The following is a 144,179-nucleotide window of genomic DNA, read 5'->3' on the forward strand; positions in this document are numbered from 1 at the left end:
CACAGACAGGAATGCGGAGGAACCTGATAAGTCACCTGATGAGACAACAAGGTGGCACCTAGCCCACATGGAAAGGACTCCAGTAAGGCCTTATGATATGCTCTGCAAGACCGGGTGGTAAACCAGATAGCATCCTTGATTCACTGGTACATATTCCACTCCATCTCAATGGAACATAGCTGCATCCCTCCCGGGACACAGTATCCCAACCGCATACATCTGCAATAATCACTGGCACACACAGTGACTGACAGTGCATGGATACACACAGCACTCTAGTGAGGTATTGCCTAACGGCAAGCACCTGTTAGTACAACAGCACCAGTACATCCCTACTTATAGAGGACAGCCATTTAAGGGACCGGCCTGCATTTGCAGGCTTGGGCGACTGATGACCGCACCCACAATTATTCTGAATGGGCCATATGGACTCCGACTTATTGGTCTGTCTACTACTTCAGACACAGAACAGACATTGCTGGAGTTGAAAGAAATGTGTCACGTCCTGATGAAGGGTACGAAAGTCTAGAACCACATTCATGGTTCATGATACGGCTGAAACACACTGTGTAGACTTTTCTTTGAAACAACAACGACACTGCAAATAAAGGGCAGGTAAAGCAAACACAAGGAGTTAAAACAACCTTGCAAAATACCTGGGTTTGTTCACTGAGTACATATTAAGTTTGGATCTATGTGGGATATAGATCTCAAACTTTGAACAACTGGGTCTTTGTTTTGTGTTTATAAAATAAACAAGATATCAATGTTTCTCATTGTAATATGTTTGATTGTTTAAAATGTGGTATTTGAAATTGTTTATTTAAGATATGTCTTTTTTAAAATGTACATAAATACATATATATATTTTGTGAACAAGCCACTAGGTTGTGGCGAAGCGCGTCCGGCTGTCGTCTGGCAAACGATTTGACTGGGACATTCTGATTTTTTTAAACAGCTATGAAAATAAATGTTAAATTACATACAACCCGCGCAGTTTCTTTGTTGATTTTTGCCCGTGACAAGGTATTTGGAGACCTTGTGTTTGGAACTGAGAAGTGCTGCTTGACGGGACAGCATTTCAGTATGCTGTTTACAATTGAAATATATTTTGTTTAATAAAAATACTTGGCCCTCTTCCTGCTCCCACCTGTGAGGCTAAAAACCTCAGGGTCATCTTCGACTCCACACTTTCCTTCTCTCCTCATATCTCTGGCATCTCTAAGAAGTCACACTACCAGCTGCACCTCCCCTGAGGTATTCTTCCTTTCCTCTGCTTCCCCCAGAAGCTCACTGTCTCCAGAGCTCTGGTTCTCTCTAGGCTGGACTACTGCAACAGCCTCTTTCTAAATCTGCCTGCCTCTACTCTCTGCCCTCTGCAACTCATCCAAAACAGGACTGCGAGACTTGGCCTTGGCCTCAAGCCCAGGGATCGTATCTCTCCAGGACTGAAATCTCTGCTCTGGCTCTCAGTGGCGGCGATGATTAAGTACAAAACCCTCTGCATTGTCCACAAGGCCTTCTGGGGCCTAAATACCTTCAACTCTCGCTTCCTAAATATCTTCCTTCTTGAGCTCTTCGCTCATCCACCTCCAACTCCCTCAGGGTCAGTCGCTTGTCCAAGCAGCAAGTTGGTGGTAGATCTCTTTCTTCTGCTGGGGCCTCCCTCTGGAACAGCCTGCCTGCCTCTCTGAAACTTGAGGAGAACCTTCCTCTTTGCTTCTGCTTTTTCCCCTCCTCTCCCCTGCTGATCTCCTGGCTGATTATGAAACTGCACTGGTTACCTGATCTCTGACCCAGGTCCCCTCCCCACCGGATGCACACCTGCACTGCCCCCCTGGCAACTCTTGCACTCTGGGACTGTTTCTGTATCCCTACAGCCCCTTCACGCACTTGACACCTGATGTCTGTGTTTACCCCTGCACTTGCCACCAGCTGGCCACAAATTTATTTATTATTTATTGTCTTTATTTATTTTACTGTTATCCATGTACTGCACTGTCCCCTCCCCTTTCCCCCTGCATTTTCCCCATACCCCCCTCCCCTGCACTTGCGCTATCTGAATGTCACCGACCTAGTAGGATCACTGTCTCTGTCTTCCCTCTGTTTCCCCTTCCTTACCTCGTCGCGCCTTGAAACACTTGTGTATAGGCGTGTTATAAATGCCATATCAAATCAAATCATGTCATTGATTAGAAATGGTTTAGGACTAATTGTGATTGACATAAAGGCGTTAGTCACTTTTGTCTTGGATTTTTTGTTTTTCATTTATTGTTGGGCATTAATTATGTTTGGCCTAAAGATATTGAATTACGCACAGCATAGTAAATTCTGGCTACATCCTGCATGTAATAGTATAATATTACTGCCTACTCTTGTTGTTAAATTCTAGCGATGCTGATTTCCTACTAGGTTTGCACTCTATAAATAGACACACCAATAGATTTGTATTTATTCTGGACACCTGAACCAGGAAGGTAAGGATGAGAAAGCAAGAGGGCACGAGAAGAGCATGGTATGTTCCCAGCTTAGTCCATGAGCCCCATCCCACAAACCTGTATGACTAGAATGACCCGGGAAGGTGAAGTGCTTGGAAGATGATGTCAAGGACGCTCTAGCTAAGCCTGGGGGCCACATTTCAGACACATGTGCCATGAGGCAATGATAGAGAAGGCAATGGGTTTGACAGGATAGTCAGGAGACATCCAAACACCCGGCCAAAGCAGGACAAGGGATTGGGGAAGGTAGAAGGAGCATAAAGAGCTGTCAAAGTCTATTAACATTATATAATAGCCTGACTCGTTCGTCGACACGACTGAGAATACAAGTGTAAAGTCTGGTGGACCGAAGCAACAGAACAGTAAAGTCGGAACTTTGAGAAAGGGCCCCACTGAGTCCCAGCTTCGAGATGTTTGGCCAGGAGGTTTGAGCCTATAAAAAAACATCAAGGTATGCAGGACCTTCAATAGCAAGCCATAGAACTTAGCCATGTCAGCCAAGTCTCAGTTGCAGGGAATGCATGGTTCAGTGGATTGGCTAGTATTCCAGGGGCAGGGATTCTGGTTCCCAGTGATCGCAGTGCTGCTGATCGGCCAGTGATGCAGAGGCTTGGGACAAACAGGTGGGGCACTTATCCATCACCCTTTGCCAGTTTCCCAGCCTCCGGCCCAACCAATAAGAATTGAAGCCAGGTCTAGTCATGTGGGCTGGGTCCTCTAATGGCAATGCCTCTGCTAGAACATGGCTTGCTGGACAAGTGGGATGCTGGAAACACCGGGAACCAGGCAGATGAAATGGGATGAGCCTCAGGTGTTGCTAGTGACTGGTCTACTGAGTGACTGGCAGCGCTCCAGATCCTTTACAATTTTGATTACAATTCCCAGTTTCGGAGGATGCTTGGACTGGTCACGTAAGCCACATCCACCAATCATGTTACACTTTCAGATTCTAAGGGTGATGGGATTTGGGTGGGCTACTGCAGAGGATGATGGGAACACTGGAGCTCAGGGAGATTAAGTGGTTTGGGCCTGAGATGTTCCTGCCACTATGCTCGGCGAGTTAGAGTCATATAAAAGCCAATCTACTGGCTTTACCAGTGCTTGTTCTTTGGTTCTGGATGCACAGACATCAGACCTCTTGCCCTTAAGTCATTGGGAGCAGTAAAAGCATTCCGCACAGATCGAAATTACATTGGTACATCGGCAACGTCACCATTGCCATCTGTCCAGGTTCTGCCTAGTGGCTTCTCTATAAAGCCTAGATGAATTGCTTTTTAATTGTCCAACAAAAGCAGCTGCGCGATCCCTTCCTTTTGTTGGCTTGTGCAGTTGAAAACAGGTCTTTATCCTGGGTCCCAGGAGTTCTCAATGTGCCTCTGCTATAGAAATGCTGTAGACTGTTCTGGGACAGCGCTAGGGTGTGCTTTTGGAGTGCTATAGAAGTGCTGTAGACTGTTCAGGGGCAGCGCTAGGGCGCGCTTTTGGAGTGCTATAGAAGTGCTGTAGACTGTTCTGGGACAGCGCTGGGGTGCGCTTTTGGAGTGCTATAGAAGTGCTGTAGACTGTTCTGGGACAGCGGTAGGCCACGCTTTTGGAGTGCTATAGAAGTGCTGTAGACTGTTCTGGGACAGTGGTAGGGTACGCTTTGAAGCTGTCGACGGAAAACAAAAGAAAATGGAGGAGGCGGCCCGATAACCCTTGCAGGGCCCTTCTCTGCCGCTCCTCCCCCTCTCCCCGGGTGAGGGGAGGACTCGGGTGCAAAATGGTGCCAAAACCACCAGAAGCCCGCGAAGGGCGAACAATGGAAGGGGGTGTGGTAAACCCTTTATAAGGAGTGGGCGTCCTACGGCAGGTAGCATCCAGTAACCTGCAGTAGGACGCCTGTCCCGCCCACCGGAGACGATAAGGCTTTCATTTTTCATTTGTTTATTGTGGCTTTTCGTTTAGACTGCCCAGATAAGAGGACGAGCCGGCATGAGGGCCTGCTGCTACTTGCCGTGCCAAGTCAGCAAACAGCGCAGTCAGAGCGGCTAAGGAGGGAATGGAGCCCAGGACCGGGAGCTTGCTGTGTCGCCGAGGCTGGGGGTCTGACGTGCGGGGCAGGAGCCAAGGACCGGGAGCTTGCCCTGCAGAGGAGCTGGAGCTCAAGTCCAGGAGTGCAGTAGAAGAAGCTACAGCTGAGGATGACCGGGGGCGGTTCGGGACGTTCTGCCTGGAGGAGGAACCGTCGCGGTGAGCCGGAAGAATTGGAGGCGTGGTGGAGAGCAAAAGAGGACTCGCCAGTGGGGAAGGAGCTGAGCGGCGTCGGAAGAAGCGGGAGGAGGAAGGTAAGGAGCTGCAAGGGGCTGAAACAGCCACGGCCCTTATCCAACAGATGACCCGGGCCGGCAGAGGGTGAAAGGATGTTGCATGAACGGGCCACTTGACCCAGGCTGCCCGGGTGAAAAACGTTGTTGTGCAGCTTGCAGCGCACTCAGGCCCACCGAAAAGGCAATCACAGCAGCCGCTGCAGTAACTACCCTCTTGCTACAGTGGGCCCGCTCCCAAGTTGGAGGTGCTGGGCCCCTACGAACCAGCCGCCAGTGGAGAGACACCCCCAAGTTCAGGCAGACGTTAGGCGCCTGGGCGGCCTGGGCGAAAGAGGCAAGTTTTTATGAACAATAAGCACCGAGGAGGTGCAAGAAATCAGCGCTTGCAGTAGACACAAGAAAGGTGCTGAGCTCATGGCACAACACCTGAGGAGGCCAAGCAGCTGGGAAGCACTGGCAGGAGCTGCTAAACTTTTGTTCATCAAGGACAGCAACCTAGCAACAGGCAACAAAAGAATGGAGCTGGAGGCCTTTCTGGAGATGGCAAGATTGGCATCAGCAACCCATGGGCCCGACTGGATGACCACAATGGTGGCCCAAACAGGACAGGAAATGCCTGGGCCCAGCCAGATGAATGGCTCACCACTCATGTTCCAGGACAGTGCCAGTGAAGGGGCACTGCTGGAAGTAGAGGTTCAGGAGGAAGAAGAGGAGGAACATGATGAGGAAGAGGTCCAGGCAAAGAAGAGAAAAAAAGACTATGACTGAAAAGGGCAGGGCGAACAAGCAGCAGTCCAACGCCAGCAAGAAACCTAGAGGGAAAGGGAGAGCGCAGGAGGATGCAGCCTTACCGACTCCAATACCCGCTGAGGCTCCAGGGAACCCTGGTGGCACACCCAGCACTCCTGTAACCAGACCGGTGGAAGTAGCTGTGGAGGGACCCTCATCCTTTGAGATGGTCTAAGGTATAATAATAATAATAATAATAATAATAATAATAATAATAATAATAATAATAATAATAATAATAATAATAATAATAATAATATGTTCATGGAGTGAATGCAAGCATGGGGGAAAAGTGGCCAAGTTCCAAATGTATGCACTAATGACAGTATGTTGAAAAATGTGGTAATTGAAAATGGTGCGCTATATCAGCAAGGGATGACCCAGGGCTCAGGGGGGCCTGGGAGTGGAATGTATCATGCCTTTTCTCCAGGGGGAGGGTTTGGTCTGGTATCTTAAGGGGGTGTGATTCCGCCAGGTGGGTTTCTGTCGGTCGGTTTGCCCAGTACAGGTCCACTGAGGGGGTTGGTCAGCTGTCCCAAGTATCCACGCCAGCTGGAACGCAGCACGGGCAAGGGTGGTGGGGGCAGGGGCCCGGGGCTCTCAATATCAGTGGGGAGAGCCAGGCACAGCCTTCGTCAGCGGTCCCAACCAAATTGGGGGCGGGGGGAGCTTGGGGGCAGGTAACCAAGCATGGAAGACCCATGCCAGGGTTTGCACCAGTGCAAGCAGCAGTCAACTCATTGGTGTGGCACATTCCATGGGCCACCAAGGAGAGGCTATGGAGGAAAGAATGTGTGGACATCTTTGACTTGTTGGGGATTGTGCCTTTAGGGGAAGGTTTGAAAGACTTGTCAGAGAGAGAAAAGGAAAAAAGGGAAAGGGAGAGGGCTAAGGTGGAACACACTATGCACAATTGGCTCAACGCATTTAGAATTTACATGTCTGTGATGCTAGAAAAATACCCGCATGATGCTTTATCAATGGTGGCTTATGAGCAATATATCCATGACCTGTATCTGAAGTATGGGGATGAAGGGTATCTGGATTATGATCGGGGTTTCAGGCTAACAATGCAAGTGTGGCCCGCTATGTCCTGGGATGAGGTGGATGTCTGGGGGTACATTGATAAAATGGTGCCCGCCAGGGAGTCCGGAGACAAACAGCAAGGGGAGAAGTCTCAGGTTTGGAGAGGCAGAGGGGGTTATTCGCAGTGGGGTAAGGGGTCCTTTCGCGGGCCCTCCTCCTGGGCCAATCGGGCAGCAAGCTACCAGGGGGAGCGAGCAGATTGCTGGAGGTTTGCAGAAGGGGATTGCCCCTTTGGTAAAACATGTTGATTCAGGCACCCAAGGGGCGGGAGCTCTGGGGCTCGCAGCTCCGCCTCAGGCGAAGCAAAACATAAAAGCAACAGCAAGCCTAAAGAGAAGTCAAAGGGAGAGTGAGAAAGTACCAGAGATAAGCACATTTTACAGACCTGTGAGAGACAAGTGTATGATTAAAACGAATTTACTCACACCAGTTAACCTGCTTGCCATGATTCCTTTTCTTAATATATATCACAACAAGGTTGATGCAAAGTTGTTGTGGCAAGGGTTCGGGTGGGGTTTCAAGATCCCTGGGGCAGGAGACGGGGGGGTTTAAGGAGGCAACCAACTTATGGTCAGCACTGGCTAGGCCAGAGGAGGTGGAACGCAAAGTGGAGAAGGAAATCAAGCTAAGTAGAGTGGCGGGCCCTTTCTCTTACCCTCCCATGGACAATTTGGAGGTGTTACCACTAGGGCTGGTGCCCAAAAAAGAGGAAGGACAGTACCCCTTGATCCACCACCTCTCCTTTCCGGAAGGGCAATCTGTGAATGATGGCATACCAGAGTAGTTGTGTAGGGTGCAGTATGCCTCCCTGGATGACGCAATACAGATGGTGAAAATGGCAGGGAGGGGTGCCCTAATGGGAAAGTCAGACGTCGAGTCAGCATTCAGGCTCTTGCCAATCCACAGAGAAAGCCATCACTTGCTGGGGTTCAAGGTGGACAAAAAGTATTTTTACGACAAATGTCTGCCAATGGGCTGTGCCATTTCATGCTTGTACTTTGAAGCATTCAGTACCTTCCTGGAATTCACTTTGAAGGAAAAGGTGAAGGAAGGAGGGATCTTGCATTATCTTGACGATTTTTTGTTCATTGGTAAAGAAGGGAATGGCAAGTACAGGGCGCTCTTGGCTGCATTCCAGTGCTTGAATGGGAACATGGGGGTCCCAGCAGGGAAGGCGGTAGGTCCGCCCACTACATTGACATTTCTGGGGGTTGAAATTGACTCAGTCAAAGGCGAATGCAGGCTCCCGAAGGACAAGGTGCAAAAATTAAAGGCGATCATAAAGGGGCTGATGGGGAAGAACAACGCAACCTTGAGGGAGCTGCAGTCGCTGGCGGGTAACCTTAATTTCGCTGGGAGAGTAATACCCACGGGGAAAGTGTTTGCCATAGGTATAGAGCTAAAGACAGTGGGGCTGCAGCATGCTTCCCAACATGTCCAGTTGGGATCCGAGGTAAAAGAGGACCTCCAGATGTGGGAACATTTTTTAGAGAGGTCAAATGGGATTTCAATTTGGAGGGATGACTGGGCCAGCAGTGAGAGGCTCAAACTAGTCACTGATTCATCAGGGTCTCACGGTTTCAGGGCAATCCTGGGGGTCAGGTGGTGCGGTAAGGCATGGCATGCAGATTGGCTACTGAAGGGAATCACGAAGGACATCACGCTGTTGGAGCTATTTCCCATTGTAGTAGCATTTAAACTTTGGGGGAAATACCTGGAGAACAAAAAGGTGTTGTTGTGGTCAGACAATTTGGCAGTGGTTCAGATTATTAATCTGGGGTCATCAGACAATGTAAGGGTATTGAAGTTGCTCAGTGAACTCACTAAATGCCTGTTGGCTTTAAACATCGAGGTCAGGGCTCGTCACATTCCTGGCGTCAAAAACACGGCCGCTGATTCTCTGTCTCGTTTAGAGTGGGAGAAGTTCTGAGGCAACTGCCCAGAAGCAAGGAAGGTGATGTCCCGTTCAAGGAGCACTGGTGGGGGATGATTGGGGTGATCTGAGCTCTCTGATAGACACAGTGCTGGCGACCCGCCAGAGCAAAGAAGTACAGGGCTTGTTGGGAATGGTTCACAGCATTTCAAAGGGACATGCTGTCAGAAGGGCAGAGAGAGTTTCCAGTGCGGGCCTTTGTGGGCTGGTGCTGGAGGATGGGGAAAACAAGAGCCTGGATGACATATCACTTGGCAGCAATAGCCCATTATGCCAAACTGCGGGCGGAAAGCGACCTCACCAAGGAACATTACATCACATTGGCCATGAGAGGTTGGGCCAAGCAAACTGTGCTGAAGCCTGATGATAGGCGGACAATCGACGTAGTGAAACTACATGGTTTAATTAAATGTCTGAATACAGTATTCAGCGGTATTGCGGAGAGAGAGTGCTATTTACAGTGGCCTTCACAATAGCAATCTTTGGGGCCCTCAGGGTGAGCGAGTTAGTGCCCGAAGACAAAGGGGGCAAGGGGGCTGGTTTCTTGCCATTAAGGGATGTTCAGGCAAATAGCACCCAGGTGATCATATACGTACGGAAGTCAAAAATCGATCAGAAGGGGAAAGGAGTGGCATAGACACTACAGGCCATCCAGGTGAGGTTAGTTTGCCCAGTGGCGGCCTTGGCCAGCTTCCTCCAGCAACGGCCACCGTTGGATCCAGGGGCCCCTTTGCTGTTGCAGAGGGATGGGTCCGCCTTAAGCCGCTTCCAGTTCAAAAAAGTGATGGAACTGGCGTTGACAGAGATGGGGTTAACAGAAGGGCATTTCGGGACTCATTCCTCCAGGATCAATCATGCACATCCGCAGCGGCTGGGGCATTAGGGGCTGAAGAGATCAAGAAGATAGGAAGGTGGTCTTCAGGATGTTTTAAAAGGTACATCAGGCCAGAAAAAATGTAAAGTAACATGCCATCGTTCATCTCCTTTCATTACCAGCTTTGCAGAGGAGGAAGAGGCGCTCCGTTTGGGTAGTGGGGCACTCATTTATTTCAAGGGCCAGGGCTAGCTGGACACCGCAGCAGGAGGAGCTGACGGCCGTCGAGTACCGGATCTAGTGGCATGGGGTACCAGGGATGAAATGGGCACAGATGCGGGGGCTTATACGGAAGTTGCTGGGTAAGCAGCAGAGGCCAGATGTGCTGGTCATCCACTTGGGGGGGAATGATTTGACAACCTTGGGGAGGGGGTCTTGTTGAGGGTTATGATGCTGTCTTTGCAGGAGATTTCAGCACAGCTGGGCGAGACGGAGATTGTGTGGCCAGAGATAATTCCCAGACCGGAATGGAGGGGGGCCGAGAACCACACGGCAGTTGAAAGATCAAGGAAGAAGTTGAATCGCACCATGTCTAGATTCTGCAGGGGCAGAGGCTTCCAACATATCAGACATGGCCTGATCAACTTGAAATCCCCTGAATACTTTCTAAAAGATGGTGTTCTTCTGTCAGCTATGGGAATGGAGCTCTTCTATTGGAATGTATGTACAAAGCTCTTGGAGCTATAAAAGGAAGCAGGAGAGAGGGGGAGCCACGGTGGAAGGTAACCCACCAGGTGGCTTGGCAGTGTTTGGGTGACCAAGCACAAAAGACAGACTCTGAATGGGCCACGAGGAAGCTGGAAGGGTCTTCGCTCTTCTCAGACCAGTGTCTCTTGGGAGCCTAACGGCAGGGGCCTCTGGTGGTAACAACAAGGGCTCAGCTTCCCCCAAAAGAAAACGGCACTCTCACCGCCCACGGACACCTGCAAGGGCTGGGTAGGCTCAGGCACAAAGGGTTAGGAGAGTTGGGCCTACTATGGACTTGGTGCAAAGGAATAGGGTTAAGCAGGTGTATTGGACACGGAGCAAGTGCCACACTTACAGACTGAATTTCGCTAAATGTGTGCAGTGATTCTTTTGTTGTGAAAATAAAACTGTGGCCAAGTTTGCCATTTCTAAAAAACAACTGTCTTATTCCAGCTAATTTTCTGAGAAGGGAAAATAAGGGGAAACGGAAGAATGAGCAAAATATGGCTTATTGACTATGGGTACAAATGGACAAATGCAGGGGTTATGAAGCTGTCGACGGAAAACAAAAGAAAATGGCACTTGCAGAGTCCTTCTCTACCACTCCTCCCCGTCTCCCTGGGTGAGGGGAGGTTCTCGGGCGCAAAACGGCACCAAAACCACCAGAAGCCCACGAAGGGCGAACAATGTAAGGGGGCGTGGTAAGCCCTTTATAAGGAGCGGGCGTCCTAGGGCAGGTAGCATCCAGCACCCTGCAGTAGGACACCCGCCCCACCCGCCAGAGAAGATAAGGCTTTCGTTTTCCACCCACCCACCCAACAAAGAAGCATAAGGAGGACAACACCTGGTCGTTGCTGTCGCAGGATGGTCAGGCGGGAATATGGCAGTGTTTGGGCGACCAAGCACAAAAGACACACTCCGAATGAGCGACGAGGAAGCCGGAAGGGTCTTCGCTCTTCTCAGACTAGCGCCTCTTGGGAGCCAAACAGGAGGGGTGTCTGGTGGTAACAAGGGCTCAGCTTCCCCCAAAAGAAAATGGCGCTCTCCCCGCCCACGGACACCTGCAAGGGCAGGGGAGGCTCATGCACAAGTTTGCCATTTCTAAAAAACAACTGTCTCATTCCAGCTAATCTTCTGAGAAGGGAAAATAAGGGGAAACGGAAGAATTAGCAAAATATGGCTTAATGGCTATGGGTACAAATGGCCAAATGCAGGGGTTTTTGGAGTGCTATAGAAGTGCTGTTGACTGTTCTGGGACAGCGCTATGACGCGCTTTTGGAGCTTTGAGAAGTGCTGTAGCAGTGGTATGCAGTGGCATGCAGTGATGTGAGTGTTCCAGGGAGATTTTGCGTAGTGGAGTGTGGGGCGTGTGGTGGACTGTAGGCAGTGCACAGAGCAATGTAAGAGATGCAGGCCTTTCTATCGCACGTTCTCTTCTAACACGTGCACGCAGTCTCAAGGCAGGGAGGTGCAGGCAATTCTGGAGGGGCTGCAAGATGGCACGCCCCTAGTCCTCACGGTGAAGTGGATAAGAGCCTTTTAGAGAGCGCCAGACGCTGAAATATTCAGAGTCCACATCAAGGGCCTTTTCTGCTGTCTGAGCAGATTAATCAGTGAAAGGGTGGCGGGGCTTGGGGGGAGTGGAGGGGGCCGAGGTAAAGCGGGAAAGCTGTGCTCACACTAACTCGAACAGCGGCCAGAACGTTGCTTGCAAGCAGGTGGCAGGCCGTGGTGGACTCGGAACCAAAAGAGGCCCCATGTTACACTTTTTCCGTAAGCCCAACCCCTTCTCTATGATAACATTTGGAAATAAAATAGGTTATCACACAAAAGAGGCCGAGGGTGCAGAGACCTACTGGGAAATCTCTAGAGTTGCCAATTGGCCAGTACACTCACCCTTTCGAAAAAAAGAAAACTGTAACGGTAGAGGAGGAATTGCTCCAGCAAAAATCATCTTGCCAGAGTGAGGCCCAAATCAACGCTCCCAAGTTGATGAAGCTCTACGTACCGAAATTCCACAAACCTCTGTAAAGCTGTGCATTTGAAATGTGTGTGATATGCAACATTTTCAAACCGCTTCTGAAAGTTGTCCTTTGCCCACCATGACAGCCAAAACTCAAGAGATAAAATGGTCCAAAGCTGTATATATATATGTGTCGTGCTTTGCACACATTTTACTGTAAGGGTGACTAGTCTGACAGATGAAATATGCACCATACCAAGTGTGCGTTGCATGCTCAGAAGGAATACACCTTTGAATTACTACTACAGACATGTTTGATACATTTGTGGCCATTCTTACGTTCTCAAAATGCACTTTGCTTTCATGCAAAATAGCCAGCCAGCATCCTATATTCAGGACACCCACATTATTCAACAGCCCGCTAGGGGCGGGGGGCTGAGGAGGTAGCCCCCCAGTGCATGTTGTCCATTGCCAGCCCTTTGTGACAGGGTCTGCTGCTCTTGTTGTCATTGCAGGACGCTTTCTTTTCACTCCAGGATGCTCACGCTGTTGATACCGGTGGCACGGCTTCCCTGTTTGCCACTGGCAGATGCCGCCACTTTGCCAGTGCAAGGTACCGCTGCTCTGTTTGTCCCCAGCTGCCCGCGGTGTCTCTGGCACTGCCGGCTGATTCTGCTCTGTTAGGCTGGCGTGACTGCTCTGCTAGATGCCGCATGCCGTTGATGCTCTGTCATGGAGGATGCTGCTGCTCTGTGAATCACTGCTGCATGATGTTGATGCTCTGTGTGCATGTCACTGCAGAGCGCTTCCGCTCTGTTAGCTATTGCATGGCACTGCTGCTCTTTCACTGCAGTGTGCATGCCTTCGCAGGACACTTCTCATCTACTTGTCACTGCCGGGTGACGTTTCTGCTCGGCTAGACATGGCGTGCCATGATTGCTCTCTTTCGTACATATGGTGACTCTTCTCCCCTGGTCGTTGCACAGCAACATTATGGTTGCTGGCACTCCGCAGAGTTCTGCTCTGCCAGCAATTGCATGACATTGCTGAATCATAGAGGCATGCTTCGCCATTTTTAATTATTGCATGAGACTGGTGCATGGCTTGTCATTGCATACTTCTGTCCTGTTAGTCAATTTTCACAGTGTCCCAGTAAATCACATGATCTTTGCAGTTTCTAGATTGCCCCCAGAAAAATGGCATGTCAGTTCCCCACTGCATCAAGACCATTGTTGCACCATGTTCACATTGCCACAGGAAAATTACCATCCGATGTTCACATGGCTTCCAGAAAACTGTCCTGTTAGATTCTGCAATGGCATACCAGTTTTGCCCTGCTTAGGGACATTGTCATGCCATTTTCTAGATTACTCCCCAAAATAACCATGCCAGTTTCACATTCCCTCCAGAAAATCGTCATGGTACTTACTTGCCATTAACCATTCAATGTTCTCACAGTCCCATTTAAGAACACGCTCATGCCGTACCACTGCCCCAGTAAAGTAGCATGCCAGTACACATTGTCCTAAATAAAAGGACAATGTCAGTACACATTGAATCCAGAAAACTTTCATGGAAATGTAGGCAGTGCCATGACAGTTTAACATAGCCTGTGCTAAGTGAATAGTCATGAAACACCACTGTCTTAAGGCAAATGTCATGCTATATGTACATTTCCTCCGGAGAACTGTCATATCATTATAAATAGTGCAAGGTAGGTTTTCAGAGGGTAACCCCATTATCATGTTTGTTTCCATTTATCCCCACATAATTTCACATTAGGTGCAAAAAATGGCCATGCTTGTTTCAACTTGCCCCTAAAAATCAGTCAAAATAATTTCACCAGGGCCATGCTATTTTCAGCTTTCTCTAGTTAGACACGCGGTAATGCTGCCTCACTGCCTTAAGAACATTACACTACTGTTACAATTTTAGTTTGCTTCCAGAAAACGCTCAAGACAGTTTGAACAGCGCAATAAAGGTTTTGGGTGCATAAAGAAAATGTACATACCACTTTTGAGATTGTCCCCAGAAAATTACCAAACCGGCTTTAAATTCCCTCAGAAAATGACCACATCATGAAATAGCACAACATGGCATGCCATATAATGGCATAACATATGACATGACATATATTGACATGATATGGCTTTGCATTACGAGACATATAATGCCATATGACAAATCATGATATAGTATGAATGACAGAATCATGCCATGATATAATATGAAATATTGTGACAGGACATATCCTAACATAAGATCTGACATATTATGGCATGGCATGTTATGGCAGACCATATCATAAAACAACATATCATACCATTGCAATATGGCATTTAAAGACTTATCATGCCAGGACATATGACATTCTATGACATATCATGCCATGATATATCCTAACATTTCATGACATATCACAACATGATCTATCAGGCAATACATGCCACGTGACATACCATGGCATGGCATATAAAGACATGAGATATTATAAATAACATGCCATTATGTATGTCATCTGCCATGTGCAATCTGGCATTATGCCATTGTTTTCAGAGGTTTGTATCTGGTGGAACTTTTATGACAGGTCTGAATTGATGGCTTTAGAGTTATCAAAATGATCAACTGCTGGTATTTGCATTGTTGCGACCCAGGAATTTACACTAGGGCTAGGGCTGGTGCTAAGACCACATTTGTGCTGGTGTTACTTCCAGTCCTAACACCTGTGAAAAGGACATTGCACCGGGTCTAAGATCAGTCATAGTTGGCCAGTGTGCTAGGGCTAGAATGAGCAGTGCAAGTGCAATGAATCAATGTATGCTACCTTAGCGCTGACACCACAACATGAATCATGCTTCCAGTGTTGCAGATCCTGAGTTTGGAGCAGTGTGGAACCCAGACATCTTTACATAAGATCTTGTTGTATCCTCATATTTTAACTGCAGTAAAAATATATTTTATTTTTTAAAATACTTGTATTATTAAACCCATCAAACATCTATCACATGTGCATATATTCCATCCATTTCTCTAATTGAAAACAACTCTATGATCTAAATAAAACTGATGAGATGCTTACATTAAATTCAAACCGAAGTTCATTTTCTACACATAACATATGGCTTCACCCTTTAATACAATGCTACTGTATAAACACATCATCACTTAATGAATTGTTATCATATTAAATACACAGAATTTGATTGAAACCCCAACATTTCCTAATTCTAGATCATACAGTTAATTCCTGAATATCCACTTTAAACATGCTGATTCACAAATGCGCAATCATTTAAATATACAGTGTTTCTGATTTAACCCTACTATCTGTAAGCTTCTTCAGGGCTGGTATTGTTTTGCTCAATAGCGATACAACACAAAATCACAAAACATAGGGGACAGAATTAAGAATATGATTTGGTCTAAATTAACATTTAATTTTCTATAATTATTACAAATCATGAATTATTATTTCACTACATTTTGTGTTTACTTGACCTAGTTGTGCATGCTTGTGTGTCTCATGATGAGATTAGATCTAACCTAATCATCAATTGATTGTTTACTCTTTACATATCACTTTTGTACAAGCTTTTTCTTCCTCGTTTAATTATAAAACTAAAATGATATATGTTGTTTTGCATACTTGAATTTGTCCACACGTATTTCATTGTATATATGATATTTGACAGTTATGACGTTTTCATTTATTAGTTGTATTGCTGAAAATAAAAGAGAAAACAATATTTTATTCTGATATACTGGGAAATGCTCTACATTTCTTTACTTGTACGTCCACTGAAAAAAACAAGGCTACAGAGTTCAGGATTTCAGTCAGGCCTGGGTATCTTGAGATCAGTTTTAAAGGCCTGTAGGCTTTCATATGGTATGCTAACCACGTGTCTTTAGAGTTCTGTAGTGAACGCTGCAGTGTTTTCTTTTTCATTACATAGAAACCGCAGTTATTTTGAATTGATGAACATAGAAATAAGACTTGCACTTGTTTCATTTTCTGGTGCAAATATCGGCAGCCATCTTACAATGTTACCTTTGTGTAGTTAATATGTATATTAACTAATAACTGGATTTGAAATGAGCTGTTGATTGTAGTACATTATAATATTTGTTACGAATCAATATGAAATAAACTTTAAGCAATTGTTTAATGATCAAATTGGCAACATAATATATTTCATTGATTTCCCATTTTGCTAGTGGTAATCTTCATGTTATACTCGAACATAATTTGAAAGTTAGCATATTTGCTCATCTGAAAGTGCCTTTAGGCTTTCTTTTCCTTACTTATCTCATTATATTCTTTGAACATTATTCATGATCTCATTACAATTTACTTTTGGAATAAATAGATGCCAAATTAGTATCCTATTTCCATTTTGTTCATAATTCCTTAACAGTGTATTTATTCCCTTCAACCTCATTTTTATTTCACAAAAAAGGTATTTTATTTTATTGGTATTGTTGAGCAATTTCCTTAATATTGAATCTGATCACCAGTATTATAATGTGCACATTTCTTAGATATAATTTAATTCATTGGGGATCATTACAATACCGGCGGGAGCCATGCCGGTATAACAGGCACGACTGCCGCTGATATCATTTTTTTTCCGGCACCCGTAAATAGGTAATTACCAGGTAATTACGGCCCGCTGTACCCGGTAATTGGCCATTTGCGGGCACCAGAAAAAAAATGCTCCCCATTCCCATTGAGCTCGATAGGGCTCAATGGGAATGGGGAGGCCGGATGCACCGGCAGCATACAGAATGGTACCTGTGCATCCAACATGCTCTGCTCGCGGGTGCCAGTACGCCTGCCAGGTCAGACCTGGCGGGCGGGAATGCACCCGCAAGCAAAACTCGTAGTTTGCCGGTTCGGTAACAACAGTACCGGCAAGCTTACCGGTACCATTGTTACCAGACCTGCAACCTTATAATGAGGCCCATTGTCTTTGTGTAAGGCAGAGTAGAGTTTAACTGAAAGAAAGAAGTAGCTTCCTTTTGTCTCAGTCGTTGTTCTGTTTCTCGCTCTTTCTTTCCATTTTTGTTACTTTCTTTCTGTTTCTTTCATTCATTCAATAATACTCTCTTTAATCCCATAAATCAAATATTATGGATGTTTCCTGTAGCTTGTTCTCCAGTCCAATGTACAGGGAACGGATACCTTGAATTTTCAATTGAACTGCCCTTATCTGTTCATAAATACACATTCTTAAGTGTCTAATAGTGCTCCCGATGTATAGTTACATATAAATGCATCTGATTAGATACACCACATATGTACTATTAAAGTTTATCAATTGACTAAACTCCATCCTTTTGCCTAGTTGATCCATAATGAATGTTTGTTTGTCTAAAGCATAGGCAAATATTTCACATTTTAAATCATCCACATTTATAAAAACACTTTGGGATGTTACATAGCCATATAATATTTGGCATCATCATTTAGTCTAGATGACTTACACTTAATTGATGTACTGTACATGCTCTAATGTGTACTAAGGGGTTGTCGTATATGTAAGGTTTAAATTCAATATCCAATTTTAGCAGGTCCCAATGTTTTTGAAACATATTGTATTTCGTGATAAATCATACCTTTTCATTTATGGTATGGGGCTTCCTTTTGGGTATTAGTAGGTTACTTCTATCACATGAATGCACGTGTTTTGAAGTCTTCATTAGCTCTGATTATTGGTTTCCTCTTTTCATGAATTTGTTTTATAAGCATTTGCATTCTTTCTCAAACTCATAATTTGAATTACAATTCCTTCTTGCTCTTATATATTCTCCAAGTTGGATGTTTCCTATAGTTTTATTTTTGTGGCAACTTGTTGCTAACAACAATTCATTGGATTGATCTTGTTTATGAAATGTTTTGGTCTATATCTTCCCTTATTTAATGTACATCCATAATCCAAAAAGACTATCACTAATTTGCTAGATTTATTCTGAATTGAATTCCATATTTTTTATCATTTGGAAAGGTGTTATATATGTTTCTTACGTTTGGCCTACTACTAGATTTGCTAACAAGGGGACACATTTAGACCATGTAGCTACTCCCATGATTTGCTTATATAATTGACAGTTGAACAAAAAACATTTTCTTTCAATATCGTTGTGAGTACTTTTTATCATCAATTTCTTATTGTAATAACGTGCCGATTTTGTACAATAATTTATTCTATTTCTTCTATTACGATTTCATGTTTAATAAAAAATATATCATTCCACTATATTTAGGGGCCGATTCATGGAACAAACGTGCGCCGAAAATCCATGCGCAAGCAGGCGCAAGGGAGCACAAGCGTGAGAAACGCAGCGCACGCGCACACGTGTGATTCAAGGAAGAAGCTGCACGTGTTTCCCGCTGTCCGTGCGCCCAATCCAGCCATGGCGCACGCAGGCATAAACGGCGTGCGCTATGCGCACAGCAAAAGCGCACATAGCGCGGCGCACAAAACCAAAATGGGCGGAACAGTGGGCGTAACACGCGGAATGGGGAACAACGCGTGAAAAAGAAGGCGTAACTGGGGAAGTACTGCAGGGAACTACACGGAACGCCCACACACACGCGAACAACCCGTATTCATGGATCCGAATACGGGAAACCCACGCACGGCAAAAGACGCGCACAGGCGTCAACGCGTCCGCCACACGAAGGCAGGCGGAAGCGTCCCCGCGCACAGCATAAAAGTGCGCGCAAACAACAAACGCGTATATACAGCTACGATGAATGTCCCATTTGTCGCAGCACTGATCGTGGGACACCGCAGGAGGAGGAGAATAGCCAGGGCACGCATTTTCGCACCACAGACAAGCCTTTTTGGGATGCCTGACGACCAGGTCTATGGCAGGTATAGGTTTCCACCCCATATCATCCTAGACCTGGTCAGGGAGTGGGAAGATGACCTTACATCTCTCACCCTTTGGTCCCAAGCATTGAGCCCCTTGGAGAAGCTGCTCAATGTCCTGCATTTTTTGGCCACTGGGTCATTTCAGCGGACCACTGCCATAGTGGGGGGGGGGTCTCACAGGCCACGCAGTCATGCTGCCTACACCAGGTACTGGCAATCATGACAGCGCGCCCCTCAGTCTGCAGGCACATATACATGCCCAGAACACCCGCAGAAAGGCAGGCCGTTGTCCTGGATTTTTTCAGGGTGGCACACTTCCCCAAAGTGCTCGGTGCCATAGATTGCACCCATGTGGCCCTACGTCCACCTAGGGCCACTGAGCACATCTACCGAAACCGCAAGCACTGGCATTCCATCAATGTACAGGTGGTATGCGATGCAAAGGGAATCATCACCTCTGTCTATGCAAACTACCCTGGCTCCACCCATGACAGTTTCATATACAGAATGTCCGCCCTGAGCCGGGCCCTGGAAGCTGGGCAGCATGGCGACACATGGCTCCTAGGTCAGTACAAATGCCCTTGCACATGCATGCAAGTCACACACAAACAAATATCCAAACCCTAATAATCTCAACTATTATCACCTCCCCAGGGGACAGTGCCTACCCTCTGAGCAACCACATGATGACGCCAATCCGGAACCCCACCACACCACCCCAGGTAAGATACAACGCTGCCCATATTGCAACCAGGGCCATATTGGAGTGCACATTCGGAGTGCTCAAGTCATCTTTCCACTCCCTTGACCGCTCTGGTGGGCAACTACTCTATGCACCACCAGTAGTGTGCAGGATCATTGTGGCAGCATGTGTCCTGCACAATGTTGCAACACGGCAGGGCGTCCCGGTGGACATGGTGGTGCCCCCACATCCCCAACCACAGGCACAGGCGCTGCCCATGGAAGGGGACAGGGCACGTGGCGAGGAAGCCCGGACCCAGCTTGTGACCACATTTTTCACCTAAACTCCCACCCCTGCGGAGTGCACACAGGCCTGGCACATACCAGGTGACAATCGATGATGACAAAGAGACAGTCAACTGTCACAACCCTACCACCCTGAGATAGTTGCCATGGAAGTGCCACATCGTCTGCATCCCTAGCTACTTAAACACAAGCTATCCTGTGTGACCAAAAGGCACACATATGACATATGACATGATATGGCCTATACAGAAGTATTTCAAGGTGCGATGAGGCAGGGAGGGGGGAACAAGGGAAGACAGACAACGGTACTACTAGGCCAGGTGTCATTGAGATTGTGCAAGTGCAGTGGTAGGGGGAAGGGAAAAGTGCAAGGGGAAGGGGGGGAGTGCAGTACAGGGGAAGTAGACCAAAAAACAAATACATAGGTCGGCTGGTGGCAACTGCAAAGGTAAGTGCAGACAAGTGCTGGGAAGGGTGGGCTGTAGGGATAGAGAGACAGTACCGTAGTGCAGGGGTTGCCAGGGAGGCAGTGCAAGTGGAGAGTGGCTGGGCCAGGGACCGAGATCGGTGAGAGTGGCTCAGTTGCAGCTCCAGTGCAGTTCCAGTGAAGAATTCTGCAAGGGAGAGGCAGAGAGAAAGCAGAAGAAAAGAGGAAGGTCTTGAGGTGCTTCCAGAACTGGAGATGGTTCCCCTCAAGTTCAAGTGAGGCAGGAAGGCTGTTCCAGAGGGAGGGCCCTGCCACGGAGAGAGATCTACCCCCAGCTAGTTGCTCTGAGAAGCGGATGACCCTGACATGCAAGGTGTGCATCACACACACCTGCAAAACAGGCCATGGCCATCACTGTCATGTCACTCAAACCCTCCCAAACCACAACATGACATGGCAAGCAATACCCATACACCAACACAGTAACAATAAGGTACACATTGCCATGTCCTAAATGTACAGTGGCATCAGGAATCAGATGAAATGACTGACCAACAAAATCTCCCACCCAAAATAAGTCATTTCCAAATGCATTACAAGAGTCGTAAACGTAACATCACAATGAATGCCTGTCTACGTGCACATTGTGCATTGCAAAATCAACACTGCAGCTCATGTGTGCAGTGACCTACTCCTGCAACACACTGCTCAGCGCACAGCACAGTGAACAGCCATTGTGTGTGATGCACACCCTGAGCATCACATCTAAGTGACAGACCACATCAAACAGCAAATTAGGCATGTACAGGATCCATATTCGGTCACAGAACATGTGCTGCAGGGACACAGTGGGCACCAGAAGGCAAACAGTGTACACGTGGATATGCAAGGGTGGGGGTACATGTAGTGCATCAGAGTGCAAGTGTGTGGTTCTGCAAGGACATGCACTCCACATATGCATGTGCACTCAAGTGACCATTAGTGTTCTCTACACATCACATGTGAACATTCACCATGTGTACATCCCAGCATGTCAAACCACAACTATCCCCTCGCACCTGAAAGGTAAACACAACACATGAACAGGCATTGATCAGCAGAACACAATATGTACATAGGATACCACCATTACAATGTCAGAGTTCCCATCACACTGCAGGGCAAGGCAACTATCAACAACAACCCCCCCCCCTCACAAATGACCATGACCCACTGAACAACTGCACCTGGGTCATGGAGCCTTCAAACCTCAATTCAACCTTGCCACAGGATCACCTTTACCCTTCGTCACCATCTCCCACCTTGTGTGTAAAAAGGTACCTGCACCCTCATAATCAATGTCCAAAATCACAAAATCCAAGCCAGAAAAACGAACCAGAACACCCTTCAGTAGATGACTTGACGTAGCAGTACCTCACAAAGGCCAAGTACTACCACAATGATGCAACAACCAAGGTAGCACAGCAAAACAATGTCACGACATGTGTACGGATGTGTACTGTCACAGGTCCCCTGTACAGGCGCGGGAGTCTCACGAAACAGCCACCCCCACCATGTCCCGGGTGCCTGCAAGGTCAAACTCACACAGGCCCCTGAGACCCTGGTGGGGAAGGAGGTTCAGGAATATGCAGTCGGGACAGGTGTTGACACACTGGATGACTGCAATGAGTGGCAGGAGAGGGGAGGAGGAATGACACATGAAACTAGGGAATGCACGAAAATGTACTACCTGCATGAACACATACACAATCCAAACAAACTTGGACATCATTGTCATGGCCTTCTGTAGTCCAGGCTCAGGAGTGGTACGAACCAACCACCCCCTCTAGGGTTTTGGCGCCTGCAAGTTCGGGGCTTACACAGGCATCCGCAACCCCAGCGGGGAAAGAGGGTCAGGGAACGTTGCTTGGATAGGTACGGGAAGCAGGAACACCGGGTAGAGGGTACAGGGTTCACAATTGCATAGGATCACGGGTGATTAGTGAGAAAAAACATACCAAATTGAACCACAAATAGATCCATGCATTAGTACACTCCCCAGCAAGCCTATGCAGAGCAGTTCGAAAGAAAAACAACAAGATACTTAGCTCTGGTTTTGAGTGCTGGCCTCCTGCCTGCGCACTCTCAGGTCCGGTTACAGGAGCACTGCAATGCTGCAAAGAGAGCCACAGTCAACAACCTGTACGTGCCAATTACACAAAAACACAACACCAAACATGCCCCATAGCAACAAACTACTCTACAAACAGACAATCTGGTGTAGATGCTTCGTACCCATATATAACATCACCCCTGTGACGGGTCATACACAGTCAATGCAGTAAGTCAGCCGCCGGTGGGTGCGTGGCAAATGGAACACCAATGTGTCACAATTCACACAACATGCAATGTTCCCATGGTAAACAGACAGACCCATATAGCAAGCCATGACTTCAGAGCAAGTTGCGTACCACCATGACCGAAACAAAGTTGGCAGTGCATTTATCATAAAGTACATGGAAAATACATGCACTGCACCCAACTATGTCCCTTGCTGTATGTCCCTGTGAGCTGCCCCTTTCCATGTCTCGGAGGGCTACATGGTTGATACAAGTGCCTCAATGGACCTTGGTGTACCGGAGGGTATGTGCCACTGCCCCTGCATGTGTCCCAGACAACCCTACTATCAACAGCCATCAGTCCACCAACACATCTGAGCTGCATTGTGTGCTTCAACACCAATATTCGTCTAAACTCACCCTCAGTGCTGTGACTAAGCCTGCATGTGCAACTCGCCTGGTGCGAGCTTTGCTGTGTCGTGGCCCCCCTGTGCTGCTCACCTTGCCTGGAGTTCCTTGGAACATGTCAGCAGTTCTAGGATGTGGGTCTGCAATCACTGTGCCTCTGCTTGTGCACACATGTGCATGTGGGCACCAACAAACGGGTCCAGAATTCCGACGTCCAATGGCCCATGTCTGCTGGAAAAGGTGCTCTGGAGGCTCATCCCCCTGCAGAAAGGGCATGAAATACATGATTAATGCTTCAAAGTCATCTGTGTGTGTCTCATCAGGCATCTCATTACTTGACCATGTCAGAGAGTCACATCACAAATCACACCATCAGTCCGTCTTTCACATCCAAAGTGTGGAACACTATCTACAGCATGAATTGCAACAAGCACGTGTACAGGAAAGATATCCAACATACTACACAATGCATAGCAATCAATGTACACATTAATCATGACACAACCCATCTAGCAAAAGCTGAACAGTGGACAATAACACCAAAATCATCCCCACTAGGGGTGTCAACACAAGTCACACAGCACCAGACATGCCACAGATATGACAGTCCAAAGCCCTTGTGTAATATTCTGTAACACCGAACCATCCTTGCGAGCCCATGGATAAGGGAGGCAGGAGTGGCATATGTGAGTCAAGGAGCCCAAGCAGCAAACACATACACAAGACAAGCCTGAAGGGCCCAGCTGGAACAGACAGTGGATGCCTTCAAAAGCCACAAAGCACCGCACCATCACATGAAAGCACAATAGACTAGCAATTTTAAACTAAATCAACTATTAACTAATTACACTAACAATGGAAAACCTACATTACCTAATTAAACTAACTATCAAACAGAAACTTAACTAACTAAACTAAAAGAAAAATCAAAAATGGCCACATACGACCCGGGGGGAGGGGAGGCACCCAGGAGGGGGGAGGTACAGGGTGCTGCTCAACATCCACATGCAATGATGCTGAGCCAAAAAAAAAACCCTCCATGGGCTCAATGCCTGCACAGCCCGACCTATGTGGGAGATAGATGATCGTCCGAGTCTGGCTCATCCTGTAAAGGAGGACGTGGCACAGTAGCCTGGCCACGCCTAGCCACAGCTTGCCCCTCGTCCGCAGCAAGTCTGCCGGATGGGTGAGCCTGGTTCTGTGTGGCGATGTGACATAGTTCTGCATGCAGAACCTCACGTGATACACGTGCTTCCTCTTGCAAGGTAACATGTGTAACACGGAGTTCCTCCTGCAAGGCCTGGCTGGACAACCACTGCACCTCCCGGCAAGCCTGTAGCTCAGCCGAGATGGTACGCTCAAGCTGTGCAAACCTCTCCTCTGCCTGCTGCCTCTGGGACATCATAAGGACACCCAGAGTGGATCTGAGGGAAGCATACTCCTCCCTCAGGGCATCCATGTGCGCCTCTGCGTGAGCAGCAATTGCTTGACGCAGAGACGACATTTCAGCCTGGCGTGCTCTGTCTGAGGCCGCCATGCCCAGCCTGAGCGAGCGGGCCATGGACCGTGCCGCCTGCTGCTGGAGAAGCACCTGCCTAGCAGGGGGGAGCACAGATCGGGCCACACGCTCCATGCTCTCAGCGATGTTCTCCATTGCTGCCCCCTACCGTTCGGAATTGGCAGTCATGTCTTGCTCCCACTCAGTATACAGCGGTTGCGCGCGGCGACCGTGTTGCCGGGCTTGACCCCTGCGGGACCCAAGGACCGGGGGTCCTCGCTGTGTTGGCACCGCGCGGCTGCACGACTACATGCCCCCGTCGACGTGATGTCCCAGGCACATCAGTGACTGGTGTGGAGGGTGACCCTGCACCCCGATCCACCACGGGCGGAGGAACCAAGACTGTCTGATCCCTCAGTGCAGGGGTCGCAGACAGAGGAGTGTCCACATCAGAATCACTCACCCCTGACACATGGACTTGATGCTCATCCAACTCAACATGGACATCAGAGTCGTCATCAAGGCTGGACTCATAGGCAGCCAGAGACAAGATGGACTGCAGCACTTGGGGGTTTTCGTGGCCTACCACCCCACGACCCCCACTAGTGCCGGGTTGATGTGGTGTTACCAACCCTGTGTCTGGCATGACAACACCATCCGCCGCCTCCATTGCATCATCACCTGAAAAATAGAGAGAAAAAAGGTCACTACACATGTCAGAAGCACACGACACACACACACACCGAGAGCAAATGCATCCGGCAGACATGTGACACACAACATATAACCTGGCATGCATGCTGGGTCAACTTTGAATAGCTTCTGTGATCAGACCTGTTGAAAGGTGGCAGTTTCCATGGAAGTGGGTCTATGCAGTGAAGAAAATGTGTACGCCACTCACTACCTACATGTACAAGCACTACATGGTGTGTGCCACGAAATGTGAAGGCAGTGCAATGTCAAATTCAGACATCACGTGCATTGTGCATTCAATGTGTACCATATCTAGAAGCCAAGCATCCCTCCACCCCAGTACCAAAGCAGGGATGCCTAGCATGGTATCAAAAGGCTGACCATACACCTGTGTATTGACAGGCAGTGTTGACTGGCATCGACAGCTTAATGTGATTCAAATGACAACATTGCAAATGATGCTGGGACAGTAGGCAGGACACATGATGAAAACTCTGGAGGCCGTCCACGTGTGAAGAAGACACAACAAGAGTTGGACAGAGTCATTGGCCATTGAACAGGCTGAGGCCTGTGAGCCACACAGATTGTCAGAGCCTAAACATGTGTGCAACGCAGGACTGAGCCACAGTTGACATGGGAAGGCTGATGAGATGGCAGGCAATGTATGTAACCAAGGACTTATATTACAGTGATCATCCAGTCAAGGACACATAGGGGCATGCGTGCAATGCACATGGAGCATGAATGGGCACTCATGTCCCTGCGGGACATCTGACCCATGCACAGTACAAGTGAGATACCCTGCATCGAGTACTAAGGCTGTACCACACGGCATATGTCTGGCAGATTCTACTCTGGAAGTTAGCATCTACACAGGACACATGAACAAGAAACTACACATTGGCAAGATTGAAGCAGACCAGTGCAAAGGTGGAACTGGGGTGCAGAGTGGCGGAGGAGGGGCAAGGGAGCATGCCTACATGGAGTCCCGCATGCAGGCAGAGGAGACATGCATGACGGAAGCATTGCATTACTTACACATCAGAACCATGTACACGTCACATGTAGCAGCAATCATGCACAACACATCCCACAAGTGAAACAAACACGTCCTCAACAAACACGCATCAACACTCACTGGACTGCGCATCAAAGTCCAGCATCTCTCCCACTCCTTCGACCAATTCAGGTGGTATGAACTCCGCAACGAGAGCCTCATGCGGAGTGAGCTCTTCCTCCTCTGGTGCAGGCCCACCGCCAGTCACCAGAGTCAAGTTGTAACTAGAGGCACGCTTAGCCTTAGTGCTGCGCTTGATGTCATTCCAACGCTTTTTGCACTCTTGTGCGTGCACACCTCATGGCCGAATGAACTGACATGTTCCGCAACATGCTTCCAGTGGGTGTCACGTTGGGCAGCCATAGTCTGACTATTGGCACCCACTAGCATGTCACGGCTGTGGCCCCGCACCTAGTCCACGAGGAAGTCCAGTTCCTGCTTACAGAAAGGCTTCTTCCTCGACGTGCAGGAGGTCGTGGCTGTGTGTGGGGTCCCAGCCTGTGCTGCAGGTGCAACCTTCCTCCTCTTGGACTGTGGCGCAGACCCTGGCTGGCTAATGCCACCCTGACCAGTATGGCCAGTGGGTTCGGTGGATTGAGCCAAGGGAGTGGCAGGTGGAGGAATGACCAAAGGCCTGACTTGTGTCAGTGGCAGCTGGGTGCCCACTAATGGACCCTGCGCAGCAACATCAGCTGTGGCAGGGTCATTGACCGCAACAGTCCTGGTTGGCAGACTCACAACCGGGGTGCTGTTGGGTGCATCTGCCCCTGCACTTGCCAACACCCGACTGTTCGGGGCAGCAGATGACATGACTGCCCCAGGGACATGTGTCTGGGTCTGAGCAGCCCGGCCTGCCCCTATGGTTTCCCCCCTGGCCTGTTGGAGATCTACCAAGGGCTCTTCAAGTGCCAACGCAGCCTGCGCTGGCAGACCCTGAGCCTGGGTGGCGGTGTCCACAGCTGCACCTGCAGCTACCACTACCCTTGGGCCTGTGGCAGTCGATGGAACAGACTGCCGGGTCGAACGGGTGCCAGTGCCAGATGCAGGAGCTGCATCCCCCGGAACCACAGGGGGTGGTGGCATGACTGCACCGACACATGGCACAACATTTTGCTCAAGTGGCGCACCCCTGCCTCGTCCCCCTCTGTGGCCGCCCTGGACACCCTGGAGTCCCCCTACTCCCTGGTCGCCACGTCCCCGACCACGCCCGCCACGAGGAGGACGCCCAGCTGAGGCGCCCCTCACCTTTGGTGGCCTCCCAACCATGGCACTGATGTAGAAGTGCTGGCACAGATGGAGTGGTGCCAATGGGAGGTGTACACCACAATTGACCTGGGCAATTGTGGTGAAGGGGGTGGGAAGCAAGATGTTAACAGCCCCCCTGCACCTGCAAGGCTGTATGTCACCCCGGTGATGTGGTGACGGGTCACGCAACACTCAGGCACCCCAAAACTGCAGTAAAACCATGCACGCAACCCTGCAGCCTACGTGCGTGGATTCAACCTCCCGCAGTACGCGGTGGCACCCAGTAACACGAATAACGCGTACGCGTGGGACACGCAGGCTACTATGACAACGAAAATGGGTGCGATACACAGGGGCACCCGCAGTGGGAAAAAGAGCGTGTGCGACTCACCGTCTGACTAGCGCGATGCAGAAAAACACACGCAGCCAATACCCCCGCCAAAAGAAGAGATACGTCCTTGATAGCTGTGAAGTTGTGATGGCGCGCGAAACAACAGGAAGCAGCAACACACGTCGGTCTCCACGAAAGGCACGTACAGCGAACTGCTGGGCCCGCTCACCTTTAACCCGTGCTGGGGGAAACGCACGCGCATGTCACGTCACTTACGCGCATGGGCCCTTTCCTCTTATTACACGCGGACGTGCAGTTTTTCACGCGCGCTGAAATGCCCATGCACGCCTGTACGCGTCACGTCACAGGGACGCTTGCGCTTGAGGGGCCTTCTGTCCAATGAAAATGCGTATGGGTGCAGACGCGCTTACGCGCTAAGGGCCTTTCCTCGAATTACACGCTGACGTGCTGATTTTTCATGTGCCAAATCACTCCGTATCAAGCTGGCCACGCGTAAGCACACGGAAGACCACGCTCCTGCCCAGAAGGCCAAACTACTGCCCCAGAGCCCCGAGCACGCTCCCACCTGCCATCTGCTGCTGCCTGACTGCCTGCTGCCCACGTGCCCTGCCATTTGCTGCCTGCACATCAGCCAGGGGTGCTGTTGCTGTGACCACCCCTGCTGGAACCGAAGACTCCCGACTGGGATTCCATCGCTCCACAGCCCAGCCCCAGGACCCAGTTGCCCACCCACTCCTGCCTCTGGGGTTGTCATGTCGGGGCAAACACCATCTGAGACCACTGACAACCCCTGGCCAGAGAGGCAGAGGGGCACCAGCTTCAGTGCCAGGGAAGTTGGTGTCCTGGTGGAGCAAGTCCTGGGGCAGTATGATGCCCTCTTCGGAGGTTCCCGTGCCGACAAGGAAGGATGGACTCGGATCTGGACTGACATTGTGACTGCCATCAACGCGGAGGGGGTGGCAGTCCGCGACTTACAACATGTCAAGAAGCGCTGGGAGGACTTCAGGTCCAGGACCCTGAACAAGGCCCGGCGCCTCTTGAAGGCAGCGGATGCCAAGGGGCGCCGGGGCCACTTGTCGGAAGAACAGATGAGGGTCCTGGAACGCATATCCCCAGCGCTCCACGTCCAGGTCCTTGAGAGGCAGACCCGTCTGGAGTCGAGCGGTAAGTGTACATGCATCCTGATTGTGAGATGTGCGTGTGGTGATTTTTCAGTAGTGTGCAGGTTGCACATCTGTTTGTATGGGGTCGAGTATGGGTGGGGGTGTACAGGGCCGTGGGGCTAACACATGCGAGGGCTGGAATGTTTGAGACATGGATGGTGCTTGTGTGTGTAGGCTTGCATGCCAAATGCAGTTGTGTGGGCACACATGTTTGGATGAATGTGTATGTAAGTAGACATATCTGTGATGTCACGCATGTATGTTGTTTTCAGCTGAATTGATCAGCACTGTGTACATGTGCATCTGTGTGTATTTGACAAGGGTGCAACAGTGATGCAACATGGAAGCATGTGACAGCGGTATGTGGAAGCCTGATCGGCAGATGTGACATGGATGCCCATCTGAACACTGCGACACTTGGCAGAGGTGTACACATGCATGCAAGTGTGGTGGTGTGTGTACATGTGTGGTGCACTTCCTGTGTTGCATGTGATGTCTGGCTCACCTTTGCCTGCTCATGCTGTTGTATGTGTATGGATGGTGCTGGCAGTTGCGATATGGCTGTGGTATGGCTCATGTGTACGAGTTGAAATGACATGTGTGTTAGGGATTGTGATGCCATGTCTGAGGTTTGCCAATGCCACTCATGTACAACTGTCATGTGTGTATGTGTCCATTGTACAGTGCCCTGATGCCTGTGTTTTATTTCTCCCTGTCTGCAGCGTCAACTGATGAAGAGGGCGGAGAAGGTGCTGTGGAGCACAGCGGCGGGGATCCCACCGCCAGCCGGAGACGCAAGGCCCGGCTCCCCTCCCATGTTGTCATCTCGTCGGGGAGTGAGGAGTCCGGTGGCGCGTTCCAGGCCGCAGCTGCCGGGGGGAGGTCCAAGAGGCGGAGGTTGGAGTTGGACTCCTCGGCAGCAGAAGGGGCAGCTGGGACCCCACAGGGCCCAACAGGGGAAGATGGCACGGAGTCATCCAGGTTGGTGGGGGGTTTGGTGGAGGAGGAGGCCGTGCAAGCACCAGAGACGGGGTCTGGAGGTTGGGATCCCACTGGTGCTAGTGGTGCAGTGCAGGACCAGGGACAGGAGGCAGCACAGGCCGCCGCGGAGGTGCCTGTGTGCAATCCTGTCCCTGCATCATCTTGCACCAGCAGGGATGCCTACGTCCAGACCCGTTTTCAGGCAGGGGATGAGCAAACGACAACTGGCCTTCCTCTGCCTGCGGACGTGGCTATCCGGGTCCGGGTTGAGCCTGTTCTGACTGGTGTGGCGTTGCGTCAACGGGCCATGCGAGGTGACCTGCAGTCTTTTCATGAGGAGACTGCACGTCATCTCGAATGGCTCGTTGACCACGTCAGCCTGCTGGGACAGGTCACCCAGGCCGGATTCCTCCGTATGATGGGGCTTGCTACGACCCCCTCCTCAACTGAACCCCCTACGTGCCAGTAGTCCTCCGTGCCATCTTCCCACCCATCAGTCACCTGGGTGCCCTGTGGAGATGCCTCTGACGGTGCGGCCAGGCTGTTGGAGGAGGCATCCCTGCCACAGTCGGGAGTCGGACAGCCAGCAGGGGTGGCCACATCAACGACTGCACCCCAGCCGGCGGAGGATGAGCAGGCAGCAGGAGGCAGTGCACGGGCAGAGGCACAGCAGCAGCAGCAACGTGGAAGGAGCCATGAAGGCTCGGGGCCTTCAACATCGGAGGGGCAGGCATCGGCCGGAGGGCAGGAGGACCCAGGACAGAGAGTGTCTTCCGTGTGGCAGCGGTTGGGCCACGCCATAGATGCGGAGCGGCAGCGGGCAGAAGAGGCACGGCTCACAATGGTCAGGGCGGAGAACTCCATGCGGAGGGCCCTGAGGCGGGCCGAGTGCCTCGAGGCAATCCGCAGGGGTTTGGAGGTGGACACGGCGACGGCCCTGCGGACCCTCGGGGCCATGGAGGAGGACCGGGACATTGAGCAGGAGTTCGATGATGCCCTGGCCCGGGACATCCAAAAGTGAGCCGTCAAACTAGCCTGCTGCCCTTGTACATAGTTATGTAGGTAGTGTTAGGTTTCATTTTTTTTTGGATTTATTTTGGACCTTTTGGACATTGGCCACATGTTTGTATATAGTTTATTTTATTAGTTAGTGTAGTTAGATAGGTTTCCTTTCTTTTGTTGGGATAATGGACCCTGGCTTGTTTGTATGTACATAGTTCACTGTTGGATTGTATTTTTCTTTCACATTTTAACCATGGAGCAATGGCTTTCTTTTTTGTTTCCCATTGGATTTGTTTTGTGGACAGTGACTTTGGACACCATTACTTTGGATTTTGATTTTTGGTTTTGCTTTTTTTCACGGACATGCTTCTTTTCATTTTTGTACATTCCCATTTATGTTTCTTTATTTTTGATTCTATTTATGTTTCCTTTAATACATATTTTTTTTTATCATACTTCAATGTGTAGTATCATCTCATTGGTTTCATGCATATCATGATATGGGTTTTGAGATTCACTGACACCCATTGGGTGTATGTGAGGGAAATGTGTTTGTTTTGGAACTTGCAATTGGTGTTCTGTCATGTAATTGCCAATTATGAGTGGGTGGATGCAATACTCGGATGGGTGTTTTGCATTTGGAGGCTGACCATAGGGACCAGGGATCTAGATTGTGATGACATGTTAGCTGGGGAACATGAGTTGGACATGGGTGGGGGCCTGGTGGAGGGTGCCCCACAGTGCTGGGGGGTGGGGGGGGGTGGGGAACATGAGTTGGACATGGGTGGGGGCCTGGTGGAGGGTGCCCCACAGTGCTGGGGGGTGGGGGGTGGGAGACATGGGTGGGGGCCTGATGGAGGGTGCCCCACAGTGCTGGGGGTGGGAGACATGGGTGGGGCCTGGTGGAGGGTGCCCCACAGTGCTGTGGGGTGGGGGGGTGGGAGACATGGGTGGGGGCCTGATGGAGGGTGCCCCACAGTGCTGTGGGGTGGGGTGGTGGGGAACATGAGTTGGACATGGGTGGGGGCTTGCTGGCAGGTGCCCCACAGTGCTGGGGGGTGGGGGTGGTGGGGAACATGAGTTGGACATGGGTGGGGGCCTGCTGGCAGGTGCCCCACAGTGCTGGGGGGTGGGGGTGGTGGGGAACATGAGTTGGACATGGGTGGGGGCCTGCTGGCAGGTGCCCCACAGTGCTGGGGGGTGGGAGGGTGGGAGACATGGGTGGGGGCCTGCTGGCAGGTGCCCCTGCCCTGCTGGGGGGTGGGGGTGGTGGGGAACATGAGTTGGACATGGGTGGGGGCCTGCTGGCAGGTCCCCCTGCACTGCTGGGGGGTGGGGGTGGTGGGGAACATGAGTTGGACATGGGTGGGGGCCTGCTGGCAGGTGCCTCACAGTGCTGGGGGTGGGGGTGGTGGGGAACATGAGTTGGACATGGGTGGGGGCCTGCTGGCAGGTGCCCCACAGTGCTGGGGGGTGGGGGTGGTGGGGAACATGAGTTGGACATGGGTGGGGGCCTGCTGGCAGGTGCCCCACAGTGCCGGGGGGTGGGGGGGTGGGGAACATGAGTTGGACATGGATGGGGGCCTGCTGGCAGGTGCCCCAGAGTGCTGGGGGGTGGGGGTGGTGGGGAACATGAGTTGGACATGGGTGGGGGCCTGCTGCCAGGTGCCCCACAGTGCTGGGAGGTGGGGGGGTGGGGAACATGAGTTGGACATGGGTGGGGGCCTGCTGGCAGGTGCCCCACAGTGCTGGGGGGTGGGGGGGGGGTGGGGAACATGAGTTGGACATGGGTGGGGGCCTGCTGGCAGGTGCCCCACACTGCTGGGGGGTGGGGGGGTGGGGAACATGAGTTGGACACGGGTGGGGGCCTGCTGGCAGGTGCCCCACAGTGCTGGGGGGTGGGGGGGGGGTGGGAGACATGGGTGGGGGCCTGCTGGCAGGTGCCCCTGCACTGCTGGGGGGTGGGGGTGGTGGGGAACATGAGTTGGACATGGGTGGGGGCCTGCTGGCAGGTGCCCCACAGTGCTGGGGGGTGGGGGTGGTGGGGAACATGAGTTGGACATGGGTGGGGGCCTGCTGGCAGGTGCCCCACAGTGCTGGGGGGTTGGGGGGTGGGGAACATGAGTTGGACATGGGTGGGGGCCTGCTGGCAGGTGCCCCACAGTGCTGGGGGGTGGGGGGGTGGGGAACATGAGTTGGACATGGGTGGGGGCCTGGTGGCAGGTGCCCCACAGTGCTGGGGGGTGGGGGGGTGGGGAACATGAGTTGGACATGGGTGGGGGCCTGCTGGCAGGTGCCCCACAATGCTGGGGGGTGGGGGGGTGGGGAACATGAGTTGGACATGGGTGGGGGCCTGCTGGCAGGTGCCCCACAGTGCTGGGGGGTGGGGGGGTGGGGAACATGAGTTGGACATGGGTGGGGGCCTGGTGGAGGGTGCCCCACAGTGCTGGGGGGTGGGGGGGGAGACATGGGTGGGGGCCTGGTGGAGGGTGCCCCACAGTGCTGGGGGGTGGGAGGGTGGGAGACATGGGTGGGGGCCTGGTGGAGGGTGCCCCACAATGCTGGGGCGTGTGGGGGTGGGAGACATGAGTGGGGGCCTGGTGAAGGGTGCCCCACAGTGCTGTGGGGTGGGGGGGGTGGGGAACATGAGTTGGACATGGGTGGGGGCCTGGTGGAGGGTGCCCCACAGTGCTGGGGGGTGGGGGGGTGGGAGACATGGGTGGGGGCCTGCTGGCAGGTGCCCCTGCACTGCTGGGGGGTGGGGGTGGTGGGGAACATGAGTTGGACATGGGTGGGGGCCTGCTGGCAGGTGCCCCACAGTGCTGGGGGGTGGGGGGGTGGGAGACATGGGTGGGGGCCTGGTGGAGGGTGCCCCTGGAGGCTGGGGTTGCAGGGTGACATGCGTTGGTGGGCAGTAGTGCAAGTTGACATGTGGGTTTGCTGGGGGGCATGGCCATGGTGGATGGGGTGCCTGCAGGACATGTGCAGGGTAGGCCCCTGTGATGTGAGCCACCTGCAGGGGCCGTAGAGGGTGTAGAGGGAACACCTGGGAGGACCCACACGTGCAATTCACGTGTGGTGCTCCCCGCGCACCCCTGTAATACAGTAGCCTGATGGAATCGCGTGTGGAACTTCCCGCGCACCCCTGGAATACACGTACCCTGCTGATGTTGCGTGTGATACTTCCCCCGCACCCCGAAGTACACGTACCCTGATGAAATCGCGTGTGGAACTTCCCGCGCACCCCTGATATACACGTACCCTGCTGATGTCGCGTGTGAAACTTCTCGCGCACCCCTGAAATACGCGTACCCTGCTGAAATCGCATGTGGAACTTCCCGCACACCCCTGAAATACACGTACCCTGCTGGAATCGCGTGTGGAACTTCCCGCGCACCCCTGAAATACGCGTACCCTGCTGGAATCGCGTGTGGAACTTCCCGCGCACCCCTGAAATACATGTACCCTGCTGAAATCGCGTGTGGAACTTCCCGCGCACCCCTGAAATACGTGTACCCTGCTGGAATCGCGTGTGGAACTTCCCGTGCACCCCTGAAATACAAGTACCCTGCTGAAATCGCGTGTAGAACTTCCCGCGCACCCCTGAAACACGCGTACCCTGCTGGAATCGCGTGTGGAACTTCCCGCGCACCCCTGAAATACACGTACCCTGCTGATATCGCGTGTGGAACTTCCCGCGCACCCCTGAAATACACATGCCCTGCTGGAATCGCGTGTGGAACTTCCTGCGCACCCCTGAAATACGCGTACCCTGCTCGCACGGGGCCAATCGCGTGTGGAACTTCCCGCGCACCCCTGATATACACGTACCCTGCTGATGTCGCGTGTGAAACTTCCCGCGCACCCCTGAAATACGCGTACCCTGCTGAAATCGCATGTGGAACTTCCCGCGCACCCCTGAAATACACGTACCCTGCTGGAATCGCGTGTGGAACTTCCCGCGCACCCCTGAAATACGCGTACCCTGCTGGAATCGCGTGTGGAACTTCCCACGCACCCCTGAAATACACGTACCCTGCTGAAATCGCGTGTGGAACTTCCCGCGCACCCCTGAAATACGTGTACCCTGCTGGAATCGCGTGTGGAACTTCCCGCGCACCCCTGAAATACAAGTACCCTGCTGAAATCGCGTGTAGAACTTCCCGCGCACCCCTGAAACACGCGTACCCTGCTGGAATCGCGTGTGGAACTTCCCGCGGACCCCTGAAATACACGTACCCTGCTGAAATCGCGTGTGTAACTTCCCGCACACCCCTGAAATACACGTTCCCTGCTGGAATCGCATGTGGAACTTCCCGCACACCCCTGAAATACGCGTACCCTGCTCGCACGGGGCCAATCGCGTGTGGAACTTCCCGCGCACCCCTGAAATACACGTACCCTGCTGAAATCGCATGTGGAACTTCCCGCGCACCTCTGAAATACACGTACCCTGCTGGAATCGTGTGTGGAACTTCCCGCGCACCCCTGAAATACGTGTACCCCGCTCGCACGGGGCCAATCGCGTGTGGAACTTCCCGCGCACCCCTGAAATACACGTACCCTGCTGAATTTGCCTGTGGAACTTCCCGCGCACCCCTGAAATACACGTACCCTGCTGGAATCGCATGAGGTACTTCCCGCGCACCCCAGTGATACACGTAGCCCGCTTGCCGTGCTGGTACAGGGTTAGCGCAGCCCTTTGCGCTGGATTGGGGATTTTGATGGCTTTTCCCTGCGCGAGAGGCGTTCTTGGGGGCGTAACTGGCGCTGCTGCAGGGTCGCTGCGCCACTGTGCGCCACGGCTGGTTTTGGTGGCTGGAATCCATGAATACGCTGTGCGCGGAAATGGATTTTAGCGCACGCGGCTGGCGCAGGGATTCGCACGCGCACACTGTGCGCCAGCCGCGTGCGCCACTTGTGCGCTGCATTCTATGAATTACCCCCTTAATGTAACCAGAATAAAGTCATTATTCCAAAGTATGTGCAGTAATATATTGAGGATATGCATTGTATCTCTTGCGTATGATGACAAATTATGTGCCATCAGGTTTATTAAGGCATCGCAAATTCAGAGATTGTTTCGATTGTACCTTATTGTTGGCAATTTATGATACTTTTGTGCATCATTTGTAAAAAGTATATTGTGGATATAGTTGGAAATATGATTAGCAGTTGAACATGTGTTTTGTGTTTAATAAATCTCTAAACCTTTGAAGGACTGTTTTTTTTTTTAGAAACAGGGGACAGGACCATGCCCCTTACAACAACTATAATCTACAAAAAGGTCCTATCACCTCTCAGCTCCTGCCCTTAGAATTGTGAAAACTACCCGATTAACCACCAGGAGGACTGTCACACCAGGTCGGTGTCCAAATTACAACATTAAACTTGTTTTTTTAGAAAGAATATATATATTTATTTTATTTCAGCAAATTTTATAAAACTCTAAAATGCACATCAACAAAAGTGAATATGTAGTCTTTTTAAAAAATAAAAAAAGAGAATCAGGAAGGAAAACCCAAGATCTTGGATTGGGTCACCAACAAAATATTAAATATTCAACAACAATACTGAATCACATATTGCAAAACAATCCATTTTTGTGAAAAAAGGAAGAAAAAAAATGATGATAATGATGTTCAAGTATGTGAATCCAACTTAAATACCATAAATGCAAAGAGACAAAACATAAATCAATCAGAAACAAGAAAAAAAAAGCGAAAAAATACTTCAAGGCATTCATATAACACTATGCAAATCGGAAGACACCATCTAAGCTTTTAGTGCTCAATTTACACTGTGACAACATTCCCACAGTATCTTTTTCCCGACATGTTTAATTCCCAATAGCTGTAAGTCTTTTGTAGGGAAATTTTTTCAGGGGACCTCTTTCAACATTTGATTAATGTGTCAATACCCAAATTTGTTTAGTGCATATTCTGTGAAACCTGGTGCAACCCGTATTCCAGGCCTCATGGGGTTGCTTCCTGTTAGAATTTAACAGTAGCCTAAGTTGTGCTACTCTAGAAAAGTGCTAGAGCAGTCATCCCACCCTGAGTATTCAATTCTCTAAGTGAGGCTTACCGCACTGCAATCTTTAATTATTAGCAGGGGTAATTGGAGTTACTTCTTATTGATAGAAGGCTCATTTCCTAAGGGTTACAAGAAAGATAACACATTCGCAGTGTAAGGCTCGAACAAAAAACCAACTTAAAAACAGGTTGTTCCTTCTGATTTTCATAACTTTTATGTAGAAGAAAAAGTCTTAAAACAGGCTTCGGGACATGGCACGGAAATAGGCTGTCTTTAATCCAGCACTTGAAAAACAATATATATTCGGGCAATTGTATTCTGCCGCCAATACCCCCCATGCTATTTGCCCCATATGCATTTCTCTAATTTGTAAAGGCTTGTTTGGCATGCAAGAGTAGCCTTCAGAGCTAATAGATGTTATACTAGCCTCAGTGAAACTTTTACCATTCGATGTGTGAACCTCGAGAGAATGCAGGGTTCCGTTGTTTTTATCCCACCTTTTCCTAGCTCAATATTTGTTTGTTTGTTTGTTTGTTTATTTATTTGTATAGCGCTCCAGACCCAGGGGTATATGGGCACTCAAGGATATGGTTACAGGTATAGGAAAGTACATTGCAACAATTGTGCAGCAGTTATACATTTACAAAAAATACAATTGACACAGATAGCAAACAGACAGTGTGCTATGTTGTTATACATTTAGAAAATGGGTACACAAAGATACGAGGGCTGTAGAAGCTAGTATCAATAAAGCAGGGTAGTGGTGGGTGAGTGCTGGTATGTATGTGAGGTGTCCTGAAGGACCTGAGGTGGTGTTATTTATTTAGTAGCCAGGTGATGACCAGGGTTCTGAAAGGTTGAAAAGTGGGGATGGATTTGATGTCCAGTGGAAGTGTATTCCAGAGTTGGGCAGCTAGAACCGGGAAAGTGGTTCCGCCGGCTCTTTTCAGGGTATATTTAGGCACCACCAGGCATAGCGTGTTGGTGGATCTGGTGATTCTGGTAGCAGGTTTCAAGGTGAATTCTTTGGTTAGATAAGGCAGTGCAAGGTGATTTAGGGATTTGTAGGTGAGGCAAATCGTTTTAGATCCATTTTTTGTTGGATGGAGAGCCATTTACATGATTTTCTAGTAGCAGAGATATGTTCTCTCCTAGGAATATTAAGAGCAGCTTGGAGTGTGTTGTTTTGAAGGACCTGCAATTTGTTGATTATCGATTTGTTTGCACCTGCATATAAGTCGTTGCAGTAGTCCAATTTTAACTGTATAAGTGCTCTGGCTAATGTGAGGCAACTGTTAGAGGATAGCAGTGGTCTACAGGCCCTGATCAGCTTACCTGTGTAAGCAGTGGCTGAGGTGGTCATGTTGATTTGTTGCGATTTTTTGCGATAGGAATAGTGTTTCCATCAATAATGAAGCTAGTATAGCAAGTGCTGAGCTTCAAGATGGTGTTGGGGGATCCGACAAGGAGCAGTTCAGTCTTCTCATCATTCAGGCTGAGGCCATGTGTGGCCATCCATGCCTGAATGATGGAGAAGACTTTGTTGATCCGGGTGACGTCCGAGTTGTAGTTACAGGCTAGAGTTAGGAGTATCTGTGTGTCATCTGCATAGTTGGTGTAGGTGACACCCAGATGGTCCAGCTTGTCGAATAGAGGCTTTGGAAATATGTTATACAAAGTAGGCGAAACACAAGAACCTTGTGGGACACCGCAGGTGATGGGAATTGGGTTAGCCGCTGCTAGCGGTGAGAAGACATGCATAGTCCTGTTAGCAAGGAAGGATTGGATCCATGTGACCGCAGTGTGAGAGAAATGTGCTGCCGATGACAGGTGGTTGCATAGGAATGTGTTTAATAAATACCTTTGATCACAGAATCTGGAACAGTATATCATTCAGAATGTTTCATTTTTATCCAATAGTACACTGTTGGCCCCTTTATCTTATTGTTTAATGACATTCATATTTTATATTAGATTTTTAAAGCAATCCATTCTTGTTTAGAAAGGTTATAATTGATAAAGGGTTTTTTTCTGTCATGTTTTTGAGCATACTCAAATATTTATTGTTCTTCTGCTTTAAGAAATGCCTATTATATTTGATTTTGATTCAATTGTAGCGCTCTTTTGACAGAATTAACTGCATCTGAAGACAAATGATGATAGAGTTTTCTCAACCACAACCCAATATTAGTGTTCATTGCCAATAGACCAAAGAGCAGTGACTAATTGAACAAATAAGTCTTCACAGCTTAACTGAATATCGTGAGGGAAGCAGTACTTCAGATATGAAGTGGTAACCTATTGCACAGTTTTGGACCAAATATAGAAAAAGGCCTGTTGCCCCTGTGGACAAATCTGGAGGATGGAATCACCAATAGATGTTTGACCGGTGATCGTTGATGGCGCATGGGCTTATAGGTCACCAGCTTTCTGGAAATGTAACTAGGGGATACATTATTGAGGCACTTGAAGACCAAATATACAGCCTCATTACGAGTTTGGTGATATATTGGCAGTAATACCACTGAGATACCACCAAACGGTAGGACCATTATCACCACTTTGTCCGGCAGCATTACAGCTGGCGGTTTTACCACCGGCAGTATTACCACCACATTAAAAGTGGTGGTAGGCAGTGTTAGTCCCCATTATTTGGAGTCAGTAGGACTCCATAGGGATTTTGGTGGTATGGCCACCGGCAGTATTACCACAAGTGGTAATACCATTGACTTGGCAATTTATGGGCAGTAAGGCAGAGAAATTACCTCCAGCATTCTGCTAGCGGTGTTACCACTGCCTTACCTCCAAACCTGTAGTTTGGCAGTGCGGTAATGTGGAGGTAATGCAGTGGTAACCAAGTTACCACTGCATTACCACCATTCTTTACCACACCGCCAAACTCATAATGAAGTCCTAGTGTTTTAACCTCAATTCATTGTTTAACTGGGAGTCAGTGCAGAGAACAGTGCAATGGTGACATATGGGTCAATTTCAATACACTAAATATCAACCGAACTGCCACATTTTGTGCTTTTTGAAGTCAGTGGATTTGTTTGTCTGGGATCCCTGTGAGAAGACCGTTTCAGTAATCCAGTTTAGAATTGACCAATCCTATGACATTATTTTCACTCAAAAAGGGTGTGAATTTAGATTTAACACATAGTTGTACATCTTTTGTAGTACCTCAAGTAATATCTGATTCTCATATTAATTCTACAATTGTAAGTTCTACTCCATCTTCTAATGATTTTAATGATTGCATATTTTGTTTATCATTTGCGTCTGACATAAAGAATTGGTTATTTTAATACTTTTGTATAGAACATCTGTCTTTGATACACATTTATTTTTAATTTAAATTTTTCCACAGAATTTAAAAACATCTACATAAAGATCTATTGGGATAAGTCCTGCACTAGGGGACAAGGAGAGACATTTTGACAATAGTATTGTCTCATATGTATCCAATTACAGTGATCATGAATTTATTATCATTTTTCATCTCTCTGTATTCCCTGTTTCTTCTGATTTGTGCTCTTGTCCTTACACTTTTGATTTGGTCTTCTTCACATTGTGTTCCTGTTGTTATCCTTTTCTCCTCTACAGCCTAAACTTCTGAATGTTCCAAACTCTGCGTCTGAGGTTGGGTTTCTAAAAAAGAGACTTGTAATGTATTGCCTCTTATATGTCTTTTAATTTCTGCAAGATAATTTTTCTTATGTTGTATACTTGCTCCTGGTGTCTTTTCTAACCTAATTACACTCTTTGGATCAGATCAGATAGGTGTAACATTTCTTGAGCTGTTATGTGAACCATTTTTAGTAGCAGAATGATAATAACAGTTTGTTATGTGTATAGTCTATCCAATCGCTGCTTTTGTTCATCTCTAAAGAACATATGTATTTTTTTAATTTGATCTCATCCTTAATTTCTTTAGGAATGTCTTCCATTGTATTATCATTTTGTATTGTATCCAGTATATCAATTCTCTCTATTTCTTCTTTTAGTTTTGCGATTTCGTCTTCTATTTTTTATGGTTTTTCTCTGTATGTCTTATTAATAACTTCAACATATTTAATGAAGATTGTGTTAAATGTTCATCTCATAATTCACTTCTTTATCATCGTATTTATCACAGTTTGGGAAGACATGTATTCTAAGGCCATGAGATATCATATTGTTTTCCAAATATTGATTCAGTGTAACATTTTCCCAGTATTTAACCATTTCTTTTTTCAATAATTTCTCAGGTGTCCAAAATGTAGCTCTTTTGGTTTCTCTAGTACTGCTTTTAATGCTGTGTAAAATATGTACTGTACTGCCTCTTGGGCCAAATAGAGATTTAACGTAATCTTCTCTACCAACTTTATAACCAGCTTTAAACAGCTGCTGTGATTGTCAGGTATATAATAAGAGATGTATACAGATCAGTTTCATCCTTCAAGATTCTCTGTGCTTTTATTTGTACTTTTGAAATTAATAGAAATTAGTAATATATACTTTAAAACCATTATACATCCCACATGAAGATTCCCTACTTGATAGAGATAGAAATGTAGACACCTTTACACAAGCTCTTGTTGTAATCTCATATTTTATCTTCAGCAAAAGAGATAATGGTTTCTTTTACAAAATGATTGTATTATTAAACACCTTTAGTAATTTTACTGGCACTACAACCAATGCAAATCCACTGATTACTCCTTCACTAAGGTCAGTGGACTTAGTGTAACTGCCACAGTAATACGACAAGTAATGCACGTGTATAATAAAAATTAAATGTCAGAAGGAAATGCCATCAGAAGATCCACCAAGACCTGTATGCATGCAGTCTGGCTGTGTGTGACTGTTATGCCAACCCCAGACAGCCTACAGCCGATAGCAAACACTTCAATTGGACCTTTTTGTTTATTCCTGTGTCAATGTATGGTTGCAGCCTTGCTCCCTGTGGTGGCCCTAGAACACCATGGGAAAGTGTGCCCTCCTTTCTGGTACAACCAACATAATTTAAAACTTGATGGGAGAGACCACTTAAGGCTGGGCAATGATGGCTTTAGTGAACATAATGAAGACTGGGATTAAGTGTGACCTAATGAAAACAGAAAAATATGTGCATATAGTAAGCCAGAAATTGTGTGGTATTCAGGTACACTGGAAACCTGCCGTGAAGGGCCTACAGTAACCTATTAACACTATGAGTCACTGATGCCTGTCCAATAGACAGTTTGCTTGATTTAAATGTGCCTTTAGGACTAAACAAAACAATGAATAGGCACCCAACATAAAAACAATAATTCTGAGGGAGGGGGGTTCGCCTCCCAGAAAGTAGCAACAAATGGATGCCACCAATGAAGGAAACTTAATTTTGCCTTTTTGGCAAACACAAAATTGGGAATGAAATATACATCAAATATGGCTGCATAAGAAACAAAACCTGAATTTTTACACATAAATTGTGTTCAGTTTAAAGTTGTCACAGCTATGTGATTTAAAAAATATTGTTTTGAAGTTTTGCTGACGATTCCGGAAAGTGTTACTTCCAGAATATTCTTGGACAAATGTATCCATCCATTATCTGAAATGTCTCAATATTGGGTGTTTTTGCAGATGAAGCTTTTCCGAGCATTTATTATCCTCAGCAGTAGGAGAGTGCTTTCAGTGGCTTAAACTGAGTGCGGCATCGTGTTCTGTTGAAATGCAATACTAGTTGCAGAGAAAAAAGTATTATAATTGTTCGGAGGGAGGAGGAGATTATATTCTAATGCAGTAACCTGGTGTGCCATCTTTTGTGGTCATACAGAATACTTGTTTCTTGCAAAGTTGCTAATAAAGAAAACGTATAATTCACTTTAAGCAAGACAACATTTTAGAATTCATTGAAAGTAGGATAAAGTTTTCAAAAGTTTGTACAAACTAAATGAAAATAAAAAAAAATTTAAAAAAAGAAAGTAGGGGATTGCATTCAGTGGCTGTAAATCTGTGCATCCCCTTTTTATGTGTGAGAAAAGACTTGCTGGTTGTGTATAATTCATTGGCATATGGGGAGTCCATTCAGTGTCTGTAACTGAGTGAACGACCTTTTGGCTGTGAGGTGTTCCGTGCATTGAAAAAGTCTTATTTTTTAGTTTAGGACACATTCTATTGTTAATACAATTATAAGGAATACATTAAAATGTTAAAATGGTAATTTTGGCATATAAATATAACATATAGAGGATTAAAGATCATTTAATTGGCATAAAAATCATAAGCAAAGTACCATGAGCACATAAACGGACAATAACAAATATTATCAATGCATTGGTTCATACCATAGAAATAAGAGTAAGAATAAAACAATCAATCGATGAAAAGAACTAAGATAATTCCAGCAGGTTGACAAATATTTTTGCTTGAATCATTCCATTTACTGGGAAACACTTTTGACACTAAAACAATCAAGAGATTAATTATTTGGGGTACAGACACAACTGTTGAGATAGTTGGAACTAATAAATTTAAAGACCGAAGAATAATCAAGGAAAGGATAATTTATTACAAAACTAAAAAATGTGTTGTGTATGGATATGTTTTAATGGTGTCCAGTCAAAGGATCGAATAAAAAAGGTTTGAATGCAAAAGGTGAGAGTCACTAGGATCGAAAACAAAAGGTTACATTTTTTTTTAATTATATATTTTTTGGGGGTTTCCGTTTAGGTAAAAAAAGTGGGTTTTACCACAAAAACAGGGGTTGGGGGGACCCCCCCAACAAAAAAATGTAAAAAAAATAAATAAATTTTCGAACCTTTTGTTTTCGGTCCTTTTGACTGGAGCCTTTTGTCATTCGATCCTTTTGATTCAATACTTTGACCTATAACCATTTTAATTCAGCCCCCAAATCATCACATGACCAACACACACATTGACAATCCATGGTGAATCTTGAACCCCTTTTTGGTATAAAGAGAGACGTATACAAAATAAAAAGCAATGACTGAGAATTATTGAATAAAGGGGAGGACATAAATAAGTTGCTTCAAATAAATTCCACATTTGTGTTCATAAATGTGAGCACTAGAGTCGTTTTCCCATTCCCAATCTGTCTTCCCCTTAGTGAGGTTGACATTTTACTTGCAAATGACCTTATATCTTTTTTATGCTCTAGGAAGCCCACCCAAATTAAAACGTCAGACCATAATGAGGGAACCTTCGTATGTAAGTCTTGAGAGATGTTATAAATTACATTCATGATTTTATTAAAGAGCTGCAAGTACCCCAAGTCAATGTTAAAAACTAAGGATAAAAGGGAAAATAGAACAAATCTGTTATTAATAAAGGGCTGGTTAATTCCACAAACCCCCCTTTTCATGCATTCTTTGATATAACTACAATTCCATTTAAGACTCATTTTATTATTGACCAAAAAACCCTACAAGATTACACTAAATTGTTAGCTAGAACATCATTAAGGCAGTCCCACACCAGTAAATAACTTTTAATAGTATTTTGGGATATGTGTCGGTACAACTTCTTCTGTTGGCGACCAAGATGGGTTTGATTTGGCCTCTCAGCCGTGTCGCATCCTATGTGGCATTCGTTGGAGGAACCAATCCCCTACCTCCTTGGTTACTAATATGAATAGATAATCTGCCACTCAAGAATTGCGCCACACTTGTTAGTTCAATATTTTCAAAAGAACATTTCTTTTTATTCCTTATTTGCCCTTTGAATTCTTGTTGACACGTGTTTCGGCTACTCAAGAGCCTTTCTCAAAACAGAACAGGGCTTTATTAGGTACATATCTTATTCCGTTAATTCCATAAGTCCCGGGTAAATCCCTGCAGCTTTGTAACAATCCGTCTCCTCGCGTCGGCCTCGAACAGAAATGAATAAAGCCCTGTTCTGTTTTGAGAAAGGGCAAATAAGGAATAAAAAGAAATGTTCTTTTGAAAATATTGAACTAACAAGTGTGGCGCAATTCTTGAGTGGCAGATTATCTATTCAACTTTTAATAGTAGAATGCCCTTTAAAACCAGACCACCATGACATCAGCGCAACTTCAGATGGTTTAAAAGGTGATATATATGATTATTCAATATGTAACCATAAAGGGGCTACAGACACATTGTCACTTTAAAGCATTGAATCTGCTTAATATTAAAAGCTCTGAGATAATTCCTAAAATTGGGTAAATGTACTGTGGCCCTGTGCTTTGAATGTCTTAATTTGTTGACATTAATTTGAAGAGTTATTTGACAACACAAATGGTAACAACATTGAATCTATTATTTAAACACATTTGGAAGCTGTACTAAAAGCATTGATATTGGATATAAAATTATTAGGACAAACATCATTTCAATTGAGTCTAGACGACCTCACCAGAAAAGTAAAATCAAATTATTTCAATCTAAAATATGTATAGTATTGAGTTGAGCAGTGGCAAACAGATCCCATGAAAAATAAATCCCTAAAGAGTTAATATGTTTGTGTTTACAATTCTTGCCAAAAATGTCAATTTCATATTGTACACAGTTAGAACTCAGAGGCAAAATCTTAACATTTATTTAAATGATGTTTGTAACCTGATATCTGAGAATTATTAATAACATGAAGGAGTGATGACATAGGTGTAACAGTATAAGATAAACATAGCAGAACATCATCCACACAAGCAATTTAACTTGAATCACATATTAATTCCACACATTCCATAATCTGATCAGACTGATATGAGCAGAAGCTCTGATATAAGAATAAAAACACATGTAAATAAGAGGCACACCTGTCTATTACCGCTTAAGGGGTTGAGAAAGTCAGAAAGTGGAATATTATTACATTATTTTAATTTTTAAAAGTTTTATTGGTTTCAAACTAAAAACATGGTTATAGCAAAATAACCCTTTAACAGTTTAAGAACATAAAAAGAACAATGATCCGTAAATTTCAGATACAGGTGAATAGCTTCCTTATTGCAATCATGCTGTAAAACAATCAAGTCAAAAATCAAGAAAGGAATATATACAATAACAAATATCCTTCACCGGACTTTAACTCCACATCCGTGGTCATCTCATCATATGAAATTATAAATATTCCTATGTTTCCTCAGTTCCTGTGATTTCATAACCTTCAGGCCCATTCAGATTTCGAAACCAATTACTGAGTCAATACATTTGAGCAGAATATTATTAAAAGCATTTTATCAAGGCATTGACAAACTGTCAGGGCCAAATCTGTCCCAGTTGAGAAACTCCCTCATAAAAGCCCAGGAAAATCGATCAAAAGATTTCTACGCATCCAGAACCACCAAAACAAGTTGCTCCAACATGGACGAAGCAAAATAAATAACATCACAATGCAATCTAGTGTGAGAAGAATCCACCTATTTTTTTCACAAAAGCATTTGTTCTGCACCAATTGATTTAGGAATAAACCTTTCCACTCTACTTGAAAAAGTGTTTGCATAAATATTGCATTCAACATTTATTAGGGATATTGATCTGTAACTGCTCTCATCAGCGGCTTTTGATGCAATCAGCCACACAACACTAATAAAAAGACTGTTAGAATCTGGCATACAGGAATACACACTAAAGTGGCTTACCTCATTCCTAACAAACCGAACCGAAAGAACCTATCTATCACTGTGTACCCCAAACACCAAAATTATATCCTGCAGTGTCCCACATAGTTCCAGCCTCTCCCCTCTACTTTTCAATATCTACATGTGCCCACTGATGAAAATCATTCACTCCCTTGGACTCACCACCTACATCTACGCAGATGACACACAACTGATTGTGAAAACAAACCGAACAGAGGAACAAAATATAAACCTCAACATTTGCCTCACAGCCATCTACAACTGGAAGACAACGAACAACCTCAAACTGAACCTGGCAAAAATTGATATAATTCTCTCACCCACAACAGGATTCGACAGAGGGAACCCACAACTGGACTGGCCAACCAGCATGGGAACATAACCAGAGACTACTGATGTAGTAAATAATCTAGGAATACTCATGGACAATGGATTATCACTGGAACCACAGGTCAACGCAATCACCCAAAACATGTTCTTCCTCCTACTACTGCTAAGAGGATTAGTCTCCTACCTCTCCTTCCCCCACAGAACCCTTCATATCCCTAGTACTCACTAGAATTGACTACGCAAACAGCCTCTACCTAAGAATGCCAGACAGACTTACCAAGAAAATCCAAAGGGTGCAAAATACAGCAGCCAGGATCCTATTAGGACTACACATGAGAGACCAGATCACTCTGGCACTGAAAAGCCTACAGTGGTTGCCAGTAAAAAAGCGCATCAAATTCGAAGTACTCTGTATCACCCACAAAGCCTTGCACAGACAAGGAGCGGAATTCCTCCAAGACAAGATTAGCCGGTATCACCCAGTAAGGGAATTAAGATCCAGCAACAACCTACAAATAGAGGCAGAACACTACAAAAAAAGGAAATTTGGAGGAACAGCGGTTGCATGTCTAATTGCTAACAACTGGAACAACATGCCGAAAGTTATTAGAATCACAGAAGACCCCATCAACTTCAGGAAACTGCTCAAAACCTGACTATTCAGTAGACAATGACAACTAAGAAGGGACGCCAGCAACAACAACACCGGAGACAAACATCTAGAGAGGAGACAAGATGGGCCAAAAGAACCACAAATAAGAACCTGGCTAGATACCGTCAAGCTTCACCAGAGAAGGGACGCTGGCAACAACAACACCGCAGACAAACAACTAGAGAGGAGACAAGATGGGCCATAGAACCACAAACAAGAACCTGGCTAGCTACCATCAAGCGGCACCCTAAGAGCTGCACCAGAAGCCCCAACAAACAAACTGATACTACCTTACTAACCCTTTCTCCCTTCCTGCTGCTCATACATAACTGGCACCACTACACCAGATCCAGACTAATCACACTCCACATAAATAAACATAACCATTACTATGTCCACACCGAGAATGAACAACATTGATAATCCAAACCATCAACAATGCAACTACACACCAGGATACCGGATTACCATACAGCTTCGAACACCTGTGTCTCTGGATCCCTTATGGACACTCTCTAACCAGTGCACACAACCAACCCATCATAACCACACAGCACACTAACACCAACACTAAACACTACCACACACCTGAGGCACAGAATCATACCCATACCATTACAATGCATGAGACCTCTCACAAAATCGCAACATGCAAAACAACACTCACAGATGCAAGTTCCTCCTGGTTCTGAATCTATCCTCGCACCCCTTTGCCCACTAATCCCGCATCCCCCTCTCATGCAGAGCCATGCAAGTGCCTGCAGACTGTTCCTGGGTGGTAGAAGTGCGCGGTACAAATCAACATAACATAACATCTAATGGGTCATTATCTTTCTTCAGAAGGACAACAATAACAGCCTCTCCGAAGATACCTTTAAAAATCCTATTTTAACAATATCTTTATATAGTTAATGAATCCTTAAAAAAATGAAAAATCATCAACTGAATAACCATCTGGTACTAGAGTTTTACCCTTATTTAGGTCAAATAAAGCTAATAAACTGTCAAAAGCCTCAGAGGTATACAGATTCGCATAACAATCCCTGAAGCCCTCTGCCATCTTGCAATAATCAGAGAGCTGTACTGCTAGAGAATGAAGAATGGAATTCATTTTAGCTCTTTGCTTTCTCTGCTTGAGATAATTAATGTTAAATGTTAAAGGTATTTGTACCGCGCACCGTCACCAATGGAATTGGTCCCCAGGCGCTCAGGCAGATCTGCAAGCAAGATTTAATCGGGTGAAGAGGGAGTAGGAAAGTGAGCAAAGTGATGTCCTGTTGGCAGCTTCAGTTCGGTTTTCACTGTGCGCTCAGCTTGTGAATATCGGATCGATGTGAGTCCTCGTGTGCTGTTGGTGCGAGTTATTTGTTTGTTGTTGCGATGTGGTGAAGTGCATGCAGTTTGCCATGTGAGAGGGTGGTTGTGTGGATTTTTGTGTGAATTAAGTGTGCAGAAATGTGAGCTTTTGGGTTTGTGGGTTATATGTCTCTTAATCCTTATAATTCTTGTTCTATATATCCAGTTGCCCTATGGGGTAGGCATATTAGTTCTCTTTTTTTTCCTGATGGCGTGGCAAGTACCAAGCTGTGTTATTTCTGACCTTTGTGTACCAGGTTGAAGCATGTATTGTCCCCCACTCTGGTATTGGTGCTGTATTTTTACAATCACCCGCTCCCTCCCTATCTATTTCCTATTAGCCAAAAGGTGTTCCACTTTACCTTTCAACTTGTAATATTTAACTTAAATTTATGAAAGAGTAACACACGCACACTCCTCATACTAATCTCTACACCTCCCAACTCAACGCAATGTCATGCGCTTGCACCATATAAGGAAAACCTGCAGGAGCACCCATTGACCCCATCAACTCATTCTCAATTTGACCACCCATCCCTTAATGCAAACTCAAACTAGCCGCCTGAACATGGGACAAGTCCAGCTCTCCCATAGAATCTATAGAGGGGTTTTTCAGTGTCTTTAAATAACAAGGGGGGCTTTCAACATCTCTCACCAGGTCACATTTGATTGGTCTATTAAAGTATGATTCCCTTTATGTTTTGCATTTTAGTAAACACTGTTCTGATCACGGATCTGCGTGAAATGACCGAATGCAAAAGTCTACCAAAAGTCTGACTTTTTTTTCTTCCCATTTGTTCACAAATATATTTTTACCCCCCCCCCCCACATATATATCTGCGATGACATAGGGGTTGGACTTTTGGGCCTCAGACTTTTTGCCCTCGGTCATTTTGTCCTATTCCTCTGATCACAGCATTAACGTACTGGTGTAATTGCTCACAGATATCTGTGGTTAAGATTGGAGTATGTTGCTCATGTAGTTTGCTTACTTCCTGCCTAATCGTGCCTCTATGGTTCCAGGTTTGTTGTCCAATACAATTCAAATTATGTATAGATTCTTTGCATTTCTGCGAGTACTACGTGTATAACATCTTTGTAGTTCCCTATTGTGTCCGTTTGTTGTGTGTGTATATCTTTAAGTACTTTCCCATTATTGGTTACCTTATATACATTATGGGAGGGGACCAGTGTTTTAATTGTTTTATCATGCCAGTCATCAATTTATGAGTATTTGCGATATTGATACTCTGTTTACGTAGTCTAGATCAATTTTTCAATTATGGATTTCAAAATGTCGTCATGGAATTGTCAGCGTATTTGCGGACCAGTCAAAGGGGAAAGAAACGTGTTTTTCTAAATGCACACCCATGATATCATGCAAACAGGAAACACATATTTGCCTACAAGAAAGCTTGAAGTCACAGAAAACGTGGGTCGTGTCTGTTATTAAGTCAAATGGTTTAAGAGAAAAAAAATAGAGTTGTCAAGTCATTCTGATTTGTGAAAGGACTATATCATTATGGACCAAAAGGCTGACAACAAGGGTTGGAGGTTTCAGTTCGTATTAAAATAGTCGGATCAATGTTTGGATATCTTTAATATGTATGGCCTTATAGGCCTTAATCTTTAATTCTGGAAAGGGTTATAATCAGGAATGTTAGGTGTAGTCTCTTGGTCTGTGGTGAGCTCAATCAAATTGCTGACATTTCGCTGAACTGAAAATCTACACTGAAAATGTCATCTTTGGTGTGGTCTTCTACTTCCAGGCCCTTTCCCGAGAAGTCCTCGCAGGTAACAGGTGTGAACCTTCTGTTTTACACAGGTAGGACAGACCTAAGGTGTTCATCATTTCCTTTGAAACTGTATTCCGTGCAACACTGGCTCCGGTCTGAATATTACATTGGATGTCACTTCCTGGGAGTGGGCGGGATCTCCTGACATTGATGTCACAGTGCCTGCCTGCAGCTAAGGATGGATCCTCCAGGCGCCCCCACGAGCCCTCCTACCCCGGAACTGCCGCAGCATTGTCTGCCTTTGACTGAGGACGGACCTCCTGACAATGCTGTCACAGTGACTACCTGCGGCCGAGGGAAAACATCCTGCCACTGCTGCCACTGTGCCCTTACCTGTGGCCTGATCACCTGGCACTGGTATCAGTGTCACGGCCATTGTCTGAGACAACCTACTGACACTGCTGTCCCAGTGTCACAGCACTCTCCAAAGTCTGCTATACGCCTCCTGCCCCATACAGAGCTGGCAGTGGTGATCTCAGCTGTAACCCTGCGATTGTATTTTGTTTTCTTGCTCTACACGTCATCAGCTGCAACACTGAGCGCTGCAAATGTCTGGGTTCTGGCCTCGAGCCGAGGGGGTCTGAGGCTGCGGTCATGCGGGCGTCTCCTCCCTGAACTGCTGGCTGCAGGCACAGTGACGTCATTCCAGTGGGAAGGTCCCTCCCAGTGCAGCGTTCAGCAGACAGGGTGTAGAGTGCCCTGAGGCTTTGGCGGAGAAGACAGCAAGGGGTGTGTATAGAAGTTATATTTTTGAACTACAAGTATCTTAAACATAAACGAACAAATGTGTGGTGTATATATACTTTCTTTCGTCACTGATGAAAGGCAAAAAAGGAAGACTTTCATGGAATAAACACACACTGAAAACATATTGCAATTTTGTATTTGCAATTGGCCCTTTTCTACCACTCCCTAGTACTTGAGCATGTGGCACAGGGTGGAATAAGTTACAGGACCCTAAGTTTTCAACAACAGGCTTATGTTTAAATAGGCTAGTAGGCAGGGTCGGACTGGGCCATAGAATTGTCTCGGGCACCTTAGAAAAAGTGCCCCACAGTGGCAAATGGCTATGCATTTGTTTTTTGACACTGTTTGAATAGTACCCAAGGGGGAGTTTTTTGATAACGTGATGGAAATTGAGCATTTTAAAGAATGTTTATTCAGCAACACTGGTCAAAACAATTAGCCACATAGTGAAGTAACTCATCAAACTGGCCCACGTTGACCAAAACAACTGGCCCACAACAACATTTTGTGATTTTGGTTCGGCCATGGTCCTATTGCCCTATAGGCCAGTCTGACCCTGTTAGTAGGGCTGGAGTAGAGTCAGTCACCCTTGACCTCTGATGACATCACAGGAATTGATGTAATTTGGCCCCACACAACGTGAGATCACATGAAGCGATGGAATATGAACTTTCGCCCCTTGACAAAGCAGGAAGTGGCATAACATAGCATTGTTCCTAGGTACACTACGAAAAATATGGTTACAATATCACTGCAACGTGATATACATTTCACACAAGAGTGGATCACCATATGTATCGTTAATATATGTGTACAGTGTGATATTTCCAAATTACTGTGAATGCAAGCAGACGTCCATGGCCAAATGATAATGATGTGTTATTCTATAGCACTTACGCTTAAGTGCTTTATATAGAACAAATATACATATAATATCACCCAACCTGTGTTGGTACTCATTTATCAACCTCAGAAGGATGAAAGGCTGAGTTGGAGTTGCCAGTATTCAAACCTGCAACCTGCAGATCACACACACATCACAGTGAGCGCTGAACCCACTGAGCTATCTTACCGGCTTTAGCTAACTTACAGGCTATAGTAAAATGAGCAATTACATGTCTGAATGTTCTCGAAGTCAGAAAGCAAATTACACTCTGCAATGGATACCATTAAACTGGTTACTTAGATTTAACAGCAGGCTAGTTAATCTGCAGGTCTGGTGAAAAGTTGACCACATGTGAAGCCTGCGTGGAACTAATCTTCAGGCTTCAGATTTTGGCAAATAAACATCCTGAACAGCATGCCAAGTAGATGGGAAAGATAGACACATTACAACAAAGAATTAATTGTGGCGCAATTAAATCAAGGGCGACTTTGTGTGCTATGGTGAAACATTTCTACACTGTACACAAGCTTTTAGGCACAAGGATTTTGTCAAGTGACCGAGGACACTGAGATGGAATGCATTGTGATGATCATAACAGAGACAATGGCAGAAGTTTTCGGAGGTCTTTGTCTGCCGGAACAGACCTGTCAGTGACTCAACCCCTGAAGTGTGCCTGAAATAAACCTTTGATGAGTGTAGTAATTATTGTATAGAATTCCAGAAAGACACATTTGTTATTCCTATTCTTTCTTATTTAGGGTCACTGCTGAAAGTGGAACACTTGTGGAAACCCCTGCTTTTTTTTAATAAAGGCCTGAGCAAGAAAGCCAGCCACTCCAGAAACAAAGAGCCACGATTTGAAAAAGAAAAATACATTTTTTAAGGGGTAGCAAGGGCGACCAGGGGGGTAGCAAGGAAGACCTATGGGGTCGCAGGAGTGACCCCTGGCGACCCCCAAACAATGTCTTTATGCATGCTTGCCTCATTAGTCAGTGATTGTTAAACTGTGTAATATGAAAATATGGATTCAGAGCCGCACAGCACCTGAAGACTTTGAGGTGAGGATTACACACAGCATTGTGTGCTGTGTCTCTGTAGTGCACTGCTTTGCATGCATAAGAATACACGCAGCATTTGATAATTGTACTGTGGCTCTCCTTGGTCCTATTGCATCTACACTACAGCCGTTAGCAATTAATCAGCGCAAACTAAAATGGCGAATAACATATTGCCGTATACGTATGCTCCATTTCTGACTTATATACCTAATTGTTTTTGTCTATAAGAACTTGGCCTTGGATTTCTAGAAATAGCTGTTTTTCTGGGAATCCACTGCAGGCGGATTCTTTAAATGGCATCTTCCTCTTGTCTGAATGAGGAGATTGACACATATATATATATATTCAATGAAAAAACTTTGTAAGGGAACGTTAGGGTTAAGTTGCACTAATAAAATCCTATGAAATTCAATGACAAAACTTTGTTAAAGGGACATTAGGGTTAAGTTGAGCTACTAAAAACCTATGGAATTCAGTGAAAAAACATTGTTAAAGGAACGTTATGGTTACAAGTAAAACCGAAAACCCCTGAAATTCGCCAGTTATGGTAAGCTAAGCAACCATAACTCGCGCTACCACCGTGCACTGCTAAGAATAACACCCATGACATCAAAGATGACATCACAAATATGATTGATGACATCACTGATGACATCAGGGTTTTTTTGGTTTTACTTGTAACCATAATGTCCCTTTAACAACATTTTTCACTGAATTTGATAGGTTTTTAGTAGCGCAACTTAACCATAACGTCCTTTAACAAAGTTTTTTCATTGAATTTCATAGGTTTTAATTAGTGCAACTCAACCATAACGTCCCCTTAAGAAAGTTTTTCCATTGAATTTCATAGGTTTTTGTTAGTGCAGCTTAACCATAATGTCTACGAACACCTGACTTCATTGCGGACCTTCCGTACAGTGCCACATGACCATATGCTGACGCGCGGCATGATGACGTGTCCGAGAACCCGTCTGGACTTCATAATAAGATCCATGCTTAGCGGACAATTCGGAACTGCATTTTCTAATGATCTAGGAAATCAAGATTTCCCTTGCACAGCTCCAACACCTATTCCTACTCATCCATTAACAATCTAGTACACAATACATACTTTTAGCAAAACTGCTATTTATCTTAAAATGGAATCAGCTAATGTCATCCCTCCTCCCCAGGAGACACCACCACTGCTGTAATCAAGGAGCATGAGAAACACTGCCCCATACCTTAGAAATAACACACACGCAACATTTCCCCTGTCCACCTGCCCCTCCATATTAGTGTTTGATGCCTCTTCCCTCATTTACCTCCCCACCTTTCGTTCTAAGCACTCCTGCCAAAAATAAAAATGCATCCAAAAACAATAAAAGAAATGTTCCTGCCTTTCACAGTTAAAAAATAGAAGAAAAAAAAGTATAGACTCCATCTACTTTATATTTCACAGTGAAGTACATAGACTCAATAAGATTTTCCAACATTCCCTTTTGCATTTTGTGTTATGCTCATGGGAATATTGTGGCATTTATCCTCCGTTCCAGGGATAGAACAGTGGATACCAGCCTGGCAGCCCATGTTATCAGCCCAAGCAAAGCGAGGGTGGATAACAAGGTCTCTGGACCATTATCCCCCCATTCCAGCCCCTGTAATGGGGGATGAAGGCCATTAGCACCCTAGGTTCCCAAAGCTGGAACCCAGGGTGCTAAAAAAAGGATTTTTCCTCCTACACCGGGACACCTCTGTCTGGTGTAGGAATGAAAATCCTTTTCCAAGATGGCCACCATGGAAAGGGAAGGCAGGGTTCCATACAGGGCCCCTCTTCGCTTTCCATGGCAGCCTGCAGAAGGCAAAAAGAGAACTCTATGACCATATTACTACAAGCACATTTTTCTTCCTTTTCAAATCTATCCCAATTTCGAATAACTTTACCACAAAGCCAGTCCCAGGTGGACATGTCCACTTTAACTCCTTGTTTTGTCCCTCGTGGTCATGGCCAGAAGTCAGATTGGCCGGATCATGACCTTATTCCATGCCCCGGACAATCTGGCCACTGCACATGGCCACAGGCTACACCTCAATCACCAAAGGCATATTACTATTTTTTGTACCTACATTATGGGGGTAATTCATAGAATTAAGCGCACAAATGGCGCACGCGGCTGGCGCACAGTGTGCGAATCCCTGCGCCAGCCGCATGCGCTAAAATCCATTTCCGCGCACAGCGTATTCATGGATTCCAGCCACCAAAACCAGCCGTGGCGCACAGTGGCGCAGCGACCCTGCAGCAGCGCCAGTTACGCCCCCAAGAACGCCTCTCGCGCAGGGAAAAGCCATCAAAATCCCCAATCCAGCGCAAAGGGCTGCGCTAACCCTGTACCAGCACCGAAAGCGGGCTACGTGTATCACTGGGGTGCGCGGGAAGTTCCACACGCGATTGCCCCCGTGCAAGCAGGGTACGCGTATTTCAGGGGTGCGCGGGAAGTTCCACACGCGATTTCCACAGGGTAAGTGTATTTCAGGGGTGCGCGGGAAGTTCCACATGCGATTTCAGCAGGGTACGTGTATTTCAGGGGTGCGCGGGAAGTTCCACACGCGATTTCATCAGGGTATGTGTATTTCGGGGTGCGGGGGAAGTTTCACACGCGACATCAGCAGGGCACGTGTATTCCAGGGGTGCGCGGGAAGTTCCACACGCGATTTCCGCAGGGTATGTGTATTTCAGGGGTGCACGGGAAGTTCCACACGTGATTTCAGCAGGGTATGTGTATTTCAGGGGTGCGCGGGAAGTTCCACACGCGATTTCATCAGGGTACGTGTATTTCGGGGTGCGGGGGAAGTTTCACACGTGACATCAGCAGGATACATGTATTTCAGGGGTGCGCGAGAAGTTCCACACGCGATTTCAGCAGGGTACGTGTATTTCAGGGGTGCGCAGGAAGTTCCACACCGGATTTCATCATGGTACGTGTATTTCGGGGTGCGGGGGAAGTTTCACACGCGACATCAGCAGGGTACGTGTATTCCAGGGGTGCGCAGGAAGTTCCACACGCGATTCCATCAGGGTACGTGTATTACAGGGGTGAGCGGGAAGTTCCACACGCGATTTCATCAGGGTACGTGTATTTCAGGGTGCGGGGGAAGTTTCACACGCAACATCAGCAGGGTACGTGTATTCCAGGGGTGCGCGGGAAGTTCCACACGTGATTCCATCAGGGTACATGTGGGGAGCACCACAAGTGAATTGCACGTGTGGGTCCTCCCAGGTGTTCCCTCTACACCCTCCACGGCCCCTGCAGGTGGCTCACACCACAGGGGCCTACCCTGCACATGTCCTGCAGGCACCCCATCCACCATGGCCATGCCCCCCAGCCAACCCACATGTCAACTTGCACTACTGCCCACCAACGCATGTCCCCCTGCACCCCCAGCCACCAGGGGCACCCTCCACCAGGCCCCCACCCATGTCTCCCACCACCCCCACCCCCCAGCACTGTGGGGCACCTGCCAGCAGGCCCCCACCCATGTCCAACTCATGTTCCCCACCACCCCCACACCCCAGCAGTGCAGGGTCACCCTCCACCAGGCCCCCACCCATGTCTCCCACCACCCCCACCCCCCAGCAGTGCAGGGTCACCCTCCACCAGGCCCCCACCCATGTCTCCCACCACCCCCACCCCCCAGCACTGTGGGGCACCTGCCAGCAGGCCCCCACCCATGTCTCCCACCACCCCCACCCCCCAGCAGTGCAGGGTCACCCTCCACCAGGCCCCCACCCAAATCTCCCACCACCCGCACCCCCCAACACCATGGGGCACCTGCCAGCAGGCCCCCAACCATGTCCAACACATGTTCCACACCACCCCCACCCCCCAGCAGTGCAGGGTCACCCTCCACCAGGCCCCACCCATGTCTCCCACCACCCCCACCCCCCAGCAGTGCAGGTTCACCCTCCACCAGGCCCCCACCCATGTCTCCCACCACCCCCACCCCCCAGCAGTGCAGGGTCACCCTCCACCAGGCCCCACCAATGTCTCCCACCACCCCCACCCCCCAGCACTGTGGGGCACCTGCCAGCAGGCCCCCACCCATGTCTACCACCACCCCCACCCCCCAGCACTGTGGGGCACCTGCCAGCAGGCCCCCACCCATGTCCAACTCATGTTCCCCACCACCCCCACCCCCAGCAGTGCAGGGTCACACTCCACCAGGCCCCCACCCATGTCTCCCACCACCCCCACCCCCCAGCAGTGCAGGGTCACCCTCCACCAGGCCCCCACCCATGTCTCCAACCACCCCCACCCCCCAGCACTGTGGGGCACCTGCCAGCAGGCCCCCACCCATGTCTCCCACCACCCCCACCCCCCAGCAGTGCAGGGTCACCCTCCACCAGGCCCCCACCCATGTCTCCCACCACCCCCACCCCCCAGCAGTGCAGGGTCACCCTCCACCAGGCCCCCACCCATGTCTCCCACCACCCCCACCCCCAGCAGTGCAGGGTCACCCTCCACCAGGCCCCCACCCATGTCTCCCACCACCACCACCCCCCAGCAGTGCAGGGTCACCCTCCACCAGGCCCCCACCTATGTCTCCCACCACCCCCACCCCCCAGCACTGTGGGGCACCTGCCAGCAGGCCCCCACCCATGTCTCCCACCACCCCCACCCCCCAGCAGTGCAGGGTCACCCTCCACCAGGCCCCCACCCATGTCTCCCACCACCCCCGCCCCCCAGCACTGTGGGGCACCTGCCAGCAGGCCCCCACCCATGTCCAACTCATGTTCCCCACCACCCCCACCCCCCAGCACTGTGGGGCACATGCCAGCAGGTCCCCACCCATGTCCAACTCATGTTACCCACCACCACCACCCCCCAGCATTGTGGGGCACCTGCCAGCAGGCCCCCACCCATGTCTCCCACCACCCCCACCCCCCAGCAGTGCAGGGTCACCCTCCACCAGGCCCCCATCCATGTCTCCCACCCCCCCCACCCCCCAGCAGTGCAGGGTCACCCTCCACCAGGCCCCCACCCATGTCTCCCACCACCCCCACCCCCCAGCACTGTGGGGCACCTGCCAGCAGGCCCCAGCCCATGTCTCCCACCACCTCCACCCTCCAGCAGTGCAGGGTCACCCTCCACCAGGCCCCCACCCATGTCTCCCACCACCCCCACCCCCCAGCAGTGCAGGGTCACCCTCCACCAGGCCCCCACCCATGTCTCCCACCACCCCCACCCCCCAGCACTGTGGGGCACCTGCCATCAGGCCCCCACCCATGTCTCCCACCCCCCAGCACTGGGGGGCACCTGCCAGCAGGCCCCCACCCATGTCCTACTCATGTTCCCCACCACCCCCCACCCCCCAGCACTGTGGGGCACCTGCCAGCAGGCCCCCACCCATGTCCAACTCATGTTCCCCACCACCCCCACTCCCCAGCAGTGCAGGGTCACCCTCCACCAGGCCCCCACCCATGTCTCCCGCCACCCCCACACCCCAGCACTGTGGGGCACCTGCCAGCAGGCCCCCACCCATGTCTCCCACCACCCCCACCCCCCAGCAGTGCAGGGCCACCCTCTACCAGGCCCCCACCCATGTCTCCCACCACCCAACCCCCCAGCAGTGCAGGGTCACCCTCCACCACCCCCAACCCTCAGCACTGTGGGGCACCTGCCAGCAGGCCCCCACCCATGTCTCCCACCACCCCCACCCCCCAGCAGTGCAGGGTCACCCTCCACCAGGCCCCCACCCATGTTTCCCACCACCCCCACCCTCAGCAATGCAGGGTCACCCTCCACCAGGCCCCCACCCATGTCCAACTCATGTTCCCCACCACCCCCACCCCCAGCACTGTGGGGCACCTGCCAGCAGCCCCCCACCCATGTCCAACTCATTTTCCCCACCACCCCCACCCCCCAGCAGTGCAGGGTCACCCTCCACCAGGCCCCCACCCATGTCTCCCACCACCCCCACCCCCCAGCAGTGCAGGGTCACCCTCCACCAGGCCCCCACCCATGTCTCCCACCATCCCCACCCCCCAGCAGTGCAGGGTAACCCTCCACCAGGCCCCACCCATGTCTCCCACCACCCCCACCCCCCAGCACTGTGGGGCACCTGCCAGCAGCCCCCCACCCATGTCTCCCACCACCCCCACCCCCCAGCAGTGCAGGGTCACCCTCCACCAGGCCCCCACCCATGTCTCCCACCACCCCCACCCCCCAGCACTGTGGGGCACCTGCCAGCAGGCCGCACCCATGTCCAACTCATGTTCCCCCACCACCCCCACCCCCCAGCAGTGCAGGGCACCCTCCACCAGGCCCCCACCCATGTCTCCCACCACCCCCACCCCCCAGCACTGTGGGGCACCTGCCAGCAGGCCCCACCCATGTCCAACTCATGTTCCCCACCACCCCCACCCCCAGCAGTGCAGGGCACCCTCCACCAGGCCCCACCCATGTCTCCCACCACCTCCACCCCCCAGCACTGTGGGGCACCTGCCAGCAGGCCCCCACCCATGTCTCCCACCACCCCCACCCCCCAGCACTGTGGGGCACCTGCCAGCAGACCCCACCCATGTCCAACTCATGTTCCCCACCACCCCCATCCCCCAGCAGTGCAGGGCACCCTCCACCAGGCCCCCACCCATGTCTCCCACCACCCCCACCCCCCAGCAGTGCAGGGTCACCCTCCACCAGGCCCCCACCCATGCCTCCCACCACCCCCACCCCCCAGCAGTGCAGGGTCACCCTCCACCAGGCCCCCACCCATGTCTCCCACCACCCCCACCCCCCAGCACTGTGGGGCACCTGCCAGCAGGCCCCCACCCATGTCTCACACCACCCCCACCCCCCAGCAGCGCAGGGTCACCCTCCACCAGGCCCCCACCCATGTCTCCCACCACCCCACCCCCCAGCACTGTGGGGCACCTGCCAGCAGGCCCCAACCCATGTCCAACTCATGTTCCCCACCACACCCACCCCCCAGCACTGTGGGGCACTTGCCAGCAGGCCCCCACTCATGTCTCCCACCACCCCCACCCCCCAGCAGTGCAGGGTCACCCTCCACCAGGCCCCCACCCATGCCTCCCACCACCCCCACCCCCCAGCACTGTGGGGCACCTGCCAGCAGGCCCCCACCCATGTCTCCCAGCAGGCCCCCACCCATGTCCAACTCATGTTCCCCACCCCCCCACCCCCCAGCAGTGCAGGGTCACCCTCCACCAGGCCCCCACCCATGTCTCCCACCACCCCCACCCCCCAGCAGTGCAGGGTCACCCTCCACCAGGCCCCCACCCATGTCTCCCACCATCCCCACCCCCCAGCAGTGCAGGGTCACCCTCCACCAGGCCCCACCCATGTCTCCCACCACCCCCACCCCCCAGCACTGTGGGGCACCTACCAGCAGCCCCCCACCCATGTCTCCCACCACCCCGACCCCCTAGCAGTGCAGGGTCACCCTCCACCAGGCCCCCACCCATGTCTCCCACCACCCCCACCCCCCAGCACTGTGGGGCACCTGCCAGCAGGCCCCCACCCATGTCTCCCACCACCCCCACCCCCCAGCACTGTGGGGCACCTGCCAGCAGGCCCCACCCATGTCCAACTCATGTTCCCCACCACCCCACCCCCCAGCAGTGCAGGGCACCCTCCACCAGGCCCCCACCCATGTCTCCCACCACCCCCACCCCCCAGCAGTGCAGGGTCACCCTCCACCAGGCCCCCACCCATGCCTCCCACCACCCCCACCCCCCAGCAGTGCAGGGTCACCCTCCACCAGGCCCCCACCCATGTCTCCCACCACCCCCACCCCCCAGCACTGTGGGGCACCTGCCAGCAGGCCCCCACCCATGTCTCCCACCACCCCCACCCCCCAGCAGTGCAGGGTCACCCTCCACCAGGCCCCCACCCATGTCTCCCACCACCCCCACCCCCCAGCAGTGCAGGGTCACCCTCCACCAGGCCCCCACCCATGCCTCCCACCACCCCCACCCCCCAGCAGTGCAGGGTCACCCTCCACCAGGCCCCCACCCATGTCTCCCACCACCCCACCCCCCAGCACTGTGGGGCACCTGCCAGCAGGCCCCAACCCATGTCCAACTCATGTTCCCCACCACCCCCACCCCCCAGCATTGTGGGGCACTTGCCAGCAGGCCCCCACCCATGTCTCCCACCACCCCCACCCCCCAGCAGTGCAGGGTCACCCTCCACCAGGCCCCCACCCATGCCTCCCACCACCCCCACCCCCCAGCACTGTGGGGCACCTGCCAGCAGGCCCCCACCCATGTCTCCCACCACCCCCACCCCCCCAGCAGTGCAGGGTCACCCTCCACCAGGCCCCCACCCATGTCTCCCACCACCCCCAACCCCCAGCAGTGCAGGGTCACCCTCCACCAGGCCCCCACCCATGTCTCCCACCACCCCCACCCCCCAGCACTGTGGGGCACCTGCCAGCAGGCCCCCACCCATGTCTCCCACCACCCCCACCCCCCAGCACTGGGGGGATCCTGCCAGCAGGCCCCCACCCATGTCCAACTCATGTTCCCCACCAACCCCACCCCCCAGCACTGTGGGGCACCTGCCAGCAGGCCCCCACCCATGTCCAACTCATGTTCCCCACCACCCCCACCCCCCAGCACTGTGGGGCATCTGCCAGCAGGCCCCCACCCATGTCTCCCACCACCCCCAACCCCCAGCAGTGCAGGGTAACCCTCCACCAGGCCCCCACCCATGTCTCCCACCACCCCCACCCCCCAGCAGTGCAGGGTCACCCTCCACCAGGCCCCCACCCATGTCTCCCACCACCCCCACCCATGTCCAACTCATGTTCCCCACCACCCCCACTCCCAAGCAGTGCAGGGTCACCCTCCACCAGGCCCCCACCCATGTCTCCCACCACCCCCACCGCCCAGCACTGTGGGGCACCTGCCAGCAGGCCCCCACCCATGTCTCCCACCACCCCCACCCCCCAGCAGTGCAGGGTCACCCTCCACCGGGCCCCCACCCATTTTTCCCAGCACCCCCACCCCCTAGCAGTGCAGGGTCACCCTCCACCAGGCCCCCACCCATGTCTCCCACCACCCCCAACCCCCAGCACTGTGGGGCACCCGTCAGCAGGCCACCACCCATGTCTCCCACCATCCCCACCCCCCAGCAGTGCAGGGTCACCCTCCACCAGGCCCCCACCCATGTCTCCCACCACCCCCACCCCCCAGCAGTGCAGGGTCACCCTGCACCAGGCCCCCACCCATGTCCAACTCATGTTCCCCACCACCCCCACCCCCCAGCACTGTGGGGCACCTGCCAGCAGGCCCCCGCCCATGTCCAACTCATGTTCCCCACCACCCACACCCCCCAGCAGTGCAGGGCCACCCTCCACCAGGCCCCCACCCATGTCTCCCACCACCCCCACCCCCCAGCAGTGCAGGGTCACCCTCCACCACCCCCAACCCCCAGCACTGTGGGGCACCTGCCAGCAGGCCCCCACCCATGTCTCCCACCACCCCCACCCCCCAGCAGTGCAGGGTCACCCTCCACCAGGCCCCCACCCATGTCTCCCACCACCCCCACCCCCAGCAATGCAGGGTCACCCTCCACCAGGCCCCCACCCATGTCCAACTCATGTTCCCCACCACCCCCACCCCCCAGCACTGTGGGGCACCTGCCAGCAGGCCCCCACCCATGTCCAACTCATGTTCCCCACCACCCCCACCCCCCAGCAGTGCAGGGTCACCCTCCACCAGGCCCCCACCCATGTCTCCCACCACCCCCACCCCCCAGCAGTGCAGGGTCACCCTCCACCAGGCCCCCACCCATGTCTCCCACCATCCCCACCCCCCAGCAGTGCAGGGTCACCCTCCACCAGGCCCCACCCATGTCTCCCACCACCCCCCTCCCCCAGCACTGTGGGGCACCTGCCAGCAGCCCCCCACCCATGTCTCCCACCACCCCCACCCCCCAGCAGTGCAGGGTCACCCTCCACCAGGCCCCCACCCATGTCTCCCACCACCCCCACCCCCCAGCACTGTGGGGCACCTGCCAGCAGGCCCCCACCCATGTCTCCCACCACCCCCACCCCCCAGCACTGTGGGGCACCTGCCAGCAGGCCCCACCCATGTCCAACTCATGTTCCCCACCACCACCACCCCCCAGCAGTGCAGGGCACCCTCCACCAGGCCCCCACCCATGTCTCCCACCACCCCCACCCCCCAGCAGTGCAGGGTCACCCTCCACCAGGCCCCCACCCATGCCTCCCACCACCCCCACCCCCAGCAGTGCAGGGTCACCCTCCACCAGGCCCCCACCCATGTCTCCCACCACCCCCACCCCCTAGCAGTGCAGGATCACCCTCCACCAGGCCCCCACCCATGTCTCCCACCACCCCCACCCCCCAGTACTGTGTGGCACCTGCCAGCAGGCCCCCACCCATGTCTCACCACCCCCACCCCCCAGCACTGTGGGGCACCTGCCAGCAGGCCCCACCCATGTCCAACTCATGTTCCCCACCACCCCACCCCCCAGCAGTGCAGGGCACCCTCCACCAGGCCCCCACCCATGTCTCCCACCACCCCCACCCCCCAGCAGTGCAGGGTCACCCTCCACCAGGCCCCCACCCATGCCTCCCACCACCCCCACCCCCCAGCAGTGCAGGGTCACCCTCCACCAGGCCCCCCACCCATGTCTCCCACCACCCCCCACCCCCCAGCACTGTGGGGCACCTGCCAGCAGGCCCCCACCCATGTCGCCCACCACCCCCACCCCCCAGCAGTGCAGGGTCACCCTCCACCAGGCCCCCACCCATGTCTCCCACCACCCCACCCCCCAGCACTGTGGGGCACCTGCCAGCAGGCCCCAACCCATGTCCAACTCATGTTCCCCACCACCCCCACCCCCCAGCATTGTGGGGCACTTGCCAGCAGGCCCCCACCCATGTCTCCCACCACCCCCACCCCCCAGCAGTGCAGGGTCACCCTCCACCAGGCCCCCACCCATGCCTCCCACCACCCCCACCCCCCAGCACTGTGGGGCACCTGCCAGCAGGCCCCCACCCATGTCTCCCACCACCCCCACCCCCCAGCAGTGCAGGGTCACCCTCCACCAGGCCCCCACCCATGTCTCCCACCACCCCCACCCCCCAGCAGTGCAGGGTCACCCTCCACCAGGCCCCCACCCATGTCTCCCACCACCCCCACCCCCAGCACTGTGGGGCACCTGCCAGCAGGCCCCCACCCATGTCTCCCACCACCCTCACCCCCCAGCACTGGGGGGATCCTGCCAGCAGGCCCCCACCCATGTCCAACTCATGTTCCCCATCAACCCCACCCCCCAGCACTGTGGGGCACCTGCCAGCAGGCCCTCACCCATGTCCAACTCATGTTCCCCACCACCCCCACCCCCCAGCACTGTGGGGCATCTGCCAGCAGGCCCCCACCCATGTCTCCCCACCCCCACCCCCCAGCAGTGCAGGGTCACCCTCCACCAGGCCCCCACCCATGTCTCCCACCACCCCCACCCCCAGCAGTGCAGGGTAACCCTCCACCAGGCCCCCACCCATGTCTCCCACCACCCCCACCCATGTCCAACTCATGTTCCCCACCACCCCCACTCCCCAGCAGTGCAGGGTCACCCTCCACCAGGCCCCCACCCATGTCTCCCACCACCCAGCACTGTGGGGGCACCTGCCAGCAGGCCCCCACCCCATGTCTCCCACCACCCCCACCCCCCAGCAGTGCAGGGGTCACCCTCCACCTGGCCCCCACCCATGTCTCCCACCACCCCCACCCCCTAGCAGTGCAGGGTCACCCTCCACCAGGCCCCCACCCATGTCTCCCACCACCCCCAACCCCCAGCACTGTGGGGCACCCGTCAGCAGGCCCCCACCCATGTCTCCCACCACCCCCACCCCCCAGCAGTGCAGGGTCACCCTCCACCAGGCCCCCACCCATGTCTCCCACCACCCCCACCCCCCAGCAGTGCAGGGTCACCCTGCACCAGGCCCCCACCCATGTCCAACTCATGTTCCCCCACCACCCCCACCCCCCAGCACTGTGGGGCACCTGCCAGCAGGCCCCCGCCCATGTCCAACTCATGTTCCCCACCACCCCCACCCCCCAGCAGTGCAGGGTCACCCTCCACCACCCCCAACCCCCAGCACTGTGGGGCACCTGCCAGCAGGCCCCCACCCATGTCTCCCACCACCCCCACCCCCCAGCAGTGCAGGGTCACCCCTCCACCAGGCCCCCACCCATGTCTCCCACCACCCCCACCCCCAGCAATGCAGGGTCACCCTCCACCAGGCCCCCACCCATGTCCAACTCATGTTCCCCACCACCCCCACCCCCCAGCACTGTGGGGCACCTGCCAGCAGGCCCCCACCCATGTCCAACTCATGTTCCCCACCACCCCCACCCCCCAGCAGTGCAGGGTCACCCTCCACCAGGCCCCCACCCCTGTCTCCCACCACCCCACCCCCAGCAGTGCAGGGTCACCCTCCACCAGGCCCCCACCCATGTCTCCCACCATCCCCACCCCCCAGCAGTGCCGGGTCACCCTCCACCAGGCCCCACCCATGTCTCCCACCACCCCCACCCCCCAGCACTGTGGGGCACCTGCCAGCAGCCCCCAACCCATGTCTCCCACCACCCCCACCCCCCAGCAGTGCAGGGTCACCCTCCACCAGGCCCCCACCCATGTCTCCCACCACCCCCACGCCCCAGCACTGTGGGGCACCTGCCAGCAGGCCCCCACCCATGTCTCCCACCACCCCCACCCCCCAGCACTGTGGGGCACCTGCCAGCAGGCCCCACCCATGTCCAACTCATGTTCCCCACCACCCCCACCCCCCAGCAGTGCAGGGCACCCTCCACCAGGCCCCACCCATGTCTCCCACCACCCCCACCCCCCAGCAGTGCAGGGTCACCCTCCACCAGGCCCCCACCCATGCCTCCCACCACCCCCACCCCCAGCAGTGCAGGGTCACCCTCCACCAGGCCCCCACCCATGTCTCCCACCACCCCACCCCCCAGCACTGTGGGGCACCTGCCAGCAGGCCCCAACCCATGTCCAACTCATTTTCCCCACCACCCCCACCCCCCAGCATTGTGGGGCACTTGCCAGCAGGCCCCCACCCATGTCCCCCACCACCCCCACCCCCCAGCAGTGCAGGGTCACCCTCCACCAGGCCCCCACCCATGCCTCCCACCACCCCCCACCCCCCAGCACTGTGGGGCACCTGCCAGCAGGCCCCCACCCATGTCTCCCACCACCCCCACCCCCAGCAGTGCAGGGTCACCCTCCACCAGGCCCCCACCCATGTCTCCCACCACCCCCACCCCCCAGCAGTGCAGGGTCACCCTCCACCAGGCCCCCACCCATGTCTCCCACCACCCCCACCCCCCAGCACTGTGGGGCACCTGCCAGCAGGCCCCCACCCATGTCTCCCACCACCCCCACCCCCCAGCACTGTGGGGCACCTGCCAGCAGGCCCTCACCCATGTCCAACTCATGTTCCCCACCACCCCCACTCCCCAGCAGTGCAGGGTCACCCTTCACCAGGCCCCCACCCATGTCTCCCACCACCCCCACACCCCAGCACTGTGGGGCACCTGCCAGCAGGCCCCCACCCATGTCTCCCACCACCCCACCCACCAGCCGTGCAGGGCCACCCTCCACCAGGCCCCCACCCATGTCTCCCACCACCCCCACCCCCCAGCAGTGCAGGGGCACCCTCCACCACCCCCAACCCCAGCACTGTGGGGCACCTGCCAGCAGGCCCCCACCCATGTCTCCCACCACCCCCACCCCCCAGCAGTGCAGGGTCACCCTCCACCAGGCCCCCACCCATGTCTCCCACCACCCCCACCCCCAGCAATGCAGGGTCACCCTCCACCAGGCCCCCACCCATGTCCAACTCATGTTCCCCACCACCCCCACCCCCCAGCACTGTGGGGCACCTGCCAGCAGGCCCCCACCCATGTCTCCCACCACCCCCACCCCCAAGCAGTGCAGGGTCACCATCCACCAGGCCCCCACCCATGTCTCACACCACCCCCACCCCCCAGCACTGTGGGGCACCTGCCAGCAGGCCCCACCCATGTCCAACTCATGTTCCCAACCACCCCCACTCCCCAGCAGTGCAGGGTCACCCTCCACCAGGCCCCCACCGATGTCTCCCCACTACCCCCACACCCCCAGCACTGTGGGGCACCTGCCAGCAGGCCCCCACCCATGTCTCCCACCCCCCCCACCCCCCAGCAGTGCAGGGCCACCCTCCACCAGGCCCCCACCCATGTCTCCCACCACCCCCACCCCCCAGCAGTGCAGGGTCACCCTCCACCACCCCCAACCCCAGCACTGTGGGGCACCTGCCAGCAGGCCCCCCACCCATGTCTCCCACCACCCCCACCCCCCAGCAGTGCAGGGTCACCCTCCACCAGGCCCCCACCCATGTCTCCCACCACCCCCACCCTCAGCAAATGCAGGGTCACCCTCCACCAGGCCCCCACCCATGTCCAACTCATGTTCCCCACCACCCCCACCCCCCAGCACTGTGGGGCACCTGCCAGCAGGCCCCCACCCATGTCCAACTCATGTTCCCCACCACCCCCACCCCCCAGCAGTGCAGGGTCACCCTCCACCAGGCCCCCACCCATGTCTCCCACCACCCCCACCCCCCAGCAGTGCAGGGTCACCCTCCACCAGGCCCCCACCCATGTCTCCCACCATCCCCACCCCCCAGCAGTGCAGGGTCACCCTCCACCAGGCCCCACCCATGTCTCCCACCACCCCCACCCCCCAGCACTGTGGGGCACCTGCCAGCAGCCCCCCACCCATGTCTCCCACCACCCCCAACCCCAGCAGTGCAGGGTCACCCTACTCCAGGCCCCCACCCATGTCTCCCACCACCCCCACCCCCCAGCACTGTGGGGCACCTGCCAGCAGGCCCCCACCCATGTCTCCCACCACCCCCACCCCCAGCACTGTGGGGCACCTGCCAGCAGGCCCCACCCATGTCCAACTCATGTTCCCCACCACCCCCACCCCCCAGCAGTGCAGGGCACCCTCCACCAGGCCGCCACCCATGTCTCCCACCACCCTCACCCCCCAGCAGTGCAGGGTCACCCTCCACCAGGCCCCCACCCATGCCTCCCACCTCCCCCACCCCCCAGCAGTGCAGGGGCACCCTCCACCAGGCCCCCACCCATGTCTCCCACCACCCCCACCCCCAGCACTGTGGGGCACCTGCCAGCAGGCCCCCACCCATGTCTCCCACCACCCCCACCCCCAAGCAGTGCAGGGTCACCCTCCACCAGGCCCCCACCCATGTCTCCCACCACCCCACCCCCCAGCACTGTGGGGCACCTGCCAGCAGGCCCCAACCCATGTCCAACTCATGTTCCCCACCACCCCCACCCCCCAGCATTGTGGGGCACTTGCCAGCAGGCCCCAACCCATGTCTCCCACCGCCCCCACCCCCCAGCAGTGCAGGGTCACCCTCCACCAGGCCCCCACCCATGCCTCCCACCATCCCCACCCCCCAGCACTGTGGGGCACCTGCCAGCAGGCCCCCACCCATGTCTCCCACCACCCCCTCCCCCCAGCAGTGCAGGGTCACCCTCCCACCAGGCCCCCACCCATGTCTCCCACGACCCCCACCCCCCAGCAGTGCAGGGTCACCCTCCACCAGGCCCCCACCCATGTCTCCCACCACCCCCCAGCACTGTGGGGCACCTGCCAGCAGGCCCCCACCCATGTCTCCCACCACCCCCCACCCCCCAGCACTGGGGGGATCCTGCCAGCAGGCCCCCACCCATGTCCAACTCATGTTCCCCACCAACCCCACCCCCCAGCACTGTGGGGCATCTGCCAGCAGGCCCCCACCCATGTCCAACTCATGTTCCCCACCACCCTCACCCCCCAGCACTGTGGGGCATCTGCCAGCAGGTCCCCACCCATGTCTCACACCACCCCCACCCCCCAGCAGTGCAGGGTCACCCTCCACCAGGCCCCCACCCATGTCTCCCACCACCCCCACCCCCCAGCAGTGCAGGGTCACCCTCCACCAGGCCCCCACCCATGTCTCCCACCACCCCCACCCATGTCCAACTCATGTTCCCCACCACCCCCACTCCCCAGCAGTGCAGGGTCACCCTCCACCAGGCCCCCACCCATGTCTCCCACCACCCCCACCGCCCAGCACTATGGGGCACCTGCCAGCAGGCCCCCACCCATGTCTCCCACCACCCCCACCCCCCAGCAGTGCAGGGTCACCCTCCACCGGGCCCCCACCCATGTCTCCCACCACCCCCACCCCCTAGCAGTGCAGGGTCACCCTCCACCAGGCCCCCACCCATGTCTCCCACCACCCCCAACCCCCAGCACTGTGGGGCACACGTCAGCAGGCCCCCACCCATGTCTCCCACCACCCCACCCCCCAGCAGTGCAGGGTCACCCTCCACCAGGCCCCCACCCATGTCTCCCACCACCCCCACCCCCCAGCAGTGCAGGGTCACCCTGCACCAGGCCCCCACCCATGTCCAACTCATGTTCCCCACCACCCCCACCCCCCAGCACTGTGGGGCACCTGCCAGCAGGCCCCCGCCCATGTCCAACTCATGTTCCCCAACACCCACACCCCCCAGCACTGTGGGGCACCTGCCAGCAGGCCCCCACCCATGTCTCACACCACCCCCCAGCAGTGCAGGGTCACCCTCCACCAGGCCCCCACCCATGTCTCCCACCACCCCCACCCCCCAGCAGTGCAGGGTCCCCCTCAACCAGGCCCCCACCCATGTCTCCCACCACCCCCACCCCCCAGCACTGTGGGGCACCTGCCAGCAGGCCCCCACCCATGTCTCCCACCACCCCCACCCCCCAGCAGTGCAGGGTCACCCTCCACCAGGCCCCCACCCATGTCTCCCACCACCCCCACCCCCCAGCACTGTGGGACACCTGCCAGCAGGCCCCCACCCATGTCCAACTCATGTTCTCCACCACCCCCACCACCCAGCACTGTGGGGCACCTGCCAGCAGGCCCCCACCCATGTCCAACTCATGTCTCCCACCACCCCCACACCCCAGCACTGTGGGGCACCTGCCAGCAGGCCCCCACCCATGTCTCCCACCACCCCCACCCCCCAGCAGTGCAGGATCACCCTCCACCAGGCCCCCACCCATGTCTCCCAGCACCCCCACCCCCCAGCAGTGCAGGGTCACCCTCAACCAGGCCCCCACCCATGTCTCCCACCACCCCCACCCCCAGCAGTGCAGGGTCACCCTCCACCAGGCCCCCACCCATGTCTCCCACCACCCCCACCCCCCAGCAGTGCAGGGTCACCCTCCACCAGGCCCCCACCCATGTCACCCACCACCCCTACCCCCCAGCACTGTGGGGCACCTGCCAACAGGCCCCACCCATGTCTCCCACAACCCCCCACCCCCCAGCAGTGCAGGGTCACCCACCACCAGGCCCCCACCCATGTCTCCCACCACCCCCACCCCCCAGCAGTGCAGGGTCACCCTCCACCTGGCCCCCACCCATGTCTCCCACCACCCCCACCCCCCAGCAGTGCAGGGTCACCCTCCACCAGGCCTCCACCCATGTCTCCCACCACCCCCACCCCCCAGCACTGTGGGGCACCTGCCAGCAGGCCCCCACCCATGTCCAACTCATGTTCCCCACCACCCCCACCTCCCAGCAGTGCAGGGTCACCCTTCACCAGGCCCCAACCCATGTCTCCCACCACCCCCACCCCCCAGCAGTGCAGGGTCACCCATCACCAGGCCCCCACCCATGTCTCCCACCACCCCCAACCCCCCAGCACTTTGGGGCACCTGCCAGCAGGCCCCCACCCATGTCCAACTCATGTTCCCCACCACCCCCACCCCCCAGCACTGTGGGGCACCTGCCAGCAGGCCCACACCCATGCCTCCCACCACACCCACCCCCCAGCAGTGCAGGGTCACCCTCCACCAGGCCTCCACCCATGTCTCCCACCACCCCCACCCCCCAGCACTGTAGGGCACCTGCCAGCAGGTCCTCACCCATGTCTCCCACCACCCCCACCCCCAGCAGTGCAGGGTCACCCTCCACCAGGCCCCCACCCATGTCTCCCACCACCCCCACCCCCCAGCAGTGCAGGGTCACCTTCCACCAGGCCCCCACCCATGTCTCCCACCACCCCCACCCCCCAGCAGTGCAGGGTCACCCTCCACCAGGCCCCCACCCATGTCTCCCACCACCCCCAACCCCCAGCACTGTGGGGCACCTGCAGCAGGTCCCCACCCATGTCTCCCACCAACCCCACCCCCAGCAGTGCAGGGTCACCCTCCACCAGGCCCCCACCCATGTCTCCCACCACCCCCACCCCCCAGCAGTGCAGGGTCACCCTCCACCAGGCCCCCACCCATGTCTCCCACCACCCCCACCCCCCAGCAGTGCAGGGTCACCCTCCACCAGGCCCCCACCCATGTCTCCCACCACCCCCACCCCCAGCACTGTGGGGCACCTGCCAGCAGGCCTCCACCCATGTCTCCCACCACCCCCACCCCCCAGCAGTGCAGGGTCACCCTCCACCAGGCCCCCACCCATGTTTCCCACCACCCCCACCCCCCAGCAGTGTGGGGCACCTGCCAGCAGGTCCCCACCCATGTCCAACTCATGTTCCCCACCACCCCCACCCCCTAGCAGTGCAGGGTCACCCTCCACCAGGCCCCCACCCATGTCTCCCACCACACCCACCCCCAGCACTGTGGGGCACCTGCCAGCAGGCCCCCACCCATGTCTCCCACCACCCCCACCCCCCAGCAGTGCAGGGTCACCCTCCACCAGGCCCCCACCCATGTTTCCCACCACCCCCACCCCCCAGCAGTGCAGGGTCACCCTCCACCAGGCCCCCACCCATGTCTCCCACCACCCCCACCCCACAGCACTGTAGGGCAGCTGCCAGCAGGCCCCCACCCATGTCTCCCACCACCCTCACCCCCCAGCAGTGCAGGGTCACCCTCCACCAGGCCCCCACCCATGTCTCCCATCACCCCACCCCCCAGCAGTGCAGGGTCACCCTCCACCAGGCCCCCACCCATGTCCAACTCATGTTCCCCACCACCCCCACCCCCAGCACTGTGGGGCACCTTCCAGCAGGCCCCCACCCATGTCTCCCACCACCCCCATCCCCCAGCAGTGCAGGGTCACCCTCCATCAGGCCCCCACCCATGTCTCCCACCACCACCACCCCCCAGCAGTGCAGGGTCACCCTCCACCAGGCCCCCACCCATGTCTCCCACCACCCCCACCCCCCAGCACTGTGGGGCACCTGCCAGCAGGCCCCCACCCATGTCTCCCACCACCCCCACCCCCCAGCAGTGCAGGGTCACCCTCCACCAGGCCCCCAACCATGTCTTCCACCACCGCCACCCACCAGCAGTGCAGGGTCACCCTCCACCAGGCCCCCACCCATGTCCAACTCATGTTCCCCACCACCCCCACCCCCCAGCACTGTGGGGCACCTGCCAGCAGGCCCCCACCCATGTCCAACTCATGTTCCCCACCACCCCCACCCTCCAGCACTGTGGGGCACCTGCCAGCAGGCCCCACCCATGTCTCCCACCACCCCCACACCCCAGCAGTGCAGGGTCACCCTCCACCAGGCCCCCACCCATGTCTCCCACCACCCCCACCCCCCCAGCAGTGCAGGGTCACCCTCCACCAGCCCCCACCCATGTATCCCACCACCCCCACCCCCCAGCACTGTGGGGCACCCTCCACCAGGCCTCCACCCATATCCAACTCATGTTCCCCAGCCAACATGTCATCACAATCTAGATCCCTGGTCGCTATGGTCAGCCTCCAAATGCAAAACACCCACCCGGGTGTCAGTGAATCTCAAAACCCATATCATGATATGCATGAAACCAATGAGATACTACACATTGAAGTTCGATAAAAAAATATGTATTAAAGGAAACATAAATAGAATCAAAAATAAAGAAACAGAAATGGGAATGTACAAAAATGAAAAGAAGCATGTCCGTGAAAAAAAACAAAACCATAAATCATAATCCAAAGTAATGGTGTCCAAAGTCACTGTCCACAAAACAAAATCCAATGGGAAATAAAATTGAAAGCCATTGCTACATGGTTAAAATGTGAAAGAAAAATACAATCCAACAGTGAACTATGTACATACGAACAAGCCAGGGTCCATTATCCCAACAAAAGAAATGAAACCTATCTAACTACACTAACTAATACAATAAACTATATACAAAAATGTGGCCAATGTCCAAAAGGTCCAAAACAAATCCAAAAAAAAAAGGAAACCTAACACTACCTACATAACTATGTACAAGGGCAGCGGGCTAGTTTGACGGCTCACTTTTGGATGTCCCGGGCCAGGGCATCATCGAACTCCTGCTCAATGTCCCAGAGGTGGTCCTCCTCCATGGCCCCGAGGGTCCGCAGGGCCGTCGACGTGTCCACCTCCAAACCCCTGCAGATTGCCTCTAGGCACTCGGCCCACCTCAGGGCCCTCCGCATGGAGTTCTCCGCCCTGACCATTGTGAGCCGTGCCTCTTCCGCCCGCTGCCGCTCCGCATCTATGGCGTGGCCCAACCGCTGCCACACGGAAGACACTCTCTGTCCTGGGTCCTCCTGCCCTCCGGCCGATGCCTGCCCCTCCGATGTTGAAGGCCCCGAGCCTTCATGGCTCCCACCACGTTGCTGCTGCTGCTGCTGTGCCTCTGCCCGTGCACTGCCTCCTGCTGCCTGCACATCCTCCGCCGGCTGGGGTGCAGTCGTTGATGTGGCCACTCCTGCTGGACGTCCGACTCCCGACTGTGGCAGGGATGCCTCCTCCACCAGCCTGGCCGCACCGTCAGAGGCAGCTCCACAGGGCACCCAGGTGACTGATGGGTGGGAAGATGGCACGGAGGACGACTGGTGCGTAGGGGGTTCAGTTGAGGAGGGGGTCGTAGCAAGCCCCATCATACGGAGGAATCCGGCCTGGGTGACCTGTCCCAGCAGGCTGACGTGGTCAATGAGCCATTCGAGATGACGTGCAGTCTCCTCATGAAAAGACTGCAGGTCACCTCGCATGGCCCGTTGACACAGCGCCACACCAGTCAGAACAGGCTCAACCCGGACCCGGATAGCCACGTCCGCAGGCAGAGGAAGGCCAGTTGTCGTTTGCTCATCCCCTGCCTGAAAACGGGTCTGGACGTAGGCATCCCTGCTGGTGCAAGATGATGCAGGGACAGGATCAGGGACAGGATTGCACACAGGCACCTCCGCAGCGGCCTGTGCTGCCTCCTGTCCCTGGTCCTGCACTGCACCACTAGCACCATTGGGATCCCCACCTCCAGACCCCGCCTCTGTTGCTTGCACGGCCTCCTCCTCCACCAAACCCCCCACCAACCTGGATGACTCTGTGCAATCTTCCCCCGTTGGGCCCTGTGGGGTCCCAGCTGCCCCTTCTGCTGCCGAGGAGTCCAACTCCAACCTCCGCCTCTTGGACCTCCCCCCGGCAGCTGCGGCCTGGGATGCGGCACCGGACTCCTCACTCCCCGAGGAGATGACAACATGGGAGGGGAGCCGGGCCTTGCGTCTACGGCTGGCGGTGGGATCCCCGCCGCTGTGCTCCACAGCACCTTCTCCGCCCTCTTCATCAGTTGACGCTGCAGACAGGGAGAAATAAAACACAGGCATCAGGGCACTGTACAATGGACACATACACACATGACAGTTGTACATGAGTGGCATTGGCAAACCTCAGACATGCCATCACAATCCCCAACACACATGTCATTTCAACTCGCACACATGAGCCATACCACAGCCATATCGCAACTGCCAGCACCATCCATACCCATACAACAGCATGAGCAGGCAAAGGTGAGCCAGACATCACATGCAACACAGGAAGTGCACCACACATGTACACACACCACCACACTTGCATGCATGTGTACACCTCTGCCAAGTGTCGCAGTGTTTAGATGGGCATCCATGTCACATCTGCCAATCAGGCTTCCACATACCGCTGTCACATGCATCCATGTTGCATCACTGTTGCACCCTTGTCAAATACACACAGATGCACATGTACACAGTGCTGATACATGCAGCTGAAAACAACATACATGCGTGACATCACGGACATGTCTACTTACATACACATTCATCCAAACATGTGTGCCCACACAACTGCATTTGGCATGCAAGACTACACACACAAGCACCATCATGTCTCACACATTCCTGCCCTTGCATGTGTTAGCCCCACGGCCCTGCACACCCCCACCCATACTCGACCCCATACAAACAGATGTGCAACCTGCACACTACTGAAAAATCACCACACGCACAGCTCACAATCAGGATGCATGTACACTTACCGCTCGACTCCAGACGGATCTGCCTCTCAAGGACCTGGACGTGGACCGCTGGGGAGATGCGTTCCAGGATCCTCATCTGTTCTTCCGACAAGTGGCCCCGGCGCCCCTTGGCATCCGCTGCCTTCAAGATGCGCCGGGCCTTGTTCAGGGTCCTGGACCTGAAGTCCTCCCAGCGCTTCTTGACATGTTGGAAGTCGCGGACTGCCACCCCCTCCGCGTTGATGGCAGTCACGATGTCAGTCCAGATCCGAGTCCGTCCTTCCTTGTAGGCGCGGGAACTTCCGAAGATGGCATCATACTTCCCCAGGACTTGCTCCACCAGGACACCAACTTCGGGGGCATTGAAGCCGGTGCCCCTCTGCCTCTCTGGCCGGGGGTTGTCAGTGGTCTCAGATGGTGTTTGCCCCGACATGACAAACCCAGAGGCAGGAGTGGGTGGGCAACTGGGTCCTGGGGCTGGGCTGTGGAGCGATGGAATCCCAGTCGGGAGTCTTCGGTTCCAGCAGGGGTGGTCACAGCAACAGCACCCCTGGCTGATGTGCAGGCAGCAAATGGCAGGGCACGTGGGCAGCAGGCAGTCAGGCAGCAGCAGATGGCAGGTGGGAGCGTACTCGGGGCTCTGGGGGGCAGTAGTTCTGCTTTCTGGGCAGGAGCGTGGTCTTCCGTGTGCTTATGCGTGGCCAGCTTGATACGGAGTGATTTGGCACGTGAAAATTCGGCACGTCAGCGTGTAATTCGAGGAAAGACCCTTAGCGCGTAAGCGCGTCTGCACGCATACGCAATCTCATTGGACAGAAGGCCCCTGAAGCGCAAGCGCCCCTGTGACGTGACGCGCACAGGCATGCATGGGCATTTCAGCGCACGTGAAAAACTGCACGTCCGCGTGTAATACGAGGAAAGGGCCCATGCGCGTAAGTGACGTGACGCGCGCGTGCGTTTCCCTCAGCACGGGTTAAAGGTGAGCGGGCCCAGCAGTTTGCTGTACGTGCCTTTCGTGGAGACCGACGTGTGTTGCTGCTTCCTGTTGTTTCGTGCGCCATCACAACTTCACAGCTATCAAGGACGTATCTCTTCTTTTGGCGGGGGTATTGGCTACGTGTGTTTTTCTGCATCGCGCTAGTCAGACGGTGAGTCGCACACGCTCTATTTCCCACCGCGGGTGCCCCTGTTTATCGCACCCATTTTCAATGTCATAGTAGCCTGTGTGTCCCACGCGTAGCGTTATTCGTATTACTGGGTGCCACCGCGTACTGCGGGAGGTTGAATCCACGCATGTAGGCTGCAGGGTTGTGTGCACGGTTTTACTGCAGTTTTGGGGTGCCTGAGCGTTGCGTGACCCGTCACCACATCACCGAGGTCACATATAGCCTTGCAGGTGCAGGGGGGCTGTTAACATCTTGCTTCCCACCCCCTTCACCCCAATTGCCCAGGTCAATTGTGGTGTACACCTCCCATTGGCACCACTCCATCTGTGCCAGCATTACTACATCAGTGCCATGGTTGGGAGGCCACCAAATGTGAGGGGCGCCTCAGCTGGGCGTCCTCCTCGTGGCGGGCGTGGTCGGGGACGTGGCCGTGGTGACCAGGGAGTAGGGGGACTCCAGGGTGTCCAGGGCAGCCACAGAGGGGGAAGAGGCAGGGGTGCGCCACTTGAGCACAATGTTGTGCCATGTGTCGGTGCAGTCATGCCACCACCCCCTGTGGTTCCGGGGGATGCAGCTCCTGCATCTGGCACTGGCACCCGTTTGACCCGGAAGTCCGTTCCATTGACTGCCACAGGCCCAAGGGTAGTGGTAGCTGCAGGTGCAGCTGTGGACACCGCCACCCAGGCTCAGGGTCTGCCAGCACAGGCTGCTTTGGAACTTGAAAAGCCCTTGGTAGATCTCCAACAGGCCAGGGGGGAAACCATAGGGGCAGGCCGGGCTGCTCAGACCAAGACACGTGTCCCTGGGGCAGTCATGTCATCTGCTGCCCCGAACAGCCGGGTGTTGGCAAGTGCAGGGGCAGATGCACCCAACAGCACCCCGGTTGTGAGTCTGCCAACCAGGACCGTTGCGGTCAATGACCCTGCCACAGCTGATGTTGCTGCGCAGGGTCCATTAGTGGGCACCCAGCTGCCACTGACACAAGTCAGGCTTTTGGTCATCCCTCCACCTGCCACTCCCTTCGCTCAATCCACCGAATCCACTGGCCATACTGGTCAGGGCGGCATTAGCCAGCCAGGGTCTGCGCCACAGTCCAAGAGGAGGAAGGTTGCACCTGCAGCACAGGCTGGTACCCCACACACAGCCACGACCTCCTGCATGTCGAGGAAGAAGCCTTTCTGTAAGCAGGAATTGGACTTCCTCGTGGACTACTTGCGGGGCCACAGCCGTGACATGCTAGTGGGTGCCAATAGTCAGACTACGGCTGCCCAACTTGACACCCACTGGAAGCATGTTGCGGAACAAGTCAGTTCATTCGGCCATGAGGTGCGCACGGCGCAAGAGTGCAAAAAGTGTTGGAATGACATCAAGCGCAGCACTAAGGCTAAGCGTGCCTCTAATTACAACTTGACTCTGGTGACTGGCGGTGGGCCTGCACCAGAGGAGGAAGAGCTCACTCCGCATGAGGCTCTCGTTGTGGAGTACATACCACCTGAATTGGTCGAAGGAGTGGGAGAGATGCTGGACTTTGATGCGCAGTCCAGTGAGTGTTGATGCGTGTTTGTTGAGGACGTGTGTGTTTCACTTGTGGGATGTGTTGTGCATGATTGCCGCTACATGTGGCGTGTACATGGTTCTGATGTGTAAGTAATGCAATGCTTCCATCATGCATGTCTCCTCTGCCTGCATGCGGGACTCCATGTAGGCATGCGCCCTTGCCCCTCCTCCGCCACTCTGCACCCCAGTTCCACCTTTGCACTGGTCTGCTTCAATCTTGCCAATGTGTACTTTCTTGTTCATGTGTCCTGTGTAGATGCTAACTTCCAGCGTAGAATCTGCCAGACATATGCCGTGTGGTACAGCCTTAGTACTCGATGCAGGGTATCTCACTTGTACTGTACATGGGTCAGATGTCCCGCAGGGACATGAGTGCCCATTCATGCTCCATGTGCATTGCACGCATGCCCCTATGTGTCCTTGACTGGATGATCACTGTAATACAAGTCCTTGGTTACATACATTGCCTGCCATCTCATCAGCCTTCCCATGTCAACTGTGACTCAGTCCTGCGTTGCACACATGTTTAGGCTCTGACAATCTGTGTGGCTCACAGGCCTCAGCCTGTTCAATGGCCAATGACTCTGTCCAACTCTTGTTGTGTCTTCTTCACATGTGGGCGGCCTCCAGAGTTTTCATCATGTGCCCTGCCTACTGTCCCAGCATCATTTGCAGTGTTGTCACTTGAATCACATTAAGCTGTTGATGCCAGTCAACACTGCCTGTCAATACACAGGTGTATGGTCAGCCTTTTGATACCATGCTAGGCATCCCTGCTTTGGTACTGGGGTGGAGGGGTGCTTGGCTTCTAGATATGGTACACATTGAATGCACAATGCATGTGATGTCTGAATTTGACATTGCACTGCCTTCACATTTCCTGGCACACACCATGGAGTTCTTGTACATGTAGGTAGTGAGTAGCGTACACATTTTCTGCCCTGCATAGACCCACTTCCATGGAAACTGCCACCTTTGAACAGGTCTGATCACAGAAGCTATTCAAAGTTGACCCAGCATGCATGCCAGGTTATATGTTGTGTGTCACATGTCTGCCGGATGCGTTTGCTGTCGGTGTGTGTGTGTGTTGTGTGCTTCTGACATGTGTAGTGACCTTTTTTCTCTCTATTTTTCAGGTGATGACGCAATGGAGGCGGAGGATGGTGTTGTCATGCCAGACACAGGGTTGTTACCACCACATCAACCCGGCACTAGTGGGGGTCGTGGGGTGGTAGGCCACGAAAACCCCCAAGTGCTGAAGTCCATCTTGTCTCTGGCTGCCTATGAGTCCAGCCTTGATGACGACTCTGACGCCATGTTGAGTTGGATGAGCATCAAGTCCATGTGTCAGGGGTGAGAGATTCTGATGTGGACACTCCTCTGTCTGCGACCCCTGCACTGAGGGATCAGACAGTCTTGGTTCCTCCGCCCGTGGTAGATCGGGACGCAGGGTCACCCTCCACACCAGTCATTGATGTGCTTGGGACATCACGTCGACGGGGGCATGTAGTTGTGCAGCAGTGGGCGGTGCCAACACAGCGAGGACCCCCCGTCCTTGGGTCCCGCAGGGGTCAAGCCCGGCAACGCGGTCGCCGCGCGCAACCGCAGTATACTGAGTGGGAGCAAGACATGACTGCCAATTCCGAACGGCAGGGGGCAGCAATGGAGAACATTGCTGAGAGCATGGAGCGTGTGGCCTGATCTGTGCTCCCCCCTGCTAGGCAGGTGCTTCTCCAGCAGCAGGCGGCACGGTCCATGGCCCGCTCGCTCAGGCTGGGCATGGCGGCCTCAGACAGGGCACGCCAGGCTGAAATGTCGTCTCTGCGTCAAGCAATTGCTGCTCACGCAGAGGCACACATGGATGCCCCCGTGCCTGCAGAAAGAGCCTTCCTATTCCTAGCTCTCTCCCGAATGGATACATTTGCCTGGAGAGCCCAGAACTAATTTCAGTTAGCCAGAGGGTAAACAGAGGCCCTGAGGGAGGAGTATGCTTCCCTCAGATCCACTCTGGGTGTCCTTATGATGTCCCAGAGGCAGCAGGCAGAGGAGAGGTTTGCACAGCTTGAGCGTACCATCTCGGCTGAGCTACAGGCTTGCCGGGAGGTGCAGCGGTTGTCCAGCCAGGCCTTGCAGGAGGAACTCCGTGTTACACGTGCTACCTTGCAAGAGGAAGCACGTGTATCACGTGAGGTTCTGCATGCAGACCTACGTCACATCCCCACACAGAACCAGGCTCACCCGTCCGGCAGACTTGCTGCCAACGAGGGGCAATCTGCGGCTAGGCGTGGCCAGGCTACTGTGCCACATCCTCCTTTACAGGATGAGCCAGACTCGGACGACCATCTATCTCCCACATAGGTCGGGCTGTGCAGACGTTGAGCCCATGGAGGTTTTTTTTTTTGGCTCAGCATCATCGCATGTGGATGTTGAGCAGCACCCTGTACCTCCCCCCTCCTGGGTGCCTCCCCTCCCCCCCCGGGTCGTATGTGGCCATTTTTGATTTTTCTTTTAGTTTAGTTAGTTAAGTTTCTGTTTGATAGTTAGTTTAATTAGGTAATGTAGGTTTTCCATTGTTAGTGTAATTAGTTAATAGTTGATTTAGTTTAAAATTGCTAGTCTATTGTGCTTTCATGTGACGGTGCGGTGCTTTGTGGCTTTTGAAGGCATCCACTGTCTGTTCCAGCTGGGCCCTTCAGGCTTGTCTTGTGTATGTGTTTGCTGCTTGGGGTCCTTGACTCACATATGCCACTCCTGCCTCCCTTATCCATGGGCTCGCAGGGATGGTTCGGTGTTACAGAATTTTACACAAGGGCTTTGGACTGTCATATCTGTGGCATGTCTGGTGCTGTGTGACTTGTGTTGACACCCCTAGTGGGGATGATTTTGGTGTTATTGTCCACTGTTCAGCTTTTGCTAGATGGGGTGTGTCATGATTAATGTGTACATTAATTGCTATGCATTGTGTAGTATGTTTCATATCTTTACTGTACACGTGCTTGTTGCAATTCATGCTGTAGATAGTGTTCCACACTTTGGATGTGAAAGATGGACTGATGGTGTGATTTGTGATGTGACTCTCTGACATGGTCAAGTAATGAGATGCCTGATGAGACACACACAGATGACTTTGAAGCATTAATCATGTGTTTCATGCCCTTTCTGCAGGGGGATGAGCCTCCAGAGCACCTTTGCCAGCAGACATGGCCCATTGGATGACGGAATTCTGGACCCGTTTGTTGGTGCCCACATGCACATGTGTGCACAAGCAGAGGCACAGGGATTGCAGACCCACATCCTGGAACTGCTGACATGTTCCAAGGTGAGCAGCACAGGGGGGCCACGACACAGCAAAGCTTGCACCAGGCGAGTTGCACATGCAGGCTTAGTCACAGCACTGAGGGTGAGCTTAGACGAATATTGGTGTTGAAGCACACAATGCAGCACAGATGTGTTGGTGGACTGATGGCTGTTGATTGTAAGGTTGTCTGGGACACATGCAGGGGCAGTGGCACATACCCTCCGGTACACCAAGGTCCATTGAGGCACTTGTATCAACCATGTAGCTGTAACGCTCACCTGATTCCCGCAGAGGCGCCGGTCTTGACTGGGTGAATGCCGTATCTTCAAAGGTGATGTGTAACACACGGTTGGCTCTTTGGGCTGGACCTCTGTGCACTGTATGTCTGACTCGAAGAGTAAGATGTCTGCAGATAGAAAATATGGGATTAATGAACTGGGGTTATTGGGTGCCTCTCTCCTCTTCCCTTTCTCTTCTCCTGTAGAACCCCAAAGGTTAACACCCTCACCTTAGGTAAGTGAACGCCGAGCTCTCCATCTGCCTCGGGGCAGGGTGCCGTAACCAGTTTCTTCACTGGATAAGGGTGCAGGCCTCTTGACCTCAGAGGACTGCTGTCCGTCGTTAACTGCACGAACGGTAAGTTCTGGGCACTTCAAATGTCTTAAAAGTCTTTTGTAATGATATCTCTTGTTTTGCAGGGTTCCGGCGATGGCGGATGGCGGGCTGATGAGAGTTGAGGATCGAACCCGCGTGAGGAATAGAAGCGCCTGGAAGCACGTAAGTAAGTGCTTGTAGCCTGCTTCACGATGCGCACTAACTGTCCCTTTTATCTTGCAGGTACAAGTTCGGAGCTTTAGAGAAGCTGAAGGGTGCTGGAATACCCACTGGATTCGGCGTGGGAAGGAGTAATGGCACGTGAGTAATAAAGTTGCCCAATGTCTTTAAACGCACCTTCTTTTGTCTTTCAGATGCGGGATGCAGCGCCGAAGGCCTCCGGAGCGTGCGAAGAGCTGGTAAGCTTTTGTCTTTCAGATGCCGGAATGCAGTGCGAAGACCTCCGGAGCATGCGAAGAGTAGGTAAGCCTTTGTCTTTCAGATGCCGGAATGCAGCGCGAGGCGTTGGTGACAGCCGATGGACCAGGTAAGAGATGCGCTGCCACTGAAGACCGTAGTGCTAACCTGTTCTTTCTTTGTCTTTACAGTTGCTGCTGAAGACTGGATTCCAGGATGGTAAGCCTTTGTTTCCTTAGGCCCAGGATCAGAAGCAGAAGACACGATGAGCGTTCTGCTGCAGAGAATGCAGAATAACGCAAAGCAAGATTCATCCATCGGGTGTGGTTTAAATAGCCTCCTGTAGTGCTTAGGTGTCTCCTTCCACAGCGACGCCTAGGTAAGAAAAGAGTTCCTGCTTTCCAGAAGAGTTCCAGTGTTCTGAACCTAGGGAGTGGCTCCTGCCCCACCCAACAGGAAAAGTAGTCCCAAACAGAAGAGGATCAGGGGTTCAACTGGCAGGTAAGTAAGCAGCAGGGTCTGCTGCAGGTAAGTCCACCCAAGCATTATGAGCCCGGCGCTTCCAGCGCTGGGACTGGGCATCTTTATGAGCCTGGTGCCACTGGCGCCAGGACAGGGTCGAAAAGGTCCCAATTGGGACTGGCTGGCACTCGGAACCGGGGTTATGGGTCTGCTTCCAAGGGAGTCGGGCAAGTCCTGATCTTTTGGAAGCAGAGATCATGACAGTAGCCTTCCGAGACATGGAAAGGGGCAGCTCACAGGGACATACAGCAAGGGACATACTCGGGTGCAGTGCATGTCTTTTCAATGTACTTTATGATAAATGCACCGCCAACTTTGTTTCGGTCATGGTGGTACGCAACTTGCTCAGAAGTCATGGCTTGCTATATGGGTCTGTCTGCTTACCCAGGGAACATTGCATGTTGTGTGAATTGTGACACATTGGTGTTCCATTTGCCACGCACCCACCGGCGGCTGACTTACTGCATTGACTGTGTATGACCCGTCACAGGGGTGATGTTATATATGGGTACGAAGCATCTACACCAGATTGTCTGTTTGTAGAGTAGTTTGTTGCTAAGGAGCATGTTTGGTGTTGTGTTTTTGTGTAATTGGCACGTACAGGTTGTTGACTGTGGCTCTCTTTGCAGAATTGCAGTGCTCCTGTAACCGGACCTGAGAGTGCGCAGGCAGGAGGCCAGCACTCAAAACCAGAGCTAAGTGTCTTGTTGTTTTTCTTTCAAACTGCTCTGCATAGGCTTGCTGGGGAGTGTACTAATGCATGGATGTATGTGTGGTTCAATTTGGTATTTTTTTTCCCCCTAATCACCCGTAATCCTATGCAATTTTGAACCCTGTACCCTCTACCCGGTGTTCCTGCTTCCCGTACCTATCCAAGCAACGTTCCCTGACCCTCTTTCCCCGCTGGGGTTGCGGATGCCTGTGTAAGCCCCGAACTTGCAGGCGCCAAAACCCTAGAGGGGGTGGTTGGTTCGTACCACTCCTGAGCCTGGACTACAGAAGGCCATGACAATGATGTCCAGGTTTGTTTGGATTGTGTATGTGTTCATGCAGGTAGTACATTTTCGTGCATTCCCTAGTTTCATGTGTCATTCCTCCTCCCCTCTCCTGCCACTCGTTCCAGTCATCCAGTGTGTCAACACCTGTCCTGACTGCATATCCCTGAACCTCCTTCCCCACCAGGGTCTCAGGGGCCTGTGTGAGTTTGACCTTGCAGGCACCCGGGACATGGTGGGGGTGGTTGTTTCGTGACACTCCCGCGCCTGTACGGGGGACCTGTGACAGTACACATCCGTTCATGGTGCATCATCCTATGTCATGTACCACACATGTTTCACATCCTGTTGTGACATTGTTTTACTGTGCTACCTTGGTTGTTGCATCATTGTGGTAGTACTTGGCCTTTGTGAGGTACTGCTACGTCAAGTCATCTACTGGAGGGTGTTCTGGTTCGTTTTTCTGGCTTGGATTTTGTGATATTGGATATGAGTGTGGATTATGAGGGTGCAGGCACCTTTTTACACACAAGGTGGGAGATGGTGACGAAGGGTAAAGGTGATCCTGTGGCCAGGTGGAATTGAGGTTTGAAGGCTCCATGACCCAGGTGCAGTTGTTCAGTGGGTCATGGTCATTTGTGAGGGATGGGGGGTTGTTGTTGATAGTTGCCTTGCCCTGCAGTGTGATGGGAACTCTGACATTGTAATGGTGGTATCCTATGTACATGTTGTGTTCTGCTGATCAATGCCTGTTCATGTGTTGTGTTTACCTTTCAGGTGCGAGGGGATAGTTGTGGTTTGACATGCTGGGGTGTACACATGGTGAATGTTCACATGTGATGTGTAGAGAACACTAATGTCACTTGAGTGCACATGCATATATGGAGTGCATGTCCTTGCAGAACCACACACTTGCACTCTGATGCACTACATGTACTCCCACCCTTGCATATCCACGTGTACACTGTTTGCCTTCTGGTGCCCACTGTGTCCCTGCAGCACATGTTCTGTGACCGATTATGGATCCTGTACATGCCTAATTTGCTGTTTGATGTGGTCTGTCACTTAGATGTGATGCTCAGGGTGTGCATCACACACAATGGCTGTTCACTGTGCTGTGCACTGAGCAGTGTGTTGCAGGAGTAGGACACAGCACACATGAGCTGCAGTGTTGATTTTGCAATGCACAATGTGCATGTAGACAAGCATTCATTGTTATGTTACGTCTACAACTCTTGTAATGCATTTGGAAATGACTTATTTTGGGTGGGAGATTTTGTTGGCCTGTCATTTCATCTGCTTCCGGGTCAGGCATCATTGTCTGATACCACTGTAGATTTAGGACATGGCAATGTGTACCTTATCGTTACTGTCTTGGTGTATGGGTATTGCTTGCCATGTCATGTTGTGGTTTGGGAGGGTTTGAGTGACATGACAGTGATGGCCATGGCCTGTTTTGCAGGTGTGTGTGATGCACACCTTGCATGTCAGGGTCATCCGCTTCTCAGAGCAACTTGCTGGGGGTAGATCTCTCTCCGCGGCAGGGCCCTCCCTCTGGAACAGCCTTCCTGCCTCACTTGAACTTGAGGGGAACCATCTCCAGTTCTGTTCTGGAAGCACCTCAAGACCTTCCTCTTTGCTTCTGCTTTCTCTCTGCCTCTCCCTTGCGGAATTCTTCACTGGAACTGCACTGGAGCTGCAACTGGGCCACTCTCACCGACCTCGGTCCCTGGCCCAGCCACTCTCCACTTGCACTGCCTCCCTGGCAACCCCTGCACTGCGGTACTGTCTCTCTATCCCTACAGCCCACCCTTCCCAGCACTTGTCTGCACTTACCTTTGCGGTTGCCACCAGCCGACCTATGTATTTGTTTTTTGGTCTACTTCCCCTGTACTGCACTCCCCCCCTTCCCCTTGCACTCTTCCCTTCCCCCTACCCCTGCAATTGCACAATCTAAATGACACCTGGCCTAGTAGTACCGTTGTCTGTCTTCCCTTGTTCCCCCCTCCCTGCCTCATCACGCCTTGAAATACTTGTGTATAGGCCATATCATGTCATATGTCATATGTGTGCCTTTTGGTCACACGGGATAGCTTGTGTTTAAGTAGCTAGGGATGCAGACGATGTGGCACTTCCATGGCAACTATCTCAGGGTGGTAGGGTTGTGACAGTTGACTGTCTCTTTGGCATCATCGATTGTCACCTGGTATGTGCCAGGCCTGTGTGCACTCTGCAGGGGTGGGAGTTTAGGTGAAAAATGTGGCCACAAGCTGGGTCCGGGCTTCCTCGCCACGTGCCCTGTCCCCTCCCATGGGCAGCGCCTGTGCCTGTGGTTGGGGATGTGGGGGCACCACCATGTCCACCGGGACGCCCTGCCGTGTTGCAACATTGTGCAGGACACATGCTGCCACAATGATCCTGCACACTAATGGTGGTGCATAGAGTAGTTGCCCGCCAGAGCGGTCAAGGGAGCGGAAACGTGACGAGCTCTCCGAATGTGCGCTCCGCTATGGCCCTGGTTGCAATATGTGCGGCGTTGTATCTTACCTGGGCTGGTGTGGTGGGGTTCCGGATTGGCGTCATCATGTGGTTGCTCAGAGGGTAGGCACTGTCCCCTGGGGAGGTGATAATAATTGAGATTATTAGGGTTTGGGTATTTGTCTGTGTGTGACTTGCATGCATGTGCAAGGGCATTTGTACTGACCTAGGAGCCATGTGTCGCCATGCTGCCCAGCTTCCAGGGCCCGGCTCAGCGCGGACATTCTGTATATGAAACTGTCATGGGTCGAGCCAGGGTAGTTTGCATAGACAGAGGTGATGATTCCCTTTGCATCGCATACCACCTGTACATTGATGGAATGCCAGTGCTTGCTGTTTCGGTAGATGTGCTCAGTGGCCCTAGGTGGACGTAGGGCCACATGGGTGCAATCTATGGCACCGAGCACTTTGGGGAAGTGTGCCACCCTGAAAAAATCCAGGACAACGGCCTGCCTTTCTGCGGGTGTTCTGGGCATGTATATGTGCCTGCGGACTGAGGGGCGCGCTGTCATGATTGCCAGTACCTGGTGTAGGCAGCGTGACTGCGTGGCCTGTGAGACCCCCCCCCCACTATGGCAGTAGTCCACTGAAATGACCCAGTGGCCAAAAAATGCAGGACATTGAGCAGCTTCTCCAAAGGGCTCAATGCTTGGGAGCAAAGGGTGGGGGATGTAAGGTCATCTTCCCACTCCCTGACCAGGTCTAGGATCATATGGGGTGGAAACCTCTACCTGCCATAGACCTGGTCGTCAGGCATCCCAAAAAGGCTTGTCCGGGGTGCGAAAATGCGTGCCCTGGCTATTCTCCTCCTCCTGCGGTGTCCCACGATCAGTGCTGCGACAAATGGGGCATTCATCGTAGCTGTATATACGCGTTTGTTGTTTGCGCGCACTTTTATACTGTGCGCGGGGACGCTTCCGCCTGACTTCGTGTGGCGGACGCGTTGACGCCTGTGCGGCTTTTTTTGCCGTGCGCGGGTTTCCCGTATTTGGATCCATGAATACGGGTTGTTCGCGTGCGTGTGGGCGTTCCGTGTAGTTCCCTGCAGTACTTCCCCAGTTACGCCTTCTTTTTCACACGTTGTTCCCCATTTCGCGTGTTATGCCCACTGTTCCGCCCACTTTGGTTGTGTGCGCCGCGCTATGTGCGCTTTTGCTGTGCGCGTAGCGCACGCCGTGTATGCCTGTGTGCGCCATGGCTGGTTTGGGCGCACGGACAGCGGGAAACACGCGCAGCGTCTTCCTTGAATCGCACGCGCGTGTGCTGCGTTTCTCACGCTTGCGCTCCCTTGCGCTCCCTTGCGCCTGCTTGCGCATGGATTTTCGGCGCACGTTTGTTCCATGAATCGGCCCCTAAGACACTTGTCAAAAAATAAAACAACACGGGCACATTTGCAAAACCATGCTTGCTGGTCCTTGCCAATGCTCCTTACAAGAGTTTGCTTGCCATGTTTTATTTTTTCAAAAGTGTCAAATGATGCACATACAATCGTCATATAAGCTAGCCCCCACTTGACAAAATCCATTCAGACTTAACGAAAACATGTATATCTAGATCTATAATCTTTTTGAAAAACATTGTGTAGATTTGTCAAATGGCACCACATTTATAAGCCTTTACAATATTTTGGGACCTCCCCTCTAATTCTGCCGCCTCTTGAAAAAATCCCACCAACTTCGCAAAAACATTTATATCTAGATCTATTATCAGTTTGCTAAATTAAGTGTAGATTCGTCAAATGGCACCTCATTTATAAGCTTTCACATTATTTTGGGACCCCCCCTATGATGTTGCCCCCTTTTGACAAAATCGCACCAAACTTTGCAAAAACATTTATATCTACATGTATTATCAGTTTGCCAAATTAAGTGTATATTCGTCAAATGGCACCTCATTTATAAGCCTTTACATTATTTTGGGATCCCCCCTCTAATTTTGCCCCCTCTTGACAGTATCCCACCAAACTTTGCGGATTCATTTGGGATCAAGTCAGAAATATAATTGCAAAATTACATGCAGTTCCATCAAGTGGCGCCAAAGTTATAAGCCATCCAAGAACTGCTTTTCATCAAACCAGTAATGCAGAGGTGTCCGCAAACTTTCACAGGACTGCTCGCGAACATCCAAACTGTTCGCAGACTTTCACGGTGAAAAACACACGTTTTTTAGCTTCTTGCAGCCATATTCCATCCAATCCTCATCACCCCTCACCTCCCCAGAGATTATTTCATAAGTTTGACAAGTGCAATGTTGTGTTTTTTAATGTTTTTACCGCGATATCCGCGGACAACAGCCGATGTCCGTGAATCCAAGATGGCGGGCATTTCCAAAAATCTGACGCACCTGACGCTTCACGCCAAGCAATCAGTGAACACGTTGCATGTCCGCGGACATGACGCAAGCCGATTAACCAATCGGTGTCCTGTCCGCGGAGCGAACAGGGAAATGTGTCTGAGGAACGGACATAGATATCACTAATTTTTTTGCCTTACATTTTGGTCATTTAAAAAAAAACTACTGGACGGATTTACACCAAATTAACAAAAGCACGCTTTCGGGACCAAGGCGCCGTTCCTGCCGCAAATTTGGTGGAAATCCTTCCAGTGGTTTGGGCTGTAGGCATGAGCAAAGTTTTTTCCCATTATGTCTATGGTAAAAAAATACATTTTGGGACCCCCCCATATAACTTTGCCCCCCCCTGGATCAAACCTCACCAAACTTTGCGAAAAAAATCAGAGTGGGCCATATACTTTTATTGCAAAGTTTGGTGAGTGTTCATCCAGGGGAAGCGAAGTTATAAGCCGCCCAAAAAGTGCTCTTCCTATGAGATGAGCAACTTAACCATAACTACATGGCCGCTACCACAGGCCATGTAATATCATAAAAGACTACTTCCACCGTCAGTATGGACGAATAGAACACGTTTGCAAGGAGTGAGCATGTTAACAGAATACTATGGGCCTGATTCACAGAACATTTTCCTATTGGACTGCACCATTATAAAACACTTCTGTGAATTAGGCCCTATACGTCTTGCGTTTGCCCCAAAAGGTGGTTAAACAGACTGAGCCAATTGCAGTTTTTCAAAAGAAATGTCAGCTCGGGCGGGAAATATCTCATGGACTGTGGTACTTGACGTGCATAAATCACTAAGCTTAACGAAGGTGCTTTCCTGCAAATTGGAATGCCGAACTAACAGTGTTGCCATAGCATTGGGCACAGTTTTAGAATGTCCCTCCTACCGGCTCTCGGTTTCCAGAAGTACAGGAGACTAGTGGTTATTGTGGTTGCATGTGTGTGACTTCCTAGTGTCGCCTGTTTTTTGCAGGCATGAATGCAGCAATTTCCCTGCCTGGAATCTACTGTCATTATAATACCACGTGTGTATCCCCCAAGTGTTGTACTAATAGCTATAATTACTACTAACCAATGTAATGGCATTTGAAAGATTAACTGTTGAAGAATAAAGGGCTGAGTAAGGCATGCAGATTCCAGACGGGTGCCAGGGGGTGGGGCTTCAGTCACTTATCTGGGCTGGGAATCTAAAGGATGGCAGGAGGTATTTCCCATGCTATTGCTAGGGAAGGGAGAGTGGAGAAGGTGGCCCATGAAATCATGATGTTGGTCACGTGAGCTCATACAGGAGCATGCCTCCAGGGGTGGGCTGCCCTACAGGTTGATGCGGGACATGTGAGCTCATACAGGAGCATGCCGCAATGGGTGCGCTGCCGTATAGGCTGATACAGAACACGTGAGCTCATACAGGAGCAAGCCGCCAGGGGTGGGGTGCCCTATAGGCGGATGCGGGACATGTGAGCTCATACAGGAGCATGCCGCCAGGGGTGGGCTGCCCTATAGGCTGATGCGGGACATGCAAGCTCATACAGGAGCATGCTGTCAGGGGTGGGCTGCCCTATAGGCTGATGCAGGACACGCAAGCTCATGCAGGAGCATGCCGGCAGGGTTGGGCTGTCCTATAGGCGGATGCGGGACACACAAGCTCATACAGGAGCATGCCGACAGGGGAGGGCTGCCCTATAGGAGGATGTGGGACATGCAAGCTCATACAGGAGCATGCCTCCAGGGGTGGGCTGCCCTATAGGCTGATGCGGGACACGCAAGCTCATACAGGAGCATGCCGCCAGGGGTGGGCTGCCCTTAGGCTGATGCGGGACACGCAAGCTCATACAGGAGCATGCCGCCAGGGTTAGGCTGCCCTATATGAGGATGCAGGACACGTGAGCTCATACAGGAGCATGCCGCCAGGGGTGGGCTGCCCTATAGGCTGATGCGGGACACTCAAGCTCATAGAGAAGCATGACGCCAGGGGTGGGCTGCCCTATAGGCGGATGCGGGACATGTGAGCTAATACAGGAGCATGCCTCCAGGGGTGGGCTGCCCTATAGGCTGATGCGGGACACGTGAGCTCATACAGGAGCATGCCACCAGGGTTGGGCTGCCCTATAGGTGGATGCGGGACATGTGAGCTCATACAGGAGCCTGCTGCCAGGGGTGGCCTGCCCTATAGGCTGATGCGGGACACGTGAGCTCATACAGGAGCATGCCGCCAGGGGTGGGCTGCCCTTTATGAAGATGCGGGACACGTGAGCTCATACAGGAGAATGCCGCCAGGGGTGGGCTGCCCTATAGGAGGATGCAGGACACCCAAGCTCATACACGAGCATGCCGCCAGGGGTGGGCTGCCCTATAGGCTGATGCGGGACATTCAAGCTCATACAGGAGCATGGCGTCCAGGGTGGGCTGCCCTATAGGCTGATGCGGGACATGCAAGCTCATACAGGAGCATGCCGTCCAGGGTGGGCTGCCCTATAGGCTGATGCGGGACACGCAAGCTCATACAGGAGCATGCCGTCAGGGGTGGGCTGCCCTATAGGCTGATGCAGGACATGCAAGCTCATACAGGAGCATGCCGCCATGGATGGGCTGTCCTATAGGCTGATGCAGGACATGCAAGCTCATACAGGAGCATGCCGCCATGGATGGGCTTCCCTATAGGCTGATGCGGGACATGCAAGCTCATACAGGAGCATGCCGTCCAGGGTGGGCTGCCCTATAGGCTGATGCAGGACACGCAAGCTCATACAGGAGCATGCCGTCAGGGGTGGGCTGCCCTATAGGCTGATGCAGGACACGCAAGCTCATGCAGGAACATGTCGGCAGGGTTGGGCTGTCCTATAGGCGGATGCGGGACACCCGAGCTCATACAGGAGCATGCCACCAGGGGTGGGCTGCCCTATAGGCGGAGGCGGGACATGCAAGCTCATACAGGAGCATGCCGCCAGGGGTGGGCTGCCCTATAGGAGGATGTGGGACATGCAAGCTCATACAGGAGCATGCCTCCAGGGGTGGGCTGCCCTATAGGCTGATGCGAGACACTCAAGCTCATACAGGAGCATGCCGCCAGGGTGGGCTGCCCTATATGAGGATGCGGGACACGTGAGCTCATACAGGAGCATGCCGCCAGGGGTGGGCTGCCCTATAGGAGGTTGCAGGACACGCAAGCTCATACAGGAGCATGCCGCCAGGGGTGGGCTGCCCTATAGACTGATGCGGGACACGCAAGCTCATAGAGAAGCATTCCCCCAGGGGTGGGCTGCCCTATAGGCTGATGCGGGACGCGTGAGCACATACAGGAGCATGCCGCCAGGGGTGGGCTGCCCTATAGGCGGATGCGGGACACGTGAGCTCATACAGGAGCATGTCGCCAGGGGTGGGCTGCCCTATAGGCTGATGAGGGACACGTGAGCTCATACAGGAGCATGCTGCCAGGGGTGGGCTGCCCTATAGGTGGATGCGGGACGTGTGAGCTCATACAGGAGCATGCTGCCAGGGGTGGCCTGCCCTATAGGCTGACGCGGGACACGTGAGCTCATACAGGAGCATGCCGCCAGGGGTGGGCTGCCCTATAGGCTGATGCGGGACATGCAAGCTCATAAAGGAGTATGCCGCCAGGGGTGATGTGCCCTATAGGCGGATGCAGGACATGCAAGCTCATACAGGAGCATGCCGCCACCGGTGGGGTGCCCTATAGGAGGATGCAGGACACGCAAGCTAATACAGGAGCATGCCGCCAGGGGTGGGCTGCCCTATAGGCTGATGCGGGACATGCAAGCTCATAGAGAAGCATGCCGCCAGGGGTGGGCTGCCCTATAGGCTGATGCGGGACACGTGAGCTCATACAGGAGCATGCCGCCAGGGGTGGGCTGCCCTGTAGGTGGATGCGGGACATGTGAGCTCATACAGGAGCATGCCACCAGGGTTGGGCTGCCCTATAGGCTGATGCAGGACATGCAAGCTCATAAAGGAGCATGCCGCCAGGGGTGGGCTGCCCTATAGACTGATGCGGGACACGTGAGCTCATACAGGAGCATGCCGCCAGGGGTGGGCTGCCCTATAGGCAGATGTGGGACACGCAAGCTCATACAGGAGCATGCCGCCAGGGGTGGTGTACCCTATAGGCGGATGCGGGACATGCAAGCTCATACAGGAGCATGCCGCCAGGGGTGGGCTGCCCTATAGGCTGATGCGGGACACGCAAGCTCATACAGGAGCATGCCGTCCAGGGTGGGCTGCCCTATAGGCCAGTGGTCTTCAAACTTTTTTGGCCAGGGCCCCCTGAGCAAAATTTGGGCAGGTCGGGACCCCCCAGAAATGCCAAATGGACAGTATATATTGCGCGCCGTCACCTGCTCCCATCAAAGTCGCTGGGCTCCCTCATCCCACTCCTACCCAGTCGCTGGTCTCTCCCCACCCCATCACACACTCAGGGCTCTCCCCACTCTGCTCCCATCACTATCCCATGGTTCCCGCCCATTGTGCTCCCACCATAGTCCCTCGGTTCCCCCATCCCGTTCCCAACACAGTCTAAGGGCCAGTGGCGGCTGGTGAATCTTTTTTAAGTGGAGGGGCATTAAGGGGAGGTTCGGGGGGGTTTCCCCCTGTGAATTTTTTTTTAAATAATAGGTTAAAATGTTGCATTGTAGAGCATACTTTTAACAAAAATGGGTAAATAGCCAAACAGTTTGCAATTGTTGCTGGGAGTCCAGGGGGCAGGCATTGATATTTTATTTCTATCGCGCTCGTACACAAGTGTTTCAGAGCGTGACAAGGCAAGGGAGGGGAACAGAGGAGAATAAAACAGCGATCTTACTAGGCCCAGTGACATTGAGAACGCGCAAGTGTGAGGGGAAAAGTGCATGGAAGGGGGGAGAAGTGGAAAGTGCGAAGCAGAGGAGAAACAGATAAATAACAATAAATAAATAATAAAGGCAACAAACAGTGGTAGTGCAGCCAGCAATTTGCAAGTGCTACGTTTAAGGCAGCAGACAGGGTAGGTCTGATAAGTGCAGGAAGAAAGATGGTTCTCCTCAAGTTTTAGAGTGGCAGGGCGCTGTTCCAGAGGGAGGCCCCAGCCGAAGACGGAGATCTACCCCCAGCTCGTTTCTTTGATAAACGACTGACCCTGAGGGAGTTGGAGGTAGAGGAGTGAAGAGCTCGAGAGGGGAGGTATTTGCGGAGGAATAGCTGAAGGTATTTTGGACCGAGGCCCCAGAAAGCCTTGTGGACAAGGCAGAGGGTTTTGAATGATAGATGTCCGGTAAAAAGATACCATCCCTGTCCCCTGGGCCCCACTGGTCCTAACACAATGAACATGATTATGTGTATATGCAAGGCGCTGCACATTCATACAGCAATCACTCTATCATTCACATGAGCATCCATCACCATACACTCACTCATAACGCATCCATACACATGTTTAAATAAAAACAATGAACATAAACGTACCTTCTGCATTGGCCTGTGTGTGGGTGCTGCTCCAGCTGCTCTGTCCGTATGTGCGAGGAGGCGCAGGAGCTCCCCCTCGGACATACAGACATGCAGTGCCCCAGCCAGCATTTCCAATGAGCTATGCAATGCTGGCGAAGCAAAACGCCCCAGCACTTGCATGGCTCAGTGAGCATGTGCGGCTGGGGAACTAAACTGAACTGTCAAAGGGAAACAGTGTTTCCCTTTGACAGTTCAGCCAGCCCAGGAGCACTCCATTAGCTGGATAAAGCAGCTGAGGGAGTGCTCACTGTTTCACTGGGCTGGCTCCTTAGCTCCTCCATAATGGGTGAGGGGCCACTATGCAGTTAGTAATGTTGACCATTGTTGCTGAATATATCACAATTTACTTACATTTTAACACAAAGCACCCCTTTGGGTACTATTGAAACAGTGGGCTTCATAACTACTCTGGCGGTAGCTGTGCCGGTAAAACCGGCACGGCTGCCACTGGAGTTGCATCCGGGTCTGGCACCCGCGAATGGGCAATTACTAGGTCATGCCGAGTTAGGCGGACATGATAATTGCCCTTTCGAAGGTGCCGGTAGATCCCCATTCCCATTTGAGCCCCATATGGCTCAAATGGGAAGGGGGAGCTCGGATGCACCGGCACCGTTAATAACGGTGCTGGTGCATCCGACGAGCTGAGGTCAGACCTGGCGGGGGCTGTCAAGCACCCACGAGCACAACTCTTACTATGGCGGAACGGTAGCAACGGTGCCGGTAGCTTACCAGCACCGTTGTTACTGGTCCGCCATAGTAGTAATGAGGCCCAGTCTGTGACTAAAGGAATGAATATCCATTTACAACTGTGGGCCACTTTTTCATTGTTGCCTGAGACAGTTTCATGCTTCAGCCCGCCCATGTGGGCCACCCCTGCCCATTTCTTCCAATCTAAAAAAAAAAAAAAATCTTTTTTCATGCTGAGCTCTCAGGGCCCCCCTGGGATGCACCCGCGGACCCCTAGGGGGTCGCGACCCACAGTTTGAATACCACTGCTATAGGCTGATGCGGGACACATAAGCTCATACAGGAGCATGCCGTCAGGGGTGGGCTGCCCTATAGTCTGATGCGGGACACGTGAGCTCATAAAGGAGCATACCGCCAGGGGTGGGCTGCCCTATAGGCTGATGCGGGACATGTGAGCTCATACAGGAGCATACCACTAGGGGTGGGATGCCCTACAGAGACCTCTGGAGATTTCCTGGTAGGGCTCTGCACCCTGGGCCTCTTTTGTGTGGTGACCTATTTTATTTCCATATGTTCTCATAGAAAAAGGGTTGGGCTTGCCAAAAATATGTAATAGGAGGCCACTTTGAACATTATTTCCAGGGCCTCTTTTGGTTTCCAGTTCGCCCCTGCAGACAACATTCTGTGGCTGTAACTCAGTGTTTCATCTTTGTGTGGCAATACAAAATACTTGCTGCTTGCGTGCAAAAAAACTTATAATTCAATCAATCAAATACGTTTATTTCGGAACATTTCCATAAAACTAGTACACATTTTTTTAAAAACATAATAATATGACATAAATCCAACAATTTAGAACTATGAACGTACTAACCACCGGCTAATGGTGATACAACATAGGGCATTCCAAACCCAAGTTATTACTTGTTATCTCTGGGCAGTAACATTGCTCAAAGTTGTACAGTAAATACAAAAAAAGAACTTTTTCAGGATAGCAGAACCGGTCCAGGTAAATAGTTTGTTTGCATATAAAACGTTTGAGTTTGTAGACCTTTCTCCATGTAAACATAGAATGCTTGAGCAATTGGTGTATGTGGCATGGAACGCAAAAGTCGTTCAGCCTCTTAAGAACTGGCATTAAGCACTTTCTGCAAGTAGAAGTACAGAGGGGCAGAAAAACAAAAGGTGCACTCTGTCTTCCACCACTGTTTGGCAGCAGGGACACTGGGACTCCTTATTTGGGGGTGCCTACCACTCAATGTTTCCCTCCTAACTATAGGGAATGCATAGGGAATCTATTTGCCCTAAAATAAACAGCATACATCTAATTCACGGTGTTTCGAACCAGTTGATATAACTGTCTGATGCAGGACATAGCTCCATAGCAAAGTATCGCTTTGTTCGGTTTTTTTAGTTTTTCCCGCATCCAATCTTTTTAAAAGCTTCTGCTCAAATAAATTACCCAAATCATTGTTTTTGTTCAAATGCCCCATTTACAGGCATATGTTTGTGGCAGTGGGAGGTCAATTCCTCTTGGATGTGTTGCAGCCACGGGCTACCACACCCCACATCAGAAATCATTTGGTCCTTTATTAGTTTGTGGGTTAGGTGTAGTACACTCTTATTCCATTGCCTAACCCTCCGGTTAATAGTGTTGCCATTGTATCCCAAATTAGCTTCCCAAGGCAGAAGAAAAGTGGGTGCACGCTTTGTAACCCCAAATGCTCTATGCAAGAAACCATGTTCCTTTTTTGTAGGACCTGCGCATTCACGTCCCCCCTGACCTCTGAACCATGAATTCCACTTGGAACAGATTTCGCACGGTGGATGAAAAGAATTGGGTTCGTGGTGAGAGCACCCAGACCATGGCCATACTTCAGTATTGCACCATTCACCTGCACCATTGTTTTAGCAGAGACGCCTAACTGAGCTCCCCAGTACATGTTTTCTGTGAACTTAACCCCAAGATAGCATATCGCTTAACACCATTCAATGTTCTACTGGTGGCACAAAAAGTATTAATGTTTTTCTTGTGAGTTTCCAAGCACATTAACGCTAATTTCGAGGTGTGGCGCCTTAGATCACGCTCATCCATGTACGACACGTATCCATTTACATGGCTCGACATTAAGATTGGATAAGCAGGAGCTACAAGCAGCTCCTGGGTAACCATCATTATCCAGTGACCAGGAGTTACCACGGGGGAACAAGGAGCTAGTAAATAGAGTTTCGTAACTTCCACACAAGATGCAAACGTCATTTTGTCCATTATTTATGACCCTTTATGCTTTAAATGTCAATATCATATAGATGTGTCCTGATGTTTATTCATAGATTGTCCCAAGGGCACAGAGTTAAGGTCACGTGGTTATGTCTGTTCTGCGTCATTTGGATTGGGGAGCCAAAAGTAGCTCCTTGTAACTGTTATTTTTAAGCTAACCAGGCTCTTCTAGGCAACAAGCAGGTGCTACATTTCTCCCAGCTCCCCTCAATTTGGAACCCTGCATTTACAATTGACTGAAGGGTTCTGGGTGTGCATGGAATTAGCACTACGTCGTCTGCATATGATAAAAGACTGTTTTTCTGTATACGATTTCAGGTGTATCTGACGATATTTTATTTCATGGGAAGGGAGTTTATGTAGAGGTTAAACAGTAAGGAGGCCAATACGCAGCCTTGCCTATCCTCCGTCGTGGATGGAAATTCCTCTGTCAGGTCAGTGGCTTGACTATGGTGGACCCTAGCTGTTAAATCCTTTTGAAGAGCAAAGATTATCTTTAATAGGGCAGTCGACATACCCAAGTCCTTCAACTGCTTCCATAACTTAAATCCATTCACATGGTCGAAGGCAGAACTTAAATCTATAAAACCTAGCTAAGTAGGATCTATATCTGAGAAAGTTCTTATCAATAATAAGTCACAGATTTAATATTTGTTGTACCGGGCCAACAGCTTCATAGAAAATGTACTGTTCTTCACAGAAGATGTCATTTAACCATACCCATTCTAATATTTTGTAATATATTATTCTACAGACCACTTATAATTCTTTAATGGTAGATAGGGAGTGAATGTTTAGTGGTTGTAAATCAGTGCACCATCTTTTTGTGATGAGAGAAAATGTGTGTTGCCTGCAGAGAAAATGTCTTACAATCTTTTGGAGGTAGGATAGTGAATTTGGTGGCTGTAACTGAGCCTGTCATATTTCTGGGGTGAGGCAAAGCACTTGTTGCCTGTGTGAAAAAAAAGTCTTCTAATCCTTTGGCAGCAGAAGGAAATGATATTTAGTGGTCATAATTCAGTACTAGAGGAGGAGAGAATCACACAGGCGATGAGCCATAGGATAAAGATGATGACCAAGGTATAGGTTTCCCAGCCGTGTCCAGGCCCTAAAACATGCTTTTAGTCCAGTGATACTAACAAGAAGAAGGAGAAGATAATGCCAAAGTTCCAGAGAAAGGGTGAAAGAAGAAAGCTACTTTTCCACTTTTGTTCAGGGTCTTTCAAAGCAGCTAATGCATTGAAAATGCAAAATATCACCCTTGTCAGCCAAACTGCCAACACATGACCAATTTATAGGTGGCTCAAAAGCACGGCAATGGGAAACATTTGATGTGATTCGTTTTCCTGTTCTGTGGCATTCCCGTTTTTTCTGATTTTCCAAAATATAAAAATATCTAAACATTTGCTTCAAAAACACACTATCAATTCCAGGCCATCACTAACACCATGGCATCACATCTAGGGCTGAGTGAAATTGTGAAATTCTGTAGGCCAGCAGCAGAGAGGAAATCTGAAAAACTTTGATCCGTTGCTCTACAAACTTCCATTCCACTACCCCTACATATGAAAAAGAGTGGCACAAAGTGTCTTGTAGCGTTTTGTAATCCTAGTATGAATCAAAAATAGCGGGACAAAGTTTCCCGTGCTGCTGCGTGAACCTAGTACGAATCGAATAGAGTGGCATGACGTTTCTCATGCCACAGTGCAAACCTAGCATGAGTTGAACGAAAAGCTGCACATAGTTTCTTGTGCTACTTCCTCGAACCTAGCACAGTAAAAAGAAACATTTAAGGTTTTATGTGCCACTGAGCAAACCTAGCACGGTTTTGAAAAAAACATGCAAAGTTTCTCGTGCCGCTGTGCAAACCTACCTCGAATCGAACAAAAAAGCTGTGCGAAGTGTCTCCTGCCACTGTACGAAACTAACATGGATTGTGGAAAAGCATGCAAAGATTCTCATACCACTACACAAAACTACCACGGATCGAAAAAGACCCATCCAAAGTTTCTCGTGCTGCTGGATGGAACTGGTACGGATCGAAAAAAGACCTGCACAAAGTTTCTCATGTTGCTGCGTGAACCAATCACAAATCAAAAAACCACCTGAAGTTTCTCGTGCCTCTGCACGAAACTACCACGGATCCACAAAAAAAGACCTGTTCAAAGTTTCTCGTGTGGCACAAAACAACATACACCACATAAAAACCACACGAAACCGGGTGGAATTTAGCTGGTGGCGGAAAAGTAATGCTGACTTCGCAGATCGGGCAGAAGTGGAATCCAGTGCCGATTATTCGCTTCCCCAGTGAAAATGTCACTCACCCTAATCACATTCTCTTCAAAGACTGACATTTATATTTTCTCAGTTAATATTGACATTCAATTAAGTTTTTCTTTTGTGTTATGCTGTAAATTAAATATTTTATTGAGATTATCTCTGCTTGTGTATTTGTATTTATTTAGCTTTTAAACGTGATATGTATTTTTGGGCTGCTCAATTATGTTAACATCCTTCATTTGTTTGGCCAATCACCCTGGGTGTTGTGTGCTGGTCTAGTTCTTCTGGCGGAGAGCGTCATGACCTCGTCATGACGCCTCTGCAATAAAAGGGGCTCTGCTGGCATGCACAGATCAGAACAGCAGAGCCCCAGGAAGCGGCAACTCGTGTCTGCGTGTCATTCTTTGGGGGCCAGGGTTTGCCACGTGATCGTGGCCTACTTGGTGTGGTGCAGCCTGGGTGACCCCAGGTCCGAGCCTCCACTGTGCTGGGTGCCCCCAGCACGGGTCGGTAGTCCGGTGAACCAGACTGTGTGGGGTGATCCCTGCCCATATCGAGCTGCGTGAGCGCAGCTCCTGGAGCAATGTTGGGAGGTCACGACGTCTGGATTGGCCCGCCCCGGTGATCCGAGTTGGGCCCACAACACTGGGGCTCTCCTGTTCATTGTAGTCCCATTTTTGTGTTTAATGGGAAGCAGGAGCACTGCTTTCACACGGCTAACTGTCCCTCAGCAAATGCGCGGTAAAATGCTGTGAGTGAAAAACGTTGGTGCCATGCAAGCACACAGCATGAGTAACGTGTTTGTGAATAGGCTACTACGGATAATCCCTGAGGCGCGTCCCAACCATTGCGGTTATATTTAGACCTGAGGCTTAGGGAGCCCTGACCAGCCAGAGCGACTGGGTCTGCAAACACACCCAGAATGGATACATATTTTGTGCTATTCTACAAAATATTTCTTGGTATTTTCGGGTGTCCTGGGAATAAAACGTTATTTTGTGTTGCATCAGCACACCCGGCCATGAAGCAACACATCATACCAACCAATCACGCATTTCATGGAGGCAAGTCTCTAGAAAAATAATAATAATTTAGCATTTATATAGCACAAGGAACCCTCAGGCATCTGAGCGCTGCTTATTATTGTCCACGGCGTATGGTGCTCATTTATCGACCTCAGAGGGATGAAAGGCTGAGTTTGGCCCTACCGGGATTCGAACCTGCATCAGCAGATGTCAAAGCCTCTGCTCACTGTGCTATCTGACCAGCGGAGCACTGGCAAAGAGGTTTTAATAACAACACCCATAGAGATACTCGCTTTCAGCGCACGTCTGTTATACACCCTTTATTTTTCTACTTTTTGATTTGTTTTGCACTCGGCCAATCTGTTTATAAAAACTAAAGTGCACTTTTAAATAAAACTGTCTGTTTATTATAGGCTACTCTAGGTTCTAACTGTTTATATTGTATGCATATAATACAAGTCAAAAGTAGAGCACTGGAGGAGTGGTTCAAACCCATCTCACAAGACAGATTCATTTTTAAATGTGGGTAGTAGGGGGTAATGTAATATACTGCCTCTAAAATGAAACTATTGGACTGAGAAGTGGAGATAAAAGAGGGATGGGATGTGAGGAGGGGCACACTGCCTCTATTATTATTTGTCTTTTTACCAACCCGTTGCCCCTCTGGCCATCCCCACCCATTACCTGCTCCCTCCCTACTATTGAGGCGGTGACACTGTTTCTTTTAAGCAGTCTTCTGAAAGGTAATAGCTTAATTACCTCTGTAAACCAGTTTCTGATGTAATGTAAGTGTCTTAACAAAGAGTGCTTTTAGCCGCTTCACTTATAAGCAATATGTACGTTCTTTCATCTGTTCCTGAATGCTTGTTAATAACAAGCACTGGAAAAGCCAGCAGTTTTTTTCTCTTGTATTGGCATTAGGTAGGTATTTGCCTGCCACTGCCATAATATGCCCAGATACTAAAACAATTTGCTTGCAGTTGTCATCTCATGGCCGGCTTGTATCATTAAGGCAGTGCCTGTAAAAAAAATTACCCAATGCCCACACAAAAGCCACAACTTTTGGCCTTGCCTACCCTGCTTGACAATAGACAACACAACATGTTGGCCATGTCTCAAGTTTGCACATGGGCAGTGTAGTGTCTGGGGCCACGCCATTAAGAGAGTGGACAGGTGCAATTCGTTTTCTTGTATGCACATCGATGATGGGGAAAATCGAAGAGAGAGAGAGAGAGAGAGTGAGAGAGAGAGGAGAGAGAGAGAGATAGAGAGAGAAGAGAGAGAGAGAGACAGAGAGAGAGAGAGAGTGAGAGAGAGAGAGAGAGAGAGGGAGATATCGATCTCCGCCCACCTGCAGGACACTGCCCAGGATTTGGTTTAGGTAGCCACTAGTTCGTTAAAGTTGGCAAAGTTGTAGGATTTGGAATGCGAAATATGTCATTTGGATCCCACTCTCCCTATGACTCTCTTCCCGAATACTCTTCACAAACTTCTCCTCGATTCCACTTAGGTAAATAAATACTCTTTCTGTAAAGTTTTTAGACAATTCGTCAAATGGGGGTCAAGTTATAAGGAAACCTGAAGGTGTGGGAAATTTTTGAGCCCTTTGGCGTGTGTGATTCTCTTGGTGTTATGGTGTGTCAATACTTTGTTTTTGGACATTTTTGTGGTGTGCATGGAAGTTTTAAAGATACGAGACCCAAAGGATCAGCTAATATAAATAATTCATTGGTAACAATTTAGGTCTTTGCACCAGTCAGAGATATTCATGGACATAACTTATTCATGAAAAGAAGGCACAGAACAACCATGGCCCAGGTTACAGAAAATGTTGCTCTGTTGCAAGGGCAGTTTGCACGGTATTAACATTAGGGCAAAGTTTGCCCTAGGGTAAACCCCTATTCATTAAATGCCTTACTGCACCACTGCAAGGGTTGCACTAGGAAAATGTTTGCCCTGGTCCAAAAATGCATTGAAAGGATATATTTTCACACTATGGACATTTTTACCCTCGTGCTGACACTGTACAAAATTGCACTTGCACCGATGCAACATTTGTATAGCGCAGCCACAGGAGTGATTACACAAAGGCCTACCTGTCATTACCAAAGGAAAAGCATCATTTTAATTCAGAAAGGCAGAAGAAAGTCAAAGGTCACTTTCACCTGAAAAACAGGATTTTTAAACACTGACACCAAAACGGCTTTGTATACATGTTTGCAAGTTAAAGCAAGACATGAGAAAACTGTTCCCCAGCCAACATAAAGATGTCAGGTAAAATACATGGTGCGTATAAACAAGATGTAATGCATATTATGCTTCACATGCAAAATACCGGCAACAAGGCAAAAGTAAACCTTTGTTCTGTGGGTAACATGAAGATTTCATTTATGTCCAAGGCAGACCTTTTGGTGAGCAAACTTCACAAATCACTCCTTCACTGCAAGCCTGGCTTTTACAAGTGCAAAAAAGTGTGTCCTGCTAAGGGTGTCGAAAACCAAGTGTCTGCCAGATTGGCTGTCTCTAAGGGCAGTTATGAGCAGGCCAAATGCTCCGGCTGGTGGATATCTGTAATGTAAGAGGGAGATGTGAACACTGGGGCTATAATCAAGGCTGAACTCTGCAAAGAAGAAAGCACAGGAAAAGAGAAGCTTTTCAGATCAAAAAGTGGTCCCCTTCAGATAAGACGACAGGATGCCAGGTGTCTGCTTTGGGGCATCTCTGTGTAGCAAATGCATACCCATTTACGATCTGCACCCTAAACCTCAAACAATAAAGAGAATAAGAAAAACACTGGCCAAGTGAGACAAATGGCTTGGAGGAAGCAGAGCTCCTATTTGAATTCACCTAAAGATTTACTATTAATTTAAAAGGACTTCAGCCTTTTTCTCAGCAACCACAGGTCACGTTGATTCGGTAATTCCAGGCATTTTTGGTGATATAAAATTCATCCACCTGTGACTCAGGGAACTTTAATGGCCATCTACAACGTGTTTCTGCTGATCTGAACATTTTCCAAATTTGAGTGTTGGCAAAAGATGAAGCGTAAAATTAGAAATGTAGGGAATAAATTGCATGTTCCTAATGATTATGCTTTTTGTAAAAACAGCAGAAAATTACCAAACGGCCGTGCAACATGGTGCAGACCCGGCTGTTGTTTTATTAAATTAGTTGAATCGGAAAATGTATATCTTATGAGAGTTACTAGTAAATCGCAACATTTTTGACACATAACTAGTTTTGCAAAACATTTGACATGAGAACAAATGGGGATTAAAAATGGGAATTGCCATCTATCGGCTCCAAACTCCTAAATCAATCCTTAGAGATACTGGGTTTGGGAGGAGAGAGAAGGATAACTGTCCAATCCTATTTGCGAGAACTCTTGCAGGGTACTACCCAAGCTTGTAAACTTGATGGTGTCATTGCTGATAGAGAGGGGCAAATCTTAAAGTTCTTTTGACGTAAAATGATGTGTCTAGACCGAACCAACTAAAAAGGAGTGTTGGTGAAATGTGGGGTCTTCCACCGTTGTCAGGGCACTCTCCGTGTGGAATTTGCGTCAATTGCAGTTCCACAAGTAGAACTACAAAAGTGGATTTGGGTTATGATAAACCTTGGATTCAGCAGGTGTTTACTAACTGCAATACTAATAATGTGGTCTACGCAATTTGGTTCCCGTGTTCAAAGATCTACATCAGCATGACCGAATGTAAAATCAAAATAAGGATCTCAGACCACAGGAGTTGTATTAAGAATAAGGTTCTTACTGCTCCTCTCATGAACCATTTTGTGACAATGGACCAGAAAGGTGATGATTTGAAGTGAACAGTCCTTATGCATATTTCACTACTTCACAATGGTGAATCAACGACCATAAGGTTGTTCGCAGAAGAACAATGGATGATCTTCCTATGTGACTCGGGAGTCAATGGGCTGAATGAGCAGCTCAAGTGGCAAAACATTTAAAAGTTAACCCTTAGCGTGCTTGAGAAATTCTAAAACCATGTATTTCTTGTATATAGTTGTACATAGAACCCTGGACGTTAAATTAAGATTCCCTGTGTACCAGTGTTAAAAAGTCCATACTTTTGGCATGCCACAAAAGTGCTTCAAGCTATTAAGTCATTCAGCGTGGCAACCACACTTCAGATTATGGTAATGAACAGGTTGCCTTTAAGTAGCAACGCTGTTACCACCAACCGTAACATCAGTCAGGTGATTTCCAGCACATCACTGTGACGTTCGACAGAGAAGCAGCTACACAATCATGAACAAAGTAAGCTTTCCATGCAAGCAGTGATTACTAGAGTCTAATACATGCGGTTTTTGGTATTCCCTAATGGCATTAACAATGATGTCAGCAAGTGAGCAGATTATTTACATTGCCGCCCCATATTTCTGTTTTTTTGCGCGCACTGAGTCGAGATGGAAAAGAGCATAAAAGACAAGGAAGTAGAGTCAAGACGGCACCCAGTTGGTTTACATGCTGCATGAGACAATCGTTTCAAAGACGTTACCCGTAACATTTGAAGGCAAGTCCAAAGGTAATGCAAGTGGTTATGCAGCTTCCACCTGAAAGGGAGTTAGTCAGTTGTGAGATCTGTGTAACTGTCTCCTGTTCATTGTGTTAATCACGTAGAAATTAATTGAGGATGTTGGGCTTTGTGGTGCCAAAGGGTATTACTTAGTATATAACACGCATGAACAAGATCAAAGTAGTCTTATTGAGAGTGCTTTGTCTGGGTGTTTGTATGGGGAGTTAGGTTAACTGCTGGTTGTTTCAATCGAATTATTTTTGTAAAAGGTAGCTGAATACAATTGAAGATTGAGAACAAGTGTGCAAACTTTGTCTGACCAACTGGCTTAAGTTGTGTGTTGTTTCAACAGATTGAAGCCTACTGCGAAGATACTTCTACCTGGCCATTAAACGTCTAAGAAATTAGTACTTTCACGGTGAGCCGACATTAGGAGACTTCTGCTCCCTCAAGTATGGGTTTTATGAATTAAACAGCATAACTGACAGCTGTTTTTTGTGTTGTTTCCTCTAGTGGTTGGGATGATCGCCTAGATGTCATGTTTAAACTATTGACAATGAAGATAGTGCGTACATTTTTTACTTACATGTTCGGTCTCCTTGAAGAAGTTCTTATAATGTTTACATTAATGATAAAAGAATGAAACATGTTGGGTGCACAGAATGCTGTATTATGGAGCAGCATCTATTAACAAGTTAGTAATATTGTTAGAACCTTTTTCTTGAATGTTAAAAGGATTCGCCCAATGTTCTAAGAATAAGAGTTAAGAGAGCAACCGATAATGTTAGGAGTTCTCTGTTCAATATCCAACGCAGTTGAAAAGTATTGCACAGAATCAGACTCTTTTGGAGTCAGTGTTTGTTTGATTTTTTAACCTCTAGGTAGCTTTACACTTTGAGAAATGCACTTGAACTTGTCACTTTGTATGTAATTATGTGTAATGGTTTTTAGATTTTATGTGTTTTTATAACTTGACATATGTTTTCTAATAAAATGTTCTATATCCTAAATGTATGGTTTTAACACAACACAGTTCCTTATGTGTTAGTGGACTGTAAGAAAGCATTCTTGCCCTTCCCAAGAGGTCACAACACGAAGGCAATTAAATTCTTGAGTCTAGAAGTGTTTACACAAGTCGGTCTTCACGGATGAATCTCAGTGCCGTTAAAATATTTTCCCAGTTTCTCTAATTGGTTTTGTGGCGGTCATTGCTGATATATAAAGTGGATGCACTATGAGGAAGGGAGAGAGCTGCTGAAACTTACCATCTGACAGCTGTAAGGAATCACCAAAGGATATTGCATCTGGTTGGAGATGTATATCGCTGGGGGGGTGAGGTGCTAAAAAAGCTGACTGGACTCTATGGTGAAGAGCTGGGGACCATCCATGAGAGTGGAGTAACCAGACCCCTGCCCTGTCCTTCCAGAGGGTCCTGACATGCAGCTGGCTTTCCTGAACTTTAAACAGAGGTTTTCTATGTAATTAGAATTGAACCCTTTGCAACGAAAAAGTGGGTGATCTGCTGGCCTAAATCCTTTCCCTTTAAAGCAGACGACAGGGGGCAGAGCGGCAAAACAGTGTAGATTTTTGGCCTATTTAACTAGAAATATTAATTTAGTTAATTCCCCTTGGCAGAAAACCATAAGTTGATTTTTGTTAAAATTTGAAATTAACCAAGCTCATTCCCGGTGTGCGTTGAAAATTATAGAGTGTAATTTAATTGGTTGATTCTATTTACCCTGTTGACCCCGAGATATTTAGGGAGAGGGGTGTCTTTTTCCCTAAACTAAAAAAAATCCCTAAACTGCCTGCTTCCCCAACACAGACCTTTAAGTGGAGGGGGGTCTGTAATCAGAAATTCTGAAACCATCCCCATTTTTTTCTGTCCGACTTCCCCCCACACAGACCAAAGTAGGGGGGACTGAAAAACAAACAGCTAAATCATCCTGTGTTTAATTTAAAGAAAAAGTGTGGGTGAAATCATCATTGCCATAAGCATTTGTCCAAATCTGTAAACATAACTGCTCGCTTTTTAAGCGTGCAGGAAAATCAAAATTGCACAGCATTGCATCCATAACTGATTTTATTAATTGACCAGTGGACATTAGTCCTTGAATTGAAATTTGTATAAATTAAATCATTGTGATTTGAATTTTCCCAACCCATTGGTGCTTTGTATTTGTCTCACAAGAAGTTAATTGTGAGCCACAAAGAAGGTGGCATGTGTAGTTTAGTGTGATTTCTATTACCTATAAATCAAATAAAAACAAATATATTTCCTGTACACTGGGCTGGTTCTTGGCTCATTGGTAGCTCGGGGGGAGGGATGCAAGCGGCAGTATATGAGGCTGAGATAGGTCTGAATAAAGAACTAACATGAAACCATGTATTGTGTGACACCTAGATTGGGGAGGGACTGAACTCCCTGGGCAGAGGGTGGCCGCTCAATAAACCATTACAAATAAAGTAAAAAAGTGTGATTAAACAATACTCATTAGCTTTGTGCAAAGTGCAGTCACAAACCATAGTATAATTGAATTTAGTAATAATAACGCCTATTATTACAATCTGAGAAGTGGAAGAAATCCGGGGCGGAAGCCGCTGTTGTCACAATGCCTGAGTCAGCACACTGAGGGAAAGGCAGCCCTCTCAGCAGAATTGCAACTGCCGCTAAAACACTTAATTAAAGCAATGCCGGGCTTTTCAAAATCCTTTGTTTTGAACTGATTTTCTTTGTCAAGTCGCGGTGATTAGTTGGTAAATAGGCAGACATCTATGATAGCAAGTTTATTAAAGTGCACTGCTGGGATTTAACCCTGGAGAGCAGCAGTGTGTCTGCATGCTGCCATTCATTCTGAGCCACAAGGCCGGTTATTAAATGCATTTTTATTAAAGTGCTTGAAGTGCTGGCTTGCAACACATTACAAGCTGGACAATAGTCTGTTTTTCAGACCAAACGGGTTCTATGTTTATTCCACATTCCATCAGATACAAGATCTTTTGCACGAGATGGAGCAAGAGGTGAAGTATTAAAGGGGATGTTAATGAGATGGTGTCTTGTAAGGAGTGGAATAAAGCACCCACTACTCCCTGTAGTGGGTCCTTTATTTTGGCCTATTCCTCTGTTTGGTCATGGAACTCCACTGTGTCGTGCCATGTCCTTACAACGTACAATAGGCGGTACTCGTTCCCAAATATCACCGTATGGTTGTGAAAATGACATCACTAATGAACTCGTAATCACTTTTTACAGCTGGACACTACTGCCAGAGCCAGCACAGAGCATAGCTCCAGCTGCCACTAGAGCATTTAATTAAAGGCACGCCAAGCATGTGCAATGCCTTTCTTCCGAGCTTTCGCGAACATTTCACACCCATTAGTTGATAAGGAGACGTTTATTAAGTGCTCTGCCGGAGAGGAATACAGGAGAGCTGTCGGCTATCTGCGTGCAAGCACTTATATTAAAGCACGAAGGCAGCTTTATAATTCATTGGGCCTCATTACGAATGTTGCGGTAAGGCGCCATTGTTGCCATGCCGCAACATTACGAGTTTGCTTGCTTTTCAATCTGTTTACGGTTTTTGTTTGCTGTGGATTCCAAACTGCGTTCGCAGTTTTTAAGTAGGAAAAGGCTGAGTGCCATTTCCATGGGGCGAGTGTTATTTTGACGTTCTTAACAGAATCTACATTTATTCCACATATGAAGAAAAGAAAGGATCTTGCATCAGTCTGAGTATGAGACCAAGTATTAAAGACCAGTACTGGCGCAACTACCCCTGTACCACTGCACCACTGGACATTTCTGGCACTAACTGCGGATCCCTCATCCCATGCCCTATCTCCCTCCTAAATTCTTCTGCCTTGCTGCTCTCTACCTCCATCGATCTACTACTGCTGGACTGCCACTACTGTGCTACCTCTGACCTTCACTTCTTCAGCAGCTACCGCCTGTACCGGCGCAACGACCACCGTTCCACCGGACGTCTCTACCATCAACTGTGGATCCCTCATCTCATGCTCTACGTCCCCTCCCTACTATCTCCCTCCTAAATTCTTCCACCTCGCTGCTCCCTCCCTCCATTGGACTGCTACAGTTGGTCTGCCACTACAGCACTGCCTCCGAGCCTCACTTCTACAGCAGCTACCGCCTGCACCAGCGCAACTACCACTGTACCACCTGTCATCTCTGCCATTAACTGAGGATCCTTCATCTCGCGCTCTACAGCTCTTCCCTACTAACTCCCTCCAAAGTTCTTCCACCTTGCTGCTCCCTACCTCCACTGGACTGCCACTGTTGGACTGCCACTACTGTGCTATTCCACTTCTCCTTATCTGAAGCCTCCTCAGCGTATGCCCTCTTCGCTTCAGTGTCCTTCTTTGCCTCCAACGAGCTACCCCTACTCTGAGACACATCCCTCTGCATTCTCAGCCTTACCTTTACTATACCTTACTCACTCTACACCTCATCTCGCTAGTCACCCCTCGCTGTCACTAAACCTTCAGGGGCCTGCGTTCCCTGTTATGCATTATACCTCCCATCAGTCCCACCCCTTTTCCCTTTGCACCCCCTGTTCCTCTGCCCTCACAGCCCTCATAACTCTCCGCCTTGTCATCATGGCCGTCTCCTCCTTAAACTTTCCTTCACCCCCTCACCCCCACCCTGCACAGCACCCTAACACATCAATCAGATGTCACAACCTCAACGTCGCCCTTTGGAACACTAGATCAATCTGCAACAAAACCACTGCTGTCCTTGACCTATTCTGACGCCTCAACCTCCACTTCCTCTGTATCACTGAAACCTGGATCCCCCCACAATACTTCTGTCTCTGCATCCCTCACTTCTTCCTCATCTTCCTTCATCCATGTCCCTCGATCCTCAGGCCGAGGTGGTGGCATTGGCTTCTTTTCTGCCCCAACTGTCTCTCTTCTCCCTGTCCCTCTCCTCTCCCAGTCCTCCCCTCTTTTGACTTCATGTACAACATCTTTAATTCCCTGCATGCCATATCTTTCCTCATTATTTACCGTCCTCCTGGCCCTCTAAGTTCCTTCTACGAAGATATTGACTATCTCCTCTGCCCCATTTCCCCCAGTGCCACCCCTCTAATCGTACTGGGTGACTTTAAACTCCATCTCTCCTCCAATCCACCCTATTATCCTCTCCTATCCATTCTGGACTCCTACCTTCTTACTCCTCTACCTTCCCCACCCACTCACCTTTCTGGCTCCACACTTGATCTTATCTTTACTTCTTCATTCACCGCTTCTTCTATTTCCACCATACCCAACTATCTATCGGACCACTCCTTACTCTCTGCCTCCTTCACTCCCCCTGCTTCTTCTCCTCCCTCCTCCTTATCCTCCGCCCCTTTTACCGATGCGACCTACGTTATTTTGACCCCTCTCTTTTCCACGCCTCCTGCTCCTCTTCCCTCCCCCTCTCTCTCCCACTTCTCCTCTCTCTCAGCCAATGATGCATCTTCCACCTTAACCTCTACCCTCACTTCTACTCTCAACCTTCTTTACCCTCTCTCTTCATTTCGCCCCACTCGCAAACCTGCCCAACCTTGGGTCTCTCCTCAACATTCCTCCATGCGTTGCCTCCTCAAACGCCTAGAACGACGCTGGCTAAAACACTCCTCCACTTCTAACCAATGTACTATTTCTCCTATCATACCCTCTACTATAACTGTCTTAACTCTGCTAAATGAACCTACTTATCTGACCTACTCCACTCTCAATCCTCTCACCCTCACCAAATCTTCCAAACCTTAACTCTCCCCTACCCTGATCATTCCATTGCCTCTCCTCTCTCTGCCACTGATCTTGCAAACTTCTTTTCTAACAAAGTCCTCAATCTTCGCCAAGACATTCTCTGCTCCCCTTCTTACTGTACCCCTTCACCTACTCCCTCTCCCCCACCCTCTACCATGTCCTCCTTCACTCCTGTTACCCAATCAGAGGTTTCCCTCCTCTTATCTAAAACTCACCCCACTGCCTCTGACCCCATTTGTACCTCCCTTATTCCTAAAATGTACCCCCTCCTCATTCCCTACCTTACCTCCTTCTTCAACACTTATCTAGCCGCATCTACCTTTCCTTCTCCCTTCAAGCATACGACTATCATCCCTATCCTGAAAAAGCCATCTACCAACCCCCACTTTGCCTCCAATTTTCACCCCATCTCCCTCTTGCCCTTCCTATCTAAACTCCTTGAACATATTGCCTATTCCCAACTCTCCTCCTTTGTCTCTACCCTTTCTCTTCTTCCCCCACTCAATCTGGTGTTCGCCTTCACCACTCCATGGAAACTGCTCTCATCTCTGTCCTCAACTCTCTTTTCTCTGTCCGCTACTCTAAACACTCCTCCATTCTCATTTTTCTCGACCTCTCAGCTGCCTTTGACACTGTCGATCATCCTCTTCTCCTTAACACTCTCTCATCCTTTGGCCTCAAAGACTCTGTCCTCAACTCGTTCACCTTCTATCTTCCCAACTGCACCTTTGCAGTTTCTTGGGGTGGTAGCACCTCCCCTATCTATCCTCTCAACTACGGCATCCCCCAAGGATCCGTCCTTGGTCCCTTTCTCTTCTCTCTCTACACTTCCTTCCTAGCTCCTATCATCTCCTCCTTTGGTATATCTCACCATTGCTATGCAGATGGTAGCCAGCTCTTCCTTTCCTTCTCTTCCTTCACCCATGACATCCATTTTAAGCTCTCTTCCCGCCTTTCCTCCATTAAATCCTGGATGTCCTCCCACTTTCTTACCCTAAATACCGGCAAAACAGAAGTCCTATTCTTCCCAGCTAACACACTCCCTCCCCTCTCCCTTCCTCTTTCCATTCTCTTTTCCCCTTCCCAACTCCCCATTTCTCCCCACGCCCATAATCTTTGGCCTTCACATCGACTCTAACCTCTACTTCTCCCACCATATCTCTCTTACTGCCCGCTCCTGCCGCTTCCACCTCTATAACATCCGTAAAGTTCGACCCTTCCTAATCTTCCATGCTACTAAACTCCTAATTTCCTCCCTCATCTTCTCTAGACTCTTCTACTGCTCCGCGCTCTTCTTCAGTCTCCCCTCCACACATCTAACCCCCTTTAGATCCATCTACCATTCTGCCATCCGTTCTCTCTGCCTTCTCTCTCCTCACAATTCCATCTCCTCTTCTCTCTCCTCTTTAGGTTGGCTCTCCTTTCACTCCCATCTCAAATTCAATTTCCTCTGTCTCGTCTTCTAATCCCTCTATTGTCTTGCTCCAGCATACCTTTCCTCCCTCCTCACTTTCTATACTCCTTCTCGACCACTCCGCTCTGCCGATCTTTTCCTACTCACTCCTCTTCCTCCACCCTGTGCCCCAACCCACTTCTGTTCTTTTCAACTTCTTGCCCCTTTCCATTGGAACCGTCTCCCTCTCCTTATCCGCTCCATCACCTCCTATTCCTCCTTCCACATTTCTCTAAAATCTTGCCTCCTCCAATCACCATCCTAACACCTTTTGCTGTTTCTCTCACTATGGTCCTAAATCACATCCTAACACCTTTTGCTGCTTCTCTCACTATGGGTCTATACCACTCATGTTACACCATATTGCTCATGTAAATTGTTCCATATACTGTTTTCTGAGACTCGATTCATATGTTGTTAATGCTTGTTATGTATTCTCTTTTGTCCTTATGTAAAGCGCTTTGGTGTAAAGCGCTATATAAAAGTGAATAAATACAAATACAAATACAAATAAAGGGTATGATGGAGCAGCCATACACCCTACTATATCCTCAGTGACTGTCAATATCCTATACTGTATGTCTGGGGTACTTTACACAGCATATTACTTGTGGCAATTGTAGGTGAGTAAGGAATTCATCTGTGAGTTTCACAGGAACAATTGTGGAAACAAAGCTGCATTGTCTTTGTTTCTTTGCATCATTTTCTGTGTATTTAATTTTGGAACGACCAGGACATATGCAATTTTAGAACAATATTTGTGTATCATCCTAAAGAGTTGTTTGCTAAAGAGCATGCTTAGACTGAATCATACCGCCTCGCGCAACCTGAAGTTCATCGATCACTCCTACACTGGAGCAGTGGTGAGTAGGAATGAGTAGTTTTAATTCAGCCAATTGCAACCAGCTCTGTCACGAGTTTTGACACTCTCCTCCCTGATGGCTACAAGATCCTCTCCACCCCCAGATCCAATCAGCCTGCAAGGGGGTGTAGCCTTGATCTTCCCTGAGTGGATTCCTGCCTCCATCATCCCCCCTCGAATGCCTTGTCTGCAGGCTCTCTCTCCTAGCCACTCTCTCACTGTTGCTACTCTCTAACGCCCCCCTAGTCATATTACCTCTTTTCTCTCTGAGTGGGCAGACCTCTCCTCCTCCCTCCTGGCCTCAACCACTCAACTTCCCCTCCTTGGTGATCTCAACATCCATCTTGATTCTCCCTGTTCCTCATCTATGCTCTTTCACGACATCTGCGATTCACTCTCCCTCTCTATCCTCTCCTCTGACCCGACTCACTCTGCTGGTCACACACTTGATGTCTCGATCTCCGCTGGCCTCCCTCTCTCTTCTCCCCTCACAGCTTCTTCTCCTCTCATCTGTCCATCTGCACCCCCCAAGCTAAGCCTTCCCCAAGATTGCCACCCTCCTTCTCGGACATCCGGCAGATGAAGCATGTGTCAATCGAGGCTTTCTCTTCCACCCTCTCCCCCCCTTCGCCACCACAGGCTGACTCACACCCTGACGCAGCCCGGTCCCTGCTCTACTCCTCTATTTTTGGTACTCTTGATGTTCCTAGCCCTGTCATGAGGATCAGTCTGAAGTCCAAAGCCAAGTGCAATTCCTGGTATGACTCTGACCTAGCTACACTTAAACGCAAGTCTAGGGCAGCTGAGAGAAAACGGTGGGCTTCCTGCTCATCCTCTGACAAATTGGCCTGCCGCCTGATCCAAAGGCAATACCGTCTCGCTGTCTGGTCCAAGAAGAGAGGCCACATTCAAGCCCTCGTTTCCTCGGCATCTAACAACTCGGCCGAACTCTTTAAAATCTGCAAGGAGCTGGCCAACCCTGCCGCAATCTCGACCCCTCCTCTCACCTCCTGGGCTCTTTGCAATGCCCTTCCCTCTCACTTTAATTCTAAGACCCTGGACATCTTGTCCACCCTATCCTCCGCCCCCCCTACTCTCTCCTCTCCGTCCTGGCTTGCTGACCTTCCCTCAGCCACCCCCCTCCTGCTTTCTACTCCTTTCCTCTTTTCTTCCCGGATGAGGTTGCTAGACAAGTCCGATCTATGCCCTGCCGGTAATGGTCACAGTGTTGCAACAGTGCCCTGCTGGTAATGGTCACAGTATTGCAACAGTGCCCTTCTGGTAATGGTCGCAGTATTGCAACTGTGCCCTGCCGGTAATGGTCGCAGTCTTGCAACAGTGCCCTGCCGGCAATGGTCACAGTGTTGCAACAGTGCCCTGCCAGTAATGGTCACAGTGTTGCAACAATGCCTTGCCGAGCACAACCTTGAGAGAACCTTTGGCGCAATGCACATCACTTCACTGTATGGGATGCATCTTCACTACTGAAAGCTAAATTGGAAGCACATTTGACAGATTAAAATTAAAACACAATATTTTGTGAGCCAAACAGAGGCAACTTGTGCAAATAACCAGTAGGGCAGGTGGTTACAGTATGAGAGATGAATATTTAAAGAAAACATTTTTGAAGTTCAGAGGACACATCGTTTTCGGGAAAATAAGGAGAAAGGGTCAGTGGGTCAAAAAGGGTTGCCAGCATCAAAATGTTCAAAATAACATTAATCTTAGAAGTACATTCATGCCCACGGTGTGCGTGAAGTGAATGAGATCGCAGGAGGAAGGATGGGGCATCAGAGGAACAGCCTTCAAAGATACATTAAACAAATTAATTGCAACAAGAAAACCAATACGTTCAAACTTACATTTCGAAATTAAGGACATAGAAATGCAAAGCATCCGAACATTTGTATTTTAGAACTATAATTTTCCAAACTTCGCCCTTTGTGGTTTTACACTTTAAGTTTTCAAATCAAAGACTTATATTTGACTTTTCACCCTGGACTGACACAAGTCACCCACCATGGTCGAGCTTTTGTAATAACTCCCCTGATACGGTGAATGAACTGCCTCTACAGCCCTCAGTGAATACTCAAAGCGCCACCTGGTTGAAACATGCACCACACCTCACCGCACTAGATGAATCGCTACATTTCATCAGGATCTCCTCTTTCCTCTCTGATGGCTCCCAAATCGTCTCCATTGTTTCTCCCCTGCCCCCCACCCATTCACCCATTGAGTCCCCCAAGGAGCCTCCCTCTCCCTCCTCCTCTTCAACCTCTACCTTTTGCTCCTCCTCAAGCTCACCTGTTCCCACAATGTCACCTGTTACAACTGTGCTGATGACACCCATATCATCCTCAAGCTTCCTAACTTCCCCTCCTCGCCCCCCACCCACACCTGGCATCCTGTCTCTCAGGCATTAACCTCTGGATGACTAACAATCACCTGCTCCTCAACCCAGTAAAAACCAAAATCCTAATCTGCAACAAAATAGCTCTCCTTCCCCAACCTATCTCTTGGCCACCTTCATTAGAACCTGCACCCACTACACCCCCCTGAGTCAAAAACCCAGATGCCCTTTTAGCTCAGACCTGACCCTCGCATCAATGCAGTCTCCAGATCGTGCACTTTCCACCTCTGCGTCCTCACACAGATCTTTCCTTATCTCTCGTACCCTCATAGAGTTTCCTCACCTAGACTATGCTAGCTCCCTCTACTTTGGCGTGCCTACATCCCAACTGATAAAGCTCCAATGAATTCCAAACTCCCCAGCAAGGCTCCTCCTCACACTCTGCCACAGAGAACACATCTCCCCCACACTCAGGAGAATCCGCTGGCTGCCCATTCTTCCACAGGCCTCTTTCAAAACCATGTGCATTGCCCACTGCCCAATCCACACGAAAGGGCCGGAAACAAGCTCCCTCGCTACCACTCCACCAGAATCCTCAGATCAGGCTCTGCACGCCTCCTGGTAGTCCCTCCTTTCATGTTCTCCAGATTAGGGGGTGCATGTTTCCCTGTCCTTGCACCCACTTTCTGAAACTCCCTCCCCCTCGCGCCCGCCTCATAGAGGATCACCTGGCCTTCAGGAAAGCCCTCAAAACCTGGCTGTTCCCGCTGACTCCCTGATCCCCCGGCCTCCCCGTGCCCACTCTCAGGCCTGTTGCATACATGTTACATCCTGTAGTGTCCCCTTCCCTCGCACACCCTCCTCCCTGCACACCCTCGCCACCTGCCTTTCTGTCTGCTGCTAGCCTCTTGTTTCCTTTTCACCGCTTTGCTCTGCCACCCAACCTTCCTAGTGGAACGCCAAGCACACATGGAGAACTCATGTAGTCACTCCAGCAACTTGCACCTGGAACAAATTCTGACAGTGGGCCACATACTGCACTCACATGGGCATGGAGGGTGGGCAACACATTGTAGAGAAGGAGCCAAGTACCCCCACCTCAACCACTTCGGCCATAGCGCCTATATGCTGGATGCCAGAGTGTGTGACATGTGCGGTACCAGTGAAAATACTGATACCTAGGAGAATCTGGGAAGCAAGGTTCCCATTGAGAAAACCATACCAGCATACGAGACAGTACGATGGTCATTTCAATGAAATTCCAGAAGAAACAGGACAAATGAAGGACGAAGATGAATGGTGATATCATAATAAAGAAAAGCTGACGTTCATAGAAGAGATGTAGAGACTAAAGAATGCAGATATACTATAAAGGATCAAGAAAATATTGAAGATAAGAGTCATTTTGGGATCAAGATGAAGAAGCCTATGCTAACGAGATAGATGAAGATATCAAGCTGTTTTTACACGTATACATATGCAAAGAAACGCAAACAGAACAAGTATTCTTGAAGCTAGCTTTATAGTGAACAGATTGTGGCATGTCCCAATATGTACATATATATATATTGGAGTCAGTAAAGGATGGATGGTTCCACTACGTACAATAGCAGATATGGGCGAAAGAAGGAAGACCGCTTTTCCAGTGTGACGCAGTTGTAAAACAAGTGAATTACAGGTGAAACTCAGAAAGGCGAGGTTGGGTGAACCACGAAGCCAAGACCATATCAGGCTGAAGTAAGCTGACATTGGATACAAATCATGTGAAAGAATGAAGCTCCTGTTCAGGAGGCATGAACAGAAAACAAGAAGATGTCAGATGTCTATTAGAAAATAGTTTTTTTAATACACTAGAAGCTCAATTTCATGGTGTTCAGTCATGTGGGGAGAAGAAGTTGGACAAGCATAATGGTCACACCTACGCACACGGGCAGAATGTGCCTTCACTCCCCTGAATTCTCAAGGGCAAGGAACATTTCCAAGGCCAAATTCAAAGCCCTAATTGACGGCAGACTACTGAGATGATTAAGGATGAACATGCTAATTGGTGGGAAACTAACATTAAGACGAGCTCACCAACACCAGGACGCCCAGCCTGCGTGCTGCTATACGTAGGTGGGAAGGTACTGAGCCAAACAATGGTAGGGGACCAAATGTTCAAAGGTCCTATAGTTGTGTAGCCAATAAAATATTGTGTATTTAGTGACGTTCATAGTGACATATTTTGGGGAAGGGCTTAGTTGCCCCACCTGATGTTGAGAAGCCTATCACATTATTCCACTGACCTAGACGAGTATGGATCATATCCATACTAAGATTATCCTCTTAGACCCTATCACACTCACCATTAGGTTTTTGTAGTTTGCCACATAGGATGGCGTTAGTAATACATGAGTTAACGTCACCTATGATGATTTTTTGCTATAAAATAATGTTTTTTTTCTAAGATACATTGAGAGTTTTTTCGCTGAGACGTCTGTTGATGTCCCTTGTACTCTCTGGTTTTGATAATTGATATTAAAACAGTTACCCTTGGCACTAGATAATCTAGCAGACTATCTAAGCACCATGCCCTCCCGGGACACTACCCTGTTGGACTCCCTAGAACTACCCATCTCTACTGAAGAAATCATAGACGCCATCAAATCTCTCAAATCAGCTGCCCCGGATTATCCGCAAATTTCTACAAAAAATATGCCACAATTCTAGCACCTCAGATGTCGCCCCTATTTAATTCTTTCCTCACCTCGAAGTCAACAACCGACTCAATGGCTGAACCCATCACAATTCTGCAACACAAACCCGGAAAAGACCCCAAACTAGCTGCCTCGTACCGGCCTATCTCACTTCTAAATATCGACGGGAAGATTTTTGCCAAAGTACTGGCCAATAGACTGGCTCCAGCCCTACCAACCCTAATTGATCAAGACCAAACGGGATTCATCCCTGGGAGAAGTACCCATGACAATATTAGAAGGACGATCAACATTATCGAGAGTACCCACAAACTAAAGGTAGGAATGGCCGCCATATCCTTAGACGCACATAAGGCCTTTGACCTGGTTGACTGGGGTTATATCCGGGCAGTCCTGACACACATGGGCTTTGGGCCGAACTTTACCACATGGGTAATGGCTAACTATCATTCTCCCACCACACAGCTCTGGGTCAACGGCACAAGGTCTAGCAAACTCCACATATCCAGGGGCACTAGACAGGGTTGCCCACTCCCCCCCCCTAATCTTTTCTCTCTCCATGGAGCCCTTTGCAGCAAGAATCAGACAAAATACGAACATGGGTTGTCCGTGGGAATCCATGAATATAAAATTGCGCTGTACGCTGACGATGTTCTAATAACGGCAACAAACATGGCATCGTCCCTGGGTGCTATATGGGATGAAGTTTCAGAATTCGGGACTCTGTCAGGGTTCAGGGTAAACCTATCCAAATCCGTAGCACTACAGGTGAATCTCTCTAGACAGGAAAAAGACACTCTCAGCCCCCTAATGCCAATCCCATGGTCATCAGGCCCAATCGACTATCTCGGGGTTCGCATCCCCAATGACCACCTGCGCCTATACTCAAGCAACTTCCCACAACTGATCAAAGATCTTCAAAAGGATCTCAAAAGGTGGAAGCCACAGGAAATATCATGGTTTGACAGAATTACAGCCATCAAAATGAATCTGATCCCCAGATGGCTATACCATTGCACAGCATTCCCAATCAACATCCCGGGTCCAGCCCTCGCAGCCCTGCAAAAGCAAATCCAAGCATTCATATGGGGGGGTGGGAAACCTTGTATAGCCAAACGAATAATGATGAGTTGAATTCCACAGGGAGGTCTGGGAGTACCGGGTCTTGCTAGATACACCCTAGCAGCGCAACTCTCTCACGCCTTCACATGGGCCCAAGAAACTGAAAGACCGAAGTGGACACACCTCAAAGAATCTTGGTGTCCGGTGTCACCATCATCCCTCCTACACCTTCCACCCGTAAATCCACAAGCAAACAGTGGCCCACTGCTGCCAACAATATCGACAGCCCGCTGCTGGAAGGAAGCTGCCCGGAAATGGCACATCCACGGCTCGCTAGGCCCCCTGACTCCCATCTGGAACAACCCTGATTTCTCCCCAGGTCTATCGGCACATGGCTTCCAACCCTGGATGGCAGGTGGCTTACATAAGACCAGTGACTTCCTGGAATAAGGAGCACCTATCTCATTTGAAAGATGCAAAGAAACATTCAGAGTGGGTGAAGGTGAGAGATTCCACTACGCCCAAATCCGACACTGGATGTCCCACAGAGTAACCAGGGAGAAATGCTCCAGAGAATTAACAGCCTTGGAACTATCATTAAGAACCCCTTCAAGCAAAGGCAGAATCACAACCCTGTGTCGACTCCTAGACAGGGCAGACCCCTCGAAAAAGGAAATGTAGATGATCGAATGGGAAAAGGACCTGGGAAAAGAAATGGAGGTCGAGGAATGGGGGAAAATCTGGGCCAGGCTACACGAAAGCTCACAATGCATTACAAACAGAGAAGGGGGCTATAAACTGTGCTACAGGTACTATAACCCCTGCCCAAATCAACAAGGCCAACCCAACCATTTCCGGAACTTGTTGGCGTGGGTGCCCGACTACCGGATCACTGCTACACATGGTGTGGTCATGCCCGAAAGTGGAAATCTATTGGAAAGAGATACTCAAACACATCAAGGAAATCTTGGGCCTCACCATCCCATGGGACCCTGGAATCGTCCTTCTTGGCGGCACAGGCGATGGAGCATTCCCAATGTTAGGCTAAATCCCCAGACTATGCACGCATCTACTCCTAGCAGCAAAAATAGCAATGGCCCGAGTGTGGAAAAATAAAGAGGGCCCCTCCGTGGCACTTTGGTGGGCGAACTGCTGGGATATAGTGGTGGCCTAAAGAATTACTGTGATCCGGTCGGGCTCCCTGAATAGAGCTCTAAACATATGGGACCCATTTATGGACTACGCCGCCAGGTTCCCGGCCGTCACCAGGAGGCCTCCGTTAACAAGATGGCTCCAAAGCAGCCCGCTGTAATAAACCACGACCTCACACCATAGCTATCCAGCGCCCCACAATCGGCTTGGCGAAAAAGGACAAGACAGACCATGGTCAGTAGTGGCCATTCTAACATTTTTGCTCCCTGCACTCCGGCCCCCCCATGAGTCGCTTTTGCTAATTCATATTGAATGATTGCTGTTCTGCGATTGCTGTTGTGATATATGTATTGCTTATAAGTAAAACCAAATAAAATGTTGTTATGAAAAAAAAAACAGTTACCCTTTTGCCAACTACCTGAGTCGTTTAAATTATTGATGTTTGAATAATTTCTGCATCCCCATCCATCTCAAGGATATAGCTATATTATCTTAAAGGGCTGGGAACTTTAGTTCAGCATCACACTTAAAATGCACCATGGGAAAATCATGCTGATCGTCCCGTAGGATAATTAGGCTCCTCAGACCCCTTGTGCATGGTTGGCACTGCGTGCCACTCTTAAGCACAGCACGGTGGGCCATGCCGCTGCATGTAATCATGAAATGGGGACCTTCTTATTGCACTAGAAGGAACTGGGGATGGCAATCTCTCAATCTAAGAACCTCACAGAGAGTGTGAACTATGCATTCATCTAGCACTTAGATCATCTGTGAAACGTAGCACTGCTCCTGTACATAGATGGAACACAGGAAGTAGACATCGTTGTTTGCACAGCTAACCCATTTCTCCTCTGACACACTGCACCTTCGCAACTTAGGGGAAGGCACAGTCTAACTCTACACACCCTGCACTCCCATATAACACATACACTATTGCACATTACCTCTGCTATAAAAATGAAGCTACTTTGAATCACAAAAATTCGAACTGTAGCTTCCCACATAACTATCTCCTTAAACACAATTCCCCCCCCCCCCATCCCAGTCCATAGTATACCTCTGCTGCACCCATACACACTCCATTCAGACATGGGTGACTAGCAGGGTCTTGGCCACCCTCACATAACTTTAATGGCTTAAATGCACACACGCATAATAGCACCTCCCAAATTCTCCCACATTTTTGGACTCTAGTCTCTCCAAGGGCATTCAACAAAGTTGCGTTGGGACCATCATTATGATGACAATTGCTATAACAAATGACACAATTAATGAATGAGCACTGGGTGAATGTCCACCACAGCACCCATACAGTATGTGAAACCTCTCAGTGGTCACACCACCTAATTACAATGCATGAACCTTCAATGGATGGACTTTCATCGCAGCTCTAGGTGGTGGCACTGCACTGGATGAACCACTAGCACACATCATTGGCTCTCCACTGCATTAGATCAACATCCATTACAGCGCCACCAAATTCGATGAATTTCCATCATAGCTTGCCACAGTGCCACCATACTGGATAAAAGGTAATACGGCTCACCAACGGCCACCATAAATCATGAACCTCAACCATATCCCAGAACACTGGCTGAATCCCCGCCACAATATAGCTCCTCACAGCTCCACCAACAAACAATTGAGTAACCCATCAGACTGGACAAACTATCATTGTAGCTCATCACACTGGAATAACCTTCATCACAGAACACAACACCAAATAGCCACCCAAGTCCTTAGAAGCCTGTGGGTGATTGCAGCTCTTTCTCACTATTTTCTACCTTCACTGTCCTCTTTACATATTCTTTTCCATCCATGACTGTTTCATGTCCCTGAGACCGCTGTCACCATGTGATGTCTAACTCTGAATTATTATTCCAATCTTTTCCCCTGCTCCGCTCCTTGCCTGCGCCTAAGCCCTCCTAATCTTTCGGGTTTTCATATTTATTAAAGTAGTGGCAGTTTTCTTATCATCTCCTGTACAGATTTTTCAGGGTTTTTTGTCCTTGACATTTTCACACATTTTTTGCTGCCTTTCTTTAACTTTGACATTCTCTATCCCTACCTTTTATACTTCTCATCCACCATCCTCTCATTCCTCTGCTACCAACGCTAACGGCTTAATGTATCCTTCTCTCTCTGATCTCCCTTCCTCTCTTAACTTGTCTCTTTGGAATGTGTGCTCTATCTGCAGCAAAGCTCCTTCCATCCTTGACACTTTTCTTCATCTTAATTTGCGGTGTCTGTCTATCGACGAAACGCGGCTCACTTTTTTCAGCTCTGTAACTACTGCTGCTCTTTCTCCAAATGTTACTTTCTTTTCACATGCACCCTGTCCGTCTGGTTGTGGACACACTATCTGTATCTGTATCTTAAATCACTCTTCTTATTCCATCTCCCGCTTGTCTACAAATCTTCCAACATTTCCTTCTTTCGAATATCAATCTTCTCTTTTTCTAAATCCTACTCTTGGGCATTTCTCTTTATATATGAGTCTGCTGGGACTGTTAGCACTTTCTGTGAAGATCTTGATATTTTGTTATGTCCCCCTTCTTACTTCTGATGTTCCTCTCATTCTTCTGGGTGATTTCAAGCTTCAACTAGCTACTACACACTTGGCTGTTCCTCTTTTTGCCCGTCTTGACTCATATCACCTTTACTACACCCCCTCACATATTTCTGGTTCCTTGCTTGACTTAACCTTTTCTTTCTCTCTATCAATTCTATTTTCTACTACTGTATCTGCTCTTCCCATATATTCTTCTGATTATTTCCTTCTTTCCTTTTCACTTGATGGCCGTCATTCTCCAGCTCCCTCTCCTCCTCCCACCACTTTCCTGTGTCGTGATCTCTGTTGCTTTGATAGTCCGACCTTTATTTCACCGCTCATCTCCTCCCTTCCTTCTCCTGTTGACCCTGCTACCTATCTCTTTTCGTCTCGTATTTCTGGTACTGTTGACTCCATTTATCCTGCTTTTCCCTTCTCTCTATCAAACAAGTCCCCACAGCCTTGTATGATCCCTTTACTTCACTCCTTTAGATGAACTGTAGATCGCCCTGAGCGTAGCTGGAGGAGGTTCAATTCTTCTGTTGATCTCAGTGCTTGTTCATCCCTTCATCCTCCCTTGAAGACTGCATTGCTTTTGGCTAAACAGCAATATTACACAGAGCGTCCTGATTCTTCCTCCTCCTCTGCTCGTTGTCATTTTCAGATTCTGAAGCATATTCTTTCTCCCCCTCCCCGATCCAACCTTATCTTCTCCCTCACTCCATTCTTTTTCTTTTCCTTTTCCTCCTTTTCCTCACCCCCTCCCTCTATTTCTCCCTCTTCTCGTCTGTCTTCCCTTTTTCCTCTCTATGATACAGACACCTCAGTCCTTCTCTCTGAAGCTCATCTCACTGCTGCTCCCTCTGATCCTCTTCCTTTTTCTTTGCTCCCTAAGGTTTACCCTTCTCGTCTTCCTTATATTACCACGCCTCTCAATGCTTCTTTACTTTCTTCCACCTTTCTTTCTCTATTTAAACACTCCACAATTCTTCCCGTTCTAAAGAAACCCTTCTTGGCACTTCCCTTCCTTCTAATTACCATCATATTGCTCTTCTTCCTTCTCTTTCCAAGCTCCTTGAGTGCAACATTTATTCTCAAGTATCCATTCAATTTAAACATTTCAATCTTGTTTTCCTCTCTTTCACTCTGGTTTCTTGTCCATTTCACTCTATGGAGACGGCTCTTCTTTCTGTTTGTGACGCACACTAAACAATCTTTTCTTATTCTCCTCGATCTATCGGCAGCATTTAATACTGTCAGTCATCTTGGCTTCAGGGGGTTGGCACTTAATTGGTGTCATTCTTATTTGACTAACCGCACTTAGTCAGTTTCTTGAGCTGGTCAATCTTCATTGATACCTCCACTGCAATTCGGTGTTCTGCAAGGATCAGTATTGGGTCCGCCTCTATTCTATCGTTATACTAATCCTTTTGGTTTCTCTCATCACTTTTATGCTGATGATTCACAACTCATCATTTCTTTATCTTCCTTTTCTCCCTCTATCCACTCTACTATTAATTCCAGGCTGTCACCCATAAGATCCTGGATGTCAGACCATTATCTTAACTTCAATCCCTCTAAGACTGAGGTTCTCCTTTTTCTTGCTAGTATTATTCCTCGGTGTCCAGTCAAAGTTTTGAAACATTCGTTTGGAATGTCAAAAGTTCAGACACAAAAGTGTCGAAAAAAAAGTTTCACATTTATTTATTTAATATTAAAGGGTTTATTTTAATTTAGTATAGATAAGTAAGTGTTTAAAAAAGATAAAAACAGGAGCTTGGTGGGGGGGGGGGGGGGGCACCCGAAAAAAAAATGTTAAAAAATGTGAAACTTTTTTCTCGACACTTTTGTGTCGGAACTTTTGGCATTCGAAACATTGACTGTCACTAACAACAGTCACTAGGAACCTTATTCCTCTGCCACCATCTTCTATTTCCTTGCCTTCTTCCTCTCTCAGTTTCTGCTTGCCACCTGCAAACTTGGCATATTCGTTGACTCCTCCCTCAAGTTTTCTCTCCATATTTCCTGCACTGCCCGACCCTGCCGTCTTCACTTATTCAATATTCGAAAGGCCTGTCCCTTTCTCTCTTTCTATGCTGCAAAAACGTTGGTCTCCTCTTTTATCTTTTCTCAACTGTTTTATTGTTCCAGTCTACTTCTTAGCCTACCCGCGACTCCCCTTGCTCCCCTTCGCTCCAGTTCTTCTGCTCTAATGTCGCTTCGCTGGCTTTCTTCTGAATCACGTCCACTTTTCACTCTGTCTGGTATTCAAATGCCTTCATGGTTTGGCTCCTCCTTATCTGTCTGCTCTTGTCTCTTTCTATTCTCGCTCTCGCTCCCTCCGCTCACATCCTCTTTATCTTCTTTCGGTACTTCTCCCTCCCAGTGCTAAATCTTCTTTGTGCTCTTTTTCTCTTTGTATACCTAACTACTGGAATGCACTTCCCTTCCATCAGCACTCGCTCTCATCCTACCATCACTTTCGTACTCATCTAAAGGTCCACCTTTTGTCTCATTAATATGATATATGATATGATATGATAGGTTATTTATAACATGCCTAATACACAGAGGTTTCTAAGCACAGACCCGGGGATCGAACCTGGGTTGCTCCGTGTCGTCTTGCTTCCAAGGCGAGCATGTTGCCACTGAGCTATCCTCCCGAGACATTGATTTACTAATGTTATTTTGTTTCATTCGATTTTACTGTTACTGTCCCTCTTTTTGTAAAGCGCTTTGGCGTATAGTGCTGTATAAATAAAATACAAATATTCCCCTCCATTATAACTCACCACATCACCACCATGTTGGATGCATCTAGGGCATAGCTGACCACCACCTCACAAGATCAGATTAACAATCACTGCTACATTACCACTGATCACCGCACTCAATGAACCATCATCAAAGCCCAACACACTTATGAAGCATCACTACAGTTCCTGATAGCTCGCCATGGCTCCCTCATAATTTTGAGTGTTCACTAAGCAGCTCAACACATTAGATGGATCACCACTCCCATCCACTACACTGGAGGAAACTCTACCACAGCACTTCACACTGTGTGAACCACAAACATAAATTGCCACATCTCATCAAAATGGATGGATCTCTTCTGCAACTCGCTGTTTTCCTTGCCTTCTCTTATATTCTGTAAGTAATTAGTGAATTTGTTTCTGTCTGTTAGAGCTTCTTCAGGGCCAAAAGGGCTAATAAATTATTTTAAACACACTCTATATGATCAAATATTCAAAATATTTTGACACAGACAGAACAATGAGCAAAAATCATAAAAAAATGGAAAGGTTCAGCAAAATAATTTGAAGACAGTAGAGTACAAGCAAACAAGAGTGGACACGTCCCTCTGAAAGCTACATGTGTTCACCAATAGACATGTGCAGTGACTTGAAGGAGGCCAGAGGCACAGCAAGGGAACGCCCAACCAGGTTGAAGATGGAGGCAGGCTGGGGCAGTGCATGATGCAGACACCTGGAGGCCGCAGAAGAAACAGGATGAGGTAGCAGAGGCTGGGGAGGCGGTTGGGGAGGCGGTTACCTAATGCCGGGGAGCTGGCACAGTAATGTGGGTGCCCTGCATTATTGGGGAGGGCATGTGAGCTGCTCTACGCTAGGACACGGGCGGGTGAGCGGTGCTTCACGGATTGAAGATTGTGTTACTTCCAGGAAGTTGAGGCACAGGCGCAGCAAGTACTCTGAGAAGCATTGTGAACTGTAAGCTCATCCATCTCATCATGGGGAGATTGAGGAGTGCAATGCAAATGCACAACATTGCCATATGATGTGGGGGGGAATGCTCTACCGTGGAGTTGTAGTGTTGGTATGACAGTGTGGTGGGCCACAAGTCCGCTCCAGTCCTGTCTCAAGTGCTCAATTAGGGGACCTTCTAGCGTGCTTCGAATGGAGTAGAGAAAGTGGCTGGGCCTCTGAGACTGTTTCACATGCTCAGATGAGGCGACTAAAGAAGGGGGTGCCTCTGCATAGCATGCATTCTTCATCAAGACCTCTCCTCAGTGCTCCCCCTCAGGGCAACCCAGAAGGTCTGGACTTGCGTAGGGCATGTGGTGGCATAAGAGGTTGTACTCTCTTAGGGCACCCTTTTCGTTGGTACTACTAATGTTCAGTGCTTGCATAATAATAGAAATCTCTGTCGTGGCTAAAATCACTTCTTGGGTGATGTGCATTACTTTTCCTTGGAGTGTGCAGGATCTCAGTACCAATAACCAGCAGATCATGAATAGAGAGCGTAGGATCGTAGCCTGTCTTCTGTTACCCTGTTAATGAGTTGGCCTAACAGTGTTTTTCCCCTGTGGCTGGTCTAGGTGGGCGATGAGGTAGTGTCTCCATGCCTGGCCTGGTAGCAAGGTCCAGCCAGCGGGCTATGGTTAAATAACCACGGTAACAGATATCTCAATGGCATTGGCGTTTTGTATGGCGTGCACCTGCTAATGACTTTCATGCACTAAATCCTTGTCTGAAGGAGAGTCGTACAACGTTTATGGTAACAGAACTTCATACAGGTTTTTGATTTTGATAAATTTGTAACACGCTCGAAACGGACCAAACCGTATAATGGCGCAGATGGTTTGTACTTAGAACAGATTGCAGGAATCGTATTCGTAAACATTCTGAACAAAGATAAGACTGACCAGTCCCTGATGACTAGAATTTTATTTAAACAAGAAAGCTTTTAGAGCTTTTCGGAACTTAAGCAGGGAATCCAAGACCCTGGTTTCCCTGGGTAAGGTAATCACTCTAGATTATCACTGCTATCACATTTTTGCACATTGTCACCTACTTCTGCCTGCTTTGAATATTTGCGAAGATTCCTGCATTTGGAATTTGTTTATAAACTAACTATGTATGCTCATTATCTAAGCCTATGACTGACCGAGTAATGGACACCACCTGCAGCAACTTCATATGTCTCATGTGGCACCATTGAGTGCTTGGCTCACGTTTGCATCCGTAGAGACTCGCTTTCATCTTTGGGTTGTCGATCCTTCCCCCATTTGCCACTTGCTTCTCCTTGGCCCAATGAATATATTTCCGTTTCTGGTGGTGACTGATTCACCCCGGCGACAACTCCAACCCACAATCTGAGATGAGAATACAGGCTGTTCTAGTCTGAATATTTTGTTTTCTTCAAAATAATAAATCAATGAATTAAAGGTCATCCCTTATCTTTCAGTGCTGGAAAAGTCAACCACAATATATCAAATACAATCAGGCAGCTTGTCTGCATAAAACAATCACAACCTGTCTGCTATTGTCCCACTAATATTTTCATTTGCATTTGCACAAACATCTGTACATAGAACAACAAAGATGACTAACTTTTCTAGGCAATAGAATAATACATCCTACAATAAAGACATCCACATTGACACTGATTAATTCAAAAGGAAAAACAGTTCTCAGGATAAAGTTTGGAATAAAACGAATCACTTATCAAGAATTGGAGAAATACTGGCCCTTGCATGTGGTTCTCGGATTGGAGGGCTGATCTGAATGTAAAATGGTGGACACCATATGCAGCATGTGATTGGTTCCTTGCTTGACGATGAATAGAATTTAATATGGTTTGTGGGGTTGCATTGGTTACAATTAATTTCAAGGCTTTGGTTCAGGAATTCGTTTCTTTTTGGAATGCTGGGACAGTTGTGCCTAACTCTCTCACTATTCTCCAAGAATCGGGTCCGCCCACTGCACTCCCCGTTTCCATGTGTTCATCTAAAGACGAGATATCAATTACTTTATTTACTATGGCAGCTGCAAAGGGCTTGTGATTACACATTTCAATTTGAGATGTATAAACCTACCAGAGACCCCAAATTGCAGGAGATAAGCCCTCATACAATATTGCTACCTAGAGGTTTAGCTGCTAGTTCTAATTCACAAAATGCATACACCCTGTGCTATCTTCCCCCGTTCAGTGATATACCATCTAATCAGGGTTCCCCCAAAATACTTTTAATTGCATTCTGGGATGTATGTAAATCTTGTAACATACTCTGGGATCATTGTACTCACTTTTGCTTTGTCTTTCAAAGGATGGGTATGGACATCAACTGGCTTCAAGCAGCACCAGGTGCACTCTTCCTTTCAGTCTGTCCACCTGCTCCACAAATCCCTCTCAGGAAATCTGGTTCTGTCTTGGGAAAGGAATCAGCCTTCAGTCTCATCTGGAAAGGCTTCCTTAAGGAGATTTCCCATCTGCTACCTCGAGTTGGAATCACAAGTACCCCCCCCCCTTTCAGACGGGCCCTCTTGCTTTTCTACTTTCTCAAAAAATGCTAGTGTGGGCCTTTTTTTGTGGTCAAAGTTGGACACATTTTTGGTCCAATGTGGGCCAGTTTGCTTCACCATGCAGCTAGTAGTTTTCACTATTGTTGTTGAATACATATTCTTTAAAATGCACAAATTGTATGACATTTTTTTACAAATCTCCCCCTTTGGTACTACTCAAACTGTCTGTCACAAAAGGAATTGGTACCCGAGACAATTGTATGCCCCAGTCCGACCCTGCCCACTAGATCTCCTCCGTGCTTTCCTTAGCCCACTGAACACTCTGTGTCAAAAGGCGATGAGTTAGCTATGAGTGTGCATCCCCTCAGGAATGAGCAATTAAATTGCACTGAAATATTTATTTTTCTTATAATTCCCGGTCTGTACATGTGATGATATGATGTTAATTTTTTGTTTATTTATTTGTGTTATGATTTTACAAAAATCTTTCACAATGTTATAAGATGCAGTAATTACAGTTAAAAAAAGATAACCAGTAGTTAAAAGGAGGAAGACAAGAAATAAGAGCAAATATTACAACAGAATAAAATAAAAAAGAGAAGTGAATCTCAGTTGTTAGTATTAAATTAACATAATACACAATTAGATCAAATCAAACTATTAATTTTGTTAACAGAAAGTGTCAAAGGAGTTGAGTTGCCTGCAGACCAAAACAACTCTGACATTAGAAAATCTTCTGAGTTTAAAGTGATGTCATCAATGACATTTTTGATGTCATCTTTGATGTCCTGGGTGTTAGTGTTAGCAGTGCACAGTGGTGGCGCAAGCTATGGTTGCTTAGCTTTCCATAACTGGCGAATTTCAAGGGTTTTTCGGTTTGACTTGGAACCATAACGTCCCGTTAACAAAGTTTTTTTTACTGAATTTCACAGGTTTTTAGTAGGGCAACTTAACCATAATGTCCCATTATCAAAGTTTTTTATTGAACTTCATAGGTTTTTAGTAGTGGCACATAAACATAATGTAAACGAACATCTGACTTCATTCCACACCTTGCGGAGAATGCCACATGACCAGAACCGGCCTTGGAGGGGGGCGAGCCAGCCGAACGGCTGGGAGCTGCGCTCCCCAGGGCGCCATTAGTCCCCCGCCACGCCAACTCGGGGGACTCTTTCAATGGCTCGGTGAAGCTGGCATAGCTGCAGAAGGCGCAGCACGCGGGCAAATTCAATGTCAATCAGGTGCTTAGCACTCGATTGACACCAAATGCGCCCCTCTGCTGCAGCCGCCTTAACCAAGAAAAGGGACCGTTAGCCCCACGCCAGCTCGGGGGACTCTTTGGATGCCCCCCCCCCCCGAGCTGGCATAGTGGTGGCAGGCGCCTCATTGTTGGTCAATGCGTCCGCGGCAGTGGAGCACATTTAGGAACAATAGGGTGCGAATGCACCCTATTCATAGAATGATCTCCTTGCCGGAGCGAGGAGATTTAAAATAATATATATATATACACTCCGTAGCCACGGCCCCTGTTGACCAGGGGCGCGCAGAGAGGGGGTGGGCGCCAATTCGCCCAAGGTGCTGCTGCCCCTAAGGCCGGCTCAGCACATGACCATATATCGGCGCAGAGCATGGTGACATGTCTGAGAATCCGTACACACTAACAATAAGATATATCCCGCATGGACAGTGTGGAAGTACATTTTTTACTGATGTAGGAACTGCCACCTTGAACATTTCCCTTGCACAGCTCCAACACCTATTCGTAGTGAGCCATTAACGATGTAGCACACAATACATACTTTTAGCAAAAATACTATTTATCTGAAAACAACATGAGCTAAGGCCATCCCTCCTCCCCAAGAAACTGCAGCACTGTTGTAACAAAGGAGCATAAGAAACACTGCCCCTACCCTAGAAAGAACACACGCACAACATTTTCCCCCGTCCGCCTAGCCCCCCATATTACTGTTTGGTGCCTCTTTCCTCATTTCCGTCCACAACTTTCCGTTTTAGCTGTCCTTCCAAAATAAAAGCCATCCGTAAACAAATTAAATATTCCTGTAAGAACCACCTTTCACAGTTTAAGAATAGTAAAAAAAAAATTGCATACAAAACAAAATCCTTTTCCAACATGGCCACCATAGAAAGGAAAGGCGGTTGTTCCATACATGGCCCCTCTTCGCTTTCCATGGCAGTCTGCAAATAGCACAAAGTAGATGCTGTTAACATATTACCACCAGCACTTTTTTCCTCCCTTTCAAATGTATCATAATGGCGAACAGGTTTACCACAAAGCCAGTCCCAGGTGGACATGGCCACTGTAATCCTATCTTTTCTCCCTTCTGGTCATGACCAGTAACCAAATTGTGCGGATCATGACCTTATACCATGACCACGACATTCTGCCCAGTCCCCATGGCTGCAGCCTACCCCTCAGTCAATAAACGTATACTGCGACATTTTTTAACTACATTACGATACCTGTGTAATACGAAAACACTCCCACATCTCGTCACATAATCAACCCTAGTGATATTCAACACCTTTGTAATACGAAAACACTCCACATCTCGTCACATAACCAACCCTAGTGATATTGAACACCTTTCTGGATGACGTTCCTCTGTGGCGTAGCCAAATGCGCCCGTAAGCACCTACGTGCTGTGACGCAGAACCTGCAAATGAACACACAGTGGCATAGAACGTAGCATGTAACATTTTTAAATAATAAACTGTTTTTTAAAGGAAAACATTACCAATTTTAGAATTTGTAAAGTACTTTAATTTCACAATAAACTGTCCGAGACCATCGGGCTATTCCCATTTTCAAGGAAATAGTAACTTTGTTTGTTCCGTCATCATCGAAAATGTTAATCGTGAGCCACACGTTGATCTTTTCGCATACACAAAGTATTCGCTTTCGATAAAGCAAATGCTTCGGTCCCACAGTGATTTCCAAGACGTTGGCATGACATTTGGACTACACCACCATAAAAGATGTTATGTTACTTCTAATGGCCACTCCAGCGTATGGACAAATGGGTCCGGCCCGGTCGTCCCACAATACAGTCACGGTTAGGCAGCCGGTCACGAGTACGTGCATTTGGCATCCAAAGAACCCATCACTTGGCATTTGGAATCCAGGGCAATCACAGTACGGCAGAATGTAGCTGTTCGGAAAACGTAACAGAAAATACATATCAATACCCAACCTTTAGCAAACAATTGCAAAAAAGATAAAAAGAAGGTGGAAAGTGATACACAAATCGATGCGGTCATACATGACATTTAAAAAAAATAATAGCGTTGCACATGGGTGAACCTAATAATAGCCTACAAACGCTGAGAATCTGCACTCTCCATAACATTAAAAAAAATGGACAGCTACACAGAAAGATAGTACCTCAGTCATAATGCCAAAATTACTATTGTGGTAATAACAAATTGAAACTTGTTCCGGTGCAGAGTCGTCAAAAGTAAACTTACACAATAATTACCATCTCTGTTGTCTTCGTTATAACCCAGACAGAGAGGTACTTGCAGCAAAGAATCTTCTTCAACTGATATTACATGTGTTTTACAAACGTTTTGAATACATAACCTTATCAAATGGTATTTTTCCCAAACTTGTACTCCCTGCATTCCTACTGAATTTTTCTCTTTCGCTCAAGGTCAAAAAACAATTGACCCTTATGGGTTTCAGTTGGATGCGTGGGCCTACAGAGCTCGCAACCACAAACGCAAAGCAAGTGACCTTCGCTCAAAATGCAAATACATTCTGAGTTTTCAACAACATGTCTGAATGCATTCATGAGAAGTGGTACTCCCATACACTTGCAAACCCGCTCTTTCCATCAAACACTGCAGGTGGCTCCCTCAGATTTCAAACTCTACGACGCTATTTACCGTATGACTTAGATGACAAGAAAACACCACTTTTTGCCTTCCTGCTCCACATCCCATCCCAGCCTCATTAACCCTCACCTTCCGATATAATATTTCATAAATATAACAAGTGCATTGTTGTATTGTTTTATATGTGTTACCGGCGATGTTCACGTACACTAAAACATGAATAAAACATGGCCGGCGCAGCGACAGAATCTGACGCACTTCACGCCGTTCAACACCCAATCAGTGAATGCACCACATGTCCGCAAACATGATGCTACGGATAAGCCAATCGGTATCTTGCCCGCGGAGCGAACAGGGAAGTGTACCCGCGGAGCGGACATAGATATCACTAATTTTTTCAGACGTACTTTTTGGTCATTTTAAAGAAAACTAGTGGACGGATTAGCACCAAATTTACAAAAGCACGCTTTCGGGACAAAGCTCCTGCTGCAAATTTGGTGAAAATCCGTCCAATTATTTGGACTGTAGACGTGCGCAAACTTTTTCCCCCATTCGGTCTATGGGAAAAAAAGACGTTTTGGGACCCCCCATATAACTCCCCCCCCCGCACCAAGCATCACCAAATTTGGCAAAATGAATTCAGAGTGGCCCATATACTTTTTTTGCAAAGTGTGGTGAGGATTCGTCTAGGGGGAGCGGAGTTATAAGCCGCTCAAAAAGTGCTCTTCCTATGGAAACAGCAACTTAACCATAACTACAAGGCCACTACTGTGGCCGTGTAATACCCCTATAAATTATACTCACCTACCTGGCGACTTTTACACAGCAACATTTTCGCATTGAACCACCTGATTCATAGAATATTTTTATAATGGCGCAATTCCATTGGAAAATGCTCTGCAATTCAGACCCAATACGTTCAGTAGTGTTAAAAGTGAGGAAATAACAGATTTTACTATAGAAAATAGGTGGAAACGACAGGTTTTAGCAACTGCAGAGATGTGAAGAGAAAATGATAAAGAGAAATCAAAAAGAATGCCAAGATTGTGGGCTGATGCTGAAAGAGGGAGAAGAGATGGGGGAAAGAAAATGGAAGATGGAGGAATAGGGAAGGGGATGTGAGCATTTCAATGGAGAACATTGTCTGTCATCCAAGATTGGATGGCAGTAAGGCAGGTGCAGCTGAGAGGCCTAGATGTAGAGACTCCGAGAAGGTAGAGACTGAAAAGAGCATGTGCGAGTCGTCTGCGTAGAAGTGATAAGAGAAAGTAAAAGAAGAGATAATAGTGGAAAGAGGAATGGTGTAAAGAGGGAAGAGAAGAGGGCCAAGTACCGAACCCTGAGGAACTCTGAAGCGAAGTGGATCGGACGTAGAAGAGTGGTCGTCCTTATAATAGAGTAGCAACGTCCAGAAAGATTAGAAAGAAAGCCATTGTGAAGAGAGCCAGAGATGCCTCAGGCGGAAAGCCTTGGAGAAAGAATAGAGTGACCCACTGTTTCAAATACCACAGAGAGGTCATGTACGGGATGTAGAGAAACCACCAGATGTTGCTTTCCAGGTGACATTTTGCATTTCTGTCTGAATTGTAAATATATTTGAGCTCTTCTGGGAAAGAGCCAGCTCCACGTCATCAGGTAAACCGTAGAGGTGGAATTTACAAATCCCACGTGATGTAGCACAACATCCCTGAGAGAAGAGTATTTAAGCTGAATCCTGACTGAAATGTGTGAATGTGTTTGTGAGAATTCGACGGGGAGAGGGACTCCAGATGAAGCGCAGGCCCCTTGTGCCCACGCCTTCTCTGCCAGTGCTGTCAGCTGGTAGAACAGCTTTTCATTTTGGGAACGGACTGCAAGTAAAACAGCTGGCATTCTGCTTCCTCCTCCTACCCTTCCAATTCTCCTTGAAGTTTGGGGAACACTTACATGCTGGGTGACCCCTGACCTGTTTACTATAAGATCTTTTTTATGTCTGGGGAGGGTTGGCTTTGCTCTGCGGGAGGTATGATGAGAGGACGGTAGACGTGAAAAACAGTTTTTTCGAATGTCCATGTTCCCGCCATTGTGGATACACTTCAACCCGATCGCAGCCCAGGCATATAGGGTTACAGTAGGTTAAGAGAAATAGGGTTTCCATTAGGCCTCCTCACCACCGTAACTCTCTAGCACAGTGCTTTCAGTGGGATAGTGTCACAGGAAACAGTCGAGGCTAGTGGCACACAAAACGCAAGGGAGACATCTTTAAAAAGGATGCTCTTAAATACAAGATGGCTCATAAATCATGTCTCGTCCATCACTGATCAGGATCCAGACATCTGCGCAGTAACAGAAACGTGGGTGCTTACGGCGAGTAGTCCTACACAGGGTCTGCCTGGCCCATAACATTGTCTCAGGCACCAATGAAAAAGTGCAAAGAAAGAGGACCCAAAGTTCGAGTCCTCCCGTCCCCTGCACACTCCGTGTCAAAAGCGAGGGTTGTAGCGTGTTTGTCAGTCAGTTCATTAATGCGTGAAAATGACATATTAGTTGGATGTTTAGGAAAAGGGTTGCTACCACTGATTGTGCCACACTGGAAAAAATCCAATGAACAAACAACAAGGTATAGTGGAGAAGTGAGTGCACACCCAAATAGAGGAAATGTTTGAAAATATTATTTTGAAAACCACAAGGAGTGGTGTCGATACTTTTATGAGGTGCAGAGGAGGAAAAGAGGGTTTTGGCACAAAAACCCTATAGCAAATAAGAGCAAAGAAAGAGGACCCAAAGTTCATGTCCTCCCGTCCCCTGCACACTCTTGGACTACGCAACAAGGGCGTAGATTCTTAAGAATATAGTTAGCAATATTCGTTCTTAAGCACTCTTTAGAGAATAGATTCTACAAAATGTATAATATCAAACAGAAGAACAATGGTTTCTGCATTTTAGGTGTACAGGGATGAAGTGAACACATATTTATTTATACATAAAAAAATGTAGTGAAGACAGGAGAAATCGCATAACAACATTATAATGTCAACATAATCAAAAGTTGATGGAAATTCCACTCTCAATGGCTTGACGCGTTTCGAGGTGATACCTCTTCTTCAGAAGCCTCTGTGGATCTACTGTCTAATCAAAATACATTCAGGGAAAGAAATCAACAGAAAGTATACTTGTAAGTTCGTCAACCAAATAAACAACAAGTAGCATTACTTCGTTTAAATTAAATATCTACATGTTATGTGTTAAACAGTGCAAACATTCAATTTAGTTTGACCATAGAACTATCTGGCCATGTTTTTTTAAAAAAAATTCAAAACACTGTCTAGTATAATCCCGTGCACCTCTCATGGGAATCCAACCAATTAGAGTATCATTAGTAATGTAAAAATGGAAGCTATAATGATGGCTTCTAAAATTCAATTCAACAAATGAAACATATTCGATTTTAAGGGCATATTCAACCAGTGTAGATTTACTGTTAAGCATGGTAAATACAAACTACACATAAAAGAAGGGTTTTTTTCACAAAGAGGATATTATACATCAAAAAAGTACTGACCTATTAAGGTTTACTGTTGTAGCAGAAAAGCCATCTATGGCGAAAAATAAGTCGAAGTGGACATGCTTGCAGTGCCAAGACTTTGATTTAGGTGTTTTCTTGAAAAAGTGGCCCACAGTTGCAAATGGCTATTCATTCCTTTTGCAACAGTATTTGAATAGTATACAAGGTTTAAAAAAAATGGGATGCAAATTGTGCATGTTTAAGAATATTTATTGGGCAACGCTGGGCAAAACTATTAGTCACATAGTGAAGTAACTCATCAAACTGGCCCAAATTGGTCAAAAAAGTGGCCCACTTTGACCAAAAAAATAGGCCCACACCAGCATTTTGCGTTTTTGGTTCGGCCATGGCCCTATTGCCCTATAGGCCAGTCCAAGCCTGATCCTACATTAGCACTGGCTATGCCTACTGGCTAAAATCTAGCCAGACACGATAGATTGGAGGGCAAAGGGGGAGGAGTGGCTATCATTCATGAAGCAAATCGAGATGTCTGGGAAGTATACACCCCGTGCATGCATGCTTGCCAGCTGCTGCATGTTTAAGTCAGTTGACATCCAGAAAACACTTTAAGCATTGCCCTACTGTACAGACCTTCTACTATTATGCAGGACTTTGCACTTCAACTGAGCGATTCCAGTATTAACACCAAACTCAAAGTTTATGGTAATGGGTGATATGACTTTCTGGTTGGGTTGCAAAAAGGATTTGGTTGCAAAAAGTCTTGAACTATCCTTTAGCAACCTTGGTGTTGTGCAGTTGGTAAAAATACCAACACATTCTAGAGGAAATTCTTTGGACTGGGCGGCCACGCGCAATGTGGATACTAGTGACATTACACTATGCCCTTGTCCCTGGTCAGGTCACTTTTTCATTCATATGAAGGTATAGTGCAAGAAGCAGATAAGGAACCTGATGCCAGTAAAATGCACGGAAACCTCCAGAAATATGAGGAACCTATCACCTGAAGCTATGAAGGAATGGTTCTTAACCTTAGCAGCGAGGGTGGAGAGTCTGGTCACAGCTGTCCAGGAAACAGCGCAGAAGGCAGTGCATGTCCTGGCACCACTGAGAACTAGACGAGCACCTGCTGGGCATATGAATAGCTGGTTTACAGCACAGCTCCAAAAATTGTAAACCAATAAAAAGAAATGCTTTTATTTGTGGAAAGGTTCCAGAGATGAGAAGGATGGGTAGGATTAGAATAAAACATCCAACGTTTCTAAATCGGCCATTATTGAGGCTAAGAAAATCATGTTTGATCACAGAATTCGAGAAGCTCAACATGAAACTAAAGAACTTTTTAAGATCTTGAAGGAACTAGAAGTTCCATGTTTGGGCATTCGGTACGGGCCCATAAAAAAACGTAGAATGGTGTGTATCCATTCAAGAGGCCATGATGAGCAAGCTTGATAGCATCAAAAGAAATATTGAAGTAAAGAGGAAGGTGGTGGGTGGTGCTGAGCCAGTAGCAATAAGTACTATAGACAGAACAGTGGAGCCTCAATGTAACTTTCACAGAGACAGCATTGTTGGGTATTGTTGACAAATTGAAGCCTACAAACTGTAAGGGGGCCCAGCAGAAACTCTTAAATCATGTACCCCAATGCTGATCTGAACAGTGACCACATTTGTTAATGCTTCCTTTGCAGAAAGTCATGTTCCGGAGCAGATTCAGAGTGCATGGATGACCCCGCTGTTGAAAAAGGCTGGTCTATGCCCTCTTGAACTGACTACCTATAGGGCTACCACCCACACCCCCTTCTTGTTAAAGATTTTATATCACCTGGCATAGCTACAGATTTTAAAGTATTTTAACAATTATAAGGTGTTACACCAAAGGCGATCTGGTTTTAGACAGAGTCACGACATGGAGACTGCACTTTTGGATTTAAAATCAAACATCCTAAATGGTATGGACAAGGAACAGATAGATGTCCTGATACTGTTGACCTATCCACGGTCTTCGACCTGGTGGACCATGCCTTACTTCTCACCAGGTTGAAGGCGGGTGCAGCCTTTTCGGAAGGCGGCCGCAGCGTGGATAGAATCCTTTCTAAGAACTAAATTGTGCAATGTATGTAGTGCTACAGCTGAAGCAGAACCACATGTACTGCATTGTGGAGTACCACATGGAGAGTGTTTATCACCCTCCCTTTATAATTGTTTTACTGTCCCACCGTTTGAGCTACTGGACAAAAAAGGCATAGGCTTTACGAACTATGCAGATGGCACACAGTGTGTCATCCCACTCTCCAGTGATTATGGGCAGGACATGAAAAGGTTGAATGATGTCTACGACGCTAGTCACATTTGGATGGTGGAGAATGGCCTTGCCTTAAATAAAGCAAAGACGTAATTGATGGTGTAATTGATGGTGGTGGGTACAGCAAAAAGAATTCAAAAGCTTGGAGCAGACTATACAATGTTCAAGGTGGCGGGCTGTTATGTAACCAAGGATAGGCAACACCTACAACGTGGACCCAGGGAGCGGCAAGGAAAAAGAGTATTCAAGCGAGATTGTTGGACATCAGTAAACAGGACCAGGAAGGGGATAGACTATGTCAACGATAGTATAAAAATAGCATATCTTTATTAATCACATATCAAACACGCATAACAAATAAAGCAAAATACATAATAAAACAGCATATAAATATACAATTCATATTGAATATACACGAATAAAGTGCATGACAACCAATCACCCCCCAATGCAGTTCGGGGTAAGAACAGCATAGAAAGTGTCTACTGCTTGTTCAAAAAGAGAAGAGAAAGGGGAGGAGGACTATGTCATGGATAAGTCCCTAGAACTATACCAATACTCACCCTAATATATTAATGCATGCATAATCCAAGATTCAATTCTTAGATAACAATGAAGTAATTCAATGAGTTCTAAATAAAAAAAATTTGACAGAGATAAGAATTGTGAAAGTGCTATGTGCAATATTACACATTCTATCCAGCCTAATACTCTGGAGTAACACAATTCAAATGAAAGTAAATTAAGAATTGTCTGTCAAGCTTGCAATGTAATGGTAATGAAATGATTGCATGCAACACTCTTTACCATTTCAAACTTGATAGCCAACCACCGGTACCTAGTGTAATCTCCATCATTCTTATGTACTGCACTGATATCACTGAGATAGTAAAAAGTAGTTTCGATGACCCCAAAATTGTCTAAGTCGACACTCTCTAAAAGGAGAGGGGTGAATTGACAGTCGTCTTCCTCAGGACTAGAGAGAAACGGTTATAAACTATTCGATCAACAACAGAATTTTATTAAATGAATGGATGGACATCTTGATTTTCTTCCATGTGTCCTTTCATGTCATAAATCTCCTTCTGTATATGTCAGTGATCCTTCTATTCTATCTTTGTCCAGTTCATCACTAAAACACATCAAAGAGTCAAAAGAAAAAAACCAAGGTGGTGGGCTGTCACTTAGAAACACAAAAGAAGGTGAAAACATTGGGAATTTACCCGGACCAAAATCTAAACATGAATGCCCAAGTGGGCAGTCTGGTTTCTAACTCAGCATACTATATGAAGCTGTTGGCTCAAATTCGCCCCTACAGCTCAAAGCTCAATTGCGAGACAATAGCAAGAGCCATTATAGAGTCTAAGATCGACTAGAGTCTGTAGCAGCCTATTCGCTGGCATTACGAAGACAGAGTATGCCACGCTTCATGTTACACAAAATAGCACCGTGAGAGGGATTGCTGGACTTAGAAGGAGAGACCATGTAACCAAAGCAAGAAGAGAATGGCATTGGCTACCGATCATCTTCTTGTTATAGCACAGAAGTGCCTACCGGACACAGCTCCTGCATATCTGAGTGAGCCGGCGTTGCTTATACAAGCTAATGCCAGCTCACATCATACATATCAGCTGAGGGAGCCCAGATGCCCGCTTTCACAAGCTAAGAAGCGAATGCTATCCCATCTCAGGTGAGACAAATAAGTGTCATCAAAACGTTTAAAAAGAAATTGAAGACCTTGACCTTCAGTTAGTTTCAGTAAATTCTAGCCCGTCAGTTAAGCCCCCCGGGATACCTTGTGCATTCCTTAGGTTATGCTCTTGTCTGTCTGACGCCCATAAGCCTCCGGGTCCATAGGTGCACAGTATACATTTATAATGTTAAGTGAAGCGGGGGATTCTAAGAAGGGGTACGGCCTAAGTGCTAGGTGTGACCTAAAGCTGGTGATGGCAGTGGACTGAGGATGGTGCAGCCAGACCAAAACGATCAATCATGAGAACCTCCAAACATGTATTTTGGGTCTGTTAACATGGTATCAGGAGGTCTTATTTGCATTGAGTGTGCATTTTGTAAAGCAATCTTTTTGGGTCGTTTGTAAATAAATCACTGTCTATAAATACATAACTCAATCAGCGTATTAACAGTGTTCAGTGAATCGCCACCATTTTGTAAATAAATCACCTATGATTAAGGAGGGGAGACACAGCACCAGTGTGGGCTCTTGGCTGCTTTACATTAAATCCAAGATCCTTTTCAGGACATAAGAATGACAACAACAACACATTGTTACATTAGACAAATATGTCTATGATACAACCCTTCACGCCACATATTGCACAGTGCACTGGGCTTGATTCATTCATTTCATTTGTCACAACGCTCACCCTAACCGTAAAATATCTGACCTTGAGTGATGCATTCTCAGTTGGACAGCATCTATTGCGAGAATGGGGCTTCTTGAGTGGATGACATGACATTTCCCTGCATGCATTGTTTCTTTCACAGCTTGTAAAGGAATACATCTGCTGCACTTCTCTTTCACCATATGTGAGACACATGAAGTGTTTGGACTGGAGATGGGTGAGTATGGGTGCTCAAGGGGAATGCTATCTGCAGGTTGCCAGAGGCTGCCCTGGCTCGTGATCACAGTTCTTTCAGATGCCCGCTCACCAACATTATACACAAGCATTTCTCAGAAAGGAAGTGTGTATGCACCCAGCTGAAGGACACTATGGATACATGGTACATGTGCATACGTTTCCCTGTGTCCCTGAAACTGGGAATCCGTGGCTGATAATGTAGGCCTCTACCACAATGGGGAACGCCAATTGTAAATCACACGCCAGTATAAATGACACCAATTAGAAATCTTGTGCCAGGAGATGTATGTATTAATTCACATCATGTTTCCGGTGTTAGTGAATGAATTACAACTAGGACTGACATAGTCCAAAATACAATGAGCCTTAGCTGCCTGGGTGCTGCCCCCTGATTTGCCCTGTCCCTCTCCTTGTTGCCAGTTTTGCCCATTGTCACTCTCATTGCCCTACAACTTTGCCACGTTCTTGGAGACTTCAACTTTCTTGGAGGCTTCAACATCCACCTGGATGCCTCCTGTCCCCCCTCTGGACTCTTTCACGACCTCTGCGACTCTCTCTCACTCTCTATTCTCCCGTCTGGGCCGACTCATTCTGCAGGGCACACTCTCGATGTTCTGATCTCCTCAGACCTTCCCCTCTCTGTCCCTCTCTCCACTCCTCCCTCCTGGAGTGATCACTTTCTCCTATCCTCCCAACTCACCCTCCCTACCCCTCAGGCAAAGCCACCTTCATCACTGCCACCCTCCTTCTCGGTCATCCAACCCATGAAGCGCGTGTCAGTTGAGGCTTTTCGCCGGCACCTTCTTGCCCCCTCGCCCCCTTCGGCTGACTCCCACCCTGACACAGCCCTCTCCACTCTTCACTCTGCTATATCTGATACTCTTGATATCCTTGCCCCTGTCATGAGAATCTGCTTGAAGCCCAAAGCCAAATGTAACTCCTGGTATGACTCGGATCTCGTCACCCTAAAACGCAAGTGCAGGGTGGCAGAGAGGAAATGGTGTGCTTCATGTACATCCTCTGACAAACTGGCCTGCCACCTGCTCCAAAGGCAATACCGGCTCTCCGTTCTCACCAAGAAGAGAGCCCTTATCCAAGGCCACATCTCTGCGGCATCTAACAATTCGGCCGAACTCTTTAAAATCTGCAAGGAGCTGGCCAACGCTGCTGCAGTCTCTACCTCTCCTGTCCCCTCCCAAGCCCTCTGCACGGCACTGGCCTCTCACTTCATTTAAAAAACTCAGGACATCCTGTCCTCACTCTCCTCCTATCACCTCCCCCCCTCTATTCCCTGCTCTTCCTCTGGCCCTTCTGCAGCCACCCCTCCTCCCTCCTTCTCTGCCTTTCCACTTTTTTCTGCTGACAAGGTTTCCAGACAAGTCCGATCTATGAATGTCTCGTCAAAACAGGTCCACCCCTGTTCCTCCAAAACTATCAAGGACCACATTGACTCCCTGACTCCTGCCCTGGCTGACTTCTGCAATCACTCCTTCGCCTCTGGAGTCTTCCCATCCCCCCTTAAGCACTCCCTTGTGCACCCTCTTCTTAAGAAACCCTCTTCCAACCCCTCCTGCCCAGCTAACTATCACCCAATCTCCATCACTCCTTTCCTGGGCTAGTTCCTGGAGAAACTTGCCATCTCCCAGCTTAATCTCCATGCTGAATCTGTTGGTAGTGTTCACGACCATCAGTCTGGCTTCAGAGCTGCCAGAAGCACGGAAACTGCTCTCCTGAACATCCGTGAGGACCTTCTCTTGAACCTTGACTCTAACACTCAGTGTGTTCTCATTTTGCTTGATCTCTCTTCTGCCTTTGATACTGTCAACCATGCCATCCTGCTCAACCGTCTCCATGATAACCTGGGTATCACTGGTCAGGCTCTGGCGTGGCTGACCTCTTTCCTCTCCAATCGACTCTCCCAGGTCCAACTGGGGTCCTTCCTCTCTGACATCTTTTTCTCTACCTGTGGTGTCCCCCAGGGATCTAACCTCTCTCCCTGGCTGTTCAACCACTATCTGGCACTCCTTGCCCACCACATCGCCGCTCTCTGCCCC

The sequence above is a fragment of the Ambystoma mexicanum genome, chromosome 3p (assembly GCF_040938575.1).
Source record: "Ambystoma mexicanum isolate Mex_15411 chromosome 3p, UKY_AmexF1_1, whole genome shotgun sequence".
Taxonomy (NCBI): Eukaryota; Metazoa; Chordata; class Amphibia; order Caudata; family Ambystomatidae; genus Ambystoma; species Ambystoma mexicanum.